The sequence below is a fragment of the Mesoplodon densirostris genome, chromosome 2 (assembly GCF_025265405.1).
Source record: "Mesoplodon densirostris isolate mMesDen1 chromosome 2, mMesDen1 primary haplotype, whole genome shotgun sequence".
Lineage (NCBI taxonomy): Eukaryota > Metazoa > Chordata > Mammalia > Artiodactyla > Ziphiidae > Mesoplodon > Mesoplodon densirostris.
Window position 1 is genome coordinate 20,261,432 of NC_082662.1, and position 144,179 is coordinate 20,405,610.

The window sequence follows — 144,179 nt, forward strand, 5'->3', positions numbered from 1 at the left end:
GGGATTCCCTAGTGCAGAATTCTAGCTGTACCACTTTTACACTGACTGTGTAACTCAGGGCTAATGACCTAAGCTCTCTGGGCCTCAGTTTCCTCATTTGTAAAATAGCACTTAGCTCAGAGTTGTTGTAAAGATTATATGACTTAATACAGATAAAATGTTCAAAATAGTGCCTGGTACATAGTAAACTCTGAATAACTCTTAGTTCTTATCACACGATATTTGGAATGGCTTGTTTATCTGTCACCCCCACTAGGCTATTATGAGCTTTACGACTGTGGCTGGGTCATGTCCTAATGTTCACTCAGGGTCTGGTACATATTAAAACATTCTTGAAAAATTCTTGTTAAATAAATGAAATAATCCATTCAGATTAATAAACATTTCTTGAGCACCTGCAAATCATGTACAGTACTTAATACTCCTTATCAGACACTGGGCTACTAAGTACCTTCTATGTAATATTTCATTTGATCATTGTCACAGGGGTTTAAGTTAGGTACTTGTAGTATTCCCATTTCATAGATGGGTAAACATTCTATCCCCTTAACCTATTTCATTTTTTTATCATAGCACATCACCTCCTGACATATTACGTGTTTATTCATCTGTTTGTGAGGAGCCTGCCTTCCCCCTAGAATGACAGTTCTGTGAGATCAGAGACTCTATTTTGTGTTCTATTTTGCAGTGTTCACAGGTCCTAGCACAGTGTCTGGTGCAGAGCAGATGCTCAGCTTATGTCTGTGTTAAACACTATTCCCTCTTGAAAAAACTTTCTTGACTGTCCTCCACCCCAGACTAAGATAGATGCCCCCACTCTGTGCTTTCATAGCACCTGGAAATTATGTGTACTTCCCCTAACCCAGCAGTTATCAGGCTTTGCTGATATTTCTTCTTAAATTTGTGGTTTTCTTGGCCAGCTGTGGACTCTGGGAGGGCAGGACCTGTGGTTAATAATAACCATAACAATGAACATTTGTTGAGTATTTAACATGGGTATCTATCCCATTCAGGAGTTTCACGGAGCCTATGAGGTAGCACGTTGTCCCCATTTTACAGAGGAGGAAAAGTGAGGCTCCGGAGGTGGAGAGGCTTGCTGTAGGTGAAGTGACTAGTGAGTCACGTGCTAGCAGTGCCTGGCTCAGGCAGTCCAAATTTAGCACTGGGATCCTTAACCACTACGCAACTGCCTCTTCAGAAAAGACAACAGTCATTTATGAGACAAACTGAGTGGGGAGCACTTGACAAATGTCTTTTGAATGTCTGACAAGCAGGAAACAAAAAGGTGGTTCCCAGTTCCGGTTCTGCTGATTCCTGGCCCACTCAAGACAATAGGGGGTGGGGTGCTGGACCAGTCTCTGCAGAGAGAGGAGTCATGAGGGGCTTTTTGGAAAGGGCATAACAGTGCTTCTTCCCCTCACTCTACAGCGTGGGTCCCAGAGGCTCCACATTCCTGGAAAGGCCAGTGGGTGAGCCGACCGCCCAGCCCCTACAGCCAGAGTCGGGGTGGCCCCAGTGGTGATGATCTAAGAGGCTGGAGTGTCTTCCTGGCTATTAACAAAAGGGAAACCAATCAACCCACAAAAAAGTCTTTCGAAAGAGAGAAGTCATAGAATGAGTTCTGCCACTTCAGTCACTCCAAGATGAGGGGAAAAAATTCCCTGGATTTCAGTTAGGGATCCAGCTTTTCCTCCCTCTGGACTACTATGATGTTTATTTTAATTTAAAATAATTTCAAACTAACAGAAAAGTTGCAAGAATAATACAAAAGCTATTAAATATCTTTTACCTGGAATCATAAATTTTCTGCATTTTGCCATGTTTATTTTCTCTATATATAGATAGATAGATAGGTAGAGATAGATAGATGATAGATATTAGATATAGGTAGATAGATAGATAGATAGACACATATAATTCTAGGATACATACTCTGGTTTCTGAACCATTTGAGAGTAGATTGCAGACATCACATCCCTGTACCCATTAACACTTCAGTACGTATTTCCAAAAAAACAAGGATATTCTCTGACATAGCCACAGTACGACAATGAAATTCAGGAAATTTAACATTGATATAATACTTTAATTACTATCCATGTTGCAATCATGTCAATTGACGCATTAATGCTCTTTACGGTATTCTTTTCACCCTAGCACGAGCTCCAGGCCAGGTTGTGTGCTGCATTTGCCTGTCACATCTTTTTACTCTCCTCTAATCTGCAAAAGCACCCTGCCTTTCTTTGCCTTCGTGACACTGAAATCTTGAAGAATACAGAGCAGTTATTTTATAGACTGTTGCTCGATTTGGGTGTATCTGATGTCTCCTCACGATTAGATTCAGGTTATGCATTCTCAGCTGGTATATTACCAAAGTGATGCTGTGTGTTTGTCAGGGTATCACTTCCAGAAGCCCCCAGTGTCTGTCTTCCTGGAGAGGGTACTCATTTTGATCACCCCATTAAGAGGTGGTCCACCATATAAGTTACAATTTCCCCCCTTGCCAGGAAAAAGCAAGGGGATATTTTAAGGTCATGTAAATATCCTGTTCCTGCTGTTTCTTGTAGTGTTTATTTCTGCTCAGCAGGAAGAGGTGCCTAGTCCCCTTTCACCTTCTTGTCCCAGTCATCCTCCTCACTGTGGAACTGGGATGTGGCCTCTCCTAGTATACTATATCAGCATTATGTGGGGCTAGGACATGTTTACCCCACTTGGGAGCCCTGTTGGTTGAATCCAGGGACTCTGGTCTCTGCCTTGACAGGGTAGATCCAGCAGCTGAAGGGTATGGGCATGTTCCGGGGAAGAAAGGACTCCTTTTAGAGCCTCACTTGAAAACGAAGAGGCAACCTGATGGGAAAGAAAATAAGTGCTGGGCTCAACCTTCAGGACCCTGGCCATGTCTGTGATCAGCTCAGGAAAGGTTGTTGTCCTTCTGTTAGGGACTGTCCCCTGTGTGTACACAAACACTGGTGGTCCTGGTCCAAATACGGACATTGCGATAGGAAGTGTAGCACTATTTGAAGAGATTAGCAGCTGTTTTATGTGGGAAACAAACAAATCAACCAACCAAGCCTGCACCTCCAAGTATCACCAAGCCACCAACAAGTGAGGGAAGTGGACCACGGGGCATGGGATGCAGCTGGGAAAACACAGACCCACTGCTTTTCCTGTTCCCCTGCTTGCAGGTCTCCTCTGGCTGCTGAGATTCAGCACAGCTCCAGAGCTGGGGATGTGTTTATTCTTTTGAAGCGTGAAGGACGCTTCTCAGCTTTGGAAAAATACACTTCCCTGCTTGAATTTCAAATAGCTTAACGCCCGGCTCTGCTACCTAGCTGTGATCTAAAGAACTGACTGTTCAGGCCTCAAAGTACCAAAGTACCACTCTAATAAATGAATTGTGGCTACCCAAGGATGGAGAAGAAATGTCCTTATTCAAATCAAACTTTATGGCTGGAAAGGATTGTCAGTTTTTGGTCTGATGTTGCAGGGAAGCAGCTGGGTGGTGGAGACCCACCCCTGACATTCTTCTGGGGCGACAGCTGGCTGTCCCTGCACCTTTAGGCAGTAGGAAATGGGCACCTCATCTGAGTCAAGGCCATCAGATCTAGTGGTGAGAGGTATTTCTCTATGTTGAAGGTCATGTCCATGGTCTTAGGTCAAGGGGCAAAGGGCAGAGCAGGCACCTGGGAGAAGACTGCTGAACGCAGGGCACTGCCCACAAGGTGTCTGTGGGCGATGGGAGGCGGCAGTGTAATAAAGTGCACTGTCTGGAGTCAGAATAGACTTGGATTCAAATCCCAGCTCTGCCTCTTACTTACCAGCTATTTGACTTGGGCGAGTGATTGAATTTCTCTAAGCCTCAGTTTCCTCCTCTGGAAAATGGGGTTCAATAATAATACTGGACTTGGGTTGTAGGTATTAAATGAGATTGTATATGCAGGCACATATTAAGTGCTCAATGCATCTCTAATAACAGTGTAAACTCTAATAATAATAATAGTGATGATGATGGTGGTCATTATTATTATTTCTGAGCCTCCAGGCTATGTTCGGCTTGGCTAGGAGGTTGGAGCTGGGGTGGAGGTAGGAGTGGGTATGTGGGCTGAGGGAGCAGTGAGTGGCACTGAACTGAGGCCACCAGGCACAGAATGCCATCATCCTGGTGGCCAGCTCCACTAGTTCCTACCCCCATCAGCAGCTCCATTCTCAGCAACCTTAAACATCATTTTAGGTGACTGTGTATTATTCCATTATATAGATGAACTATAGTTTTTTTTTAACTATGTTTTATTTTAGTAATTTTTTTTTTTTTTTTTTTTTTTTTGTGGTACGCGGGCCTCTCACTGCTGTGGCCTCTCCCCTTGCGGAACACAGGCTTCGGACGCGCAGGCTTAGCGGCCATGACTCACGGGCCTAGCCGCTCTGTGGCATGTGGGATCCTCCCGGACTGGGGCACGAACCCGTGTCTCCTGCATCGGCAGGCGGACTCTCAACCACTGTGCCACCAGGGAAGCCCTATTTTAGTAATTTTTAACAGTTGCCAAATATTCCAGTGATTTGTTGGATTGTATTTGACAGGGAAGCAAAGTGGTGTATTAGAATCTGAACAGGCTTTGAAGATAGAGATTTTCAACTGTTCAGTCAACATTTTTTGAGCATCAGCTTTGGGCCAGGCCCTGTGTATGTGCCGGTCATACAAGGGTAAAGCAGATAGACATAGATCTGTCCTCACGAGCTTAGGGTCTAGAGGGGGTGACAAGCACACAAGTGGACCTGAATTTAAACCATGGCTGTGTGATCTTAAACAAGTCTCGTGTCTTCCCTGAGTCATAGCTTCCTCCTATACCGAGGCTCAATGTAGAGTGTTATAAGCACAGTGTTCCACCTACAAACATTAGTTCTCTCTTTTAATGATTAGTGGTTTTATATATATATATATATATATATATATATATATATATGCATACATATAAATATTTATATATGCATATCTATATATGTATATAATGTCTATATTATAATATATACATAGCTATATATAATATATATATATGTATGTTATAAATTATATTATATATAACATAATAGAAACATAATTATTAACATATAAATTTTTTTTGCCCTTATGGGTAATATAGCCATGGATAGCCTCCAAAAATATCAACTTTTTCTTTTGGGGATGGGTTATTTATCATCATGGAATAATTTTTGTTATCCAGCTAAAGGAGTTTTTCTTTTTTTTGGCTGTGCCCTGTGGCTTATGAGATCTTAGTTCTCCCACCAGGGATTGAACCCAGGCCCCGACAGTGAAAGCACAGAGTCCTAACCACTGGACCGCCAGGGAATTCCCTAAAGAAGTTTTTCTAAACCCTCTGTTACTCTTCAGTGTTCAGTAGGCAAAGAAATGGACAAGAGCCACTGAATTGGTAGGAGGTCTCAGCAAACAAGTCAGACATTTTATTTCTCATCTGCCTATTTAGTGTTCCTCCAACACACCAAGGAAATTCTTGCCTCAGTGCCTTTGCACTTGCTGTTCTCTCTGCCTAAAGCACTGTTTGCCTAGATATTGTCTTCCCTTCCTTCAGCTCTTTACTTAAATGTCATCTTATCAGAGAAGCTGTTCCTACCCTTGATGCGCAGCACCTCTCACCATCCTCTTCCTCTGATTTATTCTTCTTCATAACTCTTATTACCTCCTGACACAGGCATATTGGCCTGGGTATTGGTTTGTTATCTGTCTTCCTAAATAGAATGTAATGTTTGTGAAAGCCAAGATGTAGTCTGTCCTGGGCCTGGAACAATTCCTGGCATATAGGAGGCCCTCAATAAAAATTTGTGCCATGAGTAAATAAAGAGATCAGATGTGACTACTACAATACTTACAGTATATGCTAGTGTCTGGAAACAGTAAAGAGCTGTTCAAATGGAAGGGAGAATAAAAATAATTGGAAACTTAATACAGTACCTTATTTGGGTGGTAGGCCATTGAAGATCTTGGATGGTGTGTATGTGAGTGGGGACTGGGGTCGGGGAGGCAGTATTTCCTCCCTGCCAAGCTGGAGTGAGAGGCTAATGGCCTCCATGGCGATCCAATCCAATTAAGGCCCTGGCTTCAAGTCAACTCGGGTTCCCTTCCTGGCTGCAGCAGCTTCCAAGTGACAAAATGAAACCTGTAACTTTCCCAAGACAAGACAGTCTCCAGGCGAGCAGGGCAGAAAGGGGCTCAGGGTAGGGTTTCTGCTCCCAGGGGAATAGATCTGCATTGCACCCACATGGCTCTAATATTGTATGTGTGTGTGTGTGTGTGTGTGTGCCAGGCACAAAAGCTGGTCACCATCCTCAAAAACAGTGCTCACAGAAAAACAGCTGGATGCAGTGGAAAGGCATCAGATGCAAAGCAAGGGGACGTGGGTTCTCAGTTCTGCTCCCACCCAGCTGTGTGACAGGGCAGGAAACCAAGAAGGTATGGAGGGTGAGCCCTGCCCCGAGTCACATAGCTCCCTACTGCAGAGCTGGAAAGGTGACTGTCCACAAGTTTAGGCTTAACTGCACTCACTCAGAATGGTCTTTCAACTGTTTTTTTTTCCTTTCCTTTTTTTTTTTTTTGGCGGTACACGGGCCTCTCACTGTTGTGGCCTCTCCCGTTGCGGAACACAGGCTCCGGACGCACAGGCTCAGTGGCCATGGCTCACGGGCCCAGCCGCTCCGCGGTATGTGGGATCTTCCTGGACTGGGGCACGAACCTGCGTCCCCTGCATCGGCAGGCGGACTCTCAACCACTGCGCCACCAGGGAAGCCCTTTTTTTCCCTTTTTAAAGCCAATTTTTGGGAGAGGTAATACATACCCAAAGGACAAAATTTTAAATTTATGTAAAAAACAATCTACACCTCTGTCCTCAGTGACCTAGTTCTCCTTTCTGGGGATAAACACTTGTGCCCAATTCCTTGTGTATCCTTCCAGAGAGAAATGCACATGTGATATATAGTTATGAAAAGATGAGTATGGTATGAGAATGTGATATATGGGCATGCAAAGATGATATATGAGTATCACATTAAATTTTTGACTAATATATCGATAGAAAGACCTACTGTCACAATGATTTTGAGTCTTCCTATCCAAGAATAGATTATGCTATTCCATTTATCCAAGCATTTTCAAGGTTTTTTTGGTGAATATATATATTGTCTCACATATATATGTTTCTCAAAAGTATTAACATTTTTTCAAACAGAACTTCACATATTATTGAGATGATTTCCTATTTCCCAGATAGTTTTATGTTTTTGGTTGCTTTAATAATTGAGACATTTTCTTCCAAATTTCTAACTAGTGGGGCTTTGCATATAGGAAGGCACTGCTTTCTAAAAAAATATTAACTTGATATCTTATCACATTCATGAGGTTGTTTATTGTTGGTAATAGATTTCCAGTTGTTTTCCTTTGGAACTAATGTTGAAGACAGTCAGCCCAGTAGATCCTGCACCCATGGATGCTTTGTTAATAAACTCTTTTTGATGTGAATGGTGACCTCTCACATCTGTGTAAACTTTCCCTTCTCTCCCTGACTCAACATAAGCCTCTGTTATAGACATTATTCCCACACTTGACAGAAGAAACTGAGGTTTGGCAAGGTGAAATGATTTGCCTTAGCTGGTGAGTGGCAGGGTTGGAATTTGAACTGAGGCCTGTTATGTAAAATTTTTTATCTTAGGACGGCGAAACAAAAGAAGGGGTTAGAGAGGGGTTTGTGCAGAAGCAGCAGAGGTGACATATTTTGAATGCTTACCCTGTGCCAAAAACTTTACGTACCATCTTTCTGAATGCTCCTAAGAACTCTTGGAGGCCGGTATTATGAGCAAATGGCTGGCCAGGGCCTGGGCACAAGGACAAAGAGATCTGGGTTTGATTATTGGCTCTGCTGCTTTTCCAGCTGTGTGACCCTAGGCACACTGCTTGAGTCTCTGAACCTCAGCCTCTCTGCTGTATCCTTGTTACAAATGGTACCTGAATGGTCCTCCTTTCAATAAAGGTCTGTGTAGTAGAGCCTGTGGTCGGGAAGAACACCTCAGTCCTTGGACCCACACACTGGAGCTCCATTTCTAGAACCTAGAAAAGCTGAACTGAAATGTGTCTCCAGCTCCTATGTTTGTTGAGTGACTTTGCTTCCTCCAGGGGAGCCCATATCTACAGGGAGCCTGGAAAGTTGGTGCTTCTGTGGACACAGCATTCAGGTTAAACTTTAGCCAAAATGATGGCTAAGTCACAATTAGCAGGATTTTATAGGACCTAATTCATATCATTGGGACACATTTGAAGTTCAAAGCTGCATTGGAATTTTCCATAGCTGGGTTGACTGACATCACTAGAGATTAATTAAGCACCTATTATAGGCACAGTGGGAGAAAAATGATGTGAAACTTAGGACATGGGAAATTAAAAGGCAATGTTTAAATTTTATTTATTCTTTCACTCAATCTTATCAAGATTATTATTATTTTATTATGCCCCAGGCACTGAGTTAGGCATAGGAGAGCATAAATGCTGACTATAAGCATACATGATCTTATCATACTTTATTGTGCTTTGCAGATATTGCATTTGTTACAAACTGAAGGGTTTTGGCAGCCCTGCATAGAGCAAGTCTATTGGCACCATTTCCCAACACCATTATTTTAATTTATTTAATTTATGTATTTTTTTTGCGGTACGCGGGCCTCTCACTGCTGTGGCCTCTCCCGTTGCAGAGCACAGGCTCCGGACGCGCAGGCTCAGCGGCCATGGCTCAGGGCCCAGCCGCTCCGCGGCATGTGGGATCTTCCCGGACCGGGGCATGAACCCGCGTCCCCTGCATCGGTAGGCAGACTCTCAACCACTGCGCCACCAGGGAAGCCCCTAATTTATGTATTTTAAAAATTTATCTCACACCTATAATGTGCCAAGTACTCTGCTAAATCCTTTACATGTATTATCTCACTTAATCCTTACAATTACTCTGTGAAATTAGTATTAGTATCATCCCTATCTCATAAATAAAGAAACTGAGGCTTAGAGACTAATTTGCTATTTTTCCCATTGTCACTTAGCTAGCAAAGAAAAAGTATTTGAGACCCAGGTCTAGTGTACCAACAGCATTATTTTTATTTTTTATTTTTAAGTATAATTTTAAATTTATTTTAAAATTAAAAATTTGTAAATTTAATTTTTAATTAAAAATTTGTTTTAACTTTTTATTTTATATTGGAGTATAGGCAATTAACAATGTTGTGATAGTTTCAGGTGCACAGCAAAGTGCACTCAGCCATACATATATCCATTCTCCCCCAAACTCCCCTCCCACCCGGGCTGCCAGATAATATTGAGCAGAGTTCCCTGTGCTATACAGTAGGTCCTTGTTGGTTATCCATTTTAAATATAGCAGTGTGTACATCCCAAACTCCCTAACTATCCCTTCCCCACCCCTTCCCCCTGACCCCCGTAACCATAACCATAAGTTTGTTCTCTAAGTCTGTGACTCTGTTTCTGTTTTGTAAATAAGTTCATTTGTATCATTTCCTTTTAGATTCCACATATAAGGGGTATCATACAATATTTCTCTTTCTCTGTCTGACTTCACTCAGTATGACAATCTCTAAGTCCATCCATGTTGCTGCAAATGGCATTATTTCATTCTTTTTAATGGCTGAGTAATGTTCTGTTGTGTATATGTACCACGTCTTCTTTATCCACTTCTCTGTTGATGGACATTTAGGTTGCTTTCATGTCTTGGCTATTGTAAACAGTGCTGCATTGAACACTGGGGTGCATGTATCCTTTTGGCCCATGCTTTTCTCCGGATATATGCCCAGGAGTGGGATTGCAGGGTCATATGGTAGCTCTATTTTTAGTTTTTTGAGGAACTCATACTATTCTCCATAGTGGCTGCACCAATTTACATTCCCACCAACAGTGTAGGAGGGTTCCCTTCTCTCCACACCCTCTCCCGCGTTTATTGTTTGTGGATTTTTTGATGATAGCCATTTTGACTGGTGTGAGATGATATCTCATTGTAGTTTTGATTTGCATTTCTCTAATAATTAGTGATGTTGGACATCTTTTCATGTGCCTCTTGGCCATCTGTATGTCTTCTTTGGAGAAATGTCTATTTAGGTCTTCTGCCCATTTTTTGATTGGGTTGTTTGTTTTGATGATATTAAGCCTCATGAGCTGTTTGTAAATTTTGGAGACTAATCCCTTGTTGGTTGTGTCATTTGCAAATATTTTAACTTTTTTTGGCTGTACCGCACGGCTTGCAGTATCTTAGTTCCCCGAGCAGGGATCAAACCTACACACTCGGCAGTGAAAGTCCTAACCACTGGACCACCGGGAATTCCTTAACAGCATTATTTATTTATTTATTTAAAGAGCCTTTTTAAAAAATAAATTTATTTATTTTATGTTGCGTTGGGTCTTCGTTGCTGCGTGCGGGCTTTCTCTAGTTGAGGCGAGCGGGGGCTATTCTTTGCTGCGGTGCATGGGCTTATCATTGCGGTGGCTTTTCTTGTTGCAGAGCGCGGGCTGTAGGCGTGCAGGCTTCAGTAGTTGTGACTCACGGGCTCTAGAGCACAGGCTCAGTAGTTGTGGTACACGGACTCCGTTGCTCTGTGGCATGTGGGGTCTTCCTGGCCGAGGGATCGAACCCGTGTCCCTTGCATTAGCAGGCAGATTCTTAACCACTGCGCCACCAGAGAAGCCCCTAAAAGCACTATTTTTAAACTAAGGTATGTACATTATTTTTTCAGGCATAATGCTATTGCACACTTAATACACTACAGTATAGAGCAAACATAACTTTTATATGCACAGGGAAACCAAAAAATTTGTGTGACTTGCTTTATTAAGATATTCACTTTAGGGCTTCCCTGGTGGTGCAGTGGTTAAGAATCCACCTGCCAATGCAGTGGACACAGGTTCGAGCCTTGGTCTGGGAAGATCCCACATGCCACAGAGCAACTAAGCCTGTGTGCCACAACTACTGAGCCTGTGCTCTAGAGCCAGTTGAGCCACAGCTGCTGAGCCTGCGTGTCACAAGTAATGAAACCCGCATGCTTAGAGTCCGTGCTCCGCAACAAGAGAAGCCACCACAGTGAGAAGCCCGTGCACAGCAATGAAGACCCAAAGCAGCCAAAAATAAATAAATAAATAAATTTATTAAAAAAAAAAAAAAGATATTCACTTTATTGCGGTGGTCTGGAACCGAACTCACATCTCCAAAGTCTGCCTCTAATGTTTACTGAGCACTTAGTATATGCCAGGCAGTGTGTTAAGTGCTTTACGTTAATTACCTGTTTAATCTCCATAACAACCCTATGAGGAAGGTATTGTAATTATCATCATTTTATATGAAGAATCAAGCTATAGAGAGGATAAATTGCTCAAAATCACACAGATGGGAAATTAAATATTTTGCTCAACTAAAGATGGATATAGGTTCCTTTTACTCCAAGAATCTCACAGTATACCAAAGAAGAAGACATTGATATGAATAGTAATAATAGCTAACATTTATTAAATGCTTATAATTAAATGCTTTACATGGATTATCTCATTTAATCCTCAAAGTGACTTTGTTAGGTTCTATTGTAGAACCTAATTGTTGTAGTGATGAGGAAACTTGCTTGAGTTGAGTAACTGATCCAACTGGAATTCAAAATCAGGCAGTTTGCTAGGGAAGCTCACACTGGTACCTGCAACACCACCTGACCTTGATGGGTGATGTAGAATCCAGACTAATGCACTGGTGGAAGGAAGCTCCTTGGAGCAGGGGGATATTTGAGTTGGGCCTTGAAAGATGGGTAGGAGCTTACCTTTTCCCATACCCACTAAGTATACAGTGTGGTGAAGAGACAGTTGTGGGTTGAAAGCTCAGCTCTGCCATCTTCCCAGCTGAATTACTTGTGTTTATCTCCTCCATTCCCCAGTTTCCTTAACTGTTAAATGCGGACATTGAAAACTATTCATCTGAAACGCCATGAGGAATAAATGTGATTGGATATAAAAACACTCAGCTAGATATCTGGCATGCAGCATGGGAGTTCAATAGTTGAGATTATGGACAGATGGGTATAAGACCAACAGCTAGTCCCTACGGAGCACTTTCCATGGGCCAGGCACCATTCTAAGCCTTCAACATGGACTTATTTATCAACAATCCTATTTGCTTATGAACAATCATAATTATTATTAGGTACTATTTTTAGGCCCAGTTTTACAGAGAAAGGTGAACACAGCGAGGTTAAATAAGTTATCCTGAGCTAGCAAATGACAGTGGCAGGACTGGAACCCAGGCAGTCTGGCCCAGAGTCCACAGACATAGCACTTTACTGCCTAAATTGCAGAGAGTGGGGTTGAGACAGTCAGCCAGCAGCGCCATAGAATCAGGAGTGGGAAGAGGAAAGTGTGTCACCAGGGGAGGCTTTCTGGAGGTGCCATCTTGTCCTTTGGAAAACCTGACTTCTTAGTGGCAATCATAAACAAACACAAACCACCTGGCTTCTCAGATGGGGTGAGCAAGACTTTCCAAATGGTATGTCAGGGGTACAGGAAACCTCAGCTTAAACATGGCACATACACCCATTCCATAAATTCTTATTGTGTACCATGAGCTGTTCTATGAGCTGGGAATATTAGCCATAAGCAAAATTAAACAAAAATCCCTGCCCTCATGGAGTTTTTGTTTGTGCAGGAAACAGACAATGTGCAAATTATAAGTAAGATATATTTCAGAGGGTGATAAGTGTTATGGAGAGAAATAAAGTGGAGGGTAGAATAAGATCCAACTGCTTGCAGTGTTGAGTAGGATGATATTTGGGGAGATTTCTCTGAGAAAGTGGTATTTGAGCAAAGACCTGAAGGATTGAAGGGAATGTGAGTTGCAGGAATTCCGGGGGAAGAATATTCCACAGAGGGAGAAGAGCAAGTGCAAAGGCCCTGAGGCAAGAGTGCATTTGGCACATTCAAGGAATAGCAAAGAGGCAGGTGTGGCTGGGATGGAGAGCAAAGGGGAGAGAAGTAAGAGATGAGGTCAGAAGGGGGTGGGGGTGGACAAGGGAGGAGAACACATCTCTACCCATCTTCAAGATCTGTGTGTGTGTTATAAAAACAAACGAGTATAGAATGCAAAATATGCTTGCATTTCAAAATTGGAATATGAGACTTGAATGCAATATGCTTGTGGACCCTCCCCCACATACACACCCTGTTTCTCTCCCTCTCTCCCTCTCCCCAGACTGGCACTGCCCATCCATGTGAGCCACATGGGGTTGAAAATTGGGAAACATAGGTATTAGTGGTTGTGATCAGGTTTCAAAGCACAGGCTCTGGGTCTGAGCCTCGGCGATCATCTCTACCTCAAGGCTCTGTGAAGGAGAATGTCACTGGCTTTCTCTCAGTCAGGATCTGAGTCAATAAGGCCTAAAAAACCCTGGCCTGCTCATCCTTCCAGGCCTTGGTCATCTCCATATTCTGGTGCTGTGAGGCCAGCATGGGGCCGTCAACAGACACTCACTGCAGGTAATATTCGCTGATTCAAACTGAATTTGATAAACCTCGGGCACACCTCTGAAAACAGGACCACCTTGAAATATTCCTTTGCCTCAGGGCCAGTCTGAGGCCATCTCTGAGGTTCCATTTGATCATTTTAGACCTGAATCTTCTTTGAACTGTTTCACTATTTTGGTTTCTTTTCAGGCAGGGAGAGACTGGAAGGGAACTTTGGTTCACTTTCCTGATTCCATGAGAAACTAAGACTGGATTTAGTTCAGAGTCCAGCCAGACACTTCAGTTTTGTTTTAGTTTGTTTTGTTTTTTGGTTCAAGTCCCCATCTAGGGGACAGCCTCCTAGCGTTTACTTCTTTCCAACAAACAAGCTGGTCTTGGAGGCAGTTGAATATGATGCCATCCTAGCCTACAGGGGTGGACAGGGACAGTACAAGACCCAGTGCAGTGATAACAGCTATCACTGACTGAGCAGGACGTGTGGTAAGACATGGACCAGTTACAGGCCACCCCCCACCCCCCATCTAGAGAATGAAACTGAGACTTAGGGATTTCAGGATCTTGCAGTTTCAGGACTTAGTCTGACTCCAGATCATGTGCTCTGGGGTAGGATGCTTCTTTAACAGAGTCCCTGCAAGAATCTTTGAGCAACTTGCTATAGACTGGGAGAGGGAGAAACTGCAGGTTTCACTGTATTTTCACACATACCTTCAGTTTGTTCAAACGTTCTGACATGTGCTATGCACTGAGGGTGTGGAAAGACAAACCTAGGGCTGGCCCTCTCAGGACTCAGCCTTCAACTTAAACTGGAAGGTGAGGAGGAGTAGTTGAGTCATGCATTACCGAAAGTCATAAGACGGGACAAGTAACTATTTCCAGAGGGGGTGACATTTGCCCCAGGCATTCAGCAGTAGCAAACCCAGACCCGGTGCCTGGCTCAAAGTATCACAGCCCCTGTCCCCAGTGGCTTCAAACCCCAGTACAGTTTTTCCAGTTTGAGGACCACCTACATCAAAAATGTCCTGGTGCTATCTTTAGCAAACAGTAGACTCTGTTGTTAATCAGCCAAATGTATTCATTGACTAAGATTGAAAGTGTAGGTAGATTTAGAGCAACAGTACCAAGTAATAGTGAAAAAAAAAAAAAGTCCTGGTGCTTGTTAAAATGTGAATTTCTCCCTTCCCCACCAGAGGAGAATCAGAGAACTGGGTAAAGCAGGTCTGGCAAACCACACTCAGGTTTGCCCGGTGAATGGGGAAAGAAATCACGCCAGGAAAGGGGAACCGTATCGACAACGGCTTGGGAGTTCGTTGTAGCCTTCAGGCACTGGGGTTGCCGTTCAAGACTGTAGGCTCTCAGAGGAGAGGGATCGCGTCCGTGCTGTTGATCGCCGGGGGCCTGGAACAATGTAGGGCCTCATAAATATTTGTGAATACGCTGGTTCCCAAGACAGAAGTGACGGGAGACTCAAACGGGAAAATGAAGAAGTCAGAGGAGGGAAAAAACGGTGTTTCTAAGGGGATGAAAACTTTCCCAAAAGGGAAAAGGGAGCTCCGCCTAACACAGGGCGTTGGGGAGGCGACCTCTGCGGGAAAGGGCGATGAGTCCTGGGGGCTGCAGCGGAGGAGAAGACGGGAGGCGCCCTCTTGCCTCTCCAGGCGACGGAAAGCTGAGGTCACCTGGCACAGCGCCAGCAGCAGCTGCGAGGACGCGCCCGCGCTTCGGCGGGAGGCGGTGTCAGGCGCTGGTCCCCTTTCCCTTCCGTCTCCTCTGGAGGCGAGGCCCAGAGTCCCGCCCACCGCCCGCCCAAGCCTTGGCTTCGTTCGGTCCCCACCGAGGCCACTCCCCCGAGCCTAGGTCAAGCCGCCTTAGCTGCCTCGAGGAGCCAGAGCGGTCCGTCCACCTCCCTCACCCGAGGCCGCGCCCCCGAGCCCGGGCTGTCCTCTTTCCTCACGGGAGTCCCGAGACGCCGAGCTTTGGCCCCGCCCCTAACGAGGCCCCGCCCCCGGTACCCCGCCCAGCGACTTGAAAAGGCTGGGGCTGCGGCTCACTTAAGAGTCGCGCGCTGGGCGTGGGGCGGTGCTGAGGAACTGACCCTGAGGCCCCGAGGCTGAGGCGAGTTAGACGCCGGGACTGTCCAGGGAGGCGCAACGCAGCGGGACCCCGTAGCTAGAGCAGCCCCGGAGCAGAAGCAGCCGTCGCCGACCGCGGAGTCCAGCCGAACCGGCCATGGCGTTGTCGATGCCTCTGAACGGGTTGAAGGAGGAGGACAAAGAACCCATCATCGAGCTCTTCGTCAAGGTGAGCGCTCGCCTCCGTCCCACCCCGCCGAGCCCCCGGCGCTCGCCCGGCCGCGGGGGGCGGCGTCCCTGGGCGCTCCTCAGCCGCAGCGCCCCCGCGCGGCGCCCCGTGCCCGGGCCGAGGGGGAGCGCTGCTCCCGCGCCCCCGGGCCATTGTCTTCGGCCACCCGCGCCTTCCCGCCGCCGAGGCCCGTCGAGGGAGCCGGGTTGGGACCGGGACCCCAGAAAGACAACACTGCTGGACGGGGGGGCACCGCCTCCCGCCGCGCTGGCCTCGGCGGACGCCGCACCGTCGTCCCGCGTCCGGGTGGGACGAGCTGCCCCCTCCCCCCGGGTGCCCCGGAAGCCGCCAGCCCCTGGGACCCGGGCACGGGTGTGTCCTGTCACCCCCTCTCCCCCGCCACCGCCCGGACGCCCGACCTCACCTCACCCCACCCCAGCCCTCGGCTCTCCCAGGTTCACCCCCAGCCCAGGGAGGCGAAGCCTCGAGCCCGTTGTGAGCTCATGAGCTGAACTTATTTGAACGCTTTCTGAGCGTTTCGCCCCCGGCTGGTAGGAAACTGTAACTTTAATTTTCGATTCCATCTGAAACAATTTTTTAAAAAGAGCAGACATTCCTGGGCCTCAGGAAAAGACCGAGATTCCCAACCTGTGTTTTTCTGTCTTAGTTATTTTACCACCATCTGATTTTCTTGTTTCTCAAGCGCGAGTGTTTTGTATGATGCAACATTTTGGCTGCTCCCCTCGGTGTTGCTGCCTCGGGAAGGATTGTGTGTGCCCTTTTGTTTTGAAAGAAAAACGGATGAGGGAAAGAACTCCTCACTTGCTTGGGCTTTGAAGGGTTGATTTTTCCCTTCTGGTCTTTTCAGTTTATATATCCTGAAACTACCATATTTGTAGACAAGTACTACCTCTAGCCCTTTCCTTTTTTCTTTAATATTTTTCGTTTTAGCAAAGAAGAAAGATAGAAGTTATGAACATCTGGATTCAACTGCCTTCCTCAAAACTTCTTTAAAATCCTCGAGATTTTCTTTCTTAGTCACTTACTTAAGCAGGCTCTTTCAGAACCAAGCTCTGAATTGGAGAGTTTAACAGAAATCCAGAACAATTTTATTCTTTTTTTCCTGAGTTTTTATTTTAAAGAACGGGAGACACTAAAGGGTGTGTTTAAGACATGGAAAGAAGAAATGATCTGCAAGTGATGGAAACAGTGTTTGTTTTAGGATTTTCTTTCAGTTATTAGTTTTAGAAACATTTTGATTCAGGGAACTGAAACAACAGACAGGTATAGAACCCCCAGAATATCTTCAAAGAGTCTCAGTTGCTTCGAGTGGCAGATATAGTACTTTGAGATGCAGGGAATGTAGGAAGAAACCTGAAATAAGAAAAAGGAAGAAGAGTGGGTCAGAGATAAATGTTCAAAAAATTTCACTGAGCCAGGAATAGGAATGAATTTCCATAAATTCAAAAGCAGTGTATCTACTAAACACTTAAAAAACATGTTTCTTAAACATGTTACTTTAGAAGTATCATTAAGTTTAGTGTCAGATAAGGGTACTATCAGTAATGGCTTCTTTTCAGCATTGTACTGGAGGTCTAGCCAATACAATAAGACAAGAAAAAGAAATAAAGTATATGAATTAGAGATGAGGAGATCAATGCTTAATGCCCTACTTACTATTAATTTAACTTTTGTTAGAAGGAGAGAGGTGTTTCCCAAACTTTAGGCACTTGCATACCCCTTCTTAGTTTTCCATATATGTGTTGAATTGGTATTATTATTTACTAAATTCAGCCCGTTTTTTAAAAAACATAAACACATTGCCCTAAGCAATACCTGTGAAAATGTGGATTAGGTGTGGTGAATATATTTCTTATATACATAACTATTTTGTGTGTGTGTGTGCATAACTATTAAAAGAAAAAATGTTCGTGAGCCACCTAAAATCATCCTGCTTATCACTAGTTGTAAGCCTTTGTCACTGGGCTTGTTGGCAGAGACCAGGTTCAAGTCACAGTTCTGTACTCACTGGCTGGTTTAACCTGGGCAAGTTGTTTTCCCTCTCTGAGACTTGTTTTCCTCCTTTGTGAAGTGAGAGATGCAATGTTTTCTGCTGTCCTGTGGTTCGGCATAGGTAAAACTTTATACTGATGTAAATCAGCATAGCTGTTTCAAAGGGGAAAAAGGGGCCAGGTAAATTGTAGTAAAGAGTGTTCTTGATTTCCAAAATCTTTGTGTGGGAAATGCAAATGGGAGAAAATCCCCTTGCAAATACAATTATTTTGAAAGCAGTGAAAGGGCAGAGGCTGTGGTTGTCCAGTGTGGTGTGTTAAGCAGTGTTAATTATTCTGCCAAGAGATATCTGAGTTTGTAGCAGAAAACTATTATCTACACTTAAAGGAAATGAGTTTAAAAGTGCCACCTGTTTAGGTAGCATTAAATTGAACAGAAATAGGCTAGGACCTTCCCAACTAGTGTGACTGGACTCACAGCTACATTTCTTTCCTTGTGAGTATTGTTTTTGGAGTTGTCTGTCCATGAGCCCAGTGAATCCTCATCACTTGTATAACAGCAGTGCTCCATTTTTGTTTGTTTACCCCAACACCTATAGGATAGAGTACCCTCCCAATAGTAAAAGAGGCTTACAAAGGCAGTCATCCTCAAGAGTTAGAATGCCCTCTTTCCCTACCCTGCGGGGCCTAGTAGATGTATATATTTTGATACACCAGCCCCACTTGGGGACCACTGATTAACAGGGTGAAGTTCAAACCCTTTAGCAAGGTCATAAGGTCTCTTATCTGCTGCCGGGTTTCTAATCCAATTTGTCCACTTACTAATTGTGTGTCCCAGGACACATAAACCTCTCTGCCTCATCTGCATAGGTGGGATATTAATAGACCAACCTCATGGGATTAAATTAGTTAATATATGTGGTGATAATAAGCTTAGAACAGTGTCTAGTACACAGTAAGTAAATAAATGCTAGTTGTGTGTCATTTTGTATATACTTATTTGTATGCTCATCTCCCCTGCTAGATAGGCAGTAAGTTCCTTGAGGGTAAGGTCTGTATATTGTTCTGAGTCGGTACCAAAGAGGGTACCAAATAGTTGAAATGAGATTGTTTCCTTCTTTCTGATCATTTTGGTGTCAATATATGTGTCTGGCATGCTTCGGAATTGAGAGCTACTTACTTATTAGAGCCTGGTAGTCTGACTCTCAAATGTTGGTCCTTCATTTGTTCAACTTTGCCTAGCCTCCATCCTCCAAAACTGTGTGGTTTTATCTATCTTTTTTCCCCTCCATTATTTTGGTACTTCTGAGCTTTTCATGTATCTGCCATATATTTTCCGCCAATATTTCTTCTTGGTTACGTTCAGAATTTGGAAGCCAAGATTTCTGTATTGGGTAAAAGTAAATATTGTGTTGAACAACAAAATGAGAGAAGTTGAGAAGAGACTGAATTTTTGGATTTTTCCTTTCCTTGTATATGCCTAACTCCTATTGACACTGCTGCTTTCACCCAGCCCCCACTAGAATCTTTGGTATGATGTGATGGTATTTCTGATTTTGGTTTAGGAGGAGTCCCTTTGCAGAGTTTAGTTTTATTGGTTGGAATTTAAAGTTGTTGGCATGCCATTTTGCATTGGGACACTCACTGTTGGCAGTCATCCCTAAACTGTTAGAATTGGGGTGGTGTAAAAAGTTAATCTGGCGCAGAGTGGCTTAACACATAAGAATGCTTCTTTTGAGATATTTGGCAGGATTTTTAATGTGTGTGGACCCTGGAGCCAGACTGCTTGGCTTGAATCTGGCTTCTAGTAGTGTGTCAGGGAAGTTTCTTAAGTTCTCAGTACCTCAGTTTCTTGACCTCTAATGTCAGGATAATAATAATAACACAATTTTATAGGGTTGCCGAGGGAATTAACTGGTGATCTATGTGTATTAATTAGGGTAGTCTAAGCTTCTGTAAGAAATACTGTAATCTGCTCAAACAGTGGTTCAGACAAAATGGAAGCTTATTTCCTTTCTCACTTAGCAGCCCAGGGAGGGTGTTCTAGATGGTGGTGGCTTTTCTCCTTAGAGTCATTTAGGGACCAAAGTCTTTCCAGCTTCTTTTTCCACCAACCCCCATAGCATTGTCCTCCGAAGTTGACAGAGCTGGTTGCTGAGAAGTCCTGGTTGCAGCAGTGGGAGGTGAAGAGTATGGAGGAGGCTCATCTCAAGGCCCCCAGCCCAGAACTTCTTCTACCTGTCACTTCCTTTCATACTCCAGTGGGGAGAACTTTAATCACAAGGTTTCGTCTAACTGCAAGGAGTGCTGGGAAATATGATCTAACCATATATCAGTCTATGTAAAGTATTAGGAATAGTGCTTGGCACACAGTAGACACCTATTTTTGTTGTTGATGATAGTATATTCTTTTTTTTCTTTTTTCTTTTTCTTTGTTTTGGCCATACAGTGTGGCTTTGCAGGATCTTAGTTCTCCGACCAGGGATTGAACCCAGGCCCTTGGCAGTGAAAATGCAGAGTCCTAACCACTGGGCTTCCAGGGAATTCCCAAAAGTATATTATTCTTTTTTTAAAAAAATATTTATTTATTTATTTGTTTGGCTGTGTCGGGTCTTAATTGCAGCACGGGGGATCTTTCATTGCAGCACGTGGGCTCTTCCTTGCGGCGTGCGGGCTTCTCTCTAGTTGTGGCGCACGGGCTCCAGAGCGCATGGGCTCTGCAGTTGTGGCATGCGGGCTTTCTAGTTGTGGCCCGAGGGCTCAGTAGTTGCTGCTTGCGGGCTTAGTTGCCCCGTGGCATGTGGAATCCTAGTTCCCTGACCAGAGATCAAACCCACATCCGCTGCATTGGAAGGCGGATTCTTAACCACTGGACCACTAGGGAAGTCCCCCCTCCAATAATATATCTATCTATCTATCTATCTATCTATCTTTTTTTAAAAAATAGGCTTTTAAAAAAATTAATTTATTATTTTTGGCTGTGTTGGGTCTTCGTTTCTGTGTGAGGGCTTTCTCTAGTTGCGGCAAGGGGGGGCCACTCTTCATCACGGTGCGCGGGCCTCTCACTATCGTGGCCTCTCTTGTTGAGGAGCACAGGCTCCAGACGCGCAGGCTCAGTAGTTGTGGCTCACGGGCCTAGTTGCTCCGCGGCATGTGGGATCTTCCCGGACCAGGGCTCGAACCCATGTCCCCTGCATTGGCAGGTGGACTCTCAACCACTGTGCCACCAGGGAAGCCCCCTCCAATAGTATATGATTCTTAAATGTGGGCTTCATTAATAGAATTCAGGGGATTCTGTAAATCCTTGAAATTACATTTAAAATTCTATATTAGTCTTTTTTTGGGGGGATTAGGAACCATTATATTTTGGGGGGATTAGGAACTATTGTTCTAAATGGTGGCATTCTGAGTGTCGAACATAATTCATACAGGCAAGGTATAGAAGAAAGGTTTGGGCTACATGATCGTTAAAGTCACTTCCATCTTATTATCTGTGATTTAAAGCATTTGTTGTCATGAAGGAAGTGCCTAATACTGAGTTAGGTACTATGGGAGATATAAGAAATTATTAGGTACTATGGGAGATATAAGAAATTATTAAACATTTTCTACCTTTAGGTTTATAAATTTTATTGGAAAGAAAACAATACAGGATGGTACATGCTTAACGAGCCAAGTGTGGTTCACATTAAGTTGGGCCAGGACATATGGGGAAAGATGGAAGTAAGCTTTAACTTGACCTTGAAAAAGTGGCTGGAATAAGTGCATTGGGAATAACCAAGAATGAGAATATTAGTTTTGACACCATTCGTAAACTCGTTATGCAGGGAATAGTAGACAGATGATACTTGCGAAGAAGAAGGACCCAACAATGATTCAAACCCATAGTGCCAGGGAGAGAAGTTATTTAAAAGTTGAGAATGAGACTTTTAAAACCTAACTTTTAGTCTTGTTTGTCCTCCCAACACTTCCCTACTTTTTGGATTGCTGTCTATTCAACAACTTCCCAGCAGCATTTGGGAAGGTGCAAATGGATTGTACAGATGGACAAACTCTCAGCTGTTTTTTTACAGTATAAAATGGGAGTTCTTTTTCTTAAAAATTAATTTTATTTATTTATTTATTTTTGGCTGCGTTGGGTCTTCATTGCTGCACACGGGCTTTCTCTAGTTGCGGCGAGCGGGGGCTACTCTGTGTTGAGGTGCGTGGGCTTCTCATTGCGGTGGCTTCTCGTTGCGGAGCACAGGCTTTAGGGGCGTGGACTTCAGTAGTTGTGGTGCATGGGCTCAGTAGTTGTGGCTTGCAGGCTCTAGAGCGCAGGCTCGGTAGCTGTGGTGCACGGGCATTGTTGCTCCGTGGCATGTGGGATCTTCCCGGACCAGGGCTTGAACCCGTGTGCCCTGCACTTGCAGGCGGATTCTTAACCACTGCGCCACCAGGGAAGCCCGGGAGTTCTTTATATTTTGTTTTGAGTGCAGGCTTTTTTTTTTTTTTTTTTTTTAAACACAGACAGATGAAATAAATTTTCTATAGGCAATGATGCTGAGAACTTTGTTTTAATAATTGAACAAAAACTAACTCAACATCAAGAGAGTGTTACATTGGATGAATTGGTTTGACATTCATTTGAGGTTTCCATAGGGGAAAATTCAGGAGATAGAAATGAATGTAAAAATGTGAAGTTAATGGGAACTCTATTCTTACTATGTTTTGTCTGAGCTGTTCTTGAAGACCTAACAGTGCCCCTCTGAGCAAAGGCCAAGGTGATAATTTTGGTTAAATGTAAAATTCTGAGAGAAAGGGGCCCCAAATGGGTAAGAGATGGGAGGATTCTGAGACAAGGTGACTGAACACATGAAAAGTCCAACGGTAAGGGGCGGGTGGGTGGGAGGGATAAATTAGGAGGTTGGGATTAACATATACACACTACTGTACATAAAGGAGACAACCAACAAGGACCTGCTGTATATAGCACAGGGAACTATGCTCAATATTTCATAATAACCTATAAAGGAAAAGAATCTGAAAAAGAAAGTGTGTGTGTGTGTGTGTATAAAACTGAATTACTGTGCTGTACACCTGAAACTAACACGGCATTGTAAATCAACTATACGTCAATTAAAAAAAAAAGCTTAATGGTATGAATAATAATAGGAAAGAGGCAATGCGGAGGACCTGGCTGTCACTAAAAATCTGAGTTAGTTTGGAAGGATGCTTACAGAGATGCCTGGAAGCTGGTAAAAGGGTGGTGAGCAAGACTTTCCCACTTCCTGTTTCATTGGCACTGTGGAGCCTCAATGTTCTAATGTCTCCTGAATAGGGAATTAGTGAGTCTATGAAAGGGAAATTTGTTAGCCAGGATGGGAAGTGTGATTGAGGCATGAATTAAGATTTTGATCAAGTAGCGGAGTAAGTTAGGATAGGTTTGCCCATTGTATAGGTTCCTGTAGAAAATGGAAAGGGAGTTTCTGAAGGAAAATAACATTAAGGTCGTGATTACAAACTGTCCAAGTATGATTTAACAGAAATCTAAACTTAATTCAGGGCATCAGTTTGTGAATTCTCTTGGAGGTTTTAATCCTTTTGTCTTTTTGGAGACCTGACTTTTATCCGTCAGTGCTCAGTACCAAGAAATGGTATAAGGAATATCAGTTAGCCTTGTTTGGTTTCTGTTATTTTCCTTTATTTCAAATATAAAACCAGGGCTTCCCTGGTGGCGCAGTGGTTGAGTCCGCCTGCCGATGCAGGGGATACGGGTTCGTGCCCCAGTCTGGGAGGATCCCACATGCCGCGGAGCTGCTGGGCCCGTGAGCCATGGCCACTGAGCCTGCGCGTCTGGAGCCTGTGCTCCGCAACAGGAGAGGCCACAACAGTGAGAGGCCTGCGTACTGCAAAAAAACCCAAAACCCAAAAAACAACAACCAGGAGACTGTATTAGTATAAATTTATGAAAATAACAACTTATGTAGATAAATGAGATTATATTTGAAAGTTGTGCCAAAGATGGCCTAGGAGTCTTTTATATTTTAATATCAGTATTTTGAAGAGGGCTTCCCTGGTGGCGCAGTTGTTAAGCATCCGCCTGCCAATGCAGGGGACATGGGTTCGAGCCGTGGTCCAGGAAGATTCCACATGCCGCAGAGCAACTAAGCCCGTGCACCACAACTACTGAGCCTGTGCTCTAGAGCCCGCAAGCCACAACTACTGAAGCCCGTGCGCCACAACTCCTGAAGCCCGTGTGCCTACAGCCCGTGCTCTGCAACAAGAGAAGCCACTGCAATGAGAAGCCCGTGTACCGCAACGAAGATCCAATGCAGCCAAAAATAAATAAATAAAACAAATAAATTAAAAAAATATATTTTGAAGAAGTAACAATATAGAACCAGGGCCATGTATTGACCCTCAGAGCATAGATTTTGTTCTGTAGATTTTTTTTTTTTTTTTTTTGCTTTGCTTAGAGCTGAAATACAGTGTGACTCTAAGCAAGAGGTGTAACAGGTTTTTTACATTTTTTTGGTAATAAAATTATTACTTCCAACTTTACAGGTGAAATAATTCATTTTTGTGAAAAGGATTAAGTTTTCATTAGAATAGTAAAAATGTCAATCGTCTGTAATAATTTAAGTATTGAATTTTACCATCATGCAGCATAGCTATTGTATGTGTGAGAGAAGGAAAAAGGAGAATCTGAACAAACATTGGAGAATACAAAAACAAACAATTAGATGAAAGCTGAAGTAATTAAGAACTTTTTAAAGAATATGTGAGTTCTATGCATGTTTTCCTCAGCTAACAACCAGTTGCTTTATTATGGAGGTGGACACCAGGTGGTAGATTGCTAGAGTGAAAGTTCATCAAAAGCTAAAGACAACTGAATCAGGCCGTTGTGCTACGTAGAGAAATGGAAGAGTGGTGAGACCAGACTACATAGACTAATCGACAGAAAAAGAAGATGGTTAGACTTAAATGAAATTTTGGCTTTGAATATACATATGCACAAGACTTAACTGAAAAATTTGCAGAGACATAAACTTATGAAGAGTGTGAAGTTTTGTATTATTTGATCTTCTAAGTTACAGAATATTTTAGTTAACACAGGAATCTAAATTTTTGATTTAAAAATGTTGAGGGCTTTTTGATTCTTCATTAACTCAAGTAAAAACTGTTGCTAGCCATCAATAACATAGACTTTACTTACATTTTGTAATTGTCAGCAGGACCCTTGATTGCAAATGTACCTAAAAAAAGTGACTCAGAATAAATAGTATCTAACCTTAGTCTGTTTTAGTTTAAATATTGGCCCTAAATTTGAAAAGTAATGTCATTTTCCTTCTGCTTCCTAGTATATTCATTTGTATGTATTGTGCTTTAAAAAAGTTTTTTTCCAGTTATAAAAGCAACAGTTGTTTACTGTAGATAACTTAGAACACAGAAAAGCACCATAAAATAAAAATTATTTATATCCCCTTTTTCTTGAAATGACTGTTGTTACTATTTTGTTATGTGTCCTAATCTTATTCATAAACTTGCGTGAATTATTGATGACATTTTATGTATAATGTTTTAATGTTCTTCATGACAGCAGAATTCTTGGAAGAATGCACAGTGAAGCCCAATCTAATATGTAACATGTATTGAGTTAAGTGAGTCGGTTTAAAGAAAATTTACTTTATTTAGTTTTTATCAGAGAAACTCAGATTGGATTTACCTTCCTAACGGCACTAAAAGAACATTTACCCTGTTTGATCTTTGCTTGAAGAAGGGAAGCTTTTATGTTGTGAAATCTGCCAACACCTAGAATTGCTCATAGTATAGATATTGATTAAATGGTTTGAAGGTAGGCCCTCCTTTGTGCTCTTTAGAAGAAATCTGTTTTGAAAAGTCAAATTATTTTTTAGTATTAATTTTCCTCTTCAGTAACTGTCTAGTAGGTGAGGTATGCCCATTTTATAGTTGGAGGATATAAGATGCAATCTTTGTCTAGGAACAGTCGAGTACAGTATAGGGATCATTATGGAAGCAAATATTGAATACTTTCCATGCACTAAGTGCTGGAGAGGGAAAGAAACAAGAACAGGTTCCCTTGTCTTCAAGGAGCTTACAGAACAGCTTAATGGACAGAGGATGAGTAAATGAGCCATGGTTGATGATGGCTTTTTCCCATGTAATACAGTGACTTTTTGTCTCCTGTGCTTTTTAAAGTCCAGTTGAATTAAGACCTTCAGAAATGATTTATGTGGCAACCTACATGACATAATTGACTTAGAGATGAGTGAAATGTTTATGTTGTATTCTGACAGATGAAGGGTAGTTAGTATTACTGAATCTACCAAGTATTGTATATTATCAGTTTGAAGAAACTTTTATCCTTTCCCTCAATAATTAGTTGTGTTCTGTAATTTTGTCTAAAATAAAACTGTGATACTTCTTGCCATAAATCTTAAATGGATCCTACTTTCTCTAGTTGTTTATTGGATTAGATACAAACTCCATGATCTAGCATTCATAGTCTTTCAGATCATGATCCTGACTTGTGTTTTCAGTCTTTTCCCCCACTGCAGCTACAAATATACCTCATGTTCTAGGCAGATGGGTCCTCAACATGCCCTGTACTACTCTGCCTTCATGGAAGATTTTTGCTCTTGTTTCTTTCATTTGAATTATCTTTGGCTTTGCCAGCCTCTCCCCCTACCTTCAATTTCTGCCTGCCAGAGTAGTATTTGTTCTTTTTTCATTCAATCGTTTAACAAATAGTGAAGCACTGTTCTAGGGACTTGGATACATCAAAGAACATTATGGCATTCATATTCAGTTGGGGGAGGCAAAAAATAAACCTATGTCTACTAGTGAAAAGTGCTATGAAGAAAAATGAAATAGGGTAAGGAGTATAGAGAATGATAGGGGGGGTGTGCTCTTTTCGATTTAACAGGACATTCTGTTGAGTATGTAGCCTTGCAGAAAGTAGCATAGGGAGGCGAGGGCAGAATCAAGGAGACTAAATAGGAGGCTGTTTAGTAATTCAGGCAAGAAATGATGGTGGCTTGGACTGAGGTGAGAAGCAGTCTAATTCTGGATATATTTCTAAGATGGAGATCACAGGATTTCCTGATGGATTGGATGTGGAACGTGAAAGAAGGAGAAGTCAAAGATGATTCTGAGATTTTTGTTCTGAACAACTAGAATGATGGAGTTGCCATTAACTGAGATGGGGAAGCCTTTGGGAAGGGCTAGTTCTGGTGGAGAGATCAGGAGTTTAGTTTGTGATGTGTTGTATTTGAATATTTTAAGACCTCATGGAACCTGTTGTCTAGTGAGAGAGGCATATGTTAAAAAAATACACAAATATAGTATATAATTACATTAAGGACAAGAACAGGGTGTCTTGAGAAAGAATGACAGGAAATTCAATTTAGATGGAAGCTTAATGGGGACTTCTTTGAGAAAATGACTTGTAGGATGAATAGTAATTAGGGGAAGAATGAGAGGAAGAGCATTCCAAGCTGGAGGAATTGGCATATATAAAGGCTGGAAGTATTCAACAAATTGAGAGTGTGGCTGGAATAGAGAGAACAAGACTGAGGTGTAGAGTGAGGAGTAGACAGGCTACATCATGGAGGTTCTTGTGTGTCATGTGAGGTTTTTTTTAATATAAATTTATTTTATGTATTTATTTTTGGCTGTGTTGGGTCTTCATTGCTGCGCACGGGCTTTCTCTAGTTGCGGCGATCGGGGGCTGCTCTACGTTGTGGTATGCCGGCTTCTCATTGCAGTGGCTTCTCTTGTTGCAGAGCACAGGCTCTAGGCACGCGGGCTTCAGTAGTTGTGGTGCATGGGCTCAGTAGTTGTGACTCACAGGCTCTAGAGCATAGGCTCAGTAGTTGTGGCGCACGGGCTTAGGTGCTGCGCAGCATGTGGGATCTTCCTGGACCAGGGATCGAACCCACATGCCTTGCATTGGCGGGTGGATTCTTAACCACTGCGTCACCAGGGAAGTCCCGTCATGTGAGTTTTATCCTTAGTAAAAAGGCAGTTCTCAAAGGGAGTGTCATGATTTGATTTGCATTTTAGGATGAGTAGTCCAGCCGTTCTGTGGAAAATGAAGAGAGGCAAGAGTGGAAACAAGGAACACTACTTGCAGGCTGTTGTGATGGAGGAAGATGATGGTGGTGGTTTGGATTAGGATGGTGATGGAGAGAAGAGAATGGATTTGAGATAAATTTTGGAAGTGGAGTACCTAGGAAGATACTGAAAAAGGAGTTCTGAGAAAGAGAGAAGTGTGAAAAATGACTTGGGTATTTTAGTAGAATCACTGGTTGATGGAGGTGCCTTTTATTGAGATGGAGGAGGAGCAGACAGTGTTCAGTTTTTGACTTAATGAGTTTGAGATGACCGAGGTGTCTAGTAGAAAGTTGGATGTACAGACCTGATGCTCAGAAAGAAGTCTAGGCACAGTAGGGAGATTTGGGACTTGAGTGTGTGTGTGTATGTGTGTGTGTATACACATACTTTAGTTGTTTGTTTGTTTATGTGGTATTTAAAGTGTGTGAGATCATTCTGTGGAGGAGTGAAGAATAGGGAGAATGCCCAGGACCGAGTTCTGAGGAACTCACAACACTAAGGGGTTGTATAATCGAGAATCTGGAGAAGGAGAACTAGGAGGACTTGAAATCAAGCAGTAGTGGGAAGAGGAAAACTATGAGAGCAAGGTACCAAGGAAACTAGGAGAAGTTTATAAGGAGGAAGCGACCAGTTGTGTCGAGTCAGATGAGTGTGTATTTGCTTTATCAGCCTGGAAGTCATTGGTAACCTTAGTAGTAACAGCTTTGGTGCAGTGGTGGTGGGGAAGCCATAATAGAGTGGGTGGAATAGTGAAGATGAAGTAAGAGAGTGGGGTCAATGAGTAAAGCCAAATTCTAAGAAGAAACTTGGCTGTGTAGAAGAGACAGGTTGGTGGGTAGAAGGGGATACATGTCAAGGGAAGGCTTTTAAGAAAAAAAAAAAGTATCAGCTGTAAGAGCTATAATGTAGGAAGGAACACTTACACCATCATCTTAAAGGGGAAAATATTTCCCATGAGAATCATCATAATTCACTGACTGGGAGGACTTTTTACTGCAAGGAAGATCTGGTTTGTGTATATTTAGAATAGACGCTTAATCTCACTGACTTTTTTTCTGTTGCATTTTCCAAATGCATGAGATAGAAATATAGAAGAGTATTTCATACTTAATTGAACTAATGTAAATATTTACGAGGTGCTTTCTGTGTGCCAGGCACTGTTTACTGCATTACATGTATTAACTCATTTGATTGTTCTTCAAGAAAGTATTTGCTGAAGGAATATACAGAAGCTTTTTTTTTTTTTCCCTCTTCCCTTGAACAGGGTTGATTCCAGAGGAGACTGGGGGGAAAAGAAGAAATAAAAGATCACATTATTGGGGAAAAGCAGATACCTATTAAGTTCACAGAAATCTTCATATAGAGAAGCCAGAGAAATAAGCTGGGAGTAGAATGCAAATCACTGGGCTCAGTTCATATTTGCAGTTTTGATTTAGAGCCTCAAAATCATTGTTGCTTTAGATTGAAATGAACAGTTACCTTTTTTTCCTTGCAAAATAAAAAAGATTGAAGGGAGAGTCCACAGCTGTGTTCTGGCCCTAAGTTTGTGGTTTGACAGCCCACAAGCCCCAAGAGTTGCTGTCATTCTCCTGATGACTCAGCAGGGACCCGTGTGCTAGATTATGGTGTTGCCTCAGTGTTACTTGTAAAGGTTCTTTCTGTCCTGTGTAATATTTGAGATTCGAGATCCCAAAGTTAGACCCAGGGGATGATTGTGGACTTTGAAGTATCGTTTGTATTCCCTATGTAGGCACTGAAATAGTCTATTTCAGAATTGAAGATAATTAGAATTAATACTTCAAGTAGGCAATTGAGGTGTCATTTGGAAGACTGGATCTTTGTGTTACATTGTTGTTGTAGGGTAGTGGTTAAGAGCATAGGTTCTGGAGCAATGTAGATTGTTTCAACCCTAGTTCTCCTTTTGTGCCTTAGTGTCTCCACTGGGGTAATAGTATTTACTTCTTGGATTTTTGTGAAGATTAAAAGAGTTAATATAAGAAAAGCACTTAGTGTCTGACACAGTAAGCATTGTTTGCTTGTCATCCCATGGACCTTTGGGAACGCTGAGTTAAGACTGCCCATGGATAGTTTGTATGTTTAACATATATGCTTTCAACCTCCAGGATGTTACTGTGAGAAGCATCTGCCAGTCTGCCATTACAAATAGGTGGGGAACTTTCCATTGTTTATCAGAAGAGCAGGTTTAGTACAAAAAAAAGTCCAAGATTAGACCTGAACTTATTCCTGAATTAACTTCATTGAACCATGATCCTGTTGACACTTGTTAGGTAACTAAAGGACAGTCAGATTGGACTCTGCCATCTTAGAACATCTGCCTCAGCAGCTCTTTCTGGACTTGTAGCTAAAGCTGAGAGTCCATTATTATCAAGAGTGTTTTTCTTGTTTTTTATTTCTTTGTTTTGTCTTCTCCTTTTTCTTTCTTTCTTCTTTTTCTTTTTTGTGAGAGCATAAAAGAAATAAAGAGGGATAATCTAAAACATAGGATCTAGTGGTTTTGTAGAAGTACTTTTGACTTATGGATCTTGGCATATATATAGGTTTCACTTAGCTCCCTGTGCTACTACATTGCACTGTTCCTTGATTTTTTTGGTAAACTTTGGCATGGCTGTAATTGATAGATGATGTAAGGATCATAAAGTGACTTTAAAATCCTTCATTTTATAATGTTATAAGCTTTTTGAAGCTACTTAATTTATTCCTATATAAGATAGAGTACACTGGTGTATAAAAATGAGCAGTAAGTTTTTGTTTTCCTATTAAAGTCAGAGTAATAGTCGTAAGATAATAGGTAGCATTGAGTGCTTACTGTGGTTCAGGCACAGTGTGCCAAGCCCTTTACATATGTTATGTAATTTAATCCTCATATAAACTCAGAAATAGGAACTATCAGTACTGTTTTACACATGAGGTTTAGGTTATTTCTTGTGTGTGCTCACAGGGCTGGTAAGTAGCAGTACTGGGATTTGTACCAAGGTCTTTGTGATTCTGAGAGACTGACTCTTAACCACGAAGAGCTTTTTTATTTGTTTATATTCTTTTTCTCTGTTTGAAACTTGAATTTTTACCTAACAAAGTTTTGTTTTCACTATTTGCTGTTTTCAGTCACCCTGAAAAATAAAAAAGAAAGAATTCAGAGAATGTTTAAGAATATTTCGAAAACACTAACAACCAGTGAGCCTAGATAGTTGTTAAATGAATTTGGTGCTTCCAGTTCTCTTGGTTAAATCTGAAAGGAAACTGTAAACTTTCCATTACCTCATCTCTTTGCATTTTGGGGGCCTGGTTAATTAGTATTTTTAAAAGTACTTTAAGGGTTTATTTATAAACTTGTTGAGGGACTTGACTTGAATATCACATATTTGATTTTAGGATTGTTTTCCAATTTAGAAGTGTCAAACAGTTCCAAGTTTAACAAAAATCGTGTATTAAATTGTTAGTTTTAGTTTTCCTGTTCTTTTTTCTTTTTTTTTCTTAACCTCTCCCTTCAGAGAGGCCTACACTAATCTTTGCATTGTTGACAGAAAAAAAGCAAGGAAGTTTCTTTTTGTGGAGAGAGGAAATGGCTGTTAGTTCAGGACTTTATCCATATTAGGTATAAACTAAATATAGATGTGTATTCCAGGAGTGAAGTCACATCTATAAAGTTTCTTAAGCAGAGCTAATGAGATCAGCCAGTGCTTTTGGATCTGGGTTTTTTTCTTTAATTTTTGGCTCACTAAAAGGTTACCAAACTGATTAATCCTATGGTCAGCCTTCCATGTCCCTTAAAAAATTTTTTTATAAGGAATCTTCCTTTAAGCAAACATAACTTTAAAATATTCTGCTTTGTGTATAAGGAATAGTTACTTATGCCTCTTTTTTTTTTTTTTTTTGGCTGTGCTGCGGGTCTTGCGGATCTCTGTTCCGTGACCAGGGATTGAATCCCAGCCATGGTAGTGAAAGCCTGGAATCCTAACCACTAGGCCACCAGGGAACTTGGGCTTAAGCCTCTTTTTGAGGGGGTGTAATAAATATTATAGTTTCTTGAACCTCTTGTTATTTTCCTATCTCTATATTTTTTGTTTGTTTGTTTGTTTAGTTAGTTTTACCCTTAAGTCTTTTTTTTTTTTTTTTTTTGTGGTACGCGGGCCTCTCCCTGTTGTGGCCTCTCCCGTTGCGGAGCACAGGCTCCGGACGCGCAGGCTCAGCAGCCATGGCTCACAGGCCCAGCCGCTCCGCGGCATGTGGGATCTTCCCGGACCGGGGCACGAACCCGTGTCCCCTGCATCGGCAGGCGGACTCTCAACCACTGCGCCACCAGGGAAGCCCGTCAATAAGGACTTTTAAAAGTCTCCCCAAAGCATTCTTACCCACAGTAAATGTTTTCAGCTCTTGTGCTCCTCCTCAGAGCCCTTTGCAAGCATGCCAAAACATTCAGGCACTTAGCAATGTACTATGCTGCTGAAGAGAAGAATGATCTACCTTTATAGCATATCTTTATTTGAAATATTTTAAAATACAACTAACTCTGTAAAACGTTTATCTTAACATATTTCAAGGGTTTTAGTTCAGGAAACCAAATGCTCTCCAAGGTTTAGTTCAGGTATCTTCTGAATCCTTCTCTGATCTTTGTGCTTCTTCAGCAGAGCTAACCCTTCCTACCATCTGTCTGGAGCACTGTGCAGTTGCATGTTCTGTCACTCATCTGAATCATCTTCCTTCATATCATTGTTCCAGTTAGAATGTGAATTCCAGGAGATGAGGGGTCAGGGGTTATTTTCTTCATCTTTTATTTCTCACCTAACACAAATCTTGTCATATAGGAGATAACTCATCAATTCAGTAAGTATCTATTAACGTTTTGGGACAAATTGGTATGTGTAGTCTGGGAATAGAAGCAAGTAAGAGAGTATTAAGTCTGTTTCTGGTATTGTGTTCTATATTAACTCATAGTAAAATACCAGAAATAAAAATAGTGTTCAGTTATTGGATTTGAGACTTGTAATTTATGTTTTATGACTAAGCTGCTCACTAGATAGATAGCCATTGATCTAAACTTAATAACAGATTGGTTTAGAGGTCAAGAATCTTCCAATTATATAACTGAAAGATCAGGTTTAAGTTGTTGTTCTCATCTGTAAAGTGGGTGTGTTTCTTAGAAGTGATGAACACTGTAGTCTGGATTTATTTTATGTACCCAAAGTAGCCTGAGTCTTGGGTGTTTAGACCCACACAGAAAGCTGAGACTTGAGATTTCAAAATCAGGTCCAGATAATTAAATTTTCATAATTGGAAGCAGTTTATTAGAAAACAAATATAAATGGAGCCAATAAAATTTATCAGTGATAATGGGGGCAGTTTGCCAGAGAAATGAAAAATATTTCAAGAGTAAATTATTTGACCAGAAAGATATTGTATTTCCAGATGAACAACCTGAAAGATAAATATTTTGTTGTGTCTAAAATAAAACAGATAAAGCACTGTTTTAAGTTAAAATTTGCCTTTATCATATTTAAGGCACCTGTGCATTGAAATGGTAAGTAACTTTTCACAGCTGCAATATGTTGTTGAGTATATAGTTTTAAAAGAAACTTATTTTGTAATTTTTTTTTTTGCTGTACATGGGCCTCTCACCACTGTGGCCTCTCCCGCTGCAGAGCACAGGCTCCGGATGCTCAGGCCCAGCGGCCATGGCTCACGGGCCCAGCCACTCTGCGGCATGTGCGATCCTCCCGGACCAGGGCACGAACCTGCGTCCCCTGCATCGGCAGGCGGACTCAACCACTGCGCCACCAGGGAAGCCCTGTAATATGTTTTAATGAAAAATTTAAACATAGATAATCCAAAATAAAATACCAGTCATTCATTCGTATGTTTATTATGTGTGAGTATTTTATATTAAAATATTCTATAGCATTTTTATGACTTCAGTTTTGCATTGCTTATTGTTGTTATTAATCCTTTGTTCTTAGTCATTTAGAGGTCTAAAATTTAACTATTAAATAATACTATAGTGTAATGAGCACATGAAAAGATGCTCAACATCACTAATTATTAGAGAAATGCAAATCAAAACTACAATGAGGGGCTTCCCTGGTGGTGCAGTGGTTGAGAGTCCGCCTGCCGATGCAGGGGACACGGGTTCGTGCCCTGATCTGGGAAGATCCCACATGCCGCGGAGCAGCTGGGTCCGTGAGCCATGGCCGCTGAGCCTGCGTGTCCGTAGCCTGTGCTCCACAACGGGAGAGGCCACAATAGTGAGAGGCCCGCGTACCAAAAAAAAAAAAAAAAAAAAACCCAAAAAACTACAATGAGGTATCACTTCAAACTGGTTAGAATGGCTGTCATCAAAAAGTCTACAAATAGGGACTTCCCTGGCGGAGTCCAGTGGTTAAAACTCCGCTCTTCCACTGCAGGGGGCATGGGTTCAATCTCTGGTCGGGGAACTAAGATCCTGGATGCCACGCGGTGTGGCCCAAAAAAATAAAAAATAAAAAGTCTACAGATAATAAATGCTGGAGAGGGTGTGGGGAAAACGGAAGCCTCCTACACTATAGGGTAGGAATGTAAATTGGTACAATCACTATGGAGAACAGTATGAAGGTTCCTTAAAAAACTAAAAATAGAGTTACCATATGATCCAGCAATCCCACTCCTGGGAATTTATCTGGAGAAAACCATCATTCGAGAAGATACATGCACCCCAGTGTTCATTGCAGCACTATTTACAATAGCCAAGACATGGAAGCATCCTAAATGTCCATCAACAGAGGAATGGATAAAGAAGATGTGGTATATATATACAATGGAATATTACTCAGCCATTTAAAGGAATGAAATAATGTCCTTTGCATTATGGATGGATGGGCCTAGAGATTATCATACTAAATGAAGTAAGTCAGAGAAAGACAAGTATCATATGACATCACTTATATGTGGAATCTAAAAAAATGATACAAATGAACTTATTTACAAAACAGAAACAGACTCACCGGCTTTGAAAACAAACTTATGATTACCAAAAGGGAAAGGTAGTGGGGAGGGATAAATTAGGAGTTTGGGATTAACAGATACACACTACTATATATAAAATAATCAATAAGGACCTACTGTTTAGCACAGGGAACTCTATTCAATATTCTGTAATAACCTATATGAGAAAAGAATCAAAAAGAATGGATATATGTATATGTGTAACTGAATCACTTTGCTTACCTCTGAAACTAACACAACACTGTAAATCAGCTATACTCCAATATAAAATAAAAATTAAATTAAAAACCACAATACTGTAGTGTAATGAGCACATGAAAAAATGCTCAACATTGCTAATTATTAGAGAAATGCAAGTCAAAACTACAATGAGGTATCACCTCAAATCAGTAAGAATGACTATCATCAAAAAGTCTACAAATAATAAATGCTGGAGAGAGTGTGGAGAAAAGGGAACCCTCCCACACTGTTGGCGGGAATGTAAATTGGTGCAGCCACTATGGAAAACAGTATGAGGTTCCTTAAAAAACTAAGAATAGGGCTTCCCTGGTGGCGCAGTGGTTGAGAGTCCGCCTGCCAATGCAGGGGACATGGGTTCGTGCCCTGGTCAGGGAAGATCCCACATGCTGTGGAGCAGCTGGGCCCGTGAGCCATGGCCGCTGAGCCTGCGCCCCGCAACGGGAGAGGCCACAACAGTGAGAGGCCCACGTACCGCAAAAAAACAAAACAAAACAAAACAAAAACTAAGAATAGAGCTACCATATGATCCAGCAATCCCCCTCTTGGGCATATAACTGAAAAAGGTGAAAACTCTAATTTGGAAAGATACATGTGTCCCAATGTTCATAGCAGCACTATTTACAGCAGCCAAGACATGGAAACAATCCAAGTGCCCATCAACAGACGATTGGTTTACAAAGATGTGGTGTATACACACACACACACACACACACACACACACACACACACACACACAGTGGAATATTACTCAGCCATAAAAAAGAATGAAATACTGCCATTTACAGCAACATGGATGGACCTAGAGATTATCATACTAAGTGAAGTAAGTCAGACAGAGAAAGACAAATATTATATGTTATCACTTTATGTGAAATCTAAAAAATAGTACAAATGAATCTATATATGACAAAACAGAAACAGACTTGTAGACATAGAAAACAAATCTATAGTTACCAAAGGGGAAAGGGAGGGGTGGAGTATGGGATTAACATATGTACACTACTATATATAAAATATATAAGCAAAAAGGATTTACTGTATAGCACAGGGAACTATATTCAATATCTTGTAATATTCTATAATGGAAAATAATCTGAAATATTGATCTATATATATATAACTGAATCACTTTGCTGAACACCTGAAACTAACACAATAATGTAAATTAGCTGTACTTCAATTTAAAAAAAAAACCCTGCAAAAATAAACAAATAAATAAATAGCTTAAGAAAAAACCCCCCAGTGCTGTAATGTGTATCTTTATAGCCAATTTTCTGTGCATAACCATGTCATGTAATTGTTTTTTTTTTTGGCTGCATCAGGTCTTCATTGAGGCATGCGGGATCTTTGTTGAGGCACGCAGGATCTTTGTTGAGGCATGCGGGATCTTTAGTTGCGGCGTGTGGGCTTCTCTCTAGTTGTGGCGTGCGGGTTTTCTCTCTCTAGTTATGGTGCGCAGGCTCCAGGGCACGTGGGCTCTGTAGTTTGCAGCATGCGGGCTCTCTAGTTGAGGCACGCTGACTTACTTGCCCTGCGGCATGTGGAATCTTAGTTTCCCGACCAGGGATCGAACCCACGTCCGCTGCATTGGAAGACAGACTCTCCACCACTGGACCACGAGGGAAGTCCCCATGTAATTGTTTTTAAAGTCCCTCACAAATCTCATTTATCCTCTGAATTCTTCATTTTCCTTTTATTTACCTAAAGTGTAATCTCTTTAAAAACTTCCTGGAGAATTCAGATTCTTTACAGAGGGAGAAATTTTTGACTCTACTGCTGAAGTCTTGATGGAATTTCTAGTTAAAATTGCTTGGTCTGGGAACTTGTTGATAAAGAGAAATAGCTCTTTCGTGCTAAAGTTAGGTAGTTGCTGTAAGCACAGATTGGGGAGGAGGAGTATTTTTTGAACACTTAATTGTTTTCTTTCTCTCCCAGGACTCTTTCTGAATTTAGTTTATACTACAGCATGTATATTTTTAACTTGCCCTTAGGGGAAGTGGGCTGCTGGATTTTGACTTGCATAAGAATTTCACTCACCGCTCTAACATATTTGTCTTCAGCTGATAAGCAAGGGAACACTGGCAGTTAGTGAGTTTATCTTTGGTTAGAAGATGTTAAAAGAATGAGGCTTAGCCATTGAAAAAGTTTGAGATACATTTTTTGTATGTGACCAAAGTGAGAATATGTAATTTTAAAGGGCACCTGTTTCTTTTTTTAAATAATATAATCATGCCTTAATATAATAAACATTAATTAGTTTTCTGCATTCCTGAAATTAACTCATTTAAATGTCACACATTCAAATTCTACATAGTTTTATCTGAAAATGTCTTGATTTCACTTCCATTCTTTTTTTTTTTTTTTTGTGGTACGCGGGCCTCTCACTGTTGTGGCCTCTCCCGTTGCGGAGCACAGGCTCCGGACGCGCAGGCCCAGCGGCCATGGCCCACGGGCCCAGCCGCTCCGCGGCACATGGGATCCTCCCGGACCGGGGCACGAACCCGTATCCCCTGCATCGGCAGGCGGACTCTCAACCACTGCGCCACCAGGGAGGCCCTCACTTCCATTCTTTAAAGATATTTTTGTGGGATGTAAGATTTTGGGGTGATTTTTGTTGTTTTTATTTCAGTATTTAAAAAATGTAGTTCCATGTTTTCTGGCCTCCATTATTTCTTTTTTTTTTTTTTTTTTTTGCGGTATGCGGGCCTCTCACTGTTGTGGCCTCCCCCGTTGCGGAGCACAGGCTCCGGACGCGCAGGCTCCGGACGCGCAGGCTCAGCGGCCATGGCTCACGGGCCCAGCCGCTCCGCGGCATATGGGATCCTCCCAGACCGGGGCACGAACCCATATCCCCTGCATCGGCAGGCGGACTCTCAACCACTTGCGCCACCAGGGAGGCCCGCCTCCATTATTTCTGATGAGAATTCAGCTGTCATTCGAATCATTATTCCTTTGTATGCAGTATAGTTTTTTTTTCTAGTTACTTTTAGGATTGTCTCTTTTTGCTTTTTAAGCATTTTAATTATGATATACCTAGGTGTGACTTTCTTTATATTATTCCTACTTGATGTTAATGAAACTTTTTGAATCTGTAAATTTGTCTAAATTTGGGAAAAGTTCAGCTGTTATTTCTTGAAATTTTTTTGCCTCATTCTCTCCTCTCCTTCTGAGACTCTATTTAAATATATAGACCTTTTGAGGGCTTCCCTGGTGGCGCAGTGGTTGAGAGTCCACCTGCTAATGCAGGGGACACGGGTTCATGCCCCGGTCCAGGAAGATCCCACATGCTGTGGAGTGGCTAGGCCCGTGAGCCATGGCCGCTGAGCCTGTGCGTCCGGAGCCTGTGCTCCACAACGGGAGAGGCCACAACAGTGAGAGGCCCGCGTACCACAAAAATAAATAAATAAATAAATAAATAAATAAATAAAATATGTAGACCTTTTGATATTTTCATAGGTGTTTGAGGCTCTGTTGATTTTTTTCACTTGTTTGTTCTTTTCTCTTCTTCAGATTGAGTAGTTTCTTGCATCTGTCTTCACATTCATAGACTCTTCTTTATTCTGTTAAGCTCATCTTGTGGTTTTTAAAATTTTTCAGATATTGCATTTTTTAGTTCTAGAATTTTACATTTTATTCTTTTTTGTTGTCTTTCTCTACTGAGATTTCCTATCTTTCTTTATCATGAGCTTATTTTCCTTTGTGTCCTTGAACATAGTTATAATAACTGCTTTAAAAATCCTTGTCTGCAAAATGCAGCATTTAGGTCTGTTTAGCATATATCTCCTTGATTATTTTTTCTCTTGAGAATGGGTCATGTTTTCCTGTTCTTATGGGGAATCATTTGGATTGTATTCTGATATTGTGAATGATAAGTTGTATCAATAGAAACTTTGGATTTTGTTTTGTTCTTCTGAAGAGTATTGATCTATCTCTCTCTCTCTCTCTCTCTCTCTCCCTTTTCTTTTTCTTCCCTCCCTCCCTCCCTCTCTCTCTTTCTTTCTTTCTCTCTCTTTCTCTCTCCCCTCCCCCTCCCCTCCCGCTCCCCCTCCCCCTCTCCCCCTCCCCCTCTCCCTCTCTCCCTCCCTCTCCCTCTCCCTCAACTCAAACTCAAACTGAAAAACTCTCTCTCCTCTGGTGGGTGGCAGCTCAAATTTCAGTTCAGTTCTTTTAGCTGGCCTACTTGGAATCTGCCCTGTGCATATGTACACCAGGGATCAGCCAGACATCTGGACAGAGTTTTGTGCAGATTTTAGGGCTCCCCCTCTCTGGTTCTCTTTTTTGTGGTGTTCGACATTATTTTCTGGTGGTGATGGTTTCTCTAAACTCTGTCCTTTGGTTCTTCAAGCCAGCAGGACTGTGAATCGTTCATTGGAATTTTAGCTGCCCTGCATGGCACAAGGTTAAAAGATAAAAATTGGGGAAACTTGTCCAGTGTATTTCCCTTGCAGGTATCAACTCCATCCAACATCTGCTTGCTTTTGTTCATTCTCCAGTGTAGTTCACCCCAAGTGGGGTTTTTTTTTGTCTAGATGTTATCATTTTTATGGGGGCAAAGGGTTGATCTTATGGGAACTACTTGGCCATACTAAAAGCTTCAAATTGATTTTTAAAATTAACTTTATAATTTTGGAATAGTTTTAGATTTATAGAATATTCGCAAAAATAGTATAGAGTTCTCGAATTGATTTTAAATGAAAATATTTCTAATATACTAATATTTCCTTGACTTTTTAAAATGCTGAATTTAACTGTCAGTGTCAGCATTCTGAATACAAATTCAGTAATGCAATGATGGCCTAAGGAACTATTGAGGTATGTAAGACTATTTTTGCCTTTCTGCTAAATGACCTCAGCTGTTGTGCTTTTTGAATCTCCTGTGTGTGTGCATGCATGGGTACGTGTGTGTTTGTGTGTGTTTTCTATTTCTTCCTTTGTCAACTGGTCACTATTGATGCAGCCCATTTCCTTTTATTTTTTTTCTATTGTAATCTTTTGTGGTTTGGGTAAGCCAGATAAACAAACTTGTTAAAGTTTGTTTGAAATAAGAGTAAATAATTTCTGAGAGTTTGAATGTTGAATTGATGAGTCAGGTACATGACCTTTAGTACACGGTCTTGGTGACATACATTAGTGTTTGTTGTTCAGAGACTTTTTCTCTAGCCATGTGCTGTCTAGTATGATATGTGGCTAGCCATATGTGGCTATTAAGTGCTTGTTTGAATTGAGATGTACTCTAAGTATAAAACATATACCAGATTTCAAAGATTTAGTACAAAGAAAAGGAAGTAATAACTTTATGTTGATTATATGTTCAAATGATAATATTTTAGATATATTGAATAAAATAAAATATTTAAATTAATTTCACTTCTTTTTTCTTTTTAAAATATGGCTGCTAGAAAATTTAAATAACAATCCTGGATCACATTGTAATGGTTGTGGTTCAGGTAACTTATCTTACTTGATAATAGTCATGTCCATCTGTGTGAGTTGTTGGTTGTACCACACAAATCATGAGACTAACAGGTACAATTCCAGCATTTCCTTCTTATCTTGGTGTCAGAAACTGTAAAAGTGGTTAATAGCATGGACTTAGAGTTCAGACTTCAGTTTTACCACTCCTCAGTTGTGTGACCTATGGCAGGTTACTCAGTTTCTCTAAATCTCAGTTTCTTTGTTTGAAATATGAGGAAAACAATACCTAACTTCATATGGGTATTGTGAGGATTAATATATCTATATGAAGCACTTTCAAATAGTGCATGTTGAGTGAGAAATCAACTGCTAAATTAAACAGTGGCTATTAACTTGTTTGCAGGCAATTTTGGCAGCATTTTCATTTATTGTAGTTGATTCTTATAGGGAGTAGATTCAAGGTCGATTCAGACAATAAAAAGGGTTATACCTTTAGCTATCTTTTTTTTCTTCTTATTGTGCAGTATTTTTAGTTATATGGGTTATAATTTGTTCTGAAGAGATAATAGACTTTGTTCCTCCTACTTTAGGCTTTTGATGAGTGAATGTAAACATTCCAACAGAGCTTGTTTTTTCCATTATGGTTCTGTTGTGCTTAGATGGAAAGTCTGGTCATTGTATATCTGGTACTTAGTTTTAACAAATGATTCTGGCTGAGACATTTCAGATTTGATTTTAGTATGGATTAGAGCCTTTGTTTTCATTTTCAGCATACAGTTCAAATATGTAACAGAGAACAAAAGTAGTACTCAGTAGAATCTTTTTCAACTGTCATTAATTCCCTATGTTATTTCCAGTAGTAGTTTTTGAGTAACAGCTTTGTATTCAGAATTTCTTTTGAATTCTTCATAGTGCTTGAAAAAAATGCTATCGTATTTAAACAGCATAATATTTTGACAGTGATTGGGGCAGGAATAAGATTATCATGTATAAACATTTAGAACATTTTCTTTAAAAACTTTCTTAAATCTAAAAACAAAACAAAACAGTACAGAGGTCTATAAAGTTAATACCCTTGTTTCTACCTTTCCCCAAGTCTGTCCTGAGATATAAGCAATGTTAATTTTGGTTTGTAGCCTCCCACACCTGAGAAATATTTTCAAGCCAAGATTATAGCTCTGTGGTTATCTCTTGAAGGGATGTCTCTTTCTATCCTTCAGCAAAGTATAGGCAGACAAACCCTCACCTCCATCTTGAGGCTTTTCTCTACCTAGTTGCTCAAACCAGAAGTCTAGGAGGTACTTGATTTCTTTCTTTCCCTCACTTATCACATCCAAACCATCCACAACTCTTTAGGATTATACCCTTCCCAGTTCAATTTAATCCATGCATTTCTTTCCATCTTCATTGCCTCTACCTAATCCAAGCCACATTCCACTGGGACTATTACAGTAGGCATCTCAGCTTCCATTATTCATCAGCTCCATGCCCCCAACCTGTTTTCCATATGGTAGCAAGTGTTATTTATTGTCTTAAAATTGAAATCCGATTTTACCTTCATATACCTCTGCCCACCAAAACCCTTCAGGGGTATCCCATTATCCCATTCTGTGGCATATTCTCCCCTCCCAGCACACACACACACACACACACACACACACGCACATGCACACGCACACGCACGTGCGTGCTCTGTGAAGTAAGGAATATATTCTCTACTTGGCACATACTTTGTTACCAAGCGCTTACCACATGCTGAGCAATATTATAAGAGATTTTGATGTATTAACTCATTTAATCTCATAATAATTCTGTGAAGTAGGTATTATTCCCATTTTACATATAAGGAAACTGAATTCCAGAGAGGTTAAGTGCCCAATATCATACAGGTGGTTAAGAAGAAGAACCCATATATCAGCCCAGGCTCTCAGCCTTCAGAATCCTTGCTGTTAACCACTGTGTTAAATGATTTCTTTCTACATAGTAGGTACTTGGTAAACATTTGTTAAACGAGTGAAAAATTATTCCCTCTGTGAATGTAAGTTTGAACTCCTTAATTTGGTCTAGAAAGTCTTTCATGATCTGGCCCCTCCCAATACCACTTTCTCTAATACTTAACAGCAATCTAGTCATACTGGCTCTTTGCGGGGCTGGCTTTGTCTCATTCTTTAGGTCTAAGAGATCTTTTATGACCATCTTATCTAAAGTAGGTGCTCCTTGTCCTCTCTCAGTACTTTGTTTCCCTTTAGGCACTTATTGCAGTTTAAAGTTTTTAACTTGATATATTTATTATCTGTTTCTTCCATAAAAATGAAGGTTTCATGAAGTCAGGTCTTATCTGTCTCATTCACAGTTGTTTCTCCAGTGCCAGCTCCCAGTGCTTGGGAGGATAGTAGGTTCTCAGTAAATATGTATTGAATGTTGAATAAATATATCTGGGTCCTAGGCAAGGAGGTGTATAAAAGGTGTTCTGTGAATGAGGAAATACAGCCCATAGCTTGAACTTCAGTGGCAAATACTACACAGACTACTGAAATCCTAGAGTGAAGTCTAAATGGCAGCCTATGAAAATAGAATTAATTGTAAACAAACCAGAGCCCTGGTTATTATATCTCCTTTCACTTATATTGAGAGTTTTCTTTTTTCATTCCTTACCACACTTACATATTTTCATTCTTCCTGCTAGTCTTAATTGGAGACAAATAGAGATATTGGTTTGGATACTTATGATTGTAAGTAACAGAAAACTTTGCCCCAAATTGTCTGGAACCACTAAGGCAGCGTATCTAAGAAAGAAGTCTAATAGGAAGACTGGCTCCCTTGTGATTCTTTTGGGTCTGTCCTCTTTTGGTGTTGGTTGCAGCCTCAGGCAGTATCAAGTTGGCCACATCAGCCACGGTTTTCTCATCGAAGGGTTTCTTCTTCTGCTGTCTTTGTCTTAAGAGTGAGAAACTTTTCTCAGGGGACTGTTTTGTTGATTAGAACTGAGTCACATGATTACAGTAGGTCAGTTGCTGGCAAGAGGACTGGAACTATCATGACTGGCTTAGAATCAGTCAGGATTTACCCCTAGAATTGGGGATTGGGTTATCATCTCCTGTATCACTTGGGGGAGGGAGGAATGGATCCCTGATAAAAAAAAATTTCAAGTTCTATCAGCAAAAGAAAGGGGAGAATGGATCTTGGGCAGGCAACTATCAGATTTTGCTGTGTGGCTTCTGTGGTTTGTTAGCTCTATCCCAAGGTTAGCTCTATCCCTAAATCCCTAATTAAATTTTTTGAGAAGACTTATTAAATCAGAAAGATTTGACTTAATAAGTTTTTTCTATACTGATAACCATTTTTTGTAACTCAAAGGCTTTCATTGTTAGTAATCAACAGAAAGCTAATAAATAGTAAGGCATCTGCAGTAGATGAAGTCCTATAGAAAGAAAAAAAAGTACAGGGTGTCAATAAGTTTGTAGTCTAGTTCAGGAGATACAGTGCAGAGATACGAATATTAAAGTAATAATTCACAGTAGTGATTTAAGAGATCACAAGGCAAGTCATGATTAATTTTTTTTTTTTTTTTTTTTTTTTTTTGCGTCACGCGGGCCTCTCACTGTTGTGGCCTCTCCCGTTGCAGAGCACAGGCTCCAGGCGTCCAGGCTCAGCAGCCATGGCTCACGGCCCCAGCCGCTCTGTGGCATGTGGGATCTTCCCAGACCGGGGCATGAACCCGTGTCCCCTGCATCGGCAGGTGGACTCTCAACCACTGTGCCACCAGGGAAGCCCCCATGATTAATTTTAAAAACATAACATAGAGTTGCTGTTCCCTGGGCGTTTGTAAGAGATGCAGAATCTTGGGCCTCACCCTGGATCTACTGAATAAGAATCTGCATTTTAACAAGATCCTCTGCTGATTTATGTTGACATCAGAGTTTGAAAAGCTGGGCGGGTAATTGGACAGATAATTTGTTTGGGCTAGAGTGATTTAGAAAGTTCTCTTGGGGGAGAGGCTTGAGCTTGACCAGAAGGGCAGGTGCAGCAGGGGCATTTCAGATGGAGGATAATGTGATTTTAGTCACAAAAGTGTCCAGATTTATGTTGACTGTTGTACAGGATGAATGGGAGGGGATAATGGAATAGTAGTATGGATCCTCAAGGGATATTGGTGGGAAAGGCAATAGGAAAGGAGGAGAGAGACCTTTTTCAAGACCTCATTTTTAAAGGCTATTGTACATGTTTACAAGTTAAAAAAATTAAATTATTAGCTGTATTAGTTGAATCATAATTTGATCACTTACTGAAAGAAACAGAAACAGGCAACCTTTGAAACTACTGGAATTGAATTGTCACTCCCATTTGACAGGTTTAACTGTGGATAGTTGTGGGAGAGCATTTTCACTAAACCTTGACATTTAGCTAAAACAATTGGCTAAGTTGTGTATCTTAGCTATTTCTTCCAACGGCATTCAAGTAACTTTGAATCTTGATGACTTTAGTAATAACTATAGGTTTTAGTGGGTTATTTCAGATAGGTAAGCATGATAAATTTTGGCTGTGCTTTAATTGTTCCCTCCTTGTTTAAAATTTAAGAATAAAGTGAAGAGACATATTTGTATAGTTTTAAATGATTTCTCAATTCACAGTGATTTAGACTAAAGCAAGAGAACATCAAGTCTCCTGTTATAAGTTAAATCACCAACTCAGAGGAGGAGCCATGGCAAGCCCTTAAGACTAAAACTCACAAAATCATGATTTATTGGGGGATGTTTATGAGAAAATGCTAAACAAGTATTATTACAGTCGTGATAAAGTTGGGGGGTATATTTTGAGTTTCACTGTATCCTATAGTGACATTTTTACTTTGTGTATTCTCAAATTTTTAAATTATTCAAATTAAACTTTGTAGACCACAGGTAATACAAAGGCAGGAACCATGTCTTCTCTTGTTTATCACTGGATTTTCAGTGTTTAGTGTAGGTCCTCACTTGGTTGATGAATGATTAAAAAATAAAAATTTTAATTAAAAAAGACTTCTATCTGCCCTTGGAGATAATACATAAATGACATAATAAAAGTGGGTTATAATATAGTTAGAAATTATTTAGAATGGAAGTGGAAACTAGATTAATAATTGAAAAAAACTTTATTTGGAAATAATTTCAAACTTACAGACAAGTTATAAGAATAAGAACAGTACAAAGACACCTTTTACCCAGGTTTACCTATTGTTAACATTTTACCCCATTTGCTTTGTTATTTACTCTTTCTCTTGTAAGTTGTGTACATTGTAGCCCTTTACCCCTAAATACTTCAGTGTGCATTCCCTAAGAGTAGGGATATATCTTGTATTACAGCATAACAGTTATCAACTCTGTAAATCAGTCTCCACCATACCCCCCAACCTCCCCTTTCCAGAATAGGAAACTAAGACCCAAAGAGATTAAGTGATTTACCCATGGTTATGTAGTTTCTCAGTGGAAAATCCAGCCTATTTTGCAAGTCAGGTATTGGTTCTCATCCTTAAATCACCGCAGTATCTTTTCTTTTTTTCTCTTGACAAGTCAAATCACTTAACAGTATAAAATTAAAATTTATAACTGTTCTTCTAAAACCAGATATAACCATCCTGCAGCAAGCATAAAGGACTTGATCTATAAAGGACTCTGGGTCATCATAATTGTCCTTGACATTGTATTTGGTCTTAAGATAAGCTTTAAGAAACATTAATGTTATATTGTTTTGCACTAAAAGGTACTTGCCTCTGCTTCTTAGTTTTTGTGGAATGAGGGTGTTCTTGAATTTGAGTGTCTAGGTTTTAAGGGGCTCTAGGCTAGTTTGGTTTAAGTAACTTGGCTTTTGCCAAGTGTGAGGCAAGATAGCATAGTGTGGCATTACTTAAGAGTATGAGAGGAGGCTGTTATTTATCAAATCTGACCCCAACAAATGGTGACTAGGTTGCTGGCTTACAAAGAGCAGAGTCCAGAAGGCATCATGAGGAATTCAGAGTTTAACCATGGAGTAAACATCTTTCCAGCCTTTTTTTTTTTTTTTTTTGGCATGTTTTTCCTGCATGTCAGTGTTTACCCAAATATGGTCTGCCTACCAAATGCATCAGAATTAAAATTGTTTGGAGTGCTTGTTAAAAATTGCAGATTCCTGAACCCTACCACAGACATACTGAATCAGTGTCTGGAGGTGAGACCTGGTAATCTGTGTTTTAAACCCATTTCCTTATGGATTTTTATGTATCCTGAGTTCTAGAATCCTGCTCCTATGTAGGTGTCTTTTGTTTTCAGGGCTTTTCCACATTCATTCTATAACTTGTGTTTTACTTAATTTTCATATGTTTAGGGTAGGAAGGTTTTTGATTGCTTGCTTTTTTGTTGTTAAATGAAAGATTCATGTGCATGGTACATATATCAAAAAGTGTGAATGTGTATACAATGAACAATTCCCTCCCCATTCCCCTGTTTTAGAGCATTGTGCTGTTCTAAGCCCTTTAATATAGTAATTCATTCAGTTCTTCCAAACAATCCAGTGAGGTAGGTCATGTTACTGATCCCATTTTATAGAAGACAAAAACAGGCCCAGAGAGGTTAAATCACTTTTTCAAAGTCACACAGCTAGGAAGTGCTGGAGTTTTCTGGGAGTCTGGCTCTTAGGATATAAGGATTAACTAGATTAACACATGTGAAGAGCTTGTTTTGGGAGAGTATAGAGTTCGTCTTCAACATGGTAAATGTTTCATATGAACTCTAACAGCCTACCCTGGAGTTTCATCTAAGCCTGGTATCTAATCCTTATGTAATTTAGAACTAATCAGTTCTCTAAATTGCACAGGCTGTCTTTTGGAGAGTAGACTTCATGAATTGGTGATACTGAACAAGAAAATGGTAGCAACTGAGGTCCTTTCAGTGTCCTGTCATTGGCTGTCTGTATTTTATTTACATAAAATATATCCCAGGCAGAGCTTGGGATACGGTAATTCTTCCATTACATATCCTTTGACTTTATTTATAGAATTATTTCTATGATATGGTTATGGCCAGGAAAACAGTGATACATTCTTTGCATGACCAGAGATTTTTGACATCTTCTCAAATACAGGATATCTTTGCTTCACTCCATTTAGTGGACTATTTAAACTTTATATAGACCATATTTCTTAAAGCATTAGGGCATAATATATGTCATTTGGAAGAACTTAACATAGAAAATACTTAGATTCATTCCCCTCTCTTATTTTCTAAATGATGTAACCTAGGGATTCTAATGACAGTGCTAGAACTGAAGAACCTGTTGTTAGTCCTTGAGTTCTGTGCATGAAGTATCTTTAACGTCAGGTAACGTTTACTGAACTCTTACCATGTGCCAGGAACTGTGTGTACCTTAACTGATTTGATCCTCATAATATCACGTAAGTTTCACAATGTTAAGTATTTTACCGAAGGTCACACAGCTAATACTTAGTGAAGTCAGGATTCAAATCCAGATGTCTTAATCTAAACATTATTTCCTCCATACTCTGCAGACTCTGTAGAAGGATAACAGCTTATTAAACGTGTAGACTCTAAACCTTGGTTCCAGCATGTTTAGCAAAAACTCTGAAGAAATAGATAATAGAAGCCAGGTGACTTTGCCCATTTATTGTGTTGTTTTGTGACTTTTAAGTTAATCTAAATCAAAGGAAGCCATTTTGTGAACTTAGACAGCTAATTTAGATAGAAACCATGTTAAAGATAAGTGAGCTCTTTTAGTTTTAAAGTTCATTCTTCCAGCTACACGCTGTTCTCATACATTCCCTTGAAAATATGTCAAGGAAAATATTGGTAAGTTAATGGTCAGGAGCCCATTCTTACCTTCAGGTCCCAGCTTCTCTTTCTCTTCCCCTAGTCATAGTCATCCCTTACCCCCAGTCCCTTAAACACAAAGAAGAAAAGAGGAACCAAGTTAAAGCTCTCTTTCTAGGGTGTTTTTTTTTAAATTTAGTTATTTATTTTTGGCTGCGTTGGGTCTTCATTGCTGCGCTTGGGCTTTCTCTAGTTGCGGTGCATGGGCTTCTCATTGCAGTGGCTTCTCGTTGCGGAGCACGGGCTCTAGGCGTGTGGGCTTCAGTAGTTGTGGCTTGTGGGCTCTAGAGCTCAGGCTTAGTAGTTATGGTGCACAGGCTTAGTTGCTACATGGCATGTGGGATCTTCAGGGACCAGGGCTCGAACCCATGTTCCCTACATTGGCAGGCGGATTCTTAACCAGCCACCAGGAAAGCCCCTCTAGGGTGTTTTAAAATCTGACTGTTCTGAAAACTGATTAAACTGGGTTTTCTAAGTGAGCAGTTCCTTAACCTTGAATTAGTAAAACATTAAAATATTTATGGCACCTACCACTGACCCCTCTTCTGCAATGTAGGAGTTAATCAAGTAGTTTCTGAATAAATACTGGTATTAGGCAATTCAAGAATTACAACAGAGGTGGGGTGGGGGAAGGGTGCGGAACAGTGAGTGTATGAGAAGAACCCTAGATAACAAATTAAACAGAACTACCCCTTTTGTAAGAACAAAACCTAAATGAATGCTAAGATTCATTATTTGTCTGGAATTGGTGGTTATTTCTGTCAGTGGTATTGTTCATGTTTTTGCTTTGATTATTTGGATTTTCTGATTTTTAAGAAATATAGACATGTATGTTTTCTGTAATATGAAGTTATAATTTAAAAACTATGTATAGCAAATTAAAATTTTGTCCAGTATGTGATATTTATACTTGTAATCTGTGTCTATGTATTTTATTTAATTTTTTAATAAGATTTTAAAAAATTATATATATATATTTATTTATTTACTTATTTTTGGCTGCATTGGGCCTTCGTTGCTGCGCGGGCTTTCTCTAGTTGCGGCGAGCAGGGGCTGCTCTTCGTTGCAGTGCATGGGCTTCTCGTTGCGGTGGCTTCTCTTGTTGCGGAGCACAAGCTGACGCACGGGCTTCAGTAGTTGTGGCATGCGGTCTCAGTAGTTGTGGCACGCGGGCTCAGTAGTTGTAGCTCACGGTCTCTAGAGCACAGGCTCAGTAGTCGTGGCACACGGGCTTAGTTGCTGTGCAGCATGTGGATCTTTCCGGACCAGGGCTTGAACCCGTGTCCCCTGCGTTGGTGGGCAGATTCTGTGCCACCAGGGAAGTCCTGAGTCTATGAATTTTAAAAACAGCTTTACTGAGATATTATTCAGTTCACCCATTTAAAATGTACAATTCAGTGTTTTTTTGGTATATTCACAAAGTTATGCAACCGTCACCACAGTCTAATTTTAGAACATTTTTATCACTCCAAAAAGAAACCTTTTACCCATTAGCAGTCATTCCCAACTCCCCTTTCTTTCCTCCCCTCTACCAGCCCTAGGCAACTGCTAATCTACTTTCTATCTCTGTGGATTTGCCTATTTTGGACATTTCATATAAATGGAATCATATAATATGTGGCCTTTTGTGACTGGTTCCTTTTATTTAGCATAATTTTTCAAAGTTCATACAAGTTATAACATGTACCAGTAATGTATTGCTTTTTATTATCAAATAATATTCCATTTTATGTATACATATCACCTTTCATATATTTTTAATTTTGTTTTTTAATTTTTGTAAATTTTATAGAACTATAGTTGATTTGCAATGTTACGTTAATTTCTGCTGTACAGCAAAAATGATTGTTATACATGTATATATTCTTTTTCATGTTCTTTTCCATTATGGTTTATCACAGGATATTGAATATAGTTCCCTGTGCTGTATAGTAGGACCTTGTTGTTTATCCATCCTATATATAACAGTTTGCGTCTGCTAATTCCAAACCCCCACTCCTTCCCTCCCCCCCACCCCACCTTGGCAACTGGAAGTCTGTTCTCTATGTGAGCCTGTTTCTGTTTCATAGATATGTTCATTTGTGTTGTGTTTTACATTTTACATATAAGCGATATCATGTGGTATTTGTCTTTCTCTTTCTGACTTATTTTGCTTATCATGATAATCTCTAGGTCTATCCATGTTGCTGCAGATGGCATTATTTCATTCTTTTTTATGGCTTAGTAATAATCCATTGTATTAATTTTGCTTTTTAAATTTAATATATCTGAGAAACCTCCACTTCTGGGAAGATGGATTGGATGGTGGTGGTGAGTTTCCTGGGTTTTTGCTTCATACATCCCAGACTTGGCGCTATAGAACCCAGCAACCTGGAAACTCCAACAGTTGTAGACAAAAACAACAACAACAACAAAAACTCTGACAAAAGGCTGCTCTCTCTAGCCAAAAAACCAGGAAAAGGGGCAGCCTAAGCAGGACAGAAGACTTTCAGACAATAGCTGCTCTATTGCAAACACCACAGGAAAAATCTATGGTCCTGTTTTCCACCCATGCCAGCGAAGGCCGAATGGGTTAGCCCTGACTTCCACCCTCTGGTGATGTGATATCATTTAACAAATCCCTTACTGATGGGCATTGGGAGATCCCCAGTGTTTTGCTATTATAAACAACACTTTATTTTTCCTTCCTCTTGTATCCTTGGACAACTGTATAAGTGTTTCTGTAGAATAAATTTCTAGACATGAAATTGTTGGGTCAATAGCATACAGTGAAGCCTTCAAAAATGACCATTAGATGACATTAAAATATGGAAATATATAAGAAGTATTAAATTTTCTATCTATCTTCTTTCTGTTGTTCAGGTTGGGTAATTTTTATTATTCTGTTTTTCAGTTCACCAGTCCTTTCCTCTGTCCTCCCCATTGGCTGTTGAGCCCATCCTCTGAGCTTTTTATTTCAGTTATTGTATTTTTCAGTTCTTAAATTTCTGGTTCTTCTTTGCATCTTGAATTTCCTTGCTGAGGCTATTTTTATGTTTATTTTAAGCTGTTCATAATTGCTCATTGAAGCATTTTTATCGTGGCTGCTTTAAAATCTTTGTCAGCTAATTCTAACATTTATGTTATCTTGATGTTGACATCTTTTGATTGCTTTTTTTCATTCAATTTAATATGGTTCTTGGTATGACAAGGGATTTTCAATTGAAACCTGAACATTTTCTTATTATGTTGTGAAGCTCTGGATCTTGTTTAAACCTTCTGTTTTTTTTTTTTTTTTTTTGCGGTACGCGGGCCTCTCGCTGTTGTGGCCTCTCCCGTTGCGAAGCGCAGGCTCAGCGGCCATGGCTCATGGGCCCAGCCGCTCCGCGGCATGTGGGATCTTCCCAGACCGGGGCACGAACCCGTGTCCCCTGTATCGGCAGGCGGACTCGCAACCACTGCGCCACCAGGGAAGCCCCTAAACCTTCTGTTTAAACTTCTCTGACACTCAAATAAGAGTTCTCTGACATTGCTCTGGAGCGGGGTGGGAGAGAAGAATGGCAGTGGGAAGGAGAAGCCAGATGGACATAGACATCCAAGTGGAGATAGAAGTCCAGGTGCCCCACTCGGCCTCCATTGATACCCAAGGTGGGGAGACTCCTCATTATTGTTGGGCAGGGGTGAGGGTTCCAGCTCCCCATGTGGTCTCCACTGACACCCCAGTCGAGGTGGCCTCATTACAGCTGGTTGATGTTGAAAGTCCTGACTACTCTCTACTAGGCCTCCTCCTCTGACACCCCTCTGCTTCCCTCTCTTCCCACCAAGAAAAAGGGGGGTTTCTCACTACTGGCTGGCAGGGTTTAAAGCCTGGCTCCCTCTTTGGCCTTCTCTGATACCATCCTGGTGGGGGCATTACAGCCTCCGGAGGGCTAATTATATTAGTTTGGGAATAAAATATTTTTGAAAGCTGTATAGTGTGATCACACGTTTAAAAGAAAAAAATAGTGTGTACATAGAAAATAAAAATCTAGAAGAATAACTAGTGAATGGTTCAAGGGTAGGGGAACTCTGACTTTCTGTAGTGTTTCAGTTTTTATTTTAAAAATAATAGAGGTAAAAGACCTATACTCAGAAAACTATAAAACACTGATGAAAGACATTGAAGACAACAGAAACAGATGGAAAGATATACCATGTTCTTGGACTGGAAGAATTAATATTGTTAAAATGACCATAACACCCAAGGCAATCTACAGATCAGTGAAATCCCTATCAAAATACCAATGGCGGGCTTCCCTGGTGGCACAGTGGTTGAGAGTCCACCTGCCGATGCAGGGGACACGGGTTTGTACCCTGGTTCGGGAAGATCCCACATGCCGCGGAGCGGCTGGGCCCATGAGCCATGGCCACTGAGCCTGTGTGTCCAGAGCCTGTGCTCCGCAATGGGAGAGGCCACAACAGTGAGAGGCCCGTGTACCGCAAAAAAAACCCCCCCAAAAAACCAATGGCATTTTCCACAGAACTAGAACAAATAATTTAAAAAATTGTATGAAAACACAAAAGACCCCAAGTAGCCAAAACAATCTTGGAGAGAAACCATGCTCCCTGACCTCAGACTATACTACAAAGCTATAATAATCAAAACTGTATGGTATTGGCACAAAGACAAACTTATAGTTCAATGGGACAGGATAGAAATCCCAGAAATAAACCCTCACACCTATGGTCAATTAATCTACGACAAAGGAGACAAGAATATACGATGGAGAAAAGACAGTCTCTTCAATAAATAGTGTTGGGAAAACTGGAGCCACATGTAAAAGAATGAAATTAGAGCATTCTCTAATACCATACACAAAAATAAACTCAAATTGATTAAAAACCTAAATGTAAGACCAGATACTATAAAACTCCTAGAGGAAAACATAAATAAGTGAGGTTTTGAAGTTTTACCTTTAGCATGGATTCTATCTAAATTAGCTGTCTAAATTTATAAAATGGCTTCCTTTGATATAGATTAACTTAAAAGTCACATAGAACACTCTTTGATATAAATTGCAGCAATATTTGTTTGGATCCGTCTACTAAAGCAAAGGAAACAAAAGCAAAAATAAACAAATGGGACCTAATGAAACTTAAAAGCTTTTGCACAGTGAAGGAAACCAATGACAAAATGAAAACACAACCTATTGAATGGAAGAAGACATTTGCAAATGATATGACCAATAAGGGGTTAATATCCATTAATATCCAAAATATATAAACAGCTCATACAACTCAACATTAAAAAAGCAAACAACCAGATTAAAAAATGGGCTGAAGAACTGAACAGACATTTTTCCAAAGAGGAAATGCAGATGGCCAACAGGCACATGAAAAGATGCTCAACATCACTAATAATCAGGGAAATGCAAATGAAAACCACAATGAGATATCACCTTACACCTGTCAGAATGGCGATCATCAAAAAGAACGCAAATTGCAGATGTTGGCAAGGATGTGGAGATAAGGGAACCCTTGGACACTATTGGTGGGAATGTAAATTGGTGCAGTCACTGTGGAAAGCAGTATGGAGGTTTCCCCAAAAACTAAAAATTGGACTGCTATATGACCCAGGAGTCCCACTCCTGGATGTATATCTGAAAAAAACAAAAACACTAATTCAAAAAGATACATGCACTTCAATGTTCATAGCAGCATTATTTACAATTGTGATGGTATGGAAATAACCTAAGTGTCCATCAACAGATGAATAGATAAAGAAGATGTGGTGTATGTATACAATGGAATACTACTGAGCCATAAAAAAGAATGAAATTTTGCCATTTGCAGCAACATGGATGAACTTGGAGGGCATTATGCTAAGTGAAATAAGTCAGACAGAGAAAGACAAATACTGTATGATATCCCTTATATGTGGAATCTAAAAAATGCAACAAACTAGTGAATAAAACAGAAGAAGCAGACTCACAGACATAGAGCACGAACTAGTGGTTACTAGTGTGGGGGGGATAGGGGCAATAGAGGGGTAGGAGTAAAAAAGGGTTATTTTGGGATTATATGAAATCATGTGTGTGAAATTTTTGAAAATTTTAAAGCAGTATAGAATTTAAAGAATTTCATTTAATAAAAAAAATTTGAAATGAGTGTATATGTTACTGTTAGAAACAGTAAAAAAAAAAAGCATACTTTTTTTAGATGCTATGTGTTCATTTTTAACATTAATAAAAACTGGATGCAGAATAAGATACCCTGATTCCCAGTGTAGTATGCTTTCCATTATACCATAATATCCTCATCACCGCCTCAGTCAGTTGTACCAATAGGTTGTATTTATTGTAATTCATACTGAAGAGGGTAATTTTAATCCTTTAACTTTGTTGAAATGGAATTCTATTAGTACAACTTGGATTAAAGGAGGGAGTTTTTGATTTATGACTACTGGACATCTGAGTTTTTCCACAGTTTCACTCTACTTTGTGAAAACATCATCTGGCTAGTAGCTGCCAATTTTCTAGTGCTGTTATGACTTTGGAAAAACTTACTCATGGCAATACTTCTTATTTGAATTGTCATGAGTTTTAGGAGAGCAGTTAATACAAAGGCGTTTTCCAGATTTATCCTGAAGAGTGCACACGCTATACTTTTTATTTATTTATTTATTTATTTATTTAATTTATTTATTTTTGACTGCGTTGGGTCTTTGTTGCTGCACATGGGCTTTCTCTAGTTGTGGCGAGCAGGGGTTACTCTTCGTTGCAGTGTGCAGCCTTCTCATTTCAGTGGCTTCTCTTGTTGTGGAGCACGGGCTCTAGGGCATGTGGGCTTCAGTAGTTGTGGCACGTGGGCTCAGTAGTTGTGGCTTAGTTGCTCTGTGGCATATGGGATCTTCCCGGACCAGGGCTCGAACCTGTGTCCCCTGCATTGGCAGGCGGATTCCCAACCTCTGTGCCACCAGGGGAGTCCCCTGTATTATATTTAATCAGGTAACTGCTTTTATTTTTTTTTAACTCCCCTCCATTTCCCCACTAGTTTAGGAATTAATGACTTTACTAATGTAGCATTTTACTGAAATGGCTTCTGAAGTTTTTGAGACTTACTTTAGGATAATAAACAGTACTTCTACCAGCATCTTTGAGTGACTTGTTGAAAGTCACTGGCTCTATTCATAGACTTTATGGTGAAGAGGGCTGTGTTGGCTGCTAGTGAGTGTCAGAATGTTCTCTTCCAGCCTGCTTGCTCGCTCTTTCATTTCCTGCTCCCCCCTCCCTCCTTTTTAAACTTGGGGGGCATACTTGATGGAATTCTAGATTTGTCCTGCTCTAATTTTTAGGAAAATTGTGTTATCGTAGAGCTCAGGGAAGTCAGCTGCTTCATTTATTAAGTAGGATTACAAATAACTTATTATATTATAGATATCTTTTGTTATTTTCTTGTTCCCTGAAGGAATGTGTAAACAGGGTATGGGATTTTTATAATGAATAATTTTTTAAAAATTATTTATTTGTTTGGCTGTGCTGTGTCTTAGTTGCGACATGCGGGATCTTTTAGTTGCGGCATGTGGGCTCTTAGTGCAGCGTACGGGATCTAGTTCCCTGACCAGGGATAGAAGCCGGGCCCCCTGCCTTGGGAGTGTGGAGTCTTAACCATTGGACCACCAGGGAAGTCCCATGAATAATTTTGTTTAATGTGGGGGAGGTTGGCAGTTATTTTGCCCTTTGGAGAGAGGCACACGTTTCCCTTTTTATGTTGCCCTGTAAAGAATACTGTTTCATAGAACAAGAAATGACTTACGTTTCATAAAACTTATGATAGTCTGCCCTGACGTAAGGATATATGTACCCCCTAGGGATTGACTGGACCTGTGCTGTCCAATAAGGTAGCCATTAGCCGCGTGTGGCTGTTTAAATATAAATTAATTAAAAGTAAATAAAATTCAGTTCATTTGAACTAGCCACATTTTAAGTATGGCTAGTTTTTTAAGTACTCATTTTAAGTACTCATTAGCCATATATCACAAATAACTACTGTATTGGACAGTGGTAATTCAGATAATTTCTACCATTGCAGACAGCTCTCTTGGACAGCGCTATATTAGACTGGCCATTTTTAAGAAAAAGAGGCAGGAATTCCCTGGTGGTCCAGTGGTTAGGACTCTGCGCTTTCACTCCCGAAGGCCTGGGTTCAATCCCTGGTCAGGGAACTAAGATCCTGTAAGCTGCGCAGTATGGCCAAAACAAAAAAAAAAGAAAGAGGTAAATGAAATACCTGAATTTTTTCCTTCCACAATGCAACTTTTCCTGTCTCCTAGTACCCTTGACTAAAATTCAGGAAAAGGTCTATTGTTTTGTGTATCATCACTTTGGCCTTGTTTTTTAATGTTTATTTCTGTTTCCCAGGCTGGCAGTGATGGTGAAAGCATAGGAAACTGCCCCTTTTCCCAGAGGCTCTTCATGATTCTTTGGCTCAAAGGAGTTGTGTTTAGTGTCACAACTGTTGACCTGAAAAGGTAAGATTTGGTTGTAGTTGGGGATCAACTTGCTGTTTTCAGTTTGATCCACTCCTCATCCCTCACTTTGCTTGCATATGTTCTATAAAGAAATGTATTAAAGTTCAGCTGATTTATGGGCACATTTAACTTGTATAAGTATTATGGATAATTCACAATGTAAGTATATTGCTTGTGGCCTCTCTGTCTTTTTAGGAACTTATTGTATGTTTACCTTATAATATCAAGAGCAGCGCCAGGAGCTGTTTTAGTGTAGAAGCAGTGAAATCTTTGACTTTACAGATAAACATGTAACTATGCAGAACTTTCTAAGCAGGCGACTTCTCAAATGTGCTCGTAGACACATAGCCTATATAATCTGGATCTTTAAAAACCAAGAGTGGGATTTTTGGAGGCTGATTACTGCTGTGGTCTTTTTCATTTCATCTACTTTTCAAAGCATAATAGGAGTTTTCTATAATATGATTTTAACCATATTTGGTTAAATACAGTTATAGAATAAGAGCAGTTACCTATGCCCCTGTGATTGTTCTTGCTAGGTGGAGGGTTGTTTCTGACTTTCTCTCTACAGACCAAAGTGGAGAGGGCTGGGAAGAGCCCTGATAGCAGTAAGCTTTTTTTACTCAGCAACTTCTACTCTCCCTTAGCAAACAGGTCTGAGGCGAAGAACATTCATACTTAAAAAAAAAAAAAAGATTTAAACCAAGAGTTGAGAACATTTTTACCAATAGAAAATCTGGGATTTGGCAGTGGAAATGTATTCCTCTTGACACAAATGCCACAAAGCAGAAAATGCTTTGCTACTTATTTTTTAAGCATATTAGACATGAGCAGTGTCCAAGAAAAAATGATGACAGGCTATCACTGGATGGGTAGCAGAATTCATGAACATTCTCCTTTTGGGCATCACAATGTGAGAATTACCTGACAGCTATAATCCCATTCCCTGTTCTAGGTTAGCATTCTCTGGGACCCCTGTCAGTTCCTTAAAATTTATTTTTATTTTTTTAATTTTTTAATTTTTATTTTTTGTGGTACATGGGCCTCTCCCGTTGCGGAGCACAGGCTCCGGACGCACAGGCTCTGTGGCCATGGCCCACGGGCCCAGCCGCTCCGCGTCATGTGGGGTCCTCCCGGACCGGGGCACGAACCTGTGTCCCCTGCATCGGCAGGCGGACTCTCAACCACTGCGCCACCAGGGAAGCCCTAAAATTTATTTTTTACTTCACTTAATTGAGATTTTGCAGACTTAAAATCTATTTATTGAAAATAAGCCATAAAGTCTCCCAGGAACCCCTTTGGTTATATATATGAATGTAGAAATAAGCCTTTGGGAATTGTAAGAACTACAGGCTCATTTGAAGACATACCTAGCTCATATTGGACAGAGCTATTGTAAGAAGGAAATAATTTATATAGTTACCCTTCTATTACTGTTTTTTTCCTACATGCGTTCACAAAGGGAGTTTCCCAATATAACTCCTAAAAATAGACCATGCCGCCAAGCACACACCCTTAGTGTGTCTTAAAATACATGGATTTCTCCTATTCCATTTTTGGCTCGGAGCAAGTGAGTTGACTAACATGCTTTGAAAAAGCCTTCTTTGAACAGCTCAATACAGTGCTTGATTGTGGTGCACACCAGTAATAGAACCATAAACGATGGGAATCTGGTTCTGAAAAGGAAGTGAACTCATAACGGCTGTTTCTAAGTCATCTGTTTCACTTTTCATTTACAAAGTTTTGATGACATTATTCTTGGAAGTTGATTGATATTTGGGGATTTGTATATGTTTAGGAGTAATGTACCCTACATGTAAAAAGTGACACATGGGAAGTAGGATGAAAGATTCAGGGCCTCCTAATTAGAAAATTTGCTACTCAAAGAAGACGTGTGTTTATTTCCTAGAGCTTTGTGTAAAATCTACAGAGAGCACTTAATACTGGAGCCTATATACTTTAGCTTTCTTTAAAAGTCTCAGGTCTACAGTACATATAAAAAAATCCTTCTTAAGGTCAATTAAAAGTGTACAAGTAGTACATGATAATGAGTCCCCTTCATCCCTAACCTTGGTCATCAGGTTCCCCTTCACAGAGATAATTGCATTTAGGTTTGGTCTTTATCATCCTTCCAGACCTTTTCTATGAGTTTACATGCTTATATATAGTCTTAAGTAAGATTTCAAAGAGAAGGTACCCCAAGAGAGTGAACGTTGGCTCAAAAAAAAAAAAAACCCCAGTATAAATAAAATAAAGTTGTCACAGAGGACTAAAACATGCTGTAGTAAAAAGTACCTTTCATAATATATTCTTAACTTTAAAACTTTAAATATGATTGTTTTTAGAAAGCTGTGGGGGAGAAAGATTCGGTGCCTGTAGTGCTTATTTTCCTGCTTTTCCTGATAATTGCCTAATTTCTTGGTGAAATGTACTGATCCCAGAACAAACTGGCGGAGAGCAATAGAACTCTACTGAGAGCTTTTTAGAAGCCCACTCTCTGCTCTGAAAAAATATTGTTAAATGACATTTCATCCGTAAGAACAAGCCAGTTTCTAGTTCTGGCACTGTGTAACACGTTCTCTTTGAAGCTCAGTCGGTGTTAGTGACTATGCTGGTGGTATTCATATGCCCCTGTGAGGCTTGGAACAACCTTCCATTGCTTCCTGCCAGTGCTGCCTTCATACTTTTGTGGGAGTAGTTTCTAAACCTAATTTTTTGTTTATTCTGCAGTCGTATTACAGAACTTTCAGATTAAAAAAAAAAGTTCCCAGGCTTTAGGAATTTAGGTTTATATCAACTGCCATTTGAACAAAAGCTTCAGGTAAATATAAGTGAAAATACTAAAATATGGGACACATTTCAGGATGTTATCACGTGTCATCAAAAGGGGAGCAACCATGGCATAGCAGAAAGTGTTAGGGGTAGAGACCTGGGTCTGTGTGGAGAGAGCCCTGTCTCTGATTTCGCTGGGCAAGCTGTCTCATCTTCTTGGAGGTCAGTTACCTCATTTTTAATCTCAGTAAGAAAGAAGGGAAAAGTAAACTAACATTTCTTCATTGTCTATTACATGCTAAACACTGTTCAGGGTACTTTTTACTACTGTTACCAGACCATTTTCAGACCTATTGAATAGAGTTTATTATTTTTATCACACTGGTGTTACAGGGCCTTTGTGGCTGACAGGTTCATGGCAGTGATCAAGATCTTTATTTGAAGACTTCCATTATCTTCATTATGCTCCCAAGTTCTTAAATCAGAGATCAGCATCATTAGAGCACAGATAAGCCTGAGAGGTAGGCTGGGGGAAGAGAAAGAAGAAAGCGTGAGAACAGTAATAAGAGAGAGAGACAGACACACATACATATACACACTGAGACATTGACTTGGATATAGCTGAGTGTGGCCATATAGTTGTTAGGGTAAACTCTTCTTGTTTTGGGAAATGAGAGTGGAAATGATAACTTTAAGAAATTAGCTTTTTATTGTAAAAGCAGTGATATCTGCTATATTACCAGTGAATAATATTCCTTCTCCATGATATTCTCTGAGAAAATAGATAAATTGGAGAAGACCACTTTAAAAATCTGAGAAATATTTGTTTTCATTTTTCCCATTCCCACCTTAAACATTGAAGCTAACTGTCTCATCCTTTGTGGTGTCACCAGTTCCTTCTGCTTCAGAAGTCAGCATACCATTTGTAACATTGTATGAGTCAGACCCACAAGTAAATTGCCATGATCATAGCATAAGGTTTTGGATTATTATTATGATAGTTTAAACTTTAACAATTTTGTTATAGTTTAAAATGTTACAGCAGAACCACAAAACTGATAGTTCTGTATATCTTAAAAGGAGTTATAAACTCAGAACAAAATCTGATTTCCAAATAGATTCTTCAGGTAATTTGCTTTCATTATCATGTCTCTGTGGTTCTACCCTTCTGAAAATAGTCTTCAGCAAGTTGAGAGATCAGTTTGAGTTCCAGGTACATCTTCAGTACACAGCAGCATGAATAACACATACAGAGAGACTAAGTGGAGTGGAACAGGCCAGCCTTTTAGAGAAATCATTCATTTCCTGCTGCTGGTCAGTCAGGAAAGTACAGACTCTGTTCTTCCACTTTGTAAAGTTGACTTGGGCTACGTGAAGCCCTTGTTAGAATGGTCCTACAATTCAAGGTATGGGTCTCATGAATGCATTTTGAATCACATGTATACATACCCTGTGTGTGTGTGAGAGACAGAGAGAGATAGAGACAGAGAGAGGTAGAGACAGAGACAGACAGAATTTCACTGCCACTGCCACTGCCACTGCCACATGTCTTTATGTTCTTTTTCAAGATAATTTCAAAGATGAAGAATCCTGTTGAGGCCACTAAGAGCTGAAATAGAAAAATGGATTGTTAGTGAAAGGTTTTCGAAACCTGTTGTCAGTATAAACTCTGCTTATAAACTATAAATAAAATCTGTTGAGCATTATAAAAGCTGAATTTGATACCTTTTCATGGGTGCTATTTTGTTCTAAAATGATTGCTCCACAAGTTGACATTAAAGTAGACAGAGGGCTTCCCTGGTGGCGCAGTGGTTGAGAGTCCACCTGCCAATGCAGGGGACACGGCTTCGTGCCCCGGTCCGGGAAGATCCCACATGCCGCGGAGCGGCTGGGCCCGTGAGCCATGGCCGCTGAGCCTGCGCGTCCGGAGCCTGTGCTCCGCAACGGGAGAGGCCACAACCGTGAGAGGCCCGCGTACCGAAAAAAAAAAAAAAATAAAATAAATAAATAAAGTAGACAGAGATCAGCAGTATACCACACTTAATCACAATAAATAAAATCCTTTAACTGGTTGAACGGGACACACAGACAAAATACTTAGTAACTGGGATCTTGGTGTGTGTGGTTTGATGTTCACAATTCAGTCATTCAGTTAGTGACTTTATTGTTAGTCAGAATATAGCAAATCTAGTGAAGGATAATTAATAGGAGTAAAGTGATCTGAAACAAAAGATTTGTGTTGTTACCTTTTTTTGCTTATTTGCCATCTGGTGTCCAGCATTCTCTTGATTTGTATGAAATAATTCTATGCCTTGAAAATCAACATCTTTAAAGTTTTAAAAAGGAACTAAATTAACGTGTAAGTCTACATACTTCGTATTTTTTTCTCTACATTTAGTGAGTCAACTAGTTACAGTAGGTCATTTTGAAGGAGCAGCTCCAGTGTCCTGTGGCTGTGCTGTACTCATTTTATACCAAGCAGCTGGAACCCAGCCACCAGCCCGAGGGCCTCCAATTGTTTGTGCTGAATTAAATTTTAATTGCAATTAAGCCACTTAAGTTGCTTAAAGTATTAGCTCATATAAGGTGTCTCCTTTTCATTCCTATCTTTCCCTTTCTTTCTGTTTCTTATTTTTCTTTTTTCTTTTTTTTTAATGAGTATTCACCATCCAGTTTTTAAATTTTTTTTAAATTAAAAAAATTTCTTAAACATCTTCATTAGAGTATATAGTTGCTTTACAATGGTGTGTTAGTTTCTGCTGTATAACAAAGTGAATCAGCTGTATGTATACATATATCCCCATATCCCCTTCCTCTTGCGTCTCCCTCCCACCCTCCCTAGCCCACCCCTCTAGGTGGTCACAAAGCACTGAGCTGATCTCCCTGTACTATGCGGCTGCTTCCCACTAGCTATCTATTTTACATTTGGTAGTGTATATATGTCAATGCTACTCTCTCACTTCATCCCAGCTTACCCTTCCCCCTCCCCATGTCCTCAAGTCCATTCTCTACATCTGTGTCTTTATTCCTGTCCTGCCCTGCCCCTAGGTTCATCAGAACCTTTTTTTTTTTAGATTCCATATATATGCGTAAGAATACAGTATTTGTTTTTTTCTTTCTGACTTACTTCACTCTGTATGACAGACTCTAAGTCCATCCACCTCACTACAAATAGCTCAATTTTGTTTCTTTTTATGGCTGAGTAATATTCCATTGTATATATGTGCCACATCTTCTTTATCCATTCATCTCTTGATGGACACTTAGGTTGCTTCCATGTCTTGTCTATTGTAAATAGTGCTGCAATGAACATTTTGGTACATGACTCTTTTTGAATTATGGTTTTCTCAGGGTATATGCCCAGTAGTGGGATTGCTGTGTCATATGGTAGTTCTATTTGTAGTTTTTTAAGGAACCTCCATACTGTTCTCCATAGGGGCTGTGTCAATTTACATTCCCACCAACAGTGCAAGAGGGTTCTCTTTCCTCCACACTTTCTCCAGCATTTATTGTTTGTAGATTTTTTGATGATGGCCATTCTGACCAGTGTGAGGTGATACCTCACTGTAGTTTTCATTTGCATTTCTCTAATGATTAGTGATGTTGAATATCCTTTCATGTGTTTGTTGGCAATCTGTATATCTTCAACAGAGAAATGTCTGTTTAGATCTTCTGCCCATTTTTGGATTGGGTTGTTTGTTTTTTTGAAATTGAGCTGCATGAGCTGCTTATGTATTTTGGAGATTAATCCTTTGTCAGTTGCTTCATTTGCAAATATTTTCTCCTATTTTTGTCTTGTTTATAGTTTCCTTTGCTGTGCAAAAGCTTTGAAGTTTCATTGGGTCCCATTTGTTTATTTTTGTTTTTATTTCCATTTCTCTAGGAGGTGGGTCAAAAAGGATTTTGCTGTGATTTATGTCATAGAGTGTTCTGCCTATGTTTTCCTCTAAGAGTTTGATAGTGTCTGGCCTTATATTTAGGTCTTTAATCCATTTTGAGTTTATTTTTGTGTATGGTGTTAGGGAGTGTTCTGATTTCATTCTTTCACATGTAGCTGTCCAGTTTTCCCAGCACCACTTATTGAAGAGGCTGTCTTTTCTCCATTGTATAGTCTTGCCTCCTTTATCAAAGGTAAAGTGACCATATGTGTGTGGGTTTATCTCTGGGCTTTCTATCCCGTTCCATTGATCTGTATTTCTGTTTTTGTGTCAGCACCATATTGTCTTGATTACTGTAGCTTTGTAGTATAGTCTGAAGTCAGGGAGCCTGATGCCTCCAGCTCTGTTTTTCTTTCCAAGATTGCTTTGGCTATTCAGGGTCTTTTGTGTTTCCATACAAATTGTGAAATTTTTTGTTCTAGTTCTGTGAAAAATGCCATTGGTAGTTTGATAGGGATTGCATTGAATCTGTAGATTGCTTTTCGTAGTATAGTCATTTTCACAATGTTGATTCTTCCAATCCAAGAACATGGTATATCTCTCCATCTATTTGTATCATCTTTAATTTCTTTCATCAGTGTCTTATAGTTTTCTGCATACAGGTCTTTTGTCTCCTTAGGTAGGTTTATCCCTAGGTATTTTATTCTTTTTGTTGCAATGGTAAATGGGAATGTTTCCTTAATTTCTCTTTCAGATTTTTTGTCATTAGTGTATAGGAATGCAAGAGATTTCTGTGCATTAATTTTGTATCCTGCTACTTTACCAGATTCATTGATTAGCTCTAGTAGTGTTCTGGTAGCATCTTTAGGATCCTCTATGTATAGTATCATGTCATCTGCAAACAGTGACAGTTTTAATTCTTCTTTTCTGATTGGTTTCCTTTTATTTCTTTTTCTTTTCTGACTGCTGTGACTAAAACTTCCAAAACTGTGTTGAATAATAGTGGTGAAGGTAGGCAACCTTGTCTTGCTCCTAATCTTAGCGGAAATGGTTTCAGTTTTTCACCATTGAGAACGATGTTGGCTGTGGGTTTGTCATATATGGCCTATATTATGTTGAGGTAGCTTCCCTCTATGCCTACTTTCTGGAGAGTTTTTATCATAAATGGGTGTTGAATTTTGCTGAAAGCTTTTTCTGCATCGATTGAGATTATCATATGGTTTTTATCTTTCAATTTGTTAATATGGTGTATCACATTGATTGATTTGTATATATTGAAGCGTCCTTGCATTCCTAGGATAAACCCCACTTGATCGTGGTGTATGATCCTTTTTTTTTTTTTTTTTGCGGTACGCGGGCCTCTCACCGCTGTGGCCTCTCCTGTTGCGGAGCAGAGGCTCCAGATGCGCAGGCTCAGCAGCCATGGCTCACGGGCCCAGCCTCTCCGCGGCATGTGGGATCCTCCTGGACCAGGGCATGAACCCGTGTCCCCTGCATCGGCAGGCAGACTCTCAACCACTGCGCCACCAGGGAAGCCCTATGGTCCTTTTAATGTGCTGTTGGATTCTGTTTGCTAGTATTTTGTTGAGGATTTTTGCATCTATGTTCATCAGCGATATTGGCCTGTAGTTTTCTTTTTGTGTGACCTCTTTGTCTGGTTTTGGTATCAGGGTGATGGTGGCCTCGTAGAATGATTTTGGGAGTGTTCCTCCCTCTGCTGTATATTTTGGAAGAGTTTGAGAAGGATAGGTGTTAGCTCTTCTCTAAATGTTTGATAGAATTTGCCTGTGAAGCCATGTGGTCCTGGGCTTTTGTTTGTTGGAAGATTTATAATCACAGTTTCAATTTCACTGCTTGTGATTGGTCTGTTTATATTTTCTTTTTCTTCCTGGTTCAGTCTCAGAAGCTTGTGCTTTTCTAAGAATTTGTCCATTTCTTCCAGGTTGTCCATTTCATTGGCATATAGCTGCTTGTAGTAATCTCTCATGATCCTTTTCATTTCTGCAGTGTCAGCTGTTACTTCTTTTTCATTTCTAATTCTGTTGATTTGAGTCTTCTCCCTTTTTTTCTGGATGAGTCTGGCTAATGGTTTATCAATTTTGTTTATCTTCTCAAAGAACCATCTTTTAGTTTTATTGATCTTTGATGTTGTTTCCTTCATTTCTTTTTCATTTATTTCTGATTTGATCTTTATGATTTCTTTCCTTCTACTGACTTTGGGGTTTTTTTGTCCTTCTTTCTCTAATTGCTTTTGGTGTAAGGTTAGGTTGTTTATTTGAGATGTTTTTTGTTTTTCGAGGTAGGATTGTATTGCTATAAACGTCCCTCTTAGAAGTGCTTTCGCTGAATCCCATAGGTTTTGGGTTGTCATGTTTTCATTGTCATTTGTTTCTAGGTATTTTTTGATTTCCTCTTTGATTTCTTCAGTGATCTCCTGGTTATTTAGTAGTGTATTGTTTAGCCTCCATGTGTTTGAATTTTTTACAGTTTTTTTCCTGTAACTGATATCTAGTCTCATAGCGTTGTGGTGAGAAAAGATACTTGATACTATTTCAATTTTGTTAAATTTACCAAGGCTTGATTTGTGACCTAAGATATGATCTGTTTTGGAGAATGTTCCATGAGCACTTGAGAAGAAAGTATATTCTGTTGTTTTTGGATGGAATGTCCTATAAATATCAGTTAAGTCCATCTTGTCTAATGTGTCATTTAAAGCTTGTGTTTCCTTATTTATTTTCATTTGGGATGATCTGTCCATTGGTGAAAGTGGGGTGTTAAAGTCCCCTACTATTATTGTGTTGCTGTTGGTTTCCCCTTTTATGGCTGTTAGCATTTGCCTTATGTATTGAGTTGCTCGTATATGTTGGATGCATAAATATTTACAATCTTCTTCTTGGATGGATCCCTTATAGTAGTCTTTATTTTAAAGTTTATTTTGTCTGATACGAGAATTGCTACTCCAGCTTTCTTTTGATTTCCATTTGCATGGAATATCTTTTTCCATTCCCTCACTTTCAGTCTGTATGTGTCCCTAGGTCTGAAGTGGGTCTCTTGTAGACAGCATATATACAGGTCTTGTTTTTGTATCCATTCAGCCAGTCTGTGTCTTTTGGTTGGAGCATCTAATCCATTTACATTTAAGGTAATTATTGATATGTATGTTCCTATTACCATTTTCTTAATTGTTTTGGGTTTGTTTTTGAAGGTCTTTTCCTTCTCTTGTGTTTCCTGCCTAGAGAAGTTCCTTTAGCATTTGTTGTAAAGCTAGTTTGGTGATGTTGAATTCTCTTAAGTTTTGCTTGTCTGTAAAGGTTTTAATTTCTCTGTCAAATCTGAATGAGATCCTTGCTGGGTAGAGTAATCTTGGCTGTTGGTTTTTCCCTTTCATCACTTTAAATATGTCCTGCCACTCCCTTCTGGCTTATAGAGTTTCTGCTGAAAGATCATGTGTTAACCTTATGGGGATTCCCTTGTATGTTATTTGTTGCTTTTCCCTTGCTGCTTTTAATATTTTTTCTTTTAAAATTTATTTATTTATTTATTTATGTTTGGCTGTGTTGGGTCTTCGTTTCTGTGCGAAGGCTTTCTCCAGTTGCGGCGAGCGGGGGCCACTCTTCATCGCGGTGCGCGGGCCTCTCACTATCGCGGCCTCTCATTGCGGAGCACAGGCTCCAGATGCGCAGGCTCAGTAGTTGTGGCTCATGGGCCCAGTTGCTCCACGGCATGTGGGATCCTCCCAGACCACGGGCTCGAACCCGTGTCCCCTGCATTGGCAGGCAGACTCTCAACCACTGCGCCACCAGGGAAGCCCAATATTTTTTCTTTGTATTTAATTTTTGATAGTTTGATTAATATGTGTCTTCGCATGGTTCTCCTTGGATTTATCCTGTATGGGACTCTCTGTGCTTCCTGGACTTGATTGACTATTTATTTTCCCATATTAGGGAAGTTTTCAACTATAATCTCTTCACATATTTTCTCATTCCCTTTCTTTTTCTCTTCTTCTTCTGGGACCCCTATAATTCAAATGTTGGTGCGTTTAACGTTATCCCAGAGGTCTCCCAAGACTGTCCTCAAGTCTTCATTCTTTTTTCTTTATTCTGCTCTGCGGTAGTTATTTCCACTATTTTATCTTCCATGTCACTTACTGTTTTTCTGCCTCAGTTATTCTGCTATTGATTCCTTCTAGAGATATTTTGATTTCATTTATTGTGTTGTTCATCATTGTTTGTTTGCTCTTTAGTTCTTCTAGGTCCTTGTTAAACATTTCTTGTATTTTCTCCATTCTATTTCCAAGATTTTGGATCATCTTTACTATCATTACTCTGAATTCTTTTTCAGGTAGACTGCCTATTTCCTCTTCATTTGTTTGGTCTGGTGGGTTTTTACCTTGCTCCTTCATCTGCTGCATATTTCTCTGTCTTCTCATTTTGTTTAATTTACTCTGTTTGGGGTCTCCTTTTTGCAGGCTGCAGGTTCATAGTTCCCGTTGTTTTTGGTGTCTGCCCCCAGTGGGTGAGGTTGTTTCAGTGGATTGTGTAGGCTTCCTGGTGGAGGGGACTGGTGCCTGTGTTCTGGTGGGTGGGGCTAGATCTTGTCTTTCTGGTGGGCAGGGCTGCGTCTGGTGGTGTGTTTTGAGGTGTCCGTTAACTTAGTATGATTTTAGGCAGCCTCTCTGCTAATGGGTGGGGTTGTATTCCTGTCTTACTAGTTGTTTGGCATGGGGCATCCAGCACTGGAGCTTGCTGGTCATTGGGTGGAGCTGGGTCTTAGCATTGAGATGGAGATCTCTGGGAGAGCTCTCGCCGATTGATATTACATGGGGCCAGGAGGTTTCTGTTGGTCCAGTTTCCTGAAGTTGGCTCTCACACCTCAGAGGCTCAGGCCTGACACCAGGCTGGAGCACCAAGACCCTGTCAGCCACACAGCTCAGAAGAAAAGGGAGAAAAAAAGAAAGAAAAATAGGGGCTTCCCTGGTGGCGCAATGGTTGAGAGTCCGCCTGCCGATGCAGGGGACACGGGTTCGTGCCCGATCCCGGAAGATCCCACATGCCGCGGAGCGGCTGGGCCCGCGAGCCATGGCCGCGGAGCCTGTGTGTCCGGAGCCTGTGCTCCGCAACGGGAGAGGCCACAGCAGTGAGAGGCCCGCGTACAGCAAAAAAAAAAAAAAAAAAAAAAAAAAGAAAGAAAGAAAAATAAATTATTAACATAAAAAAATAATAATTAAAAAAAAAAGAAGAGAGCAGCCAAACCAGTAAACAAATATACCAATGATAACAAGTGCTAAAAACTAAACCAAGATAAACATAAATATCAGAAACAAATCAGTCACAGACAGCAAACCCCAAGTCTACAGTTGCTCCTAAAGTTCACCGCCTCAATTTTGGGACGATTCGTTGTCCATGCAGGTATTCCACAGATGCAGGGTACCTCAAGTTGACTGTGGGGATTTAATCCGCAGCTCCTGAGGCTGCATGGAGAAATTTCCCTTTCTCCTTTTTGTTTGCCCATCTCCTGGGGTTCAGCTTTGGTTTTGGCCCCGCCTCTGCATGTAGGTTGCCCTCAGGCATCTGTTCCCTGCCCAGACAGGAGAGAGTTAAAGCAGCGGCTGATTAGCGGCTCTGGCTCACTCATGCCAGGGAGAGGGAGGGGTATGGTTGTCATAATTGGAATGCAGGGCGAGCCTGTGGCAGCAGAGGCCTGCGTGCTGTTGCAACAGCCTGAGGCACTGTGTGTTCTCCTAGGGAAGTTGTGCCTGGATCACAGTACCTTGGCAGTGGTGTGCTGCACAGGCTCCGGGGGCTGTGGTGTGGATAGTGACCTGTGCTTGCACACAGGATTCTTGGTGGCAGTGGCAGCAGCCTTAGAGTTTCTTGCCCGTCTCTGGGGTCCGAGCTGATAGCCATGGCTCGCGCCTGTCTCTGGAGCTCACTTAGGCGGTGCTCTGCCTACTGTGGGCACATGGGAAGGGAATCCCTTCCCCTTGCACACCCCGAAACAATGGTCTCTTGCCTCTTTGGCAGGTCCAGACTTTTTCCCAGACTCCCTCCCGGCTAGCTGTGGCACACTAGCCCCCTTCAGGCTGTGTTCACGCAGCCAACCCCAGTCCTCTTCCTGGGATCCAACCTCCGAAGCCCGAGCCTTAGCTCCCAGCCCCCGCCCGCCCCGGCGGGTGAGCAGACAAGCCTCTCAGGCTGGTGAGAGCTGGTTGGCACCGATCCTCTGTGCAGGAATTTCTCCACTTTGCCCTCTGCACCCCTGTTGCTGTGCTCTCCTCCGTGGCTTCAAAGCTCCCCCCCACCCCCCCGCTTACCCCTTGTTTCCACCAGTGAAGGGGCTTCCTAGTGTGTGGAGAGTTTTCCTCCTTCACAGCTCCGTCCCAGAGGTGCAGGTCCCATCCCTAGTCTTTTGTCTCTGTTTTTTCTTTTTTTTTTGCCCTACCCAGGTATGTGGGTATTTTCTTGCCTTTTGGAGAGTCTGAGGTCTTCTGCCAGCGTTCAGTAGGTGTTCTTTAGGAGTTGTTCCACTTGTAGAAGAATTTTTGATGTATTTGTGGGGAGGAAGGTGATCTCTACATCTCACTCCTCTGCCATCTTGAAGGTCCCCCCTAGTTTTTTCTCTTTATATATTTCCTTTTCTTCATCTAGAAACAAACTTACTCTGGTAAGTAATGGTGAAAATAAAAAGCCGCCAAAATATTGGAGAATATTCACGGTCTCATCTCAAGGCATGAATTCTATGCATTTTGCTTTTCCTAGATATCACTTAACAGAAACATTTGAATGAATTTGAATGAATTCTTGAATATTTATTGAAGACCTTTTATGAAAAAAACCAAAGATGCCCTTAAAATTTTAGCCATTGCTTATTCAGTTTTATTTTTCTCACACTGCAGTTCTTGAAATGTTAAGTTTCTGCGAAGCATCTGTAAAAATGAGCCTTTGTGGGTCAGTTGAAACACCTGAGACCTTAGAGTGCCAGTGAGGACTTGAAGTTGAAGAATCTTAGATTCTATCTGGTTGCTGACTTGATAACAACTTCTAAGTGAGTCACTTCAATGCGTACAACTTGTCCATTTATTTGACGTGTACTGATCTGTTAGGGGCATTAAAGTTTCTTCTCAAATTTACTTTCACTTGGAGTAAGGACCTAACATGATCGTGCTTTATCTCAACCGTTAATCCTGAAAATAGTTTTATCATCTTAAAAAAAAATCTTTATAGCCTTTTAGCAGAAACAAGAAGGACTATTCGCTAGTCATTAATATTAAGGAAAATTGGTAAACATATGCCTGGTTTCACTTTACGTACACACCTCTATATTAATCAGATTTCTTATTACCAGTTAATGCTAGATAGCCAGTTTTGAACCATCAGACTCAAATAGAGTTTAAAACTGCCAATTTCATCACTTGTATAAAGTTTAGTTCACTGTCACACCCATTATTTGATTTGATCTTTACAGGCAGAGCCAGTCTTATATCCATAGTACAAATGAGGAAATCTAGACCCAAAGAGGTTGTGATTTACATAGTCACATAGCTGGTGAATGGCAGAACTGTTCAATTTGGGACTTTAACCAGGTCCTTTTTTTATTCGGTCTTTGCTTCTTTCTTCTCTACCATGCTAACTTTATCCCTCCTCTAATAAATATTTTTGTTTTGAGATCTTGAAAGCTGTCATAATTTATTATAGAAGTAATAGCTGCTATTTATTTTGCTGCCCTCCCTTATGGGTTATTTTAAAGCATTGATTTCTTTCTTCTCCCTTACCTAAATCCACCCTGTTCATGAGAACATTATTACCTTATATTTAGGCATTAATGGACTGTTTGTTAGTCATAAAAATGTTGGTGGATATGTTTTATAACTTTGGAATGAGAAAAGTGTCTTCCAGGTGATCACAGTTTGTGTATGATGAGATTAAAGAACATTCTTATCCGTCACTGGCATTGATGGGAAATGTGTGTATTCTCTTTCTCTTGTGTACTTTATAGAGTTTTATTAGCCCTACTTGCTGTGTTGAGATACTGTTGTTCTTGCTTACGTTTGTGCTACCTTTTTAAACTTTAAAGTGTTAGGATTTGAAAATAAATATATAAACCCTAAACTGTTAGGATTTCTAGACTCTTGATTATGTATCAGGTCTTCCTGAGTTGAGTAGGAAGTAAATTATAAGCGGGAACAAATGTGAGTCTGAGTGAGAACATGAGTGGGTGACTTGAAGATTAGAGATGACTGTGGTCTTGGACATGCTGGACCCTTTAGTAATCAAAGAACAGGTGGTTAAGATGATGAGTAAGAAGGAATAACAAAAAGAAACCAGTGAAATGCGGAATTCCCTGGCAGTCCAGTGGTTAGAACTGCGCACTTTCCTTGCCGAGGGCCCAGGTTCAGTCCCTGGTCAGGGAACTAAGATCCTGCAAGCCACATAGTATGTATGGCCAGAGGTGGGGAGAGAAAAACAGTGAAATGAAAAACAGAACAGGATTAGTTCTGACTTGGAGCTGAGTACTTATAAAAGTTACTGAAACCTTATAGGCATACCTCACTATTTAAATAAATGTGCATCTGGAAGACTTACTCAAGTTTCATGTATTCCAATCATTTTGTGCTCAACTTTACCTTGTCCAACCAAGGAATGCTCAGTAAAAGAATCAAGAGTTGAAAAACAAATCAGATTTTGACTTTAAAAAGTTCCCTTTCGGAGCTTAGGTTTTTGTAGCAGTTGATAGTCTTATTTTTCTTTGGCTTGGGAAGGAGATAGGCTCTAGAACTTGAGTAGAGGGAGGCTCTGAGTTAGAACATTTGGACTAATTGGATAATTAATAAGTCTTTATATATTTGATTGTAACGTAGTAATAGATGAGGCACTTTCCAAACCTAAATTGAGAGAGAGACAAGGGTGTGTGTGCAGGGCAATGGGAGGGAAAGAAAGGGAGAAAGAGAGAGAATTGATATGAATAAGACCATAATTGAAAAGCTGGGCTGAATATAGATTTTAGGGTACACTCTATTTTAAAAATTCTTTTTAATGACAAAGTATTTCACCTTCATGATACACTTAAAGATATCCTTTATTTATTCAAATTCCATGCATTTGTGGTAAGGATGGAAGGAAGGAAGGTCTATAGTAGGGGGAAAAGTTCTTTGAAGCAATATATTATAATATTTTTTTTAATTTAAGTTTTTTAAGTTCATCTTTTTAATTATGAAAGTATTCAGACATATACACAGAAAGAATAAACTTCCCCATATCTTCAATTCGGTTAAGATTTTGCTCCCAGTTGCTTTGTCCCCTTTTGCTTCTTTTCTCTTTTTTTTCCCCCTGAAATATTTTAAAGCACATCCCAGGAATCCTGTCATTTCACCTCTACTCATTTCAGTGTACATCTCCAAACAATAATGACAGGTCCTTAACTAACCACAATGCCATTATAACATCTAGTTCCCAGTATACAATCCAGTTTCCCCAGTTGTCTCCAGAATATCTTATCTTTGGCTGGTTTGTTCAAATTAGGATTCAAACAAATTCTACTCATATTTGGTTGTTATGTCTCTTAAATTTTTCTTAATCCACAACAATCCCTTCAAACTCCCATTTGTGGCTTTTTGTCCCCATGCCATTGACTGGTAGAAATCTAAGTAGTTGAACTGTAGATTGCCCCAAATTCTGGATTTGGCTGATTGCTTCCTTGTGGTATCATTTAACTTTGTTCTGTAACTCCTTGTGTTTCCTGTAAATGAACTTTTTGGTCCCAGGACCCCTTTATACTCTTAAATTATTGAGGACCTCAAAGAGCTTTCAGTTATTATTGATTTTACCATATTAGAAATTAAAACTGAGAAATTTAAAATATTTACTAATTCATTTAAGTAAAACAATCATGAACTCATTGTTATCACAAAATTTTTTAAGAATTAAAAATATCTGTATTTTCCAAAACAAAATTAGTGAGAAGAGTGGCATTGTTTTATATTTTTGTACCTATCTAATGTCTGCCTTAACAGAAGACAGATTCTCATGTCTGCTTCTGTATATATTACCTTGTGATGACACACACCAAGTAGCCTATGGAAAACTCCATTATACAGACATGAGAGAATGAGAGTGAAAAGGGTAAATGATGTCAGTATTATGCGAATGGTTTTGACCTCATGGACCATCTGATGAAAGGGTCCCCTAGATCACAATTTTAGAGACAGCTGCCCAAGGAGACTTAATTTTAGAGTCAGGTTTGGCTTATTTGGTAAGAATATTTCATAGGTGGTGATGTATGCCTCATATTTTATCATTAGGATGCACACCATATCTGTCATGGTATTGACTCTAGGATTCATTGGTAGGCTTAGGTGAGCCATTTTGCTTTTTAATAGGGTAGCATACCAGTTTCACCATTTTTATCAGTGTTCTGTGTATTTTCAGTTTCTCCTAATTCATAGGAGAAAAATGTCTTCATTATTTAATTTTGAATTTCTTTGATGATTGGGTTCTTGGACATTTTTCCATGCGTTCACTTATCTGTTGCTTATCAATTTATTTTCACCCATGCCTACTTGAATTTTTGATGAATTTGGACAAAATCCTTCTTATTTACTATACTATTTTTTTCCATTCTATGTTGCTTTTTACCTTTGTGCTATTTTTTATATATTGAAGTAATTTTGATATTAGATAGTCAAATCTCATAATCTTTTTCATTGTTAAGTCTGGACTTATAGGAAAATGGAGAAGTAGCATTTGAATTTGAAATCTTATGAAAAGGACTGTAGGAATCAGCTGCTCTTCTTCCTTATTAAAAAAAAAAAGAAAAGGAAGGCCTAGAGAAGTAGAGAAGCTATAGCTTGCCCGTCTTTACACAGTGAGTTGGTGCCAGAGTTGAGACTAGAGACTGACTTTCCCAAGTCTTCTTCCCCTAATTCTACCTCCATTTCTAATAAGTACCTCAGTTACATTTGGAATGAGAATGAAGAACTTTGTCTTTGGTTAAAATCAAAGACTTAAAATTTTTTTATCCTAAATTATGTGCTTTGTGGATGTTTGCTTCTTACTAGAGTACTACTGTGGCTGTTATACTTAGTGGAAAAAATACTATTTCTTATTCATTTTTATATATTTTAAAATTTAGAATCACTCTGAGAATGTAAAGTATTGTTGCTTCTCAGTTAGAGTAAAAAATGACCTGATTTTGACCACTATTTTGCCTAACAGGAAGCCTGCAGACCTGCAGAACTTGGCTCCGGGGACCCACCCACCATTTATAACTTTCAACAATGAGGTCAAAACGGATGTAAATAAGATTGAAGAATTTCTTGAAGAAGTCTTATGCCCCCCAAAGTGAGTATTGAAGAAAATATGCATGGAAATATTGCCATCTCTTTAAAGTTTGTCTTATCTGGCCGTTAGAGACATTTCTCCTGATTGTACTTGAGTTAAATTGTCACAGCATTAAGTTGGAATGACTAACACTTCTCTTCATACATTATAATGCTACACAAATGTCAGAATTGGCTGCCAGCTAGGCCAGTAAGCCACACTAAGAAAGGTAGGAATCTGATTAAGCTATAGAGTACCTGGTGAAAGTAGGTTTGGGACACATGAGATAGGTCAGGAATGACTGGTTATTTGAGGTCCCAAAATGAGAGAGAAGTTTAGGGAGAAGAAAAGATGGGGAAAGACAGGTTCAACTTGAACCCAGCCAGAATATCTAAGCAGGAGTGTGGTACAGGTTGCTGGGAGGTTTCCTATCAGGCCATTTTAAAGGTAACTTTCTGAAGCTACCACCCAAGGGAATTAACTTTTTAGATTGTGTCCCTGGGATTCCATTTTTATTTATTTATTTCTTTGAGATATTCTGGATCCCCCAGTCTTGCATATTAGCCCACATGGTTAATGATTTTAAAGTACTCAACTATTTACTATATTGTGAGGTGTAGTTGAGGAATAGATGTACTGTAATGACAGTTACCTAAATTGCAACTATTCATCATAATGTAATCTTGGCATAGGTTCAAAGCATCATTGGTTTCTTTTAGGCTTTTCCAGTTTCATTATCCTGAAAACTGGAATGTTTCTTCTGGCCCAAACCTTTCCTTGTTAGTTGTCTTTCACCCTCCATATATACAGATAAATTTCCCTGAATTGGGATTAATGGGTCAGAGAGTTCTAAAATAATAGTTAATCAGTATTCATTCCTTCATTCATTAGTTTATCCTGCAAACGGTTACTGGGCAACAAAGCCCTATGGATATAATAGTTAATAAGATAGTTCCTGCTCTCAAGAAGTGCAGTCAAATATGTATGAAGAGATAGTGGTGCTGTGGGAGAGTAAGTAGAATCAGAAAAGGCTTTACAGAAAGAGATAACGCTTGAACTGAGCTTTAATTGAAAAAAAAAATGTGGCCTTTAGCAGGTGAATGAAGGGATGACAGACGTTCCAAGCAGAAAAATAATTTTGAATAAATAGTGTTTCTTTGGGGGACCTAAAGCTGTGGCTGGAGCATAGCATGCAGGGTTGGGGATGGTAGGCAGGAAGGCTGCCAGGAGACATATGAATAATGACGCCTCTGTCTACAACTAGCCCATCTTCAATTGTGAACAGAATTGCCCTCTGTTTAGCAATCTTATACTAAGCTTAAAATTCATTTTCTTAATCGTGTATTCTAAAGCTTATTCTCTGCCTTCCTTCCTGTCTTTCTAAGACCCTCAAACTTCTTTTTTTTTTAATTTTTATTTTTTTGGGTGTAGTTGCTTCACAATGTTGTGCTAGTTTCTGCTGTACAGTGAAGTGACTCAGCCATATGTAAGCCTCAAAACTTTTTATCTCTACTGTCCAGGAGTCCTAACCTTCCTTCCATCCCTAGTAAAGTTTCTCTAGACCAACATTAATAAAACTATATTTGTCTTTTCCTCCAGGCCATGTATATAGTTAGAATACTGATAAATTGAAACTGAGATCCTTGTAAAAATATAAATTGAAGCTGTATACACATAAGTAAGGAACTATTATGCACATGCATTCAACTTAGTAGAAATAACTTTTCAGATATTTTTTTGCATCATAGAACCTACTGGATCTCTTTTACTCTCTTTATGTATGTATGTATATTTTACCCTTTTATTCTTAAAGTCTGTCAGCTCTGAGGAAAGCTCCATATTTGCCATCTTATCCTCAGGCACTAATGGAAGTGATCTTCCTCTCATAACTGTAGATCATTGTATCAACATTAAGTTATAAATAGAGAAACAGTTTGAATGACATTCATTCTCTGTGAAGGAAGCTGTATGTTGTTTTAAAGCATTGTCTAAAATGTTTGTTGTGTAAATCCTTCCAAGGATATTTACATTTTTGAAATCAGTATGCTGATAACATTATATACCATTTCAGTAAAATTGGCGTTTTCTCATATTCTCTTCTAGCCTTCTCTTCAACAATAGCAGCAATAACAGCAACAAAAATAATTTTCATTATTCTTTCTTATTTTTCTCAGAGGGAATAAATATGAACAGAAATAGTAGAACTAATATCAAAATATTCAATTTTTTTGGCATCTAGTACTCTGTAAGACACCATAGCTTTTTGAATTGGACCTTGAAAATAAACATTTTCACGTTGCTTTTTTTTGTTTTCTTTTTTTTTTGGCTGCGCCATGTGGCTTGTGGGATCTTAGTTTCCCAGCCAGGGACTGAACCCGGGCCGTTGACATTGAGAGCACAGAGTCCTAACCACTGGACCGCCAGGGGATTCCCTCATTTTGCTTTTCATATATAGAAAATTTAGCTTCATTTCATTTGGGCATATTCATAGAGATACTCTAACCAGAAATGATCTTTTCTTTTGGTTTAAATAATTTAAAACTTGGAGATCTTTCTGTTATAAAGGGTTCATAATCCACTAAATTCTCTCTATGGTTAATTTTCCTTGTTTTTATGTTGAAGTTTATATTCTGAAGAGAGTTTCTAAATAAAGTTTAAAATTTTACTTTATATAGAAGGGAGTATTTTTGATGTTACTAATGCCTCTGCTATTATTTATTTATTTGTTTTTTTGCGATACGGGGCCTCTCGCTGTTGTGGCCTCTCCTGTTGCGGAGCACAGACTCCGAACGCGCAGGCTCAGCGGCCATGGCTCACGGGCCCAGCTGCTCCGCGGCATGTGGGATCTTCCCAGACCGGGGCACGAACCCATGTCCCCGGCATTGGCAGGCGGACTCTCAACCACTGCGCCACCAGGGAAGCCCTGCCTCTGCTATTATTAACTAACATTCAAGTGCTAATTATGTGCCATGCACTGTGCATTGTGGATTATTTTGTGGATTATCTCAATTAATCCTCCCGGAGACTTTATGAAAAAATTGAAGATGAGTAATCCAAATAATTTGTCCAAGATTTCACAGTTCATGGTAGCAGAGCTGGCATACTTACTTTCAAAGCCAAGTAAAAACAAAAAACTATGTTTGACTTTTATAAAAGGTAAAATGTGAGTCTTTAATTGGAATTGTGCTTTAGTGAGTACAAAATTGAAGGCTAGCTCAAGTTTAGAGGAAGGGTAAGATAGAAAGCAAAGGTAGTTTGTTTTACTGTGATGACCAAGTGGGACTGAAGGTGGTTTTCAAACTTAATTTAATGAATCCTTTTTAAAAAGTAGGTGAGGTTTGACTTCTGGTGAGTTTTTATTTATATGCATTGGAACAGCATGTTTGGATTGGGAGTACCTTGCCCTTAGTGGGCTCTGTAACACATAATGTGAAATGCGGATCAAACAGCATATTCTCTGTCATGCAGAATTGCTTCTAGAGGTTGAGAAGAGGAAGTGTTTCTGGGACCACCCCATACATTCTTCTTCCTTTCTTCTGTTCTAGGGCAGCCAGGGGCTGTCTGCCTTTTCTCTGTAGGATAAGGAGGTCTTCAGGTCCTTAGCTGACCCTACTCACACTGATTGTAAGCCTTCTTGTTTCCAGATAGGATGAGGACAAAAGGCAGAAGAGTTGTACAAGCTGGTGGACTAGAATCTAGCATTTCTAATAACATGTTTTTGGCATTTGATGATACTGAGAACAGAGGGGTTTTTATGTGAGCATTTCTGATTTAATCATGACAAATACAAATACAGGCAACTGTCTATTCTAGAGTTGTTTAGAATTTAGAGACTAATGAAAAGATAAAATCAAGGTCTAGGTAACTGGTCTAGGTAACTATAGGTTTTAAAGAAGAAACTATCTTTCTTCTCTTCTGGGCATATTTTTTTCAGTTCCCCTTGCTTGAAAGAAGGGACTACTTTGCCCAAAAAAAGCTTTCAAAAAAACTTTGAAATTTGGGTTTTTAACTGAAGCAGGCTTGTATACTTGGCTAACTTACTGATAGAAGGATAGAAGGATAGAGGAAGCTAGATAATTTTGGAGAAGAGTTCTATAAATTGTTGTTAAGCCTTTTTTTTTTTTGCGGTACGCAGGCCTCTCACTGTTGTGGCCTCTCCTGTTGCGGAGCACGGGCTCCGGATGCGCAGGCTCAGCGGCCATGGCTCATGGGCCCAGCCGCTCCGCAGCATGTGGGATCTTCCCGGACCAGGGCACGAACCCGTGTCCCCTGCATCGGCAGGCGGACTCTTAGCCACTGCACCACCAGGGAAGCCCGCCTTTTTTTTTTTTTTAAAGAGAAATATAACGAAACTTGAGTTTACAGGGATAATTTAATAGACTGTATAACCACACTTTATTCTTACATTAACACAAGAAAGGAGAAAATGTTTGAGATCTTTCTTAAAGGATGGAAGTATTCTTAGCTGGTCTTCCATTAATAATAGTCAGTGATGTAATACAGGATGTGATAAAGGACTGATCTGAAAGTCTAAATACCCTGGATGCGCATGTCTATTCTGTTGTTGACGTGTAGACTTTTATTAATTATTTGCCTTCCTTTTGTTAAATATTTAAGTGAATGCTCATAATAATTGAAAAGTATTACTTTATCAAGCAGTTTGCTAAAACTACTAATAATAAATTATTAAAATCCAGTGTTTGGGGGGAATGCAAAAAAGTTGACAGCTGATTTTTTTTTTGCGTTACACGGGCCTCTCTCCGTTGTGGCCTCTCCCATTGCGGAACACAGGCTCTGGACGCGCAGGCTCAGCGGCCATGGCTCACGGGCCCAGCCGCTCCACGGCATGTGGTATCTTCCTGGACCAGGGCACGAACCCGTGTCCCCTGCATCGGCAGGCGGACTCTCAACCACTGCGCCACCAGGGAAGCCCCTGATAGCTGATTTTGGACCTACCAGTTTAGCATTTGATTTATCTTTTAGAATTTGATCTTTAATAAAACAAAAACAAAACAACACTGGACCTGGGGACAGGAGATGTGAGTTTCAGTTTGACAACACTTTTAACTAGTCCAGTGATTTTGGGGCCAAGTATGTAAGCTTTCTGGAATATAATTTCCTTTTAGGCAAAATGAGAGATTGAGGTGAGTGGTCTCTTGTAACTATAGTATTGTATGCATTAAATTAATAGTACAAATTTAATTGTCTTGGAGGAGGAGAATAGGGCATGTTTAACCTGCTTTAGAGAACACTGTTTTTCTTAAGAACTGTAACAGCATCTGTTTCCATATGAATAAAGGATATGCTGATTGCAAGTCTTTAATTTTTACCTGTTCATTAAAACAGATCTCTAGTAAGCATGCTTCTATGTGTTGATCATTACAACCCCAGTACTTAGTACAATTCCTGACACATAGTAGATACTTAATAATTAGAATAAATGAATATATGCATGAATAATGAATATATAAATAATCTGTAATTCAAGCCTACCTTTCTATAAGTTATTATGAGAATTATGAAGTTTACTTCATTAGAAAAAGTTGGTACTGCTAAATATTGGTTGGGGAAAAGAAGAGTAAATTTGGAAACTTGGCTAGAGGAAGTCATCGATATATTGAAGAGGCACTTCAATATATCTTGTTCCTTGCACTATTTTTTGTTTGGAATGAGTCAGTGAAGGTACTGTATTATAAGCAGTGGAAACATTTAAATTAGAGGCTGGTTGTTTTCATAGTCAAGGGAAATCCAGGAATGTTGAAGCTGGAATTAACTGTTTCAGTTCAGGCAGGGAAAATAAAAAGAGAGAGAAGGTAAAGTTTTCTATAGTTAGCAGGAAAAAAAATACATATTATATATATACACACACGTACACATATATATATAATATACACATACATACACACACAGGTGAAATTTATTTACTATAATCATTCACTGAAAAGCTCGTTATGTAATTAATTTCATTTCTAATTATGAAGAACTCTTTAAGCTTAAAAATAGATATTAAACAGAAAAATAACTTGAGTATGTTGGTATTCAATAGATATTTTATATTTTCCTTACCAATATAGTACTATGTCTAATTTAGAAGATATATCTTTTCTTGAATTTAAAATGGTAAACGTAAAAGATACAAATATAAAAACTAACCTGAAACTACAGCTTACAACTGAACAATTTTTTTTCTAAAAATACCTCACTTTCATTTTTAATTTAAAGAAAAGTAGTAAGACAGCATCTTAAAATATATAAATAAATCTAAACTAGTTCAATGTAAGATTTTTTCCGTAGTCTTACTGGCCCCCAGCCCATTTTGCAGGGCTTTGAAGCTGATCAGTCTTCCCTAAAATGGTGCTCAAGAGTCTGAACTTCTCTAGTCCTGACTCCCTGGAGCTGATACAAGCTCTGCTGAAGGGAGAAGTAAAGAATTGGGCTTTTTCACATGTATTTTCCAATTTGAGGAAGAAATAAACATTGGGTATGTGTGTTTGAAAATTTAAGTATATGAAATACACATTTGTGTGTGTTTTTTAAAAAAAGCTGTTGTGTCATGAATGTCTTTTCTCAAAGTAGAAAGACTTTGTAACAACACAACAGAGCACTTGTTAGCAAAATTCCTGATGTCTTATTTTTCTGTTGCTCATTGTCACCCTTACAATATTTAATATATGGGAGGTTTTGGAAAATCCTGAGTGTAGGAAAGTGAATGATCGGCCTCCTGCTGTTTTTGTCCTTAATCTAAGCTTGGGCAGCTTAGACTCTTCCTACTGTCAGGGTTCTGTGGTACTGCTATACATGGCTGGCTCATTGTGTGGCATACCAAAGATCTGTCTGTTTGGCATTCCTATTTGAGAAAGCTCTACAGTTGAAATGTGGCTAGTGTAACTGAGGAAATGAATTTTAACTTTATTATGATTAATTTAAATTCGTATTCAGATAACCACAAGTCACTAATGGCTACCATCTTGGACAATTCAAATATATAATATTTCCATCATCACAGAACGTTCTCTTGGACAGCTCTGCTCTAGGGTTCTAAGACGCCCATGGGCTTGGCACAAGTCTCTGAACAAGTAGACTGTTTCCCCAGCATTCTAATTTATAAAATGGAGGTGGAGTGTGGATGAGCTTTGGTTGCCAAGAATATTAATATGTGAACAAAAACACTGTGTAGAACTTTGTTTCCTAAGGAAAAAACACATCTTAAAAATATCATGGAAAACAGATGATGCCATTTCTTAGAGTAATAACTGTTAAAAGATGTCTAGTAACTGCTAGCACAATGGTTTGATTGAGAGAATTTATGCTAATGTATCTTTGGAGGATCTATAATCCGTTATTACATTTTTCATTTAGGTACTTAAAGCTTTCACCAAAACACCCAGAATCAAATACCGCTGGAATGGACATCTTTGCCAAATTCTCTGCATATATCAAGAATTCAAGGCCAGAGGCTAATGAAGGTAAAAAAACCCCAAATGATTGAATTAGGACTGTAGAACCATTCCCCCCTCCCCGCAAAAATACCCCAAAACAAAACAAAAACAGGAACAAAGACCAAAAATCCCTATTATGACAGTGATTATAAATGATTACTTTGGAGGCCAGACATTCCCATAAGTGTCAAAAACTGGCTTTCAGAGTTAATCAGAGATTTGAGGATAAACCAGGGTAAGTCCTTAAATTGCTTTTTTCTCTGTTTCTTGCTAGTGGGACCGTGCCTGGCATAAAGTAGATGTGTGATAAAATGTTTATTGAATAAATTTGTTCTCATATTCTTCTGAGAAGTTACCACGAAGGGAGCTATACAGAAAACTACGGCCTCAGGAGCAGTGGCCTGGGTGTTTGAGGAGGTTGGAATAGGTGGATACAGTGCAATTTAAAGTGTTTCCAAATCTTTGTTTATTATCCGTGCCAGCAACCTGAAGTCAGCCTGGGTGGATTTTTATGCTAATTACCCTTAAGAGCAGTTTTTGGAGTTGCTCTAAGAGAGATTTGGACTCACCAGCCTTCCAAGTTTCCCCATATCCTAAAATTAAGATTTTAGTTTCAAGTCATATTTTCATGGTGAGAATTGTTTAGGTAGTACAGATGCAACTTCCTTCTTTTATTTATTAAAAGACACTATCTTATTATTTCATTTACCAAACTTACATATAGTAAAGGGAAGCCTCTTAGAAAGAGGTCCCATTTAATGAACCTTGTCTTAATGACACCATTCAGTCATTTCCCCTTTTCTTCTCTTTAGGGTGTTAAGCATTGTTCTTTCCGGGGAAAACTATATAGAGAGAGCATTAGTGTTTAATTAAAAGTAACAATAATAACCAAAGAGCCAAGTCCTAAAGACACTATAATCCATCATAATTTTAGACTCTTTGGTAGCTTGGGTGGGTTTCTTTGGGTAGAGTTTATGGCAGCAAATGAGCCAGAATACCAAAGGGGGAAAAATATCAGTGCTGGTTAAGCAAGAATAAACATCTTTTAAAAATCAGTGGGTAGATTTCCAAGCCATTCAGGCTTTTATTTTTTCTATAGCAAAGGGAAAAAAGGGAAAACCTTAGTGCTCAGGCCTGGCTTATTAAATGTGTTTCAGTAGCTGCCTTAGTTTGGGAGCAATTTTCCTTAGTAATTGGCTTTTCTTCCTGACTACTGTTTCTGTCTGAGAATTTTATATACTCGGTAAACAGTTATACTGGAGCCCCTCCTATCCACAGACCGTGTCTTTTCTGTCCTACCCTCCTTCCTGCAGGTGACTGTTCTTTTTACACCCAGATGCTCTTGCTGCATAGTTCTTTGAACTCTCTTAGTTAAAGTCATAATGTTTTTATTTCTCTGTGTGGCTTTTGGAAACTAGAGGGTGGTTGAATTTATTTTGACACTTGTGGGGAGGAGAGGGAAATAAAATGTGTTTGCTTAAAAAAACCCAGCAAAACCAATTGCTTTGAGGGATGGTATGGCGGTAGAGAATAGGGGAGAAAGTGACTCATTTAAGTATAACTTTGTATTCTATTTTTTCCCTATCAATTTGTTACTGTCTTAAGCAGCCACCTACACTTACTGTCCTTAGAATGCTGTAACCAATAAGAACAAACAACATAATGGATTACACGGTACAGAACTTAGAAGGCTTTTTACATTAAATTACCTATTGGTAAATAAGAATTCCAGTTACCAAGCAACTTCCCCCCACAGTGGCCTGTCACTGCCATGAGACTTTAGAAAACAGTATTCCAAATCACTTTGGAGCTTAACGGGTCTCCCTTATGTATATTTGTTGCAGGTCTCTTATCTGTCTGTTTAGTGCAATTAAATGCCTTAAATAAGCCTTAGTCATCCACCTCCTAATTCCCCCAAACAATAAACAACTTACATGAAGATGGATTTGTCATTTTACATGGTAAATCAGAGTAGGCAAGCCTTTGATTAGTTTTAAAAACCTATTAAATGTTTTACAAAATCCAATGTGTTTGGACAATTTTAAGACCTTTTAAGAGCTAATTCTATCTAAGGGATTAGATGCCTAGATGCTATAGCAATTGGGCTCGTGAAAGTGAAAGAGAAGGGCCAATGCTTATATTGGGGTACAAAGTAAGCAAATATGATTTAAAGAATAAAATAAAAGGAAACATAGATAGATAGATAGATATAGATAAATAGATAGATAGATAGATAAAACATATAATTCTTTCGGTAACATGTCTGAGGTGATTGGGAGTAACAGTTTGTGGTTTTTTTTGAAGCATTACAAGAGAAATTAATGGGTAATTCCTTTTATGGGATGGGTTCGTTATGACCTGTCCCAGATCTCTTAAGTTTTTTTCAGTTCCGTGATTTCATTCATTTATATAACTTATTAAGCTCCCAAATGTAACTAATAGGTAATTTATTAGTCTGTTGATGTTTATAATATTCTTAAGAGATCGGTGAATTTAGCAGCGATGAAATCTGCCATTATCGCCTCCGAGGCATATTTCATAATGTCCCAATTCCCATTTTTAAATGGAGGCAAGGAATCTTTAGATTCTGATTAGTTCCTTTTTATTCAAGATTTATTCTCCCTCTCTACTTGCCTCCCTCTCTCCATCCATCTCTCTCTTTCTGTCTCTCTCCGGAAAAGTGTGTGGAATCAGAGGATGGTTGTTCATCATTGTAGCAATGAAGCTGCGTTGGGTATTTAATCATGTTTAAATACTTATTACCTCTCCCTGTTTTCCACTGATGTGTTACCTGGCATTTAAAAATTGCTTGTGTAAGATTACCCTTTTATTAAAACTAGCAGTAGCTTTAAAATATAGTTTTGTCCATGTAAGTGTTCATAATTTTTTTCTTCACTGTAGATTATATTGTTTTTCTACAACAGTAACTGTCTTGTTACATTTAATGCTTTTTGCCTTGCGCTTTTACTCATTCAAATTATACAAGTAGTAGAATAACGCATACATATTGAAGAAGTTAAAATAGTTCAGAAATTAATAAAATTTCAGTGCCCCTTCTTAGTCACATCATATAAACTCTTCCCCAGCAGTTAGTATGTATCCTTCTTTTTTTCTATGCACACATTGTACTTAAATGTGTATTTATGTGTGTGTGTGTATATATATATATATATATATATATATACATTCTTCAGTTATCTTTATCATGTACTATATGGTAGAAATACTTTCATATCAAAATGTAGCTCTACCTCATTTTTTAGAAATGCTGCTTAATATTCCATAATATGGATTTTTAGTTAACTATTTCCTTACTGATAGACATTTAGATTGCCTCAAGTTTTTTATTATGACAAACTGTGCTGCCAGTGAAATGTCCTTGTGCTAGATTTCAAATAGGTCAAAAGGTTTTGTTCTCCAAAGACTATAATAGTTTTTATTCCCACTAATGTGAAAGTATTCGTTTCCCCACACTTCTGACCCTGGTGTGATTGTGTGTCTATGTATGAGAGAGAGAGTATGTGTTAATATTTTGATATTCACAGTTAATTTAAAAACTGATTGTATGGCCTCTGTGGTACTTAGTAATTTTTTCGAGAACTTTTGAAATACCTCCTTAGAGGTACGGCATTACTATAGTAGCGGTATTAGAGAATAATAGTGCTACTTTTTAATTACAAAAGACGAGCTAAAAAAAAAAAAAAAAGGAGCTACTTTTTGATGGACTGCTACTGCCTTCTAGTGGTTAATCTTGACATTTTCTTTATCTTAACCAATTTCACATTCCTTTGTGATGGTTTGTCTTTAAAACTTTATTGTTACCTCGTTTTTCTTTGTTTTGTTGTCCATTCCTTAGTTTGATACATAAAAATTGTATCAAGCTAATTCAGCATTCTTTGTTTTCATTAATATACCCTTTACTCTGACATTCTTAACTATGAAAAATCACTAACACTCTGGTCGAGTACAGCAGTTCAACTTCATTGCAGGTACTTTGCTACGTCCAAAATTATAGAGCAGTAATTGTAATGTTCTGCTAGCTTCTGAATTGTAGTCCATGCCTTACAGCTAGGATCATAAGCATTGTATGTTATAAACCTTGGAAATTTAGGATATTTTATTTCTCTATTGGATACTTTTGAGAGTTAATTCAGGAAAAGGATTAATTTAGAGTAGATCAGAGATCATAAACTTGCTTGCACTTGTTATACCACTCAAGTACCGTTTGAGACATTATTTCAGTGTTTGAATTCAGTATTGTCTTCCTCATAGGTCATGATCCTGTTCCTTGTAATCTGATCAAAGAACAAGTCCTTATATCTAATATGTATTTATTTTGTATTCACTGCTTTTGACAGGAAGCATATTGAATCTTTAAAAGTTTGTTCTTTTACAGTCCTGAGATTCTACTGTCTCCTTTTTTTCTTTTTAAGTGCAACCGTGAAAATTTTCCATCATGACCTGGACTCCTTACTAACATAGCTGTTTCTCACATTGCATTTTCTTGTTAATTTATAAACTTTACATTTCAGCTGACTGTGTGCATTATTAACAGCTTGTATGTAATTAATAAAAGGCTATATTTATTGCCTTTGTATTTTTGATCTTTTATCTTTAAATGGCTTGATTCCCTGTCACTTCCCCAGTTGCAGTTAAGCTCCCCTAACTCCTCAACTTTATTTTACTGGGTTCTATTGGCCTGTTTCTTAACTATTTTCTCTAAGAAATAAACTAGCTTGATCCTGGCTATGGCTAGAGCGACTTTCTTTTAATAAAACAGGTAGTTCTTTGATCTTAATCTTGTTGTCTATAACTTGACATAACACATTCCAATTTGTTTGATATTTACCTAGGTAAAAAATATTACCAGTTCTTTTTTACATTTTTTAAATGGCTACGTGCTCTATAGCAATATGTAGTACCTACCTTATTCTCAGCTTCCCATGAAGATATAAAATTCAAGTATAAATATCTTCAATCATTTGACTTTAAAAGTGTCTATTCTACATTTTCACCTACTTGCCTCTTGAACTTCATACATTTATGAAACTCAAAACTCTTATACTTAACTATTGGCCTTTCTCAGTCTGGTCCAGACATTGACCAAGTGTCCACCATATGCTGAGGTAAAGTGCCATGAATTTAAGGGGATATGCAGAAGAAGAAGCACAAGACACAGACTTTACCTTCAAAGAACATATAGTACGGTTGGGGAGCAAGAATGATGCATTAATTTTAACAAGAATATGAAGAAAGAAGTTCATGACTTAGTAGATTATCATTTTAATATAAACCAGCCCTGAGTTTAAAAATTTACCAGCTTTAAAAATCTAATAGTAATAGAAAGTACCCATATCAAGGACTGAATACAACTAATACATTTTATGAAACCATTTAAAAACTACACGGTATTCAGTTATCAGATACTTTAAAATAACATATATATTCAAAAGTAAAAGAACAAGGTGAAAATTGCAGCAAAGAACTGGACATTATAAAAAAGAATCAAATGGAAGTTCTAGAATTTAGAAATATATTATCTGAAATTATGAACTCAATAGATGAATTTTTAACAGAGTAGACAATGATGAGAAAGTATTAGTGAACATGAAGATAGGGCAGAAGGAAATAGCTGATGGAAGCACAGAGAGTTAAAAAGACAAAACCAACAAAAAAACAATCCACAGAAAAGAGTGTAAGACATGTGGGGCACAATAAAAAAAGTTTGACATGTGTATAACTGGAATCCCAGAATAAGAGGAGAAAATGGAGTTGAAGCTATAGCTAGATAATTGCCAAGAATTTTCCAAACTGATGAGAGATAACAAGCCATGGAGTCAGCATTACAAAACCCAAGCAGGACAAATAAAACTATACCTGTATACATCATAGTCAAATTGCTGAATACCAGAGATGGAATCTTAAAAGTGGCAGAGAGAAAGAAAGTTCTTCAAGGTAAAAGCAATAAGACTGAGCACTGATTCTTAACAGAAACAGTGAATCCAGAAGACAGTGTTATGAGATCTTCAAGAGTTAAAAGAAAACGAATTAGAATTCTGTAAGCTGTGAAATACCCTCCAAAAGTGAAAGCAAACACATCCAAATATTTTATTTTTGCCTCAAGATGTGACATTTATATTTACAGTGCTGGATCCATATACTTGCTGACCAGTCAGCTTTTTCTTACTGCCTCTTCTGTGAGCCTCTAAAATTCACAGTTCAATTTATAATTTCAGGTAGTCATAACAAGTAAAATTCCAAGATGTCAGACCTCCTTTCTTTGATTTTGAGAAAAGGCAAAGTCTCTTCTTTATTTCAGTATCTATAAGATAGGATAATATCTACCCATCCTATGTCCCATGGCTGCTCTGAGAATCAGTTCTCTTAACATATGTTCACCAAGTTTTTCAACTGAATATTACTATAAGAATGTAATGATTAATATATTAGTTTTTTATTTATGAATTTTAAATGGTAAAAGCAAAATAGACATTTTCAAATAAACAAAAAGTGAACATTCATCTCAGCAGACTCACACTAAACAAAATACTAAAAGTAGTTTTTCAGGCAGAAGGAAAATGATTTCAGATGAACACCCAGAGATGCAGGAGGGAAGGGAAAGCAGAGAATAGTATAAATATATTATAAAATATAAACGAATACTGTCTGTATAGAACAGTAGTGTCTTCTGGGATTTAAAATATATGTCAGGGCCTCCCTGGTGGCGCAAGTGGTTGGGAGTCCGCCTGCCGATGTAGGGGATACGGGTTCGTGCCCCGGTCTGGGAGGACCCCATATGCCGCGGAGCGGCTGGGCCCGTGAGCCATGGCCGCTGGGCCTGCGCATCCGGCCTGCAGTGGGAGAGGCCACAGCAGTGAGAGGCCCACATACCGCAAAAAGAAAAAAAAAAAAAATATATATATATATATATATATATATATATGTCAAGGGACTTCCCTGGTGGTGCAGTGGTTAAGAATCTACCTGTCAGTGCAGGGGACATGGGTTCAATCCCTGGTCTGGGAAGATATCACATGGCTCAGAGCAACTAAGCCCATGTGCCACAACTACTGAGCCTGCACTCTAGGGCCCGCAAGCTGCAAGTACTGAGCCCATGTAGGGCCCATGTGCTGCAACTGCTGAAGCCCGCATGCCTAGAGTCCGTGCTCCCCAACAAGAGAAACCACCACAATGAGAAGCCTGTGCACTGCAACAAAGAGTAGCCCCCGCTCGCCGCAACTAGAGAAAGTCTGTGCACAGCAATGAAGACGCAACGCAGTCCAAAAAAAAAAAAAAGTCAAATTAATACACAAAACAATAGTAGCGTATGAGACAGGAGGGAAATTAAATACAGTTAGAGTGTTCTAAGGTCCTTGCATTATCCTGGAAGTGGTAAAAGTTATAATTAAGCTTTAGTAAGTCAAGGAAACAAAGTCTAGCAAAGGAATGTGTGATACTATGATCCAACAATCCCACTACTGGGCATATACCCAGAGAAAACCACAATTCAAAAAGACACATGCACCCCAATGTTCATTGCAGCACTATTTACAATAGCCAGGTCATGGAAGCAACCTGAATGCCCATCGACAGATGAGTGGATAAAGAAGATGTGGTACATATATAAAATAGAATATTATTCAACCATAAAAAGGAACGAAATTAGGTCATTTGTTGAGACGTGGATGGATCTAGAGACTGTCATACAGTGAAGTAAGTCAGAAAGAGAAAAACAAATAACGTATATTAATGCATGTATGTGGAACCTAGAAAAATGGTACAGATGAACCGGTTTGCAGGACAGAAATTGAGACACAGATGTAGAGAACAAACATATAGACACCAAGTGGGGAAAGCTGCGGGGGTGTGGGGATGGTGGTGTGATGAACTGGGCAATTGGAATTGACATGTATACACTGATGTGTATAAAATTGATGACTAATAAGAACCTGCTGTATAAAAAATAAATAAAATTCAAAAATTATATGAAAAAATGTATGATACACAGTGGAGGGGGAAATGAATAATAATTTAAAAAAAACTTAATCCAAAAGAAGGCAAGAAAGAAGAAGAGAACACAGAACAGGAAGGCAAATAGAAAACAAATGTATGATGGCAGTTCTAAACCAAAGTTTGTAGTCATTATGTTAAATGTAAATGATTCAAATACTCCAAGTAGAAAACAGAGTTTGCTAACTGCATTAAAAATGTGTTGCTTATGTACAAGAAGGAATTCTCTCTCTCTCCCTCCCTCCCTCCTACATTTGAAATACACACCAATAGATAAATAGACAGATAGGCTGACTGACCCAGGAAAGTTGAATGTAAAATGGTGTAAATACTAACCAAAAGAAAGTTGGCAAAACTATGCTGACATTGCACAAAGTAGACTTTGAGGAAAGAATCATTGCAAGAGATAATGAAACATATTTCAGACTGATTTAAAAAGATTAACCTACCAGGAAAATAAAATAATTCTAAATTTGTGTAACCAAATAACTACCCTCAAAATATATAAACCAGATTGACAGAGCTAAAAGAGAAATAAACTAATCCACAATCTCGGTGGGAGATTTTAACTTATTCCCTTAGTAACTGTTAGAATCTGCCAAAAAGAAAAATTCAGTGAGAATACAGAAGAATTGAATAATACAATGAACAAATTTAATCTCATTGATATATAAATTTAATCTCACTGTGCCCCACAACTGCAGAATATACCCTTGTTTTTCAAATGCACATGGAACACAAAATTGACTGTAAAGCTGAGCCATAAAGCAAATCTGAAAAATTTTCCAAAAAATGGAAATTGAAATCATATAGAATATTTTCCCTGACCACAAAGAAAAGCTAGATATCAGTAACAAAAGTACAGCTGGAAAATTTCTACATGTTTGAAAATTAAGCATTGCATTTCTCAATAACCCATAGGTTGAAGAATAACATGATGAAAATATAGCATGTCTAAATTTATATGCTACCACTAAAGCTGTGTTTAGAGGAAAATTTATAGCTCTAAATGCATATATTAGAAAAAAGAAGGGACTTCCCTGGCAGACCAGTGGTTAAGACTCCGTGCTCCCAATGCAGGGGGCCTGGGTTCGATTCCTGGTCAGGGAATTAGATCCTACATGCCGCAGCTAAAAGATTCCGTGTGCCGCAACTAAAGATCCTGCCTGCTGCAACAAAGACCTGGTGCAGCCAAATGAATGAATGAATGAATGGCAAAAAGAAGAGCTAAAAATTGGTAACCTTAAAGTATCCACCTCAGGGGTTTAGTTAGATCAGCAAATCAAGAAGGTAGAAGGAATGAGATACTAAAAGAGTAGAATTTTATGAAATAGAAAACAAATGTGACAGGATTTGGAAAGCTATAAGTTAGTTCTTTGAAAAGTCTAATAAGAAAATGGATAAATCCTTGACAAGAAAAATTAAGAAAAGTGAGAGAAGGCAGCAATAACCAATATTAGGAATAAAAGGGGATTACTACAGCTCTTGCATTTAAATGATTTTTGGAGGATATTATGACAATGTTTATAAATTTGTTTTTTTTTAATTTATTTAATTTATTTTTATATTTGGCTGCGTTAGGTCTTTGGTGCTGCGCCTGGGCTTGCTTTAGTTGTGGTGAGCAGGGGTCACTCTTCATTGCAGTGTGTGGACTTCTCATTGAGATGGCTTCTCTTGTTGTGGACCACGGGCTCTAGGCACGTGGGCTCAGTAGTTGTGGCTTGCGGGCTCTAGAGCCCAGGCTCAGTAGTTGTGGAGCACAGGCTTAGTTGCTCCGCGGCATGTGGGATCTTCCCGGACCAGGGATCAAACCCGTGTCCCCTGCATTGGCAGGCGGATTCTTAACCACTGTGTCACCAGGGAAGCCCTATGCTTATAAATTTGAAAACACTATTGCATCAATTTACAGAAAGTACAATGTAAGAAAATTATTGCAAGAACGGAGTCAAGATGTGAATCATCAAGATATCTATAATTAAAAACCATTTCACAAAGATGGCTTCACTGATGGACTCTTCTAAGCATTTGGGAAAGATGTAACATCAGTCTTGCATATACTCTTCCAGGAAACAGAAAAGAGGAAATACTTTCCAACTTGCTTTTTGAGGTCAAACCACACAAAAACATCAAAAGAAAGTAACTTTCAGGCCAGTCTCTCTGAAACATAGATGTAAAAGTCTAAAACAAAATATGCCAAATCCAGCAATATGAAAAAAGATAATGCACATAACCAAGTTGAGTTTAATTCAGGAATGGAAGATTGTTTGGACATTCAAAAATCTATTCGAATTATCACAATAATAGAATAAAAGAAAAATTATGTGATCATTTCAATCAATGCAGAAAAAGTGCTTGATAAAATCTAATACTTATGATTAAGATGTTTATTTTTTAAAAATTTGCGAAAAAGATATAGGAAGGAATTTCCTTAATCTGACAGAGAATCTACAGAAAAGTTACAGCAAGCATCATAATAGGGGAGTAGTGAAAGATTTCCTCTTGAAACTGAGAACTGAAGAAGAATGCTTACTGTCAGCACTTCTATTTAGCATTGTAGTGGAGGTCTTGGCCAGTATAATAGACAAGAAAAAGTAATGAAAGGTATGAGACTTATAAAAGAAGGAATAAGTTTGTCGTTATTCTTAATATAATTGTACATATAGAAAATCTAAAATAATCTACTGATAAACCATAAGAATAAAAAAAGTGAATTAGAAGGGTGGTTGCATATGAGGCTATTATAAAAATCAATTGTATTTGTGCATGTTAGCAAGAAACAATAGAAAATGTGATAAAAATATTTATACAATAAAAAATGTCAAATATTTAGAAATAAATTTAACAAAAATGGGCAAGGCCTCTACATAGAAAGCAAAAGAAATGGAAATTTCTTTCAATTTCATAAAATAAAAATTTTAAAAGAAATAAATGATATTCATAGATTGGGAGACTCAAAATTATAAAGATGCCAGTTTGCAAGTTGGGGTTGTGTTGAATCTATAGATTATTTAAAAGTCCAACAGCACATGCGTGTGTGTGTGTGTAAATTAACATGCTAATTGTACAGTTTATTAGGGAAATGTAAGGAGCCAAGATGATTTTGAAGAAAGATGTGTTTTAAAACTTCCACTACCTGATATCAAGACTTGTTATAAAGGTACAGTAGTTAAAACAGTGTGGTATTAACAGAAGGGTAGGCAAATAGAACAGTGGAACAGAATATAGAATCAAGAAAATATCCCTATCTCACACCACACACAATCAGTTCTAAGTGGATTGTAGATATAAATATGAATGGTAAATAATATATCTTCTAGAAGATAATGGAGAATAGCTTCATAATTTGGGAGTAGGTAAGGTTTCTTAAGCTGAACACAAAGTACTGATCATAAAAGAAAAAAAATAAATTGGACTACATTAGGTTTAGTAACTTATGTTCATCAAAAGTCACCATTAAGCAAGTGAAAAGGGAGAAGGTATGCATAATACATATAACCACAAAGGATTTGCATCTGCATATATAAAAAGACTGCAGGGCTTCCCTGGTGGTGCAGTGGTTGAGAGTCCGCCTGCCGATGCAGGGGACATGGGTTCGTGCCCCGATCCGGGAAGATCCCACATGCCGCGGAGCGGCTGGGCCCGTGAGCCATGGCCGCTGCGCCTGCGCGTCCGGAGCCTGTGCTCCGCGCAACGGGACAGGCCACAACAGTGAGAGGCCCGCGTACCGCAAAAAAAAAAAAAAAAAAAAAAAAACAGACTGCAAGTCAGTACAACAGTCCAAGAGAAAAATGAGCAAACAGCACTTTACAAAAAGAGGATATCCAAAGAGTCAATAAATATGAAAATATGTTAAACCGAATTTGTCATACCCAAGAATGGTTAAAATTAAAGAGACCAACAATACCAAATGTTGTTGAAGATGTGAAGTAACTGGAACATCCATACACTGCTGCTTGCTGTGCTGAACTTGGAAAACTGATCACAGTTTCTACTAAACCTGAACACACACATACCCTATAACCTACATCTCCATTTAAAAAAATTGAAAAAAAATTTTTATTGAGGTATCATTGACATATATTAGTTTCAGATGTACTACATGGTTTGATATTTGTATACTATGTGAAATGATGACCACAATAAATCTAGTTAACATCAATCACCACATGTAGATACAAAATTTTTTTCTTGTGATGAGAACTTTTAAGATTTACAACTCTTAGCAACTTTCAAATATGCAGTACAGTATTATTAACTGTAGTCGCCATGCTATACATTACATCATTTTCACTCCATCCATTTTGCCCACCCGCTGCCTGTGGCAACCACAAATCTGTTCTCTATATCTATGAGCTTGTTTGTTTGTCTGTCTTTTACGAGTCTACATATAAGTGAGATCATATGGTATTTGTCTTTCTCTGTTTGACTGACTTTACTTAGCATAATGCAGCTGAAGTTTCATCTGTGTTGTTGCAAATGATAAGATTTCATTCTTTTTTGTAGCTTAATAATATTCCATCATATGTATGTGATGTATGTGTGTGTGTGTATATATATATATACACCACATTTTCTTTATACATTCATTTATCAGTGGGCACTTAGGTTGTTTCCATATTGGATAAATATCCAGAATTGATATTGCTGGATTACATGGTAGTTCTGTTTTTAATTTTTTGAGGAACCTCCATACTGTTCTCCACAGTGGCTGCACCAATTTACACTCCCATCAACGGTGCCTAAGGGTTCCCTTTTCTCCACATCCTCGCCAACACTTGTTATTTCATGTCTTTTTGATTATGACCATTCTAACAGGTATGAGATATCTCATCCACAATTCCATTTTTGATAGGAATATGAATAGATGCACACCAAGAGATTTGCACAAGAATGTTTGTTACACTGTTAGTCATAAGCCCCAACTGTAAACAACACAAATGTCATTAACAGTAGAATGGATACATATTTATTCTATAATCATATAATGAAATGCCGAATAATGACAAAAATGTATTATCTGCCTCACACAACACCATCAGTGATGTTCCTTAGGGTTCTGTCCTAGGCCCTCTGCTTCTCCTTCATTTCCATGGCTTCAGCGTTCATTTGTGCTTTCAGGACTTACAAATATATTGCCCCAGCCTAGTCTGTTCCAGACTAGAACTTAACTGTCTGTGGACATCGCTGCTCAGATGTCTTACAGACATCTCAAAGTCAGCATATACTGAACTCATCTCCACATTTCCTGAATCTGCTTCTCCTCTAGGAAGATACATGTCTCAGCAATGGTACCAGCGTTCACCCTGGGAATCTTTTGTTGATCAGCTTCTCTATACTACTTTCATTCGCCAAAATATAAACTGAGAGTAGGAACCTTTTATGTTTTATTCAGTAGTGAATTTAACGATGCTTGGTACAAAGCTTGGCATGTAGTAGGGCCTCCATTTGTATTTTGTTGAATACTTCTATCCTCCCTTTTCCATATTCAGTTTGGTTTCCAAGCTCGGTAGGTTTTTATCTCCTAAGTACTTCTAAAATCCTTGTAATGCCTACAGCCCCTACCTAGCTAAGACTACCATCTATTGTCTGGACTACTTTGAAGGGATCAAGGGATGAGTCAGTGGGAGCAGTTTGGAAGAAGAGGTATAAGGTTAGGACATTTATGTTGCTGGTGAAATATCTAATATACAGCATGTAAAACTTTGCCTTTTTCTGTGATGGATCCAACTTTATTCAAACTTATAACTAATATGGAGTGTCACCTCATGATTTTAACTTTCTTTTATGGCCAAGTACTGTACTCATCAGTGTGAACTCATCTATTCTGGGAGTGGGAGGTGAAGGTGGGTTGAGAGGATAAAAGGCAAAAAGGGATAAGGGAGGATCTGTCTTTTGTTATTTCATATTCCTTTCTAATGATGTTCCCATCCCCTGTTTGCTAAGGGTCACTAACCTTGACTTTCTAGATATACAGGGTGGCTGCATCCTGCTTCTCTCTGAATTATAACATATAGTATCTTGATCTATTTTGCTAATGAGGCCTCCAATTCAGATTGTAAATTGAACTTTCTAATCTACCTCTATTTTTCATGTTATTATAAGATAGTGCTATTTTTGGCTTCTTATGTATATTAAGGCAGTGCAAAAACTTCAGGCTTCTCTGCTTGGAGTGCTTGGATTGGAGTTTCTTAACACAGTTCATGGATATAAATCCAAATATTTTTATGGGAGCAGGACTTAAAATTGAGGGCAAGAATCTGTCTCGGCAAGATTTTCTTTCCTAGATTTGAAATAATAGGTTTGCCTTTTCTCACCCATTTTTCCCCCCAGTTTAAATATCAACTGTGTTGGGCCATGATTTGTTTGTATATGGGGCATTTAGTTATTAACAAATTTTTATAGATACCACTATCTGAAATTATCATGCTTGTTTTTATATTTATCTATAATTTAATCTATAAATTTGTTTGTTTTATCTCTCTCCCCCAAGTAAATAAGCTCCATGAGAGCAGGAACCTTGTCTGTTTTGTTCTCCTGTGTCAGAGAAACATTTGACAAATAGTTCTTGACTGAAGGAGTAATGCTTCTACTTGGGGCTTGGGTGGTTTTTCTTCTTAGAGTATTTCCATTTTTCTTTCAGCATTGGAGAGGGGTCTCTTGAAAACACTGCAGAAACTGGATGAATATCTGAATTCTCCCCTCCCTGATGAAATTGATGAGAATAGTATGGAGGACATTAAGTTTTCCACACGTAAATTTCTGGATGGCAATGAAATGACACTAGCTGATTGCAACCTGCTGCCCAAACTGCACATTGTCAAGGTAGGCCTGCAGGATGTGGGGCACTATTACACCTAGTATCTGTTTACTAAGGCAGCACTTCCTCTGTGTAAAACTTGGCTGATCTTCTGACACGCACTATTTAGCACGGCCCCAAATAGTGTAACTTAATGTTGTTCAGGCAATAGTTGAAACACCCTAGGGTTGATTAAATGGAAAATTCTGTCTTAAGATCAAGGCATATGAGAAATAGGATTTTTTTTTCTGTGACTGCATAAAAATTCAAAGATGTAACAGGTAACTTTGAAGTGGTTGCTACACTGACGTATAGCATCAAACTTTGTTCTCTGATCACCTGGCTTTTTCTTTTCAAGGCAGAAAATATTCATTGAGCATTTATTGTGTGAAACACTATGCTATATAGGATGGTTGTGCAGTAAAGATCAAGATCAAGAAAAACAGAGATCTAAACTAGTGTGTTTGTGTTTAAAGTATTTATCCAGTGATTATACTTGGCTGTTTCTCTGGATGGCCAAGGCAGGCATTTGCAATGACCATCACACTTCTGAATCTCTGGTGTAGCGTGCAGTCCTTATTTAAAAGTCTAGTTAGAATGAAGGTAACAGACTTCAGGTAGAAGCAGTTTTCAGAGATTCACAGAATTAATTTGCCCTGAAATCAGATATATGTCTAGTTTATAAGACATGGCATATAAATGTTAATTTTTGATCTCTTTGTATTTCAGGTGGTGGCCAAAAAATATCGCAACTTTGATATTCCAAAAGGAATGACCGGCATCTGGAGATACTTAACTAACGCATATAGTAGGGACGAGTTCACCAATACCTGCCCCAGTGATAAGGAGGTTGAAATAGCATATAGTGATGTAGCCAAAAGACTTACCAAATAAAATAACACTTACGAGAGAGATGTCTTCACATCTTCCCCTGACTAAGAACATGCTTTTCCTAACAGACTGCTCCTCTTCCTATAAAATAGAAACTTTATTTTGCACAAACATGCAGTTATTCCAGATTAGGATAAAGGATAGACAAGGTATAGTAGCTATCTTTAAATATATACTCCTAAGCAGTATTATTTTAAAATTCTTTTACCCTGCCTACCTCCCCTACCCCGTATCTTCCTCTCTAATTTGGAGACACTCCATAAAAACTTTTCACTTTAAAGGCAGTTTGCCATCTCTCTAGAGCCCTCACCACTGTCTCCATTCACTGTGTATAGATGGCAGAACTTTTGAGGTGCACTGTTTAACTGTTAAAATAGTAATCACAACCTCATCAGGCCCAAACTGGTGCATAATGCACGGTACAAGGAATATTTATGTATTTTTGGAATTTTATAATATTTAGTAAGAGTATATGAAAGGATTGCTACTGTATCAAAATGTTCTGTTTCAGTTTCGTCTATCCTGGATATGTACTAAAGGATGTTACCACCAGAGAAGAGAGCCTTCTACAGAAAGTCACTACAGATTTTGCTATTTTACTTTGTATGTGGATTTTTACTTTTGCCTAAACACATTTATCCTTCATATCAATTATAATATCTGACACTATGTAGAAGCTAAAAGTCTAGAGGGAGGAACAATATTTGCAAGATCTTCTTCAAGCCTTTTATGCATATAAGAGAACCCAATGGGCACGTGATACTCTCTGTCTAAATATGTTACTGGTTATATGTATTTTGCCCAGTGCCATTCATTTGGAACATTATTACTTTCTTCCTTTATTTTAAAAATGCTCCTTTTTTAGGTAAGCATCAGCCTTGCTGTTTGTAGATCATTTGAGCAACACTACGTAAACTGATATTTAGTTGATTTAGCTATAGCAGTACAATGATTAGTAATGTGAAAATTAACCTAAGGAATGTAGTGTGGGTTTGTCAAAATATCAAGTAGAATTTTGTTTCTAAAGCACATTTAATGTGGATAATCTAAAGAATACATTATCCATTCTATATTGAAAACAAGATAAAACACATAGATTACCACTCCACCCCCATTTACTGTTAGACTTTGGGTAGAGGATGGTTCACTTCTTTTGGACTGAATTATAGTTGTGATGGTGACTACATATTGACTGCAGTTTTGCCTAATCTCAATCATTGCACTTCCTTCAATTAAATTTTCCTACAGCCACATTGAGGAATAGCAGTCTTCATGTTTGTTTGTTTCTTAAATTGAAGTCCTAAACCAGGAATTATTTGTGTTGTAACAAGGGAGGATGAACTTGGTGAAAACAAAACAAAAGTTTGCTATGTATTTATTCATTAAAAAAAAAAGACTTTCTATGTACTACTCCAAAGACTGTGATTGTGACTATAATAATGTTTTGGTAATTTTTATACCTAACCTGTTTAAGAAATGCTATTTCTCATAGGCTGCTTTTGGAAATTTTAAGTATATTGCTTTAAAATGGCAGTGTTTTCTTCACTATGATATGCTAACATTTAGTAAGCACTGGCTTTATGGAAGCAGCTTGATTTTTTAATAAGCATTCTGCATTTTTTAAACCTATCAGTGATTAGCTTGGTATAGAAAGATAAGAAAAACTCCATATTGTATCCATTTGGCTCAGGGAGATTTCTTTGCTTTACCTTTCTTAGAACTCCTTATTGCTGATCAAAAGTTTGGGTACCCACCTTTTTGTAATAAAATGTTGGTTGATGATTTATCTTGTTCCAGGAAGAAGCATTATCAGGTTATATATTGAGAAATTCTATAGCAGTAGCTTCCGTGGGTGAATATGTCACCTCTGCACCAATACACAGACAGCCATCTTCACTTTTCACTTACTTTTATGATAGTGGTAACTTGGCATCAGGTGACATTGAATCTTGCCTCATAGCTTAAAGCATGGAAAAGATTCAAGAGAAGTGGGGATGTCTATTTCAAGTGAACAGTGGACTAACTGGTGCAGAGTAGAAGGCTAATGAGGAAAGAGCTACAGTCCTCAAAACGGATGAAAAAACACATTCTGAAACTCAGTTGTGAAGTGTTTTCCACTTTGGATATTTATTCTCTTCTTCTTCTTCTTTTTAAAAATTTATCCCATGATTGTACTTGGCTGTCTCTCTGGATGTCCAAGGAAAGCAAGGTCTATCTGTTATAATTTTGATGAAGGTAGAATTATTTTTCTGTTGAAAGACAGATCTTATTACTCTATCAGGGAAGTTAGATGAGGTTGAGATTGGCAAATGGACGAAAGCTAGTAAGAAAGATGATCCTAGAATATGCTTTTTACCCCATCTTACATTTGTGGAAAGATCATAGCTTCATGTCTTGGGAGATTTGGGACATGAAAGTTTTCATGTCAGTTCTTGTAGTATATGGGTTGACACAGTATAAATCATCTGTTATTATTTCTACAACTACTGAATCATTTCCCCCTTCATTTAAACCCCTTTTGTTCCATTTAAACAAGGAGATTAGAGTCTGAATGGAAGATCTTACTAATTTCCAAGGGATTCTGAGAAATTTTTGTGTTCAGCATTTAGAAAGCTGTCTACCATTTCAATTGATGTAACTTCCTTTTTTTAAAAATGTAGATGCAGATTTTCTATACAGTTCTGTTATTTTCTTTTACTAGGATTGTTGACTTTAGTGATAAAATTCATGTAAGATTTTATTTCTTGGTAACTTTGGTTTATACAACTACCTTTATTATTTTTTTTTAATACAACTATCTTTAAACCCTTGAGCAATCTGTATACAATGAAGAGGTTTCTGACATTTATTCTTACACTCAGTTGATTGACTTTAGAGTTTAGGCATATTTACTTCTGTTGTTTCGAATCTCTCCAGAGTTGCATGTAGATAGCTTTTATTTCTGTGCATTTAAAATATCCATTTAGAAAATATCTACATGGTAAAAATGAGAAGAAATAGAAATGTATTTTTTCATGAACATTTTGATACACATTTCATCAAGTTTATTGATTAACCAATTTCTTACACTGTTTATAATCAGTATTTGATTCAAAGAAAGGGAAGCATTCATTATTGTTATAATATATGGTCTTTTTTATTCCATCCTTTACAAATTACTAAGGCTGGGGCTGTCAAAATTATATTTTTTGTCATGGAAGAAATTTTCAACTTCCCCAAATCATAATGTTGAACGGAATTGGAGTATTTTCTTTAAATTAGTTGAAAAGGAAAATGAAAGCTTATTATAGAATGCTTGTATTTTCTTTTCTGTCTCTGGAACCCGTATATTGCTGGCAGCTATTGTATTAAAATATAAAGTATATTTTCACTATCATAAAAGGTTCTTTTCTACCCCCTCATGAAAATAAATAACAATTTGGGGTAAAAGTGTTTTATTTGAGACTACTTTTTTTCATGAGTGGCGATTCAGCACATTTAGTAGATTAAAGGTGAAAAACCATATGATCCTCTCAATAGGTGCATAAAATAATTTATTAAAGCTTTCATGCTACCCATTCTTAGCGAAATAGGACCAGAGATTAACTTTTTTTAACCCAATAAAGACATCTGCCAATAACCTACAGCAAATTTCATATATAAATATGAAACAGAAGCCCTCTCATTAAAGTCAGAAATAAAACAGGATTGCCTTCTATCACAGCTATTACTCAGCTATTTTCCATAGCTGCTTTATTAGAGGCATCCTACACCAATGCATTAAAATCAGTAAAAAAGAATAAGGAATGGAAAAGAATAGACCAAATGACTTCTTTGCAGATGATGCATATATAAAAAAATTTAAATAACCTACTATTAGAAATAATAAAATTCAGGGACTTCCCTAGTGGCACAGTGGTTAAGAATCCACCTGCCAATGCAGGGAACATGGATTCGATCCCTGATCCGGGAAGATCCCACATGCTGCAGAGCAGCTAAGACCATGCGCCACAACTACTGAGCCTGTGCTCTAGAGCCCACGAGCCACAACTGAAGCCCGTGAGCTCTAGGGCCTGTGTGCTGCAACTACTGGAGCCCGTGTGCCTAGAGCCCATGCTCTGCAACAAGAGAAGCCACTGCAATGAGAAGCCCGTGCACCGCAATGAAGAGTAGCCCTTGCTTGCCGCAACTAGAGAAAGCCTGCACACAGCAACGAAGACCCAGTGAAGCCAAAAAAAAAATAATAATAAAATTCAGATGCTTACTAGATACAAGATTTAGGAACAAAAATCAATGTAATTTCTATATACTAATATTAACTACATTAAAAATAAACTAGTAACAGTTTCTTCTGGAAGAAAACTGGGTGACAGAAAAATGGATGGGAAATCGTCAGTGTATACTTTTTTGAGCTTTTAGAAATTTGTACCATAAATATATTACCTATTCTAAAAAATTAGAAGTGTTTTAAAAGATAATCTCTAAGATATTTAGGATCAAATCTAACAAAAAATGTGCAATTCCTTTATGGAGAAAAGTACAAAATATTATCAAAGGACCTAATAGAAACCTGCTCAGTGGATAGGTATACCATGTTCATGGATGGAGAATGTAAAAGTATAAGAATTTCAATTCTGTCTTAAGTAATTTATAAATGCAATATATTTTACCAACAAAATCCCAAGAGGATTTTTTGGAAACACAGATAAAAGGATTCAAAACATTCATATAGAAGAAGTGTGGCCCCCAAATAGCCAACATTTATCTGGAGGGGGGAGGGAAAGAAAGGAAACTTGCCTGACAAGATATAAAGTCTTAAAAGCTTATAGTAATTGCTGGGTAGGATATAGTAAGTCACACAAACACAACACTCCTGCTGCAACTACCAGAAAAAACTGGTAAACAGTTTTTCATTTAAAACACGAAAATACTATTTTTAAACATCAGAAAACTGGAAGCAATAAGGACTAAATGAATTGGATTTCAGAGGAGAAAGCCTTTCTGAGGTGAACTTATGGTCTGGCCATTTTTTCCTTTGGGGGCATTTCCTGATTCTGGGCCTGGAAGTGAGGATTGGGTTTGGCCCATGGAGAGGGCTTTACTGGGTAAAAGAAAATCATAAGGCTCTTGGTGATAGGGTGTACTGGAAACCGGAGACATCTTAAATATGTGACTGGTTTTCTCACAGGACATTTGCTGAATTCCAGAGCTCTACAAGCCATGCTAGAAGCTAAGCCCAGGGTCTCCAAGAGGCAGAGTGAAATCTCCCACGATGACACAATACTTAGGAGACAAAATTTCATTAGAGGGAGGGCTTACCTGAAACACAGAAAGCAGCTTCAGCTTAGTGGTTGCCAGTCACTAGGGATGGGAGAGGGAATTGACCACAAATGGACGTGAGTGGTCTGTTTTAAATATGGATTGTAGGTAAGGGTCTAGTATCCAGAACATATAAAGAATTCTTACAACTCAATAATAAAAAAACCCAATTAAAAAATGAGGAAGGATTTGAATATATATGTCTCCAAATAAGATATACAGATGACCAATAAATACATAGAAGCTTAACATTATTAGTCATTAGGGAAGTGTAAATCAAAAACCACAAAAAACACCCTCTAGGATGGCTATAATTAAGAAGACAGACAAAAGTGCAGTGATGTGGAGAAATTAGAGCCCTCATACATTGCTAGGGGGAATGTAAAATTGTGCAGCCACTTTGGAAAACAGTTCGGCAGTTCCTCAAAAAGTTAAGCATAAAGCTACCCTATGATCCAGCAATTCTACTCCTAGGTTTACAGCCAGGAGAGTTGAAAACTACATCATTGTACATAGATGTTCATGGCATCATTCTTCATAGTAGCCAAAAATGGAAACAACCTAAATGTCCATCAACCAGTGACTGGATAAACATACCTATATCAAGGCCATTAAAAAACTACTGATACAAGCTACAACATGAACCTTGAAAACATTATGCTTAGTGAAGCCAGACACAAAAGGCTACATATTTTATGGTTCCACTTATATGAAATGGCCAGCATAGACAAATCTATAGCGACAGACAGTAGATTAGTGGTTGCCAAGAGCTGGAGGAGGAGAGAATGGGGAGTGACTGCTAGTGAGTACAGGTTTCTTTTTGGAGTGATGAAAATGTTCTGGAATCAGCCAATAGTGATGATTGCACAACTTTGTGAATATACTAAAACCTACTGAATTGTATACTTTAAAAGGGTAAACTTTATGATATATAAATTATACCTCAATTAAAAAAAATTACAACAGGGGCAATTCTGCCTGCTTAAAACTTTTGGATAATCAGTGTACACACAGGTTGATTGGCAAAGTTAGTGATGTCGATTTCCCTTGTATTTGAATTAAAGTTCAATTTAAATGTTATCCAAAATATATTCTTAAAGAAGAAAGAGGAAAAAAAATTGTGCTAATGGCTGCTCAACTTTATAAATTTACTAAAAATCATTTAATTTTGTTCATCTAAAATGGGTGAATTCTACAGTTTGTAAATTATACCTCAGTAAAGCTGTTTGGGAAAAAAAAAGAAATAAAAGCTCAAATCTGAAATTAAGAATTCATCATGTGGGTTTAACAGCAGAGCCCACACAGCAGAAGGCAGGATTAGTGCTTGAAGATAGGCCAATAGAAAAAAATCCAAGCAGAGAGTAAAGAGAATGCACACACAAAACAAACAAAAGAGCATAAGAAACATGTCATTGAGGTCCCAGACATAAAAGGGAATGGGGCAGAAGCAATATTTGATGAAATAATGGCTGAGAATTTTCCAAAACCGTTGACAAACATCAACCCACAGATTCATAAAACTCAGCAAACTCATTATGGAATGACAAAACAAAACAAAACAAGACACACCTAAGAATATCATAGTCAAACTGCTGGAAACCAAAGAGAAAATTCTAAAGACGGCCAGAGAGAAATATCACGTAACCTTTGAAGGAGTGATGGCTGACTTTTCAGCAGAAACTTTGGAAGCCAGAATCTTTAAAGCACTGAAAAAGATCTGCCAACTTAGTGAAAATATTCTCAAAAGGGAAGGCAAAATAAAGGCATTTTCAGACAGACAAAAGCTGAAAGAATTAAGCACCAGCAGACCTGTGCTACAAAAATACTTAAGGAAGTACTTCAGCCCAAAGGAAAATGACCCCAGATGGTAGTATAGAACCAGAAGGAAGAATGAAGAGCAATGGAAAGGGTAAACATATAGGCAAATATGAAAGAGTATTGATTACTTAAGCAGCAGTAATGTCTTGAAGACATATACTGTTAAAAAATATATAACGTGGAATACATAACAGTGGCTATATATTATACATATATATGGAAGGGTGAAAGAAAGGTTTAAGTGTATGTACTTGTATGATCCTTTCATTATTTGGCAAGCGGTAAAAGTACTAATTCAAGAAAACTAATAAATTGTAGATAAATACTGTAATCTCTAGGGAAACAGGTATTATTAAGATAATTATGAGAATAACTTAAAAATCTAAGATTCAAGGGGAAAATGGAATTAAAACAAAAACAACAATGAATCCAGAAGAAAGGACAGGGACTTCCCTAGTGGTGCAGTGGTTAAGAATCCACCTGCCAATGCAGGGGGTATGGGTGCGAACCCTGGTCTGGGAAGATCTCACATGCTGCGGAGCAACTAAACCCGTGTGCCACAACTACTGAGCCTGCGCTCTAGAGTCTGCGAGCCACAACTACTGAAGCCCACGTGCCTGGAGCCCGTGCTCCGCAACAAGAGAAGCCACCGCAATGAGAAGCCCGTGCACAGAAACGAAGAGTAGCCCCTGCTCGCTGCAACTAGAGAAAGCCCGCACGCAGCAACGAAGACCCAATGCAGCCAAAAATAAATAAATAAATAAATAAATTTTTAAAAACAAAAGAAAGGACAAAAGGACTAAAAGAACAAAGGACAGGACAACTTGGAAAAAGAGCAAAAGTTTAGCTATAAACCCTACACCATTAATTATATTCAATATAAGTGGGCTAAACAATCCAGTTAAAAGGGAGTATGAAACTATTTAAAATAATCAAAGCCCAATATATGACATTCACAAGAAACAAACTTTATAAGGACACAGAAAGGTTGAAATTAAAGGATTTAATTCATTGACACAGTAAACACAAGAGAGCAGATGTAACTATTTATCATAAAATGCAGGCTTTGAGGCAAGAAGTATTACTAGAGACAAAGGACATTTTATAATACAGCCATGTATAATGTACTTTTATAATGATGAAAGTTTTATTCATTAGGAAGATACAACAGTCCTAAATTTATATGCATCTGATAACACAGCCTTGGATACACACAGCAAAAGTTAATGATGCTGAAAGGAGTAATAGACAAATACAATATCATAACTGGAGATTTTTTTTTTTTTTTTTTTTTTTTTTTTTTTTTTTGCGGTACGCGGGCTTCTCACTGTTGTGGCCTCTCCCGTTGCGGAGCACAGGCTCCAGACGCGCAGGCTCAGCGGCCATGGCTCACGGGCCCAGCCACTCCGCGGCATGTGGGATCTTCCCGGACCAGGGCACGAACCCGTGTTCCCTGCATCTGCAGACAGACTCTCAACCACTGCGCCACCAGGGAAGCCCATAACTGGAGATTTTTAACATAGCTCTCTTACTGACAGAATGAGCAGGAAATAAACCAGACTCCCCCCCTCCACACAGTAAGGAATAAATTAAGTAATTTGACTTAATTGACATTGCAACACTACATCCAATAACTGTAGAATGCACATTCTTTTCAAGTGCACATGGAGCTTTTAGCAAAGTAGTCCATTCGCTGGCCCATAAAGCAAGCCTCGACAAATTTCAAAGGAGTGACATCATACAAAGTATGTTCTCTGACTGCAGCGGAATTGAACTAGAAATCAGTATGATTGAAAGACAGCAAGAAAATCCCCAGAATAAGGAATCAGTTACAGCATGTGCAACAAGCCTACACCCTACAGTGAAATTTAAACATTTTAATTTAACAGACGTATGTTCGGTAAGTCAGGAACTATTCTAAGCACTTTACATATATTAACTCAGTCTTCCTAACAATCCTGTGAGATCTAGACTATGATTCCCACTTTATGGATGAGGAAACTGCGGCACAGGGAGGTTAAGAAACTTGCTCAAGGTCACACAGCTAGTGAGTGACAGCAAAATTAGAGCCCAAGAAATGTAGCACTGTGCAGATCGTGCTCTGCAATCTTGAGAAGTGCTTTTATTCATACTTTTCTCATTAGGGTGGACTTGGGTAGCCAGGTAAGCGGAGCCCAGCTGGAGCAAACCTATTCTTCTGTTTCTTCTGGGGGGAAGGTCTCTTGCGAAGGTAGAGGATCCAGGCCCAGACAAGCCCCGCATTCCCCTGGGGACTTACCATCCCAAGGGCGTTACCACCTCCTGCCCAGGAAGCAGTGGCCGCGCTTGCGTCCCCAAGCCCTGCCGGCTTTCCTTGCCCGAGATGGTCGTTCTAAAACGACCAGCAGGGGGCGCAGGCTCCCCTCCTTTCTGCCCCGCGGCTGCAAGCAGGGCTGTGACAGCTGCAGGACCTCGTCCGTTTGGGGAGCCGGCAGCTCGGTTCAGCCACTTCGAGGGCTTCCTTCCTCTTTATCAGATGTCAGGGCTGCCGCGCTGTGAAGGCACCTCCGGCCTCTTCCCTCCTTCCTGTGGCGAACGGACGCTCCCCCCGAAGCCGCTAATCTACACCCCGGCGCCTGCAGCCCGCCGGAGGCCGGCCCGGCCCCCCTCTCACCTTCTTCGGGGGCGGGAGCCTGCTTTGAGGTCAGGTCGCCGAGGGCTCCGGCTTCCCCCTGCAACCGGCCGGGGCCGCGCGCGCCCGTTTTTCGCAGCCCTTTCGCACTTGTGCACGCGCTCGGCTCTCGCCGGCCCGCGAGGCGGCTGGAGAAAGCGCCTCCGAAGCAAAACTTAACAGGTCTGGTGGCAGTTGGCACGAGGGGGGAATAGGTGCTGCCGCGGTTAGTCCCGGGGCTCCTCCCCGCCTCGCCCGCGCCACAGCCGGCCCCGTGCCGCCACCGCGCCAGGTGCGGGGCCGCGGGTCCCAGCTCCCGAAGGCGAGAGCCCTGCCGCCTGCGGAAGAGACCCGCCCGCACGCCTCCCCGCACGCCTCCCCGAGAGGGGCCCTGCACCGTGAGCTGAAAGTGACAGCTAGGAGGGGGGTCCCCTCTGCAGACGGCCCTGGAGGGAGGAGTGGCCTCAAGGGAGGCGAGCTGTCGTTGGGGGACAAAAAAGGGAAAGCCAGTGACTCGTTTCTGATCCCATTTCTTATAAGAAATGAATATGCTTCCGTTTTTTCCAGTGTTCCCTCGTTCTCTGATTTCCTCAATCAAGTAAGAATAAATGATTTCCCTTAAACACTATGCACCAGTTATCGTACTGAGTTTATATACATATAGGTCTAAATATGTTTAAAAAATATATAACTGTTTCAAGTCTTTTAATCTTGTCAGTAGTCTCTTGGGGTAAGGATGATTATTACCCCCATTTTAAAGATAAGGAACTTTAAGCGTCCAGAGGTTCAGTAATTTGCCCAAGCTCACGCAGCCAGGAATGCATGGAGGCCGTCTGGCTCCAGAGCTTAACCATCAGGGCGCTGGATTCCATGCTGTCACCTCTCTTGTGCTGGGAGGGGCTCAAGTTGGGGACTCAGGAAGGTTGGTTTCTTGGCCCAGCGGTGGAAGCAGCCCAGAGCTCCCCAAGCAGGCTTTTCCAGTAGGAAGGTGGCGCCATGCCCAGCTCCAGTCTCCCAAGCGCACAGGGAAGTGGGGACGAGGCAAGCAGAACTAAGGGCTCTAATACCACGTGCCAAGCGCAGGGACCGGCGCTCCATTTCTGTGTAATAGGGAGGGTCCTGCTTGGTGAGAGGGAGACTCTGGGAAGCCAGGGAGAGCAGAAGGGGCTCTCCACCTCCTTGGCTCAGAGACAGACGTGCAGCAATTCCCTGCTGTTTGCAGAGGTCACTGTAAGGTCACCCTTACAGAGGTCACCCTGCTGTGGATGAACAGGAGGTTTCCCCACCAAGGAAGGGGCCGGAGAAGAAAAGCCCAGGGCTCTCTCCATTCCCTGCCTTCACTGGCACTTCAGTGATGTGATCTCATTCTCTGAAATCGTTTACTGTAGAGCAATTGTTCCTCATCTCTACAGATGCTCCAGGAATCCCATGGACCTTACCAGAACCCTAAGGTTGCCTAATTTAATTATTCTAAAAATCGAAGATAAAGACAAAATGTAAATGAAGTGGAGCCCAGCTCATGGGTGCACATTATTGACTTGATTATCAATAGAGGGTTATTGGTTTCTTTTTAAGAAGAATTCTGCCATGTTCTAAAGATACCTTTCACCTTGCTATTCCAAACCAACTTTCATTATCAGATCCTTTTTAGAAATCATAGCGACAGCAGTGCTAGAAATACTCCAGCACCTTTGGTTCATCACTGAATGAACTAAGGATGAGTGAATTGCCCAAGACTCCATAGGTAGTTAATTGTGGCATGGGGACTCCTAGGACAGTGCTCTCAGGACTAGACAGTGGATTTGGCATAAACACATGATGGCTACCAGGTAGGGGCAGAGTTGCCACTAGAACCCCTTCTTGATCCCCTTGCCCATGGCTTTCGTTCCCTTACTTCATAAGACATGGGTTTAACTTAGTCCTTGGCATCCAGAATCTTTATCTCATGTTAAAACACACTTAACTTATGAGACGCTCCATTCATTAAAACATAACACTTTGAGTTCCTCCTGGATGCAAGGCACTGGCTGGATGTGAATGAATGGAGACACGTGATTCCTGCCTTCTGGGAACTTCCAGGATCACAAGGGAGAAAGACATAAACACAAATAACCAGGCAATAAAAGCAGAAGGTGAGAAACAATTCACAAGAGACTTAAAAGCACTATTCATTCATTCACTCACGAATGTTTATTGAGCCTACCTTGTGCTGATTCATAAAGGGAACAATTGCTTTTCACTAGGAAAACCGAGAGTGTATCAAGTATAATTTTTTTTACAGGTTTTTAACTGCTTAAGTGATTATCAAAGTAATTCTGCACATTGTAGAAATTTTGGAAAGTACAGAAAAGGGTAAAGAAGCACATACACAAATTTCCCCCAAATTCACCACCCAGAGGCGGTGTGTTTTCCAGTCTATTGGCTAAAATTTTTTTCTTTAGGAAGTTTAGAGCTTGCTTCCTATTGCAAACCGATTACATCATGAGCATTTCCCCATGTCATCTGGAACCCTTGACTATTACATGGCTCTTTACCCAATGCTTTCAGTCATATGGGCACACGGTAATTGACTCAACAGCTCCTGGACTGTAGGGCATTTAGGTTCTTTCCAGCTCTTCATTATTACAACGTTCACATTGCAGAAAACATCTCTTTAAGTACATACATCTTTGGCTGAATTTCAACTTTTAGTTTTTAGAGAAAATAATCAGAAATGTGAGTCAAAAGTACAAACATCTTAAGAAGATTGATAAATATCACCAAATTATTTGCTGGAAAGTTTCTAAAGAAATGGTAAAAAAAAATGTGAACCAAAAGTAGGAACATTTGCCAGGTTTTTGATAATCACCAAGTGGCTTGCCAGAAATACCTCATGAATTTACATGCCCCCAGCGCCTGTGCACAAGTACCATCCCTCTGTGCTTCAGTTAGCAGGGAGCAGTGTCTTTGATAACTTAATCTATCTTATTTCTATTTTCATTTCTTTGACCTTTAGAGAGATTGAGCGTTCTTTTTTCCCCCCAAATGTTTATTTGCCACTTATATTTGCTTTTTATTACATCCTTTGCCCTTTTATCTGTGAGCATCTTTGTATGTGGTTTTTTTTTATATTGATTTATGTTGGTTCTTTATAAAGTAAGGGTTCTAACCATCTGTCTGTGGTATTTGCTGCAAACATTTTCCCCCAGTTGTTTGTCTTTTAATTTTTTTTTTTTTTTTTTTTTTGCGGTACGCGGGCCTCTCACTGTTGTGGCCTCTCCCGTTGCGGAGCACAGGCTCCGGACGCGCAGGCTCAGCGGCCACGGCTCACGGGCCCAGCCGCGCCGCGGCATGTGGGATCTTCCTGGACCGGGGCACGAACCCGTGTCCCCTGCATCGGCAGGCGGACTCTCAACCACTGCGCCACCAGGGAAGCCCCCTTGAATTTTTTAATCACACCAGAATTTTTTGTTTTAATGTAGTGTGGGACTGTCAAGCATTTCCTTTGTGGTTTCTTCCACGGCTTTGAAGCTTAGAAAGCCCTTCCCCATGTAAAGATCAGTTGGTGAAGGGAGTTCCCAGGTGATGGATACAGCGGGCCCTTGGCCAGGTGGCCAGAGGTGACACAGTCTGGGGTACATGGGTCGTCTTTGTCACTGGAGGCCAGATCAGGGACATCTTTTAAGGCTGGGCTTGGGGTTACAGGTGGGGGACCCACTGACTGTTTTTGAGCTGGGAGATGGCATATGGGGGTAGTTTGCCAAACAGAGTCTGCGTCTTCAAGATGCTACCTGAATACTGGAATGTGTGATTTCTACCGAGAACAATGTGGAACCTATTCTGGAAAGCTGTTATGGGAAATCCAAAGTTTATATAGCTCAGTGAAACTTGAGAATTTTCTCCACTGTCTTCTGAATCTGCAGCTGTTTGGGGATTTGAGGGTGATGTTTCTGCTCTGATACTGTTACTATCAGCATTGAGAGGGCTCCTCCAGGCCCGCAAATGTCCTTACTTCCCAGCAAGTTAATACTTACTGCTCTGTTTGCCCACCACGTCGCTGACGTGCCCTCTCTGCTTGGCGTGGCTTCCCTCCCAGCCCGGCTGGACCACGAACCTTGAGAGCAGGCCTCCACTCTTCTGCTTAAGGAAAACGGCAGTTTCAATAACCCGATTCTGCTAGAGAAATCGCACTTGAACAATTTGTAAAATTTCTGGGAAGGAGTTATTCTGGGTGGCCAAATTTTTGGTGAATAAAAAGCTTACTCCTTAGAAGACCGTGTTTTAGTTTCTGGTTAGACACCCTGTGAAAATGTATTATACCTCTCGGCCCTTTATTCATTCTCTTCAACAAGACAGTAGAACCCATTCCTAAATGAAATACTTAAAAGATGTTTAAGTTACCCAGAATCCCTGCCTCCCAACACAAACATTTCGGTTTTTTTCCCATCCTGCCTTCCGTGTGTGTGCATTTTACAGGGCTGCAAATCATTGTACAGGCTCTCCTGAGGTTCTGCCCTTTTTGTGGACCAAAGCCTGATCATAGGTGTTTAGATTTCAAACAGTGCCCATAAAATGATCATTTAAGACATTTCGTATTGAAATATAGTGTGCACACAGACTAGAGCACAAATCATAAATGTACAGCTTGATGAAGTTTTGCAAACAAAACACACCCATGATCTAAACTATACAGCCCCCAGATCGAGAAGTAGAACATTACCAGCACCTGGAGGCCCCCTCCTGACTGGTCACCATCGCCAACCGCCTCCCAAAGAGAACTCTATTTGGATAGCATAGATTAACCTTGAGTGTTTTGGATCTCTATCCTCTCTGGTATCTGGCTTCTTTTGCTTAATATCATGTTTGTGAAATTCACCCATATTGTGTGTGTAGCAGTAGTTCATTCACTTTTCACTTCCACTGCTGCATGGTATTCCATTGTGTGCGGCGTTGGTTGTCTATTGCTTTGGAACAAATTACTCCAAAACCTAGTGACCTAAAACAATGACATTTATTATCTCTCATAGTTTCTATGGGTTAAGAATATCAGGAGCAGCTTAGCTGGGCAGTACAGGCTCAGGATCTGTCATGAGGTTGCCCTTGAGACATTGGGTAGGGCTGCAGTCATCTGAACCCTAGACCAGGGCTGGACATCCGTTCCCAAGATGGTGCACTTGCATGGCTGTTAGCCAGAGGCCTCAGTGCCTCTCCGGGGCTTGGGTTTCTTTATGACGTGGTGGCTGCCTTCCCCCAGAGTGAATGATCAAGAGAGCAAGGCAGAAGCTGAAACATCTTCTAGGACGTCTCCTTGGAAGTCATACATGATCACTTCCACCTGACCCTACAGGTTACCAAGTCAGCTCTATTTAGCATTGAGAGGGGAACTTCGCCAAGGCATGACTACCAGGAAGTGAGGATCATGAAGGGCTCCTTGGAAGCTGGCTACTACACACGGATAAACTATCCATTGTAAAATGTCACTTTTTATAGCATCTCCCATCACATTGTTGTATTATAAGTTATTTGCTATTGTAGTTAATATCGACACGAACATATTTATGCATGTCACTCGCTTTCTATTTTTTCTGCTGAAGTAGTTCTTAGAAATACATCCCTGGGAATGGAATTCCTGAGTCAAAAGATCTCAACCTGTTTATGACTCTTGCTCTACTGTCACTTATAGCTTCCAAAAGGATTGTACCGATTTTCACTGCTACCGGCAACCAAATGGTACATGGAGTCCACTGCAGCTTTATCTACATTAGGCATTAACACCACCAGACAAAACATTGTACATCGAACATAGAAAGACACTCTGTCATCAAGAAAATGGCAAACAATAGACACCAGTCACTGTTCTGGGATACAATACTGTGATGCCTGGAGGGGCAGCTGTATTGTGAAGAACTGGTGACTCTTTTCTAAGAAGCCCCAGATAATAGGTACTCGAATGTCTGTAAATCAAACTGGTTTGAAATTGCATTTTCTGCCACCTCGTGGAGAGGCAACATGGTGAGTGGAAAGAGCAGTTGCTTTCACTCTCAGCGTCCGCATCTGTAAAATGGGGACCATGGCACCAAACTCCCAGGGTCGGTGTGAGGATCGAAGAGATAATGGAGGAGATGTTCCTAGCACCATGCTTGCAACATGCTAGGCACCCAACAGATACTGGTCGCCCCCTCTCTCCTGCTCCTATTTCCCTTGGTTTAACAAGGATCACACGTTTTACCCTCACTGGCTGAAATACGTTGTGTGATATGTCCTCGGTTTCTCCTGGAGGGAAAAAAAAGAAACATAGTAATTCTTTTCTAATTATAACAGTGATGTGTGTTCATCGAATAAAAATTTGGGAACTGTGGGAAAGTACAAAGAAGGAAATAAAAATTACCTACAATTTCATGCCCCAGATCTGCCATTGCTAACACCTGGGTGTGTCCTCAGGGGTGTTGGGCCACTTTTTAAAAAAAAAATTAATTTAATTTATTTTTTTTCACAAAATCTTTTCTACTGGCCTTATTTTAGGGAGGCAAGAATCTTCATTCTTGTCTAAATAATAGTAATAATACTAGAAAGTGACTATTTCAAGTATATAAACCCACTTTCTGAAATTAATATATAAAGATAAAAGTGCCAGCATGGAAATACATAGTACTAAATTAGCCTGTATTACAGGTGGAGTAAGTTAATTTTGGCATTAATTTATTATGCATTTTTATTATAACATTTTTTCCAATGCCAATTATTTTATTTATTTTTTTTATACAGCAGGTTCTTATTAGTTATCCATTTTATACATATTTGTGTATATATATCAATCCCAATCTCCCAATTCATCACACACACCCTCCACCGCTTTCCCCCCTTGGTGTCCATAAGTTCTTTCTCTACATCTGTGTCTCAATTTCTGCCCTGCAAACCAGTTCATCTGTACCATTTTTCTAGGTTCCACATATATGCGTTAATATACGATATTTGTTTTTCTCTTTCTGACTTAACTTCACTCTGTATGACAGTCTCTAGATTCATCCACGTCTCTACAAATGAGCCAATTTCATTCCTTTTTACAGCTGCGTAATATTCCATTGTATATATGTACCACATCTTCTGTATCCATTCGTCTGTCGATGGGCATTTAGGTTGCTTCCATGACCTGGCTATTGTAAATAGTGCTGCAATGAACATTGGGGTGCATGTGTCTTTTTGAATTATGGTTTTCTCTGGGTATATGCCCAGTAGTGGGATTGCTGGGTCATATGGTAATTCTATTTTTAGTTTTTTAAGGAACCTCCATACTGTTCTCCATAGTGGCTGTATCAATTTACATTCCCACCAACAGTGCAAGAGGGTTCCCTTTTCTCCACATCCTCTCCAGCATTTGTTGTTTGTAGATTTTCTGATGATGCCCATTCTAGCTGGTGTGAGGTGATATCTCATTGTAGTTTTGATTTGCATTTCTCTAATAATTAGTGACGTTGAGCAGGTTTTCTTGTGCTCCTTGGCCATCTGTGTGTCTTCTCTGGAGAAATGTCTATTTAGGTCTTCTGCCCATTTTTTGATTGGGTTGTTTGTTTTTTAAATATTGAGTTGCATGAGATGTTTATATATTTTGGAGATTAATCCTTTGTCCATTAATTTGTTTGCAAATATTTTCTCCCATTCTGAGGGTTGTCTTTTCATCTTGTTTGTAGTTTCCTTTGCTTTGCAAAAGCTTTTAAGGTTCATTAGGTCCCATTTGTTTATTTTTGTTTTTATTTCCATTACTCTAGGAGGTGGATCAAAAACGATCTTGCTGTGATTTATGTCATAGAGTGTTCTTCCTATGTTTTCCTTTAAGAGTTTTATGGTGTACGGTCTTACATTTAGGTCTCTAATCCATTTTGAGTTTATTTTTGTGTATGGTGTTAGGGAGTGTTCTAATTTCATTCTTTTACATGTAGCTGTCCAATTTTCCCAGCACCACTTATTGAAGAGACTGTCTTTTCTCCATTGTATATCCTTGCCTCCTTTGTCATAGATTAGTTGACCATAGGTGCGTGGGTTTATCTCTGGGCTTTCTATCCTGTTCCACTGATCTATACTTCTGTTTTTGTGCCAGTGCCATATTGTCTTGATTACTGTAGCTTTGTAGTATAGTCTGAAGTCAGGGAGTCTGATTCCTCTAGCTCCATTTTTTTTCCCTCAAGACTGCTTTGGCTGTTCAGGGTCTTTTGTGTCTCCATACAAATTTTAAGATTTTTTGTTCTAGTTCTGTAAAAAATGCCATTGGTAATTTGATAGGGATTGCATTGAATCTGTAGATTGCTTTGGGTAGTAGAGTTATTTTCACAATATTGATTCTTCCAATCCAAGAACATGGTCTATCTCTCCATCTGTTTCTATAATCTTTAATTTCTTTCATCAGTGTCTTATAGTTTTCTGCATACAGGTCTTTTGTCTCCCTAGGTAGATTTATTCCTAGGTATTTTATTCTTTTTGTTGCAGTGGTAAATGGGAGTGTTTCCTTAATTTTTCTTTCAGATTTTTCGTCATTAGTGTATAGGAATGCAAGAGATTTCTGTGCATTAATTTTGTATCCTGAAACTTTACCAAATTCACTGATTAGCTCTAGTAGTTTTCTGGTGGCATCTTTAGGATTCACTAGGTATCGTATCATGTCATCTGCAAACAGTGACACTTTTACGTCTTCTTTTCCAATTTGTATTCCTTTTATTTCTTTTTCTTCTCTGATTGCTGTGGCTAGGACTTCCAAAACTATGTTGAAAAATAGTGGTGAGAGCGGACATCCTTGTCTTGTTCCTGATCTTAGAGGAAATGGTTTCAGTTTTTCACCATTGAGAATGATGTTTGCTGTGAGTTGGTCATATATGACCTTTATTATATTGAGTTAGGTTCCCTCTATGCCCACTTTTTGGAGAGTTTTTTTTTTTTATCATAAATGGGTGTTGAATTTTGTCAAAAGTGTTTTCTGCTTCTATTGAGATGATCATATGGTTTTTATTCTTCAGTTTGTTAATATGATGCATCACATTGATTGATTTGCATATAATGAAGAATCCTTGCATCCCTGGGATAAATCCCACTTGATCATGGTATATGATCATTTTAATGTGTTGTTGGATTCTGTTTGCTAGTATTTTGTTGAGGATTATTGCACCTATGTTCATCAGTGATATTGGTCTGTAATTTTCTTTTTTTGTAGTATCTTTGTCTGGTTTTGGTATTAGGGTGATGGTGGCCTCATAGAATGAGTTTGGGAGTGTTCCTTCCTCTGCAATTTTTTGAAGAATTTGAGAAGGATGGGTGTTAGCTCTTCTCTAAATGTTTGATAGAATTCACCTGTGGAGCCATCTGTCCTGGGCTTTTGTTTGTTGGAAGATTTTTAATCACAGTTTCAATTCCATTACTTTTGATTGGTCTGTTCATATTTTCTATTTCTTCCTGGTTCAGTCTTGGAAGGTTATATCTTTCTAAGAATTTGTCCATTTCTTCCAGGTTGTCCATTTTATTGGCATAGAGTTGCTTGTAGTAGTCTCTTAGGATGCTTTGTATTTCTGCAGTGTCTGTTGTAAATTCTCCTTTTTCATTTCTAATTTTATTTATTTGAGTCCTCTCCCTCTTTTTCTTGATGAGTCTGGCTAATGGTTTATCATTTTTGTTTATCTTCTCAAAGAACCAGCTTTTAGTTTTACTGATCTTTTCTCTTTTTTTCTTTGTTTCTATTTCATTTATTTCTGCTCTGATCTTTATGGTTTCTTTCCTTCTGCTAACTTTGGGTTTTGTTTGTTCTTCTTTCTCTACTCCCTTTAGGTGTAAGGTTAGATTGTTTATTTGAGATTTTTCTTGTTTCTTGAGGTAGGCTTGTATTGCTATAAACTTCCCTCTTAGAACTGCTTTTGCTGCATCCCACAGGTTTTGGATTGTCGTGGTTTCACTGTCATTTGTCTCTAGGTATTTTTTGATTTCCTCTTTGATTTCTTCAGTGATCTCTTGGTTATTTAGTAACGTATTGTTTATCCTCCATGTGTTTGTGTTTTTTACGTTTTTTTCCCTGTAATTGATTTCTAATCTCATAACATTGTGGTCAGAAAGGATGCTTGATATGATTTCAGTTTTCTTAAATTTACTGAGGCTTGAATTGTGACCCAAGATGTGATCTATCCTGGAGAATGTTCTGTGTGCACTTGAGAAGAAAGTGTAATCTGCTGTTTTTGGATGGAATGTTCTATAAATATCAATTAAATCTATCTAGTCTGTTGTGTCATTTAAAGCTTCTGTTTCCTTATTAATTTTCTGTTTGGATGATCTGTCCATTGGTGTAAGTGAGGTGTTAAAGTCCCCCACTATTATTGTGTTACTGTCAATTTCCTCTTTTATAGCTGTTAGCAGTTGCCTTATGTATTGAGGTGCTCTTATTTTGGGTGCATATATATTTATAATTGTTATATCTTCTTCTTGGATTGATCCTTTGATCATTATGTAGTGTCCTTCCTTGTCTCTTGTAACATTCTTTATTTTAAAGTCTATTTTATCTTATATGAGCATTGCTACTCCAGCTTTCTTTTGATTTCCATTTATATGGAATATCTTTTTCCATCCCCTCACTTTCAATCTGTATGTGTCCCTAGATCTGAAGTGGGTCTCTGGTAGACAGCATATATATGGGTCTTGTTTTTGTATCCATTCAGCGAGCCTGTGTCTTTTGGTTTGAGCATTTAATCCATTCACATTTAAGGTAATTATCGATATGTATGTTCCTATGACCATTTTCTTAATTGTTATGGGTTTGTTTTTGTAGGTCCTTTTCTTCTCTTGTGTTTCCCACTTAGAGAAGTTCCTTTAGCATTTGTTGTAGAGCTGGTTTGGTGGTGCTGAATTCTCTTAGCTTTTGCTTGTCTGTTAAGCTTTTGATTTCTCCATCGAATGTGAATGAGATCCTTGCCAGGTAGAGTAATCTCGGTTGTAGGTTCTTCCCTTTCATCACTTTTAATATGTCATGTCACTCCCTTCTGGCTTGTAGAGTTTCTGCTGAGAAAGCCTCTGTCAACCTTATGGGAGTTCCTTTGTACGTTACTTGTCATTTTTCCCTTGCTGCTTTCAATAATTTTTCTTTGTCTTTAATTTTTGCCAGCTTGATTACTATGTGTCTCTGTGTGTTTCTCCTTGGGTTTATCCTGTATGGGACTCTCTGCACTTCCTGGACTTGGGTGGCTATTTCCTTTCCCATGTTAGGGAAGTTTTTGACTATAATCTCTTCCAATATTTTCTCGGCTCCTTTCTCTCTCTCTTCTCCTTCTGGGACCCCTATAATGTGAATGTTGTTGTGTTTAATGTTGTCCCAGTGGTCTCTTAGGCTGTCTTCATTCTTTTTTCTTTATTCTGTTCCATAGCAGTGAATTCCACCACTCTGTCTTCCAGGTCACTTGTCTGTTCTTCTGCTATTGATTCCTTCTAGTGTACTTTTCATTTCAGTTATTGTATTGTTCATCTCTGTTTGTTTGTTCTTTAATTCTTCTAGGTCTTTGTTAAACATTTCTTGCATCTTCTTGATCTTTGCCTCCATTCGTTTTCTGAGGTCCTGGATCATCTTCACTATCATTATTCTGAATTCTTTTTCTGGAAGGTTGCCTATCTCCACTTCATTTAGTTGTTTTTCTGGGGTTTTATCTTGTTCCTTCATCTGGTACATAGCCCTCTGCCTTTTCTTGTTGTTTATCTTTCTGTGAATGTGGTTTTTGTTCCACAGACTGCAGGATTGTAGTTATTCTTGCTTCTTCTGTCTGCCCTCTGGTTGATGAGGCTATATCTGGGCCACTTTTTATTTTCAGAATTCTAAGGTGTGCCTCCAGGCCAGTGGACACCTCTCTCCAGACCCCAGTGACGTCTTGGATGGGGTGCGTGCTGGAGCCATCGGGTCCCAGCTGTGATGGGGTCCCCAGGCGGCCGCACATTTTGCTGCATGTGGGAAACAGATAGGATTTCAAGACTTGTCCTCACTGACTATGGAGAGCAAGACCAGGAACCCTGCACCGGGAAGGACTGTCTTCGTTCTTCCCCTTTCCCCTGCAAGTCCCTGACCAAACTCATCCAAGCTTGGGCACTTCCTATCTCTAGACCTCAGTTTCCTCATCTGTCAAATGAGCATCTGGGCCTCGATTTGCAGGATGAACACTGTGGCCCCAGAGATGTCTGTGTAGCCTGTACACACGCACGTCTTCTTTATTTCTCTGGTGCCCTCACCTTCTCCTTCTTAGGAAGGGTTGAGCCTCCCACAGCTTCAGATCGTGGGAGTACCTGGGCCATCTCAGATCAGGCTCCTCGGGAGTCTCGAGTCAGGCAAGGAGCCCCTCTGAGAGCTTCGTGAGGAGGAAATGAAACAACACATGTACAGGCCTCTGTGCAGATATAATAGTTGTTACGACACCACTGGGGAAAAGGGACTGTACAGGTTCAAATCCCAGCTCTGCCATTAACTGGCTGTGTGACCTTGGGCAAGTTCCTTAAAGCTCTGTGCCTCACTCATCTCTAAACTGGGAAAGATGAAGATGATGATGTGTGGATTAAATTGTATGTGGATTAAATGAGTTAAGCTGCATGACGTCCTTGGCACGTGGTAAGTGCTACGTGGGTAGTGGTATTACTACACTGTCCAGAAGGTAGTAAGTGCTCTGAGATGTGTGCTATGTAGAATTGTAAGCAGTTTCCAAAAATGCAAATGTGACTGACATGAAAGGTGAGTTTCTCCTCTGTCACCTATTCTCACACTCCAGAAGTAACCACTGAGAATAGTTCAGTGGACCACCTTCCAGATCTTTCTCTAGACATACATGATGAGCATATATAGGGAGTGTTTTCTCTTAAAAGCATGATACCATACATATTGTTCTGCAACTTGCTTTTTCACTAAGAATATCATGGACATACTTTCATGTCACAAGGTGCAGATATATGACTGTTAAATGTATACCTCCAACTCCCCTTGAGGGACAGTTAGGCTATTTCCATTTTTTTTGATTATGCAAATACAGCAAGGAGTATTGTCGCTACCCTGGGAGGGTCGAGTCAGAGATGGTGAGGGTTCTGAGTGGCTCTACTGTGTCACCCTGGGAGGACCCCCTAGATAGCCCCGAAGGAGGCAGGGGTCTGCCCAGGAGGGTCCCTCCTGGAGGTGAAGATAGCAGTGCATCTTGGAGACAGGACAATGGGGACTCAGATGACCCTGAAGCCCCTTTCTCACCATTGCCTTTTTAAAAATTATTGTTATTAAATATTTTTATTATAAAAAATTTCAATGAAAAGATGCAATACTAGTCTGACTTATAGGTATATACCTACCATTAGATGTAATGGCTGTTGACACTTGGCCATGTGTGTTTTACCCATTTATATGATACCTCTATCTCTCTATCTCTAGCCCTATATTTTGGCTAGAACATTTCAAAGTAAGTTGTAAACTTCATGACATATCCCTCGTAAATAATTCAATAATTTCTTAGGCCCAACACCTAAGAAAATTAACATGTATTTCCTAATATCATCTGATAATAAATGGATTTTCAAATTTCCCAAGTTGTCCTGCATATATATATATATATATATATATATATATATATATATATATATATAATATATAGTTTTACAAACCAAGCTCCAGTGAGCTGGGGCTGGATGACAGTCCTTGACAAACTGATCCTGGTCTGTTGACGGGCAGTGGCCAGGGCTCTGTAAAACTCCTCACTGCCTGTGTGGTACTTCTGGGCAGATTAGAAAACGTGCCCCTTGTGGGCACAGCTCACATGCCAGTGCGCCTGGCTTAGTGGAGTCAGGTTGGATTTCAGCCCCAATGCCAATGACAGCACTTCGTGCAGTGCACAGACTAGGCAAACACATGTGGCAGCCCTGACTGGGAGGGGCAGTTTGGTCAGCAAGGCAGGGCAGAGAGAGATCCCAGCCTGAAAGCGAGCAAGGTAGTGGTCAGTAGTGGGTTCCCTGTCACCCAGCAACAGCAATGACAACAGTGGCATTTAGTGAACATCACTCTGTGCTGAGTCCTGCACTGAGTGCTGTCTTGAATTCTCTTGTGTTTTATTCACGACCAGGTGAGATTGGTGCCAGTAGCATCCCCACTTTAGGGATAAGAACACAGGCTCAGAAAGGTTCAGTTATTTGCTCAAGGCTGCACTACTCATAAGGGGCTGAATCAGGGCTCTGCCCTGAGTCTGTTGGTTCTTGGGACTGTACCTTAAGAACTGTGCCCCACATGGCATTGTCAAGGGGCCCAGAAGCCCCATTCAGGGCCAGGGCATCAGGGGTTTCGTTTAGTAATATGCAGTGGGGTCTGAGCAGTCAGATTTCAAATGAGTTCCCCCAGCCACCCTGGGGGATCCTGGTTCCTGCTGTGTCACTCACCCCACACCCGTTAGTAACCAGTGGGTGGCAAGAGCATCTGGAAATCCAGGGCCCCAGCCCTCTCTTGGCCACTGTTGATGGCTGTTTGTTGACCTGTAGGTCCCCAAGGCAGAAGTCCCATCACCTGGAGGTGCAAAGAGCATCAGGAGGCATTGGGAATTCTGTGACTGCAGCCACAAAGGGCCCCAGTCTTGCCATTCCCCTCCCTGGGGCATCAGACATGGGGCAGGATTGGCAGGAAGGAGGCAAGGTTGGGTGTGACCCACAAAGGCACCCAGATGTCCTGGTGACCCTGCCAGCTGAGCAACCCCTGATGGTGAGACAAGCTGGAACCTGGGACCCTTTGCTTCAGTGCTTGCACCTGAGCACACCTCTCCTCCAGCAACAAATTACAAAGAAACTGCATGGGACTAAAAATAACTGTGTGCATGCGCAGTTGGGGCAAATTCTGGACAAAACATACAAAGAGACCAAAAAACCCAACTGCAACTTTTTTTTTTTTTTGCAGTACACGGGCCTCTCACTGTTGTGGCCTCTCCCGTTGCGGAGCACAGGCTCCGGACACACAGGCTCAGCGGCCATGGCTCACGGGCCCAGCCGCTCCGCGGCATGTGGGATCTTCCCAGACCGGGGCACAAACCCGTGTCCTCTGCATCGGCAGGCGGACTCTCAACCACTGCGCCACCAGGGAAGCCCCCAACTGCAAATTTTGAAGAGCCTGGAGCAAAAGCAGAGGGTCAGGAGCAAAAGCAGGGTACTACTCATGCCCCCTGCACACACCACCACTAAACGGGTGGGCAAAACCCCTAAGCCACCCCTCCGGCCAGACCCCTGGACACACCCCTACCCTCACCCCATATAAGGAACAAGCTTGCCCGCCCCCTCGGGGAGCCAGCAACCAAGGGAACCTGTTGTTTGTTCTCTCTCCCCGCTGCTGCAGCAGAGGCCCCAGTAAAGCCTTGCGGGAATTTCTTGTCTGGCCTCTGCTCAATTTCTATTGATTAAGGGGCCAAGAACCCTGGTCGATAACAATGGACTGGGGAACATGACTTGCCCTGGGTTCCCCCAGAAACGGGGTGATGTTGCTGGCTTCTCTAACCCTGGCCATGACCACGGCTGGGGCCTGGGGAGCCCTGGTGGAGCTGTGGGGGCCGATGGGAAGGTTTCCCGAAGCCTCCAGTTCACATCTCTTAAAGGAGCAGGAGAGGATGGAGGCAGGGCCGGTGCTGAGGTCTTGGCCCTGGTGCCACCCCCAGGCCATCCTTCAGACAATGGACAATTTACCACCCACCTGCCCAGAAGCTGGCTCCCGGGGCTTCGGGTTCTGACAGGCACACCCTCCTGGCAGAACCCGTTGTTAACTTTGACGAATTCACTACAGGCCCTCCACAGTTTGGGTGTGTGCTTAGGAGGGCTGGGGTGCTGCCTTGAATAATTTCAATTCTGCGCTCACCAGTCTACAACTTGCCAGATGACCTGCTGTCCAGAACAAACATCAGAACCCAGTGTTCTTTCTCAGCTGTCAGATAAAGTAGCATTTTGTATAACTGGGCCTCAAAGAAATCAGGCAGGGCTTCAAGAAGACCAGCAGCAGACCAAAAGCACACTTGGATCGTGACTCCTTCTGGTTTGTTTTGGAGGGAGAGGCAATTAGTAGAATTTCCTGGCTGTTGCCTGAGCTATGGAGGCTCAGGGCGAGGCGGGGGGTGCAGGGAACACTCTTGGTGGGGCCAGTGGGCAGCGTCAGACTGAGCCATAAATCTGTGGGGAGGTGGGATCCTGAGATACCCAGAGAGGAAACTGAGGCTCGGAGTGGTCAGGGGTGAGCCCAGGGTCACACAGTTTGAGGCAAGGCTTCTATGTACAACTGAGTGGTCACCAGGCATCTTTCCAGGCCACCCCCTGTCCCTCCTCCTGGGGACAGAGCCCATATTCCCCCCTCCCCCCTGCCCATGCTCAGTGGTAGATGCTCAGACCCCATCCTCAGGGGACCCAGTTTGTCCCTGCTCTCATCCACATCCAGTTTTCCTTTCTGACTGCCAGTCTGGGTGACCTTCGGTGACTCTGGCCTCACACCAGCTGCCTAACCCTACTGCAGACCCTAGCTCGGGCCCTCAGGACAGGCCTGTTCTCTGGTGGGACACTGCTCGGCAGTCCCTCCCCGACCTCGCCTGCTCCAGCTTCCTTGGTCCTCTTCTTCTCTCCCCCTTACTCCTGACCCCGACACAGGCTCTCCCAAGGTCCCTGCTAATGAAAATAACATGACATGAAAAATAATATCTCCCATTTACCAAGACTGTACGTAGCCCTGTGCTAAGTTCTTCCAGGCCTCATTGGGCCCTCACCCAACCCCACGTGGGGAAAAACTGTCTCTTCCTGCAGCCCGGGGTGGGGGGTAGGGAGGGGCGCACTGGCAATTTTGCCCCACTCCCACCCCCATGGAGAACCTTTTGATGGTTTTGATGGTTGGTCAAGATGTTTCCCCCAAGAGGAAAAGAAATGAAAGTGGTGTGTGTGTAAACGAGTGTGTGAGTGTGAAGGAGAGATGTGTCTTCGGCCAGGCCCAACACCTACGCCCTATGGGAGGGGCAGGAGGACAATAAAGTGAGACCCAGTGCTCCACGCAAGTGACCATGACCCTGGAGGGCTCTAACAAAGGGACTCTGCTGGAATGGTTCCAGAGTTCTAACCTTTCAGGTGTGTTTTCTCCCCAACCCCTTTTTTCTCGGTGCAGATACGTGTGTATGGCACATGTGCATTTGTATTCACCGTGATCCGATTTCCTGCATCTCCCCCGACTCCTTGCATCTCCCCCGACTCCGCTGTCCCCTAGACTTTCCGGAGTCGTCCTTGTTAGCGGCTGCGTGCTGCGTGCTTCATCGTGCGAAGGGATTTAATGCCGCTTGTAAAACACGATGTTTTCTTGTCCCCCCCTTCTCTCTCACAGCCCCTCCGCTTGGCAGCCCGGTTTCTCCCCTGCGTTTGGCCAGATCCATAAAATAAATACATCTACTGCACAGGAGGAAATGACCTTCGGGTCTGGGGGCCTTTTTAATGGGGCTTGAGCTCCCGCTGACAGCTCCACGCTTCCCGGCTTTACCTGCTCAGCACCTAAGGCTTTGCTGGGAGCCCGGAGCTTTGGGGCGCCTCGCGGAGTCCTCCAGTCACCCTCTTTTTTTTTTTTTTTTAAGTAACGAAAGAAATGTGTGTTTGTCTTTAAGACTGGAAACGACACAGATACGAAGGTCCTCCCTCGCCTCTTCTTGTCTGAATAGCCTGCACTGTCTCCGGAGAGGCTATGGATTTCTCATCCCTCATTTGGATTGGAAATTGCTCGAGGCCCCTGTTGGAATCCTTACCCCAGCGGGAGGCCTGTCTTGTGACAGGCCCTTGGTAAAGGCTGAATGAATGAATGAGTGAATGAAGCCGTGCTGAGCAGTCTGTCCCCGCCTGGGTGGTTCATCTCAGGAGGCACCTGTTCAGCCTTCCTGCTTTGGGCTGTGGCCCCACTCCTTCCTCCTGTGTGACCTGGGGCAATTGTCATTTACTTTTTGGAACTTCAGTTTTTTCATCTGCAAAATGGGGATATTGCCTGCCCAGCTCCCATCACAGGCCTGTGAAGTTCAAGGTAGAAGGCGGGAGGGAAACACTCCACGAAACAGGAAGCATGAGGACATCTCTGAGACGAAGTGCTGATGGGAAAATCAAGTTCAGGCTGAGCCACACAGGATGGTGATGTTCATTATTTCAACTGCCGCCCCCCCCAACCATCTCTCCAGATGAGGAGAAAAGTGTCTGGAAATTTCTCACCAAACCAACAGCGGTTGCTAGGAGCTCTTTGGCTTTATTTGCAATGTTTTAATATTTTTGTAACAGAAATGTACTGAGGTTCTACTTTTGTATTGAAAATATTTTAATATATTTGTATATGAATAAATAACAATAATAGTCTCCATTTATTGAACTCTGGCTCTGTAGCAGGCTGTGAGGATCATTAAGATGCCCTTTTTTTTTTCTTTTGCGGTACGCGGGCCTCTCACCGTGTTGTGGCCTCTCCCGTTGCGGAGCACGGGCTCCGGACGTGCAGGCCCAGCAGCCATGGCCCACGGGCACAGCCACCCCGTGGCACGTGGGATCCTCCCGGACTGGGGCACAAACCCACGTCCCCTGCATCAGCAGGCAGACTCCCAACCACTGCACCGCCAGGGAAGCCCAAGATGCCCATTTTACAGATGAGGAAACTGAAGCCCAGAGGAGTGGGTGACTGGCCCAGGCTCACACAGCCAGGAAAGGCTGAGGCCGATTCTGACCCCAAGCACAGCTGACCCCTGTGGGAGTCACCTTAGTAGATATTGATCACAACAGCCACTGGGCAACTGGCTCGGTAGGACAGGATTCAGAGCGGCCTCCTCACACAAGGGGAGAAACAGCCCAAAGAACACGTTACCAGGGACAGAATTTATGACATCGTGTTGAAGAGCAAGGGTTTTGGCATCAGAAAGACATGCTTGTGTCCAAGCTCTGCCACTTCCTGGCTTTGTGACCTCAGGCAAGTCCCTTCACCTCTTTGGGCCTCAGTTTGCTCATCTTCGAAAGGGGATGAGAAACCACCTACCTGCCAGGCTCTTGTGGATTGAGCGTATTGTGGACATGACAACACCGTGTAAACTGTAAAGTGCTGCTTATTCATTCCCGAAAAGAGCATTTATAATGCACCTGCTTTCATGCCAGGCAGGCCTTTCTCATGACAGGCGAGGTCCTGGTCCCCCAAGGTGGCCTACAGGGCTGGAACCAGACAATCAACCGGGAAACCAGTGAGAGGATTCATGGGTGGTGAGGCAGGGGGCAGAGGGCTGGTGCTGGTGGGGTGGAGCCGCCTCAGAGGCTGGGCCCTGCGCGGGTGGCTGGTGAAGGCCTCTCTGGGGAGGCGACATCTGACAGCGGCCAAGACGTGCGAGGTCCGTGCGTCACGCTCTTTAGGGGAAGTGCCCTGGGCAGAGGGACAGCCCCAAGGAAGGGAAGAGCTGGTGTGGCTGAGGGGTGAGGAAGGCCAGGGCGGCGAGAGCAGGGAAGGAGTCGGAAGGACTCCTGAAGACAGTAGGTGGCTTTTCCGAGGCTGCACATGTGACTTCTCGCGCCGCCCGGCCGGGGGCCCATCGGGTAGGGTCTGTGTACACGTCTCAGGAGGCAGGCATGTGTCTGAGGACATGTGTCCTTTCCTTGAAGCCGAGAGAGGCTTCCCCACTCAGACAGGGGAGAAAGCAGGAGCCCTGGGCAGGGCCACTGGGGAGGCGGGAGGAGGAGGCCCCTGGTCCTCTGGAGAGGCTCCAGTGGGAAGATGAGAGGCCAGGCAGGATTAAATGTCAGAAATGGGGCCTGGGAGCAAAGCAAGGGGCATCAAGGCGCAAGAGGAGCCTGATGTCCCCAGATGCGGGGAGATGTGCACAGGCCCAGAGGGGAGCCCAGAGAGCAGAGCCCAGGGCGGTCCAGAGCGGGGTCCGGGGGGTGCCCAGGGAGGCTCTGGAACACATCTCCAAGGCAGGTTTCCAGATGCCCTGGGCAGAGGCAGGGGTTTGGACTGGTCACTGGAGTCCCACATTCTCAAAAAACCCCAGATGCCTAATGCCCAGCCACTGATCACGATCCTTAGCAAGATGGATCTTTCCAGAAATGTCATTTTCTCCCCAGGGCAATTGGTTTGATTAGGGGTGCCCGTGGGACGTCTCAGGAAGGTGGTTAGTGCTAGCCACTGCCCTGCGGGGGTGGAGTCTGACAGTGTTACTCTGGCTCCCTAGTCGTTTCCTCATCTGGAAGACAGGAGAGCAGTAGCATCCCACCTGCAGCTTTGCTGTGAGGCTTGAGACGCTAGTGTTTGCACAGCCCGCTGCTCAGCACTTGGGCCAAAGTGAGGAAGCAGCAAAGGGGGCTGTCCCGGCCCTGGGTCCTCCAGTCACAGGATCACGGACTCTCAGGGTGGAAGGAAGTTCGAAGAATCCACCCCTCCATCCTGTAACTGATCACTTCTGTGGTGTCCTGCTGGGCAGTGCCAACCTCAGCTTAATCTCCTCTGATGACGGGATGCTCACTCCCCACCCCTCAAGGTAGTGTATTCCATCTTAGGTAGGTCTGTTGGCAATTCTTCCTGATGTGGAGCCCAGCTCTATATCCTGGGGGATCTTCTCCCATGGATTCCAGTCCTTTCTCTTGGGACCGCATGGAGCACATTGCATGTCTAATCCACATATGAGTTACAGTTATCTGGGTTTGCTCTCTGGTCCCCCCAGCCATTCTCCATCAGGATGCTCCAGGCCCCCCACTCTTCTTATCTCCCACCTCCTACCCTTCTCGTTTGTCCAGATCCTTCTTCCATGCAGGGCTGAGCACAAGACTCTGGCTGCAGAATGCAGAGAAGATACAGGGGCCTCCAGCATCCTCCTCATATGGGGTGGGCTTACCTGACATCATGACCTTTGCCAGCTCTCTCTCGCTCTCACCCTTTTCTTTCTCTGGGTGTCCTAAAAGCACAGGCACAGCTGTCTGAGGCATGGAGGTCTTAGCCAGAGGAGGGTCAGGCTGAGTCAGCCTTGTGCCCAGAGACCAGAGGAGACCCTGGCAAACCACCGTCATTTTTAACTGAAAACACGTTTTCTTCCTCTCATCTTTATTTTTTATTAATGTATTTATTTTTGGCTGCGTTGGGTCTTCGTTGCTGTGCGCGGGCTTTCTCTAGTTGCGGCAAGCGGGGGCTACTCTTCGTTGTGGTGCGCGGGCTTCTCATTGCAGTGGCTTCTCTTGTTGTGGAGCACGGGCTCTAGGCGTGCGGGCTTCAGTAATTGTGGCACATGGGCTCAGTAGTTGTGGCTCGCGGGCTCTAGAGCACAGGCTTAGTAGTTGTGGCGCACAGGCTTAGTTGCTCCGTGGCATGTGGGATCTTCCCAGACCAGGGCTCGAACCAGTGTCTCCTGCATTGGCAGGCGGATTCTTAACCACTGTGCCACCAGGGAAGTCCTTCCTCTCATCTTTAAATGACAAAAATGAAACAAGCTCACTGTAAAAATGTGAAGCAATTCCAAAGTGTATAGAGTAAAAAGCAAAGCCCTTTTTCATTGCTCTCTCTCTCCCCAAATCTTAACCTCTGTCAACAGATTGGTGAGTCTCCTTCAAGGCATTTTTCTTTCCACCTGGAAAATCTTTTTTCCTCCCAAAGGTAGCACTACACATAGTGATCGTTCATTTATCAGGGACAGGTTTCCATGTTGGCACATAGAGTGCAACCTCATTCTTTTTTATTTTTTAAACGAAATATGAAAAACAACTTTATAAACAGTTCTTAGAACAATGCTGTGCCTGAGGCAGCCACGTAAACAGCATAAAAGGTTTATTGTGAAAAACGAGTTATCTTCAGTCCCACACCCCACACTGACCCCTGCTATGAATTCTCTGAACCCCCAAACACACAGGGGAGGGCAGGTCATACTGCATTTGGTCTAATGGCTACCCCGGGGGGCTAAGGGTGTGTGGGTGCCATGCTCTGTGACCGACCTCCTACTGATGTCACTTAGCTTATCTTTAGCTTTTCACTTTTAAACAAGGCTTCAGTGACTCCACTGCACTGATACGCTTAGGCTGGCGTAGGAAACCTTCCCAAGGGTGGACTGGCTGGACCACAGCATCGCCGGTCACAATCAGGGTGCCAGCAGACCTGAGACCCTGATTCCTGGGAGGTGGCTGGGAACAGGATGACGCAGGAGGGGAAAGAGTCCTGGGCCAGGAGTCAGGAGGCCTGGGCTCTTAGAGAGTCACTTCCCTTTTCTGAGCCTGTTTCCTCTACCTCAAAAGAGGATGCTGGCCAGAGGGCACTGGCAGCCTTTCTTGGCTTGCATCGGATGCCAGTCCACAAACCGTGGCAATGACTCTTCTCCAGAGCCCTGCAATTCTTCCCTGCTGTCCGAAAGGACTCTCTCTGCTCTGGTGACAATGAAAGGCTACTGGACTTTTCTGATGGCTTGAGGGTGGTTCAGTTTCTGCTCTAGGACCTCTCTGGGTGGAGCCAGCCTGTCCAATGCCCCATCAGAGGGAAGGGGGCACTGGGATGGGCAGGGGGCTGTGGACTCCTGGGTGAGAGTCGCAGGCTTACAAAGGACCTCCCGGATCAGCCTCTATCCGTGACCTGTCAGGATAAGCCTCTTCATGTGGCTTCAGGAAGGACTTGTGTCCTTTCAGACCCAATCAAGTAACAGACACCCTCTAGGTATTTCAGATAGAGGGACTGAAAACAGGGAGTTGGTCACACAGGGGTATAGGAGAGCCGAGAGGCCAGAGGGGTGATGAGTCAAACCAGAGATCATCCACCGTGGGAAACTGCCACCACCCAGGGGTGGAGAGAACAGGGGAGGCGGTGGGGTGGGCAGAACCCAGGATCCTGGGCTACCTGGTGCCAGCTGGAACCTTGCTGGGTGGAGCACAGAGGAAAAGCAGCTGCTGCAGTGACCCCACCTGGGACAGACTTGAACGGGGGAGGAATAGTCCAGCTTCTCTCTTCACGCCCCCTCCTCCAGGTCCCCCAGTGCCTTGACAGGGCAGCACCCAACTGGAAACCGGCTGGCAGGAGAGCCTGGGCAATGCAGCCCGCAGGCATCAGCCCCATGCAACACAGACAGGGAGGTATTTGAGAATGGAAGCCCAGGACTGGCCTGTGACTATTTGTGCTTACATGCTTCAGGTGCTGGGGAGCTCACCCTCTAATCCTAGAGGGAGCAGCAACAGCCCATTTCACTGCCTGCTGAGTATGAACGTTGGCTCAGGATAAGGAAAAGACGTCTGTGATTCCCATCCCGAAGATGAGGGTTTGTCTTTGGAGCAGGAGCCCTTTGTGTAAGACAGTCGCCTCGTGCCTCCTGGCTTTGCTCATGCTGTCATGACTGCCGGGAATGCCTTTCCCACCCTCCACTGCTCAGCCGACTTTCACCCACCTGATGAGATTCAGCTCTTCCAGGAAACCTCCCAGCACCCCCATCTTGGGTGACGTCACCCTTGTGCCCGTTCAAATCACTTCGTGCCTCCTTCTCTACTTAGCACTAACTGCATCACATCACACGTGAATTTCCATGTTTGTCCACCTGATTCATCGGAGCACAGAGCTTGATGGACACGACTTTGCCTCCCCAGTGCTAACCTACTAAATGCTTTGCATACATTGTTTAATTCTCCCAATAACCTGAACTTAGGCACTATTAGCCCCATTTCTCAGCTGGAGAATCTGAGGTTCAGAGAGGAGAGTGTCCAAGCCCACTCGGCTCTGGGGGTGCAGACAGGGATTTGAACCCTCTTCCCTGGCTGTGAAGGCCTGGGGCCAGCCCACATGGTCTTGGCACAGTACAGCTGGGCAGCGGGGCGGAAATGCATGGGATGCCTCCCTGGGAACGTTTTCAGTTCATCTCTGGTGTCTCATCCCCCGCCCTCTGTCCAAGCCCCTACGTCAGTCCCTTACAGACGAGGAGGCTGTTCCCATGGCCACTTCTCCATTCTGAAATGACCAAGAGACCAGGCTGGGACGGCAGGTCTAACCACAGATTGACAGATGTTTCCACATGTGGAAGTGAGTTTGAGCCTTGACGTGTGTTTTCACGGTTCCCTTTTCACTCTCTCCCTTGGGTGATGTGTTCAGTCGTGGTCTTGATGCTCTGATGTCTATTGCACACACTTCTTAGACTGTTCTTAACAGTCTTTCTCATTAGCAGAGCCCTTTCTAGTTTGTATAGCACTTATATATGCAACAGCTCAGTGGATCTTCCCAGCAAACCTGGGACTTGGGCCCATTTGATAGATGGAGGCTCAGAGAAGCTAAGAAATGACAATGACATCAATTTGCTGCCCTTTATTGAGCTCTTTTTTGCCTCGCTAAAAGCGTGATGCTCAACCATGCTGCACACAGCATCTCCTTTAATCTTCCCAGCAGCTATATGAGGTAGACAATATTATCATCCCTATTTTAGAAGTAGGGAAACTGAAGCTCGGAGAGGATAACTGACTTGCCCAAGGTCACAGAGCAGCAAATCCAGACTTAGAACTCATCTCTTGACTCCTGGCCCAGTGCTCTAAACAGTTCTTGAGAACAGCCGTAAAACTGAAAAAAATACATTACTATATTTCAATAAATCCACAACATCATTGAACATAGATACACCAGTATTTTATATACCCTAGGAAATAAAAATGCTGTCCGTTAAACCAAGACACAATACGTTATCACTTAGGATTTTTTTGTTTCCTACTTAGTAAAAGAGCTCTTTTAGACTTAGATGCATATCATATATATGTATATATATACATATCACTCTCGTGCATAATAAAAGGAAATTTATATGAAAATAAATTTATGTGAAATGAAACTGAATTTATGTGAAAATAAACTTCTTCATATTCAAAATCTGACTCTGACTCAGAGTGGCCAAGGCCGGTGCTTTCTCACACAACATCGTCCTCTGTGTCGGCCAGCGCTGGTGACGCAGACCTCACTCTCTCTTTCTATTTTTAAAAGCATTTTACTACACTAAAGCTTCCATATAATAACATGCACAAATCAGAAGTATATCTGATGAGTTTTTGTCCACGTACGTATACATCAGTGGTGGGCTCATGGTTAAATATCTAGGAATTTTGCACACTGGTTTTTAAAATCTTAGTCACTTAAAATGAGCCATGGTGAGAATATTTACACCATGGAAATTGGCAAGCGCTACAATTCAGGGTCTCCCCTCCCCCCCTCAGAGATTGGTTTACGAGCACCTCATTGAGTGTGACCACTGTAGGGGTCAGGAGAGAGTTTTCCAGCAGCCTAGAAGGCTCCTGTGTGCTCTCCCTAGCCCACCTCCGCCAAGGAGCCTCTCTGAAGCAGCATTTCTTACAAGAATTCACAGATAAATTGAAAGCCAAGGGTCCTTACGCTGGCTTTGCCTTTTGTGACTCTTCCCACATTTGATCCCCGCGTGAGGAATGCGGCTGAACACGTCTGCTTTACTGACTCCTCCACCCTCTACCCACAACCGGTTGGTTCCTAGAGGTTAAAAGAATACTCTTCTATTGTCTCCAGGGTTTTCTTCCAAGCCGCAGAAACCCATACCAGAGTGCTGGGCAGGCAATAATGACCCCATCCAGAGGGCCCCTGGCCAGCAGATACTGGGAGATGCGCCCTGATTTCAGAGGTATTAAAATGTGAAAAACCATGCCTTTTAGAATGGCCGAGTTACAGTGTATTGTTACACTCTTGAACATCTTCCCTCACTGAAGCAGTTTCCTTTGAGAAGCAGCTCGTCTTGATGATTAAGCTCCGTAAAGCAGATGTGCCTCCGTTTCCTCACGGCCAGCAGTCTCACTGGTCATCCCATCCCTAAACAGGTGGCATCTGCCCATGTCTCCAGGGTGTTACTACCTCTGGCCCCGACCTGGAAAGAGAGAGAAACCATGGCTCTGACACCAGGCTGCTTCTGGACCATCTTTTCTGGGTGCAGACGAAGATGGGGCTTGTGCTCTCTGGGGATGGTTCAAGGTGTTCTTTATGGGGTCTCCCCTCAGACAAACCCCTCTAATGACTGTTTCAGGGTCAGTGTCGTCTTCCCAACCTGGCTGTGACCTTCTGCAACTTTGTGTTCCCTCAAAACCCAGCACACCCCTGACACGGAGCAGGTGCCCCGGAAATATTTAAATGAATGAGCCAATGACAGACCCTGGTGGAGAGACATCATCCTGCAGCCTGCAGCCTGCCTGACTCCCTGCCCTTGAGAAAGTCCTTTTTTGTGAAATTGACAGGAGCAACTAGGATGGCATGTAACGTGGCTTCGCAGGAACTCTGAGGGGTTCGCTGAGAACATCGTTATGTGACCCCTTTGGAGACCTCAGGACCACCCCTTCCTTCTGTGACTTGGTTCAGGCTGCCCTACCCCAATCCTGCCTGTTGGGACCAAGGACTGGGTCTCTGGTGGGTGGGGCAGGGAGTGGCAGGGAGTATAAGGCTGAGACCTGCTCTGGAGCTGGCGGAGGGGGTGGCCAGAAGCAGCATCCAGAGTGAAGCGGATTCAGAGCAGAGGGTTTAGATAAAACCCCAGAACAGCAGGGAGATTGCAGTGAGTTTGCTGAAGATGGAGTGAGTGGATTGGAGCACTGGGAGTCTGGAACGGACCTAGCATGTGCTTCAGGAACTGTGGGGAATTCAGAGGGAAGTACATGCACCAGAATATCTGGGCTCGAGTCCCAGTCCTGCCACCTCCAGTCCTCAGGACTCCAGGTGGTTACTGCTTTCTCTAAGCCTCAATTTCACCACCAAGATAATAACCCTGGTCTTGCAAACCTCCCAGTTACGGTTATGGGAATAATTAAAATGTGTTTACGTGATAGTGAGTCCTTGCTCAGAGGCCAGACCCAGAGCACTTTACAAGAATTAATTCAGTGCTTCTCCAAGTGTGGTCCAGGGACCAGCAGCATCAGCATCGTTTAAAAACTTGTTAGAAATCAAATTCTTGGGTTCCTTCGGAATCTGAAACCCTGGGAATGTGGCCAGCAGTTGGTATTTTAACAACCTCTCCAGGAGATTCTGCTGAAATCTAAAATTCGAGAATCACGGCTTTAGCTTTTTAGCCTGCTCATCCCGCCTGTGAGGTAGGTGCTGTTATCATGGAGAGTAGAAACCTGAGTCATGCCAGATTGTCCCCAATTTTTCCAGACTCAAAAGCATTTTTCTGAAAAAAGATATGATTCATATATCATACAATTAACCCTTTTACAAAGTGTACAATTCAGTGGTTTTTAGGATAGTCACACAGTCATGTAGCCATTACCACTAATTCCAGAATATTTTCATTGCCCCCCCATAGAAATGATGTACCTTTTAGCAGTCACTCCCCATCCCCCTTTCTTCTTAGCCCTTAGCAACCACTAATCTATTCTGTTTCTATGGATAGACATTTCTGAACATTGTGAACAATAGACAGTGTTAATGTCAATGTCTATTCTGGACATTTCAGATAAATGGAATCATAAAGTAGGTGCTCTTTTGTTTTACTTAGCGCATAATGTTTTCAAGCTTCTTCCATGTTGTACTTGATTCATTTTCATGGCCAAATAATACTCCATTGTATGGATGCACCACATTTTGTTTATCCTTTCAACCACTGATGGACGGTTGGATTGTTTCCATTTCTTGTTAATTTCATTGTACACTGAATGTACAATTCAGTGACATTTAGTTCATTTACAAGGTTGTGCAACCGTCACCTCTATCTAGTTCCAAACATTTAATCACCCCCAAAGGAGACCCTGTACCCACTAAGCAGTCACTCCTCAGTCCTCCCCGCCCAAGCCCTGGCAACCACTCATCTGCTTTCTGTCTCTATGGATTTAACTATTCTGGATATTTCATATAAAAGGAATCATATAATATGCGATCTTCTGTGTCGGACTTATTTGACTTAACATAATGTTTTCAAGGTTCATCCATGTTGTAGCATGTACCAGTCCTTCACTCTTTTTTATGGCTGAATAATAGTTTATTGTATGGATAGACCACATTTTGTTTACCCATTCACCCGCTAATGGACATTAAGGTTGTTTCCACCTTTTAGCTAATGTGAATAGTGCTACTATGAACATTCATGTACTTGTTTGAATACCTATTTTCAATTCTTTGAGGTATACGTCTAGGAACAGAAATGCTGGGTCACGTGGTAACTCTATGTACAACTTTTAGAGGAAGTGCCAGTCTGTTTTTTCAAAGCAGCTGCACCATTCTACATTCTCACCAGTAATGTATGAGGGTTCCAATTTCTTCACATCTTTGTCAACACTTGCCATTTTCTTTCTTTTTTAAACATTTTGGCCATTCTAGTGGATGTAAAGTAATATCTCATTGTGGTTTTGATTTGCATTTCCCTAATGATTTTTGATGTTGAGCATCTTTTCATGTGCTGGTTGGCCATCTGTATATCTTCTTGGAAGAATGTCTTTTAAGTCCTTTGTCCAGTTTTGATTTGGTTTGTTTGTCTTTTTGTTGTTGAGTTTTAGGAGTTCTTTATATATTCTGGATATTAATCCCTTATGAGATATGTGATTTGCAAATATTTTCTCTCATTCTGTGGGTTGCTTTTTTACTCTCCTAGTAGTGTCTTTTGATACACAACATTTTTTATTTTGAAGAAGTCCAATTTATCTACTTTTTTCTTTTGTTGCTTGTGCTTTGGTGTCATATGTCTAAGAAGTCATTGCTAAATTCAAGGTCATGAAGATTTAACCTCTATAAGCTTTAGTGCTTACATTTAGGTCTTTGATCCATTTTGAGTTGGTTTTTGTATATGATGTGAGGTAGGGGTACAACTTCATTCTTTTGCATACGGATATCCAGTTGTCCCAGCACCATGTGTTGAAGAGACTAGAAAGAAGCAATATGTTAAAGAAAAATGTTAAGTAAAACACCTGTGTAGCTGATATGGGCCAGATATGGGGAAAAGTGTAGAGACGATACTTGAGTGAGTGAAGTTTGGGAGATGCTGTTTCTAGTGGATTTTTGCTCCTTGAAGATTTCCTCTGGCCTGGGGAGATGCTCTGTTTAGTGAAAGATGCCAGGACTGAGGTGATATGGCTGTTGGTCTCCCACCCAGAGGGACAACTTGACAAGGTCCCAGCCAGGTTTCACCTCCCCTGCTCTTCCTAGACCTGCATTCATGGACAAGGGGTCTCCAGGAGCGAAGAAGAGCCATCCCTCTCGCTTGCTCATCTGGTGCCCGTCTGCTCCCTCCTCTTCCCCCGACTGGGCCTTGGTCCAGCTGCCAGGCCCAGCACCTCTCCCATCTGGCCAATGTGGTTCCAAAAACAACCTCAGGAGCATTTGGATGTGTTTCCAGCCCCGACTAATGGTGCTCCTGTCCACAGCCCAGACCCAGGTTCCTGTCGGGTGGGGTGGCAGTTCCTCACCTCCTGGAAGGTGATGGAAGCGTGTGTTTTTTTTTTTTACATCTTTATTGGAGTATAATTGCTTTACAATGGTGTGCTAGTTTCTGCTTTATAACAAAGTGAATCAGTTATACATATACATATGTTCCCATATCTCTTCCCTCTTGCATCTCCCTCCCTCCCACCCTCCATATCCCACTCCTCTAGGTGGTCACAAAGCACCGAGCTGATCTCCCTGTGCTATGCGGCTGCTTCCCACTAGCTATCTATTTTACGTTTGGTAGTGTATATATGTCCATGCCACTCTCTCGCTTTGTCACAGCTTACCTTTCCCCCTCCCCGTGTCCTCAAGTCCATTCTCTAGTAGGTCTGTGTCTTTATTCCTGTCTTACCCCTAGGTTCTTCATGACACTTTTTTCCTTATATTCCATATATATGTGTTAGCATACGGTATTTGTTTTTCTCTTTCTGACTTACTTCACTCTGTATGACAGACTCTAGGTCCATCCACCTCATTACAAATAGCTCAATTTCGTTTCTTTTTATGGCTGAGTAATATTCCATTGTATATATGTGCCACATCTTCTTTATCCATTCATCTGATTATGGACACTTAGGTTTTTCCTTTGCTCGTTTTGCTTTTGGAATGTAAGTCTCTTTCCAAGTCTCTCTGGCCAGATGATGACAGTGCAGGCCCGCCAGCCTCCTCCTCAAAGCCCTGGGCTTCCATGTGCTGCCCCTGCTGCCCGTCACCCAGACGCTTCCAGGTGCATTCATTTCCTAGGGCCACCATAACAAAGGGCCACAAACTGGGTAGCTTAAAACAGCAGAACTGTGTTCTCTCACAGTTTCGAAGACTAAAAATTCGAAATCAAGTTGTTGGCAGAGTTCGTTCCTTCTGGAGGCTCTGAGGGAGAATCTGTTCCATGCTTCTCTTCTAGCTGCTGGTGGCTGCTGGCGATCCTCGGTGTCCCTTGACTTGCAGATGCATCATTCCAATTTCCGCCTTCATCTTCACCTGATCTTCTCCCTGTGTCGCTGTCTCTGTGTCTCTTCTCCTCTTATAAGGGCACCGGTCATAGTAGATGAAAAGCTCACCCTACTCATCTGATGATGGTCTTACCATCTCATCTTAACTAATTACATCTGCAGTGATCCTGTTTCCAAATAAGGTCTGAGGTTCCAGGAAGGACACGAATTTTGGAAGGGACACCGTGAAACCCAAGGCTTGAGGTGAGGAGTTGTCGCTCTTGGGAAGCTGGCTGGAGCTGACACAGGGAAGGAGGCTGCAGATGACATTCTGTTTCTGTGACCCACCCTGGGTGCCTTTGCTTCTAATAGCCTGCACCTGTGGCTCTCTTCAGGGGCCTCCCCTTGAGCTACTAGAGCTGCTTTGCTGACACACACGTACACACACACACACACACACACACACACACACACACAGACCCAGAAGTGCCTGGGCATTTTTGTCCCCAGGGCGACCTTAGCATGATAATGACTGGCTGGTCCTCATGCAGGAGTATGAAAGCCCAGTTCACTGGCCTCCAGTTGGGAACAAACTCTGAGGTGCAGCTGACACTTCAGAGGCCTCCATAGGTCAGGGTTGAGCTGACTAGTTCATTTTCCATGTCCAGATACCCCCACTCTGTTCAGGGCTTGTCCTGGGAGCACTTCCTTAACAAATTCACTTTCACATAGAACCTCTTCTAAAAGTCTACTCTGGGCAGCCCAACCTGAGACAGGTACCCATACCTTGAGCCTGCTGTGACCAGGACTGATGCAGGAACCCAGCCCAGGGGAGCCATGAAGGGACCCACCTCACAGGGTCCCAAGATTCAGTGATTTGTGGCTGGTGACGCTTTGTAAATGGATTCACCCACTGGGGGCCCTGAGGAGACTTCCACACATCCTGCTCAGGCCAGTCTTCCCAGCCGTGCCATCTGAGATCTTCTAATTTTGCAGTTTCAGGCTGCTGACCAACCAGCTCGGGAGTTAGTGCCAACGGGTAGTCCTTCTTCCTCCGCATGAAGGGGACGACCACATGGATTGCTCATCGCTGTGTGCCAGCCCATGACCCAGACCTGAGTCCTTGACTCCTCTGACAGTTGACCATAGGGAACTATGACCATGAGGCCACAGGAGTGTGTGGAGGGACAGGTATAGATGCCACACAAGTGGGCAGCATGGGGCCTGGCACACCTCTTCAGGGAACCTGCTTGGATCTCCGGGACCTGCTCAGTCCCAATTCCAAATATATCATTTCCATTCTATAATGGATTGATGCTGAGCCCTCCTAATATTATGACTTGGTGGATTTGATAATACCCAGCTCACAAGGGAAGCTCAGCTGGTATAGTTGCTGGGTGTCTCATGGTCAGGCATGCAGTCTCTCTTAGGATCCAGGAGAATGCCAGAAATTATCACAAAAAAAGAGTAGTTCTCTTCTGCAGAAAACCCAAGGAGTGTGCACCAGCACTCTTCTACTGGGGTTTGCCAAAGACTCTGCCCAATATCCTTATCTAGCACCGTGGAATCTTCTTAGTCACACGGCTTAAATAACAGGGTAGCTTGCATTGCAGCCTGAACCTCTGCAGAGTTATGTCTTTTTTTGTCTCAAAAATGATAGTCTTATTTTTTTTAATAACAAATGTTGGTGAGGATGTGAAGAAATTGGAAACTTTGTTCACTGTTGGTGAGAATGCAAAATGGTACAGCCACTGTGAAAAACAGTATGGCAGAACAAAACAATCTTGAGAAAGGAGAACAGAGCTGGAGGTATCACATTCCCTGATTTCAGACTCTACTACACAGCTAACAGTAATCAAAATAAATGGTACTGTCACAAAAATTGGCATATAGATCAATGGAACAGACTAGACAGTCCAGAAATAAACCCACACAGTTACGGTCAACTAATCTACAACAAAGGAAGCAAGAATATACAATGGAGAAGGATAGTCTCTTCTATAAGTGGTGCTGGGAAAACTGGACAGCTACATGTAAAAGAATGAAATTAGAACATTTTCTCACACCATATACAAAAATAAACTAAAAATGGATTAAAGGCCTCACTGTAAGACATAAAACTCCTGGAAGAAAACATAGGCATAACACTCTTTGACATAAATTGTAGCAATATTTTTTTGGATCTGTCTCCTAAGGCAAAGAAAACAAAAGCAAAAATAAACAAATGGGACCTAATTAAACTTAAAACCTTTTGAACAGCAAAGGAAACCATCGACAAAACGAAAAGACATCCTTCTGAATGGAGGAACATATTTGCAAATGATGTGACTGCTAAGGGGTTAATACCTAAAATATATAAACAACTCACACAATTCAATTAAAAAAAAAACCCGATTGAAAAATGGGCAGAAGACCTGACTAGACATTTTCCCAAAGAAGACATACAGATGGCCAACAGGAATATGAGAAAATGCTCAACATGGTAACCATCAGGGAAATGCAAATCAAAACCACAATGAGATATCACCTGACAGATGTCAGAATGGCTATAATCAAAAAGACCACAGATAACAAATATTGGCAACGATGTGAAGAAAAGGGAACCCTTGGACACTGTTGGTGGGAATGTAAATTGGTGCAGCCATTATGTAAAACATTATGGAGGTCCCTCAAAAAACTAAAAATAGAGTTACCATATGATGCAGCAATTCCACTCCTGGACATACATCTGAAGAAAATGAAAACATTAATTTGAAAAGATACATGCACCCCAATGTTCATAGCAGCATTATTTACAACAGCCAAGATATGGAAGCAACTTAAGTGCCCACCAACAGATGAATGGATAAAGAAGGCTTGGTGTATATATACAATGGAATACTACTCAGGCGTAAAAAAGAATGAAATTTTGCCATTTACAACCACATGGATGGACCTGGAGAGTATTATGCTTAGTGAAATAAGTTAGCTACAAGGATATATTGTACAACATAGGGAATATAGCCAATATTTTATAATAACTTTAAATGAAGTATAGTCTATAAAAATTTTGAAACACTATTTTGTACATCTAAAACTAATATAACATTGTAAATCAACTTAAAAAATATCCACCACCACCCCCCCATCCCCACTATGGCGGCTTCTCAAAGAATTAATAATAGAATTACTATATGATCCAGCAATTCCACTTCTGGGAGTATACTCAAAAGTATAAAAAGCAGAGTTTTGAAGATATATTCTACACCCATGTTTATAGCAGCATTTTTCACAATAGCTAAAACATGGGAGCAATTCAAGTATCCATCGATGGATGAATGGATAAGCAAAACATAGTATATCCACACAATGGAACAATATTCAACCTTAAAAAAGAAGGAAATCCTGTCATATGCTGCAACATGGGTGAACCTTGAGGACCTAATGCTAAGTGAAATCAGCCGTCATAAAAAGACAAATACTGTATGATTCCATGTATATGAGATACTTAGAGTAGTCAAAAATCATAGGGACAGAAAGTAGAGTGGTGGTTGTCAGGGGCTTGGGGGTTATCATTTAATAGATATAGAGTTTCTATTATGCAAGATGAAAAGAGTTATGGGGATGGATGATGGTGATGATTACACAACAATGTGAATACATTTAATACAATTGAACCGTATGCTTAAAATGGTAAAGATGGTAAATTTATGTTATATGTATTTTAACACGCACACACATATACACACAAAGCTGGTAGCTTTCTGATCACCTAATAAATAGGTCAGAGTAGTATTGCCAAGTGTGGAATATGCTTCTTCAAAATTTAGAGGCCAAAGATGGTGGCTTAAAACAATAAGAATTTACTCTCTCAAAGTTCTGGAGGTCAGAAGCCTGAAATCAAAGTGTTGTCAGGGCCTTGCTCCCTCTGAAGGCTCCAGGGGACGAACCATTCTTTGCTTCCTCCAGCCTCTGGTGGTTCCAGACATGCCTTGGCCTGTGGCTTCTTTACTCCAATCTCTTCCTCTGTGGTCACATTGCTTCCTCCTCTGTGTGTCACTTATAAGGACATTTGTCATTGGATTTAGGATCTGCTCGGATAACCCAAGATTATCTTCTCACCTTGAGATCCTTAACTTAATTACACCTGTAAAGACCCGTTTTCCAAATAAGGTAATAGTCGCAGGTTTCAGGGATAAAGACATGGACGCATCTTTCAGTGAGGGGACCGTTTTGCCTGCTGCGTGGTAGAAGGTGCGGAGTGCAGCGACTTCTCTTAGAGGTGAAGGCGTGGCATGCCTCAGCTCCCTGCTCCGTACTGTCTTCATTAACATGTCGGACCCCTGAATCTTCATGGGGTTTATCTTCCACCCTCTGGCACCCATTTTTTTTTTTTTAAATTTTATTTATTTATTTATTTATTTTTGGCTGTGTTGGGTCTTCGGTTGCTGCACGTGGGCTTTCGCTAGTTGCGATGAGCGGGGGCTACTCCGTTGCAGTGTGCAGGCTGCTCATTGCAGTGGCTTCTCTTGTTGCAGAGCAAGGGCTCTAGGTGCATGGGCTTCAGTAGTTGCAGCACGTAGGCTCAGTAGTTGTGACTCACGGGCTCTAGAGCACAGGCTCAGTAGTTGTGGTGCATGGGCTTAGTTGCTCCGCGGCATGTGGGATCTTCCCGGACCAGGGCTCCAACCCATGTCCCCTGCATTGGCAGGCGGATTCTCAACCACTGCGCCACCAGGGAAGCCCACCCATGTTCTTGCCACTTCCTGCTCCTCAGGTTCACAGCAGCAGGGGAATGGGGCACTGGCCCAGGGAGCGGGGTATGGGTAATGTTCTGGCAGCATCGACTATGGTGTGCCTGATCCTCTAAACATTCCAGACACAACCCTGGGCCACCAGGTTGGCTCTAGCAGCTTACAGATGCCTCCTTCCCTGAAGAATTGCTCTCCTCCCAATAGCAGGGATCTTACCAAAGGGGTTACTCCCCTCTGGCGGGGGCAGGTCAGCCACACCTGCTGCCTGGGAGGCAACTCAGTGGTGCAATTCACACTTCAGAGGGCCCCGTGAGATCAGAAGGAGGCCAGTCTCCAGCCCAAAGACATCATGGATTAGCTTTCTTCCCCTGCTCTGTCCTACTTCCTTCATTCCACTTCTGAAAGCCCACCCCACAAAAATCCCTACTTCTGGATCTGCCTCTAGGGAACCTGAGCTAAGACAGCCCCTGGCAGTGTTATTATGATGGGGCTCGGGCAGGGCCAGGAAGGGGGTTCTGCGGTCCCTGCCGTGTAAAGGCAAACTGCTTTGTCTCCTCTCTGCCGTGGGACATCATGAAGAGAGTTTGCCAGATCAATAGCTGTCTGCCGGACTCCAGACACGCTGACCTGCCCCAGTGAAGATGCCACCTGTAGTGGAGATTCAGCCACACCTGGCCGAGCTCCTGGCAGACTGCGTCCCCTCCTCAGAGGGCCCTTCCCTGACTACGTTGTCTTCTAACACTCCGTCTTCCTCCATCATATTCTCCCATTTTATTTTTTGTAGCCCTTATTCCTTTCTGAAATCATGGCATATATTTATTCATTTGTTTACAGTCTTTCTCTCCTACTAAGGGTGTAAGCTCCATGGGGCTGAGGATTTTGGCTTATTCACAGCTGCATCCCAAGTCCCCATCATGGTAGTAGGTGCTGAACCAGTATGTGTCGAATGAATAAAAGAGCGGGCCTGTGTTCTTTCGCTTGAAGCCGACAGAAGTGAAGCGATGGGGTTTTCTACGGAGGTTTTAAAGTGGAGGCCACTTCTGGGGGGTCACCGGGGTGGGAGAAAGCAAGTCAAGGTGGGCTGTCTTCCAGGTGGTGAAAATCCCCTTGGTCTGCTGAGCCCCTCCCTGGCTGGGCTTCTTGTTGGGTCTGGGGCAGACCTCAAGGAAACGTAACATTTTTAATAAAACCTCAGGGTCAATAAAGCCAAATGGTCTCGGGTGCCCCTCCTGCCAGCCCCAGCTGTTGACGTTAGAAGTCAAGAGGATGGGGAGTCGCCCAGTTCCCGTGTAGTTCGGGGAGACGTAAGCTAGAAGGGCCTGGCCCATTTTCTATGAAAAAA

The 144,179-nt window shown here is 40.9% G+C and overlaps 1 protein-coding gene across 1 annotated transcript; it reads left to right on the forward strand.

The window, feature by feature from the left end:
- The first annotated feature begins 15,586 nt into the window (after positions 1-15,586).
- CLIC4 (chloride intracellular channel 4) lies at positions 15,587-101,425 on the forward strand. Its single transcript, XM_060089176.1, has 6 exons — positions 15,587-15,838; positions 56,834-56,943; positions 74,804-74,929; positions 82,268-82,374; positions 96,998-97,179; positions 97,883-101,425. Exons 1-6 carry the CDS (start codon positions 15,767-15,769, stop codon positions 98,045-98,047), a joined length of 762 nt encoding a protein of 253 aa, XP_059945159.1. The 5' UTR covers positions 15,587-15,766; the 3' UTR covers positions 98,048-101,425.
- The last annotated feature ends 42,754 nt before the right edge of the window (positions 101,426-144,179 follow it).

Coding starts and splice junctions, on each gene's coding strand:
- CLIC4 (XM_060089176.1), top strand. CDS start 15,767: ATGGCGTTGTCGATGCCTCTGAACGGGTTGAAGGAGGAGGACAAAGAA. Junction 82,375..96,997: donor AAGGCCAGAGGCTAATGAAG/GTAAAAAAACCC, acceptor TTTTTCTTTCAG/CATTGGAGAGGGGTCTCTTG. Junction 97,180..97,882: donor CCAAACTGCACATTGTCAAG/GTAGGCCTGCAG, acceptor TTTGTATTTCAG/GTGGTGGCCAAAAAATATCG.